The following is a 144179-nucleotide window of genomic DNA, read 5'->3' on the forward strand; positions in this document are numbered from 1 at the left end:
TACCATATCCAACAAAGATACATTTCTTTGATTTAGCTTGTAGCTTGGTTCTATTTTCAGAGTCTATATAAGAAAAAGCTTCACAACCAAAGGTCTTGAGAAAATAATAACTCACCTTCTTACTAGTTCATGCCTCCTCTGGAATACCACAGCCCAAAGGAGTAGAGGGACCTCTATTAATCAAATATATTGCAGTATTGACAGCCTCCACCCACATGTGTAAGGGCAACCCAGCATGCAACCTCATGCTCCTTGTGCGCTCCATTATAGTCATGTTCATGCGTTTAGCCACTCCATTTTCCTGTGGAGTCCTTGGAACAATTTTCTGTCTACAAATACCATTAGTGGAGCAATAATCTTCAAATTCATGACTGCAATACTCACCACCATTATCAGATCTGAGACATTTTAATACCAGTCTCATTTTCAACCAAGCATTTCCATTTCTTAAAAGTTTGAAATACATCAAATTTCTATCAAAGGAAATAAACCCACACTTTTCTAGTTGCATCATCAATAAATGTAACATAATAATGAGAGCCACCAAGGGAAGATACCTGAGCTGGTCCCCATACATCTATATGCACAAGATCTAATTTCTTCTTTTTGTTTTCCTTCCCACTCTTTACAAAACTCACTCTCTTTTGTTTTCCATACACACAACTTTCACAGAAATCCATATTCCCACATTTCAGACCTGGTAAAACTTTCTTTGAATGAAGTACATTCATACCTTTCTCACTCATGTGCCCAAGTCTGTTGTGCCATAGCGCTGTATCAAAATCTATAACAACTATTTGTTCTCCCTGCTCAACTGCAGCAATTGTTCCTGAACATTCATTTTTCTCTGAAACAATCAAAGTAGTAGGAACAATATGACCTGTACAAAGATATAAGGTGCCTACTTTCACACCTTTTGCTACTACAAGGGAACCTTTTGAAACCTTCCAATTTTTATCATTAAAAGTAACTACACAACCCTCATCGCCGAGTTGTCCGACTAAAATTGAATTTCTACTCAGCCTTAAAACATGTCTTACCTCATGTAGTAGCCAATGATTCCCATTCTGCAACTTAATCTTAATTTTTCCCTTTCTAACAATCTGACAGGGTTCATTATCCCCCAAATAAACAAGCCCAAAATCCCCTTGGACATAATCAATGAAATAACCTCTATAAGGTGTAGCATGAAATGAAGCACCAGAATCTAAAACCCATGAATCATCAACACTCTCTAAAGACAAAAGCAAAGCATCCTCTTCAGATTTGTTACTTACCACATTTGCCTCCTTGTCTCCATCTGATTTATCTCCTTCATTTTTCTTTCGATTCCAGCAATCTTTCCTTTTGTGCCCTGGTTTCCCATAGTATCAGCAATCATTTGGTCCTCTCGATTGACACCTCCTCCCCTTTGACTTTCCTCTTGATTTCCCACGATTTCTAGAGTTACTTCCTCTTTTAGTCATTCTGTAAGGAAACTTGGCAATAAAGAATATAACCGTTTCTACATAACCCATAATAGATCTGAAATAATCACGAAATTAAAAATCCACATGCAAGAGAATAGACAACATACCCATAAAATGTGACACAAGTTATACCCTAGGAAACCCTCATTGAGGGAAAAACCCAGCCTCCAAAAGCATCCATCATCATATATTATTCAGCAAAAATACCATTGCCATACAACCATGGAAGCCCTCATGGCCATAGCCACAACCGAGCAAACTATGTGAACAAGCATGAATCCACACATCCCATGCCATGCTTTCAACCTTCACAAATGCTCCCTTGGCTAACCTGTCAAGCCTTGTCCCGCTCGACTCTTGCCTTTTGTCTACTCCTTGTCACTCTCTCTTTTTCTTCTCTATACAACAACTACCCTTGTGGCTGCTTATATAGTAGCAAGTCCCACAAAACCACCCAGTGGTATTACATAAACCATGTGCTAAAACCATGTGCTACCTAACCCACTGACCCCACATTTAATATTGGGCATTTAATTCTTTTCCCTCAATATTAAATAATTACATGAAATATTATCACAATGTTACAATACAACTCATCAAGAATATTCCATGGGAATCTTTACATGTTGCACGTCCATCTAGGTACAACATTACATAATATAAAATAAAATAATAAAATAACAATATTATGCAATGTGTGCAACACCTATTATCTCAACAATCTTCCACTTGTTGTATACATTGCATAGGGTCAATCCGTAGCCACATAAATGAACAAGGGAACAATCCCTCCTAGCACATCCACCATCATGGATCAAAAAATACACCAAGTGCTCCATCCTGGTACCCGCAACAAAATCAAAGTATCCAGCATCTTGAACATGAATGATCTCACCTCCTATTATGCCACTCCCACTGGACATACATAGAAGCCATCCAAAGAGAAAACCCAACCTGTCGCATTAGAAGATCATAAAATCCTGTACCAAATAAAAAATCCAAGCACAAATAACCTGATCCAAAGGTAATCACATGTATCCGTAGTTGTCAAAATATCCATAGCTAAAATAGCACCCACAGCAAGTGCCAAACCCATCCAACTATCCATACCTCAAAGGTATAACAAGTGAATCTCATATCACTAACATATCCAATCTACAACCTGCAATCACAAGCCTCAAGAGCAATACCTGCCACATATATACCAAGAAGCTCCCACTGCAAAAGATAATGTCAAATCTATAACCAATCCACTCAACACATCTCAAAGAAGTGAATCCATGTAGTATCAAGGACATCCACAATACATAAACCAATATCCTGCAAGAAAAAACTCTCATAACAAGTCTCCAATGCTCTCCCAAATTCTCCACAACCAACAAAGGAAAGAGATAAAGAAATAACCATGTCATCTCTCACATGACATGCATGAGCACAAACCAGTGATCACAATCTCCAACCAATCTCAAATCCAATGCAAGCAAAACTGAACATCCAGGAAGATAACCAAGACCAGAGAAACCATGCAAATCATAACCTGTATCATGTCCTTCTACACACACCTCTAGATGTAAACTGTGCAAGTATGATCTCCTCCATAAAACCCCAACAAGAAGCCTCAACAACACCCAAACCATACCATATAGCTAATCATGGATGTAAGCCTCTCACAAGAAGATCAAACTCATAAACCATTCCTAAACCAAGGAATAACCATTCCTAATCCAAGGAATATGCCCAATATAAAACCATCTCCCAAACTCAATCAGCATAACAACATATGCACATGGAGATAACCAATGCTTAACCATCTCTCAAATGAACCCTCCAGAACTAACTCATGTACCATAGCTCAAGATCCATATCCATGAAAGATAAGCATAAATATAATGCAACTAAGAGAAACAATGGGCTATACCTCTCAAGTAGCAAACCGCCGAGTAGACCAAGAGTGGGAAATGAGAATGCTCATCAAGATACCCAAGTCTCCAACCAAGACTCATCTAAGAACAATCTCCTCTCAAGTCCATATCAGGTGACTGCCCCTCGGACTTCTTGCTGAAACCATCAACCGTCTCAACAAATACTTCTCTAATCTAAGAGAAATCAGCGTCACCACCGTCTCTAAGTATCCATGAGCACCTGTAACCAATCAATCCATGCCAACTCCAAATGCAACATAGCAATAACATGAAGTATCCAGCTTATGATCAGTGTACTCAATACCAAGAAACTAAACCAAGATCAATGTCAAAGTTCCAACCATGGCCTCAGGAACATAAACATGACAACATGATCTAACCATCTCAACTAAAGAGATAACATGCTCCACATGAACACACTATAACATGTCACAACTTTAAACGCGTATCAAGAGTATACCATGACATAATAATGAAACCATCCTCACACCAAGGATAACATGCAAATAAAAGCATAAACCACACCTTTGCCAAGAATCCTGTGAGTCCTCAAGATGCAACCATCTTCATACACCATGAAGAAAACCATCTCCACATACCATGAAGAACCATCTCCATACACCATGAAGATAACCAAGAACTCCATGAGTCCTCAAGATCTGACCATCTTCACACACCATGAAGATAACAAGTGCACCATGCAAATGCCAAAGACGCTTCTACAGCAACAGGATCTAAGACAAACCTCCAAAATCTACAAACACTCAATAAATATATCAATGCCAACAACTCCCACTCAACCGTGGTACCAAGTCACCTATGGCATCATAAAATCCATCTCCTATATGAAGATCCAAATCAAACCAGGAACTAATCCTGTACTGTCACCCTATCACTGTCACAAGCTCTCACTAAATCGTGTATCCAAGCTATCCATGAAATAATGATGAAAACCCATCTTCTAACCATGAGAATCAACCAAGGTATCAAACCATCAAAAAACTCAAAGTGCACATCATGAGCTCCTCAAAAGAAACCAAATAACCATGATCCTCAACCAAGAAGATATACCACCATAACCAAATCAAAAAATCCAAGCTAATGAACATCAAGGATGTACCTATATAACCAATCATGTCATGCCAAAATCCATGGCACCATAATCACATCCATGAACCGAGCATCTGGCTCTCAAAGTGTCCAACCTGTTAGCATAAAATAGTCAACCACAATCCTCCACCATGACTACACCTGGTAACAATATCTCATCCCTTCTACATGAAGATAAAATCATGTGACTCAGGGCATAGACAACCCAAATCCAAGCCACCAATCTGAATATGCATCAATAATGAAAGATCAATGGGCAAAGACAACCCATAACCAAGCTATAAATGCAACCTGTAAGTATAGACCGCTTACAACACTGCACAACTTGTAGACCCAACAAGTCATCATGCATATCCAAATCCAAACACTGATAACTATATCATCATGAGACCAATCTAAAATATGAACTGAGTATACAATGACATCAAATCTTAAATCTCCAATGCCATAAACTCACAATGTTACCATAGTCAAAATATACCTATAAACTGTTTAGATCAATATACCAATAAATAAATCATGCCAAACCTGCACCAAATCTGAACCAATGTGTAGAGCTCTCCAAGAGATTTCCATTGACTACTCAAAGTCCAAAATCCGACTCCGTATGCCCAAGTTATGCCCTAATCCGTGCTCAAAATAAATAACATCTGACTTTAGGGCTCTGAAAACCTAACAAAATTTTAAAATAATAGAACCAAACCTACACCATCTTGTAGTGCTCTGAATTAGCTTTCCAACACCTATAAGAACTCTGAAATCCGATATTCTGAGAGAAAGTTATGGTCATTTTACTAAGACAGTCTTTTTACCATTTTCAGCACGATTTTTCATTTTTTATTTTTTCAGTGACGAAAATTCCGACGGGATTAAATTTGACGGCCATCATGGGCTGAAACCAAAAAACTCTTTCATTTCCTCTGAACATGGCCAAACTAGGGCATATTATATATCAAATTTTATGGAAATGTCGACCCGGATCCAATGGTGAGGTTTTTTTTTTTTTTACTCAGGAGGTCATTTATGCAAGCTACCCCCCAAAACCCTCATTTAAATGAAACATCCGAAAAAATATTTTTGTCCAACAATTTCACATGCCCAAATCTTTTAACATCCCATCATAACAGCAAACCCAAAACCCTCAGATCTGCAATAAATTATTCATATATCTTGCCCTTTCTTTTATCCTCTCATGCATTCCCATGGACTCAATCTAGGGTTACAATAATAAAACCATAGCTCTAATACCACTTGTAAGGAAACTTGGCAATAAAGAATATAACCGTTTCCACATAATCCATAATAGATCTGAAATAATCACGAAATTAAAAATCCACATGCAAGAGAATAGACAACATACCCATAAAATGTGACACAAGATATACCTTGGGAAACCCTCATTGAGGGAAAAACCCAGCCTCCAAAAGCATCCATCATCATATATTATTCAGCAAAAATACCATTTCCATACAACCATGGAAGCCTTCATGGCCATAGCCACAACCGAGCAAACTATGTGAACAAGCATGAATCCACACATCCCATGCCATGCTTTCAACCTTCACAAATGCTCCCTTGGCTAACCTGTCAAGCCTTGTCCCGCTCGACTCTTGCCTTTTGTCTTCTCCTTGTCACTCTCTCTTTTTCTTCTCTATACAACAACTACCCTTGTGGCTGCTTATATAGTAGCAAGTCCCACAAAACCACCAAGTGGTATTACATAAACCATGTGCTAAAACCATGTGCTACCTAACCCACTGACCCCACATTTAATATTGGGCATTTAATTCTTTTCCCCCAATATTAAATAATTACATGAAATATTATCACAATGTTACAATACAACTCATCAAGAATATTCCATGGGAATTTTTACATGTTGCACGTCCATCTACGTACAACATTACATAATATAAAATAAAATAATAAAATAACAATATTATGCAATGTGTGCAACACCTATTATCTCAACACATTTTGCCCCTGCTTTGTGCATTCAAAGCACTTCCTGATGTAGATCCACCTGAGTATTTCCTAAGAGTTTCCTCACTCAAAACAACACCGATCACATCATCATATTTTAGGGTACTAGATCTAGGAATAGAATTACTCACCGCCATTACCAAGCCATTCCAGCTTTCAGGAAAAGAACACAAAATCAAGAGAGCCCTAATTTCTTCATCAAAATTGATACCCACAGAAGATAACTAACTAGTAATAGTATTAAACTCATTTAAATGGTCTGCAATAGATTCACCTTCTGCCATTTTCATATTAAATAAATGCTTCATGAGAAATACCTTGTTTGAAGCAGAGGGCTTTTCATACAGTGTCGCTAGGGTTTTCATCAAATCTTCTGTCTTCTTTGCTTTTGTAATATTAAATGTCACCGATGGTGCCAAGCATTACCGAATGCTTTCGAGTGCCTTTATGTCCAAAAGATCCCATTCAGCCTCTGACATAGTTCCCTAATTCTTGGCTTTGCCTTCCAACGACTTCCATAAATCCTTTTGATATAGACAGTCTTCCATTTGCATCTTCCATAACTGGAAGTTCTGCCCATTAAACCTGTCAACCCTTAGCTTACCCTCATCTACCATTGCTCCCACTCAACCATGAGACCCCCACTCAACTGTGAAAATTTCTTGCAGAGGATAACTGAAAAAACAACTAGGCTCTGATACCACTTGTTAGGATAAACCACAGACAGAAATAAAAACTACATGCAAATTTAACCAATAACAGAAAATAATAGATCACACAGAAATGAACACAAGGCACCAAGATTTAATGTGGTTCACCCAATCCTTGGGCTATGTCCACCAAACAGCAAGTCCGATCTTATTACAATCCAGTGATTACAACCTGATTACAATCTGTAATCCCTTACAGCTCAATACCGCCGCAAGAACCAATTTCGCATCACAACATAATGAAAAATACCCAACCTTAAACCCTTTTATACAAGTATTAAACTACTTTAGGGTTATAACATGTTAGCCATAATTAGCCATAACTTTAGTGGCAAATCTACGAGTGGCAAATAGTACCAAAACGATTGACGAATAGTACCAAAAAAAATTTTCACCCTACTAATTATGAAGTATGTACAGTACTTTCCTGATCAGTCACCACAATCTAACAATATAATGTTATATTAATAAGGTTGTGTAGATGTTTAAAATCGGCCCTAAAGACTATATTAATTTATTAATATGACTAATGACATTGTAATTAATTATTAATTAATTAATTATATTGCTCACATTCTTCTACTTATTTAATTAAATTATTTGAATTAAATGAGTTCATTCTCCTAAGTATTTAAATTTAATTTAAATACTCCTAGCCTTAATGTGTTAAATTAATTTAATACATGATCCTCCATCATCCCCTTTTTTAAATAAATTTTTTTTATTTAATCCTCACATCCTATTAATTCCTCTAAACCCATGATTAAATTAAATCTCATTTAATTTAATCTTAAGCCTAACCTAGAGCCTAGCCTATAACCATCATTTTCATCCTCTTAAGCCTACTTCTTCTCTAATCCCACTTAATCATCATAATCTCCTTCTTAATCCCCCTCATTAACCTAAGAGTGTTCTCACACATGTGTGAGAAGGCATGCCTACACACTCCCCTTTGCGCTCTTGTCTCACACTCTTCTTCTCGAGTTTTCTCACACATGTATGAGCAAACTTTGAATTTTTGACTACTTGCATCGCTTGCATGTCACCTTATGTGGCACATACATGGCTGCCACCTCACCAAGGCCTCCCTCAAGCCTATAAATAGAGGCCTTGTCTCAAGCATTTGCATCTCTCATTATTGCATTGTTACTATGTTGGTTTGAGATTTGAGCTTGCATCATAGTTTGAGCTTTCATAGTAGCATTCATAGTAGTTTTCATGGTGATTTTGAGGTGCATACTAACCATTTGGTAGCTGGTTTAGCTTCTCATTTGCATTATTAGTCTAGTTTGCTTGTATTTTCTCATCTCCATTTTATTTGCATTTTAGTTTAACTTGCATATTAGTGTAGTTTCTCTTTGTTGCATTTCATATCATCATCATTGAATGCCTTCAAGCATGGCTTTCCCCATAGCCATTTCTTGAGGTGTTCTTCATTTCATTGCAGCTTAGGTTCATATTTCATCATTACTCACATTTGCACATCCACTCAAGAGATTCACTACATTGTTGTGTTTGGGAGAGCACACCAAACATAACCCCCATCCTAACAAACCAACAATTCCTCTCATGGGTGCCTTTGTTGAGCTATAGAGGTGGCTAGAGGATTTGGTTTGTTGGCTACTTAGAGTTGCAAAACTGAAGAAAGCATTAGTTAGTTAATGGTCTTTCATTTTGTTGAGTCTTTGATGCATATTTGAGGTTTTTAAACTAATGTTTGTTTGTTGACTCGTGCTCCTAATAGGTCATATTTTCTAGCACATAGGTTGTACCTCTATTTACTCTTCTTTAAAAAGATTATCAATTTTAATGGAGTGATGCATGTCACAAATCTTTTGAACAAATCAAGGATGCATTATCTTCAACACTAATTATTAAAGGACCTAATTGGAATGAGCCATTCCATATCCATATTGATGCTTCAAATTATGCAATAGGAATATTTTTGGTTTAAAAAGTATGGTATTATGCATATTGTTTATTACACTAGTAACAACTTGAGCTCTCCTGAAAAGAATTACATTAGAACTAAACAATAATTCCTTGTAGTAGTTTATGCTATAATAAATTTAGACATTACATAACATGATATCATGTGTTTATCCACAGTGATTATTATGCTAATAGATATTTTATGAACAAGGTTGTTATAGGAGGAAGAATCATTAGACAAGTCTTGTTAATGCAAGAATTTGATATAACCATTATTGACAAAGCGAGAAAAGACAACGTGGTTGCAGATTTTTTGTCCAAAATGATTTTGTAGGGACAAGATGAACTAGTGAATGAGGCATTTCTAGATGAGAATTTGTTTTCTATCTCTATAAAATCATCATGGTTTGTTGATTTGGAAAATTATTTGGTGACAAGAATATGTTCTTCTTATTTTAGCACTAAACAAAAGAATAAATTGGTTAGGGAAAGCTCCAGATATGTGATGTAGTAAAGCTTTAGGTGTCCTTTCAAACTCCAACAATGGATTTGATAGGGCTATCTCAATCCTCCAAGGATTGGTCAGGTAGGATCTTCCAAACACTCCTCCCTTTATTCTCTCTCTCTCTCATAGAGATAAGAAGTCTTCAAATTAGCCCTCACCTCAATCTAGTCTACAGGGCTCTCCAAGATACTCATGTCTCACCAATACCCCCACACCCCTGCTACAAGATCTTTTCCATTCAAGGTGTCCAACACCTTCCACAACATAAAAATAATTTCTTTTTTACCATTATTCAACTTGGGTTTCACTCTTTTCCCTATTCTCACCCAGCAATTCTAAGCTTTACCCAAAACAAACCTAGTACAATTAGCTCTCCTAATCAAGGATTTTGCAAATTCTAAAATTTAACCTGAACAAGGCCCCAAATTTATTTATTTTTGGATACCCTTTTCAAAGAACTATCAGATTTCAAAGAATCCCATTTGGGTTCCATACATAAGTGCCCTAATCTCAAAACTCTCCTTTTTTGGCTTAACTTTAGGGTTCTAACTTGGTTTGCTTTGCTTCATAGTAAGAACTCTTCATGAAACCTCAAAACCAGGCTCAAATCTTCCATACTAGTCTTTATTGTTCATTTAAGGTGCCAAACCTTGTATCTCAACTCACAAGGCCACCCTATGCACATTTTCCCTCTTGTAATGGCTCAACACTACACTTGTTTCACTCATAAATTCACCATTTTGGCATCACAACTAAGGATGAAGGGTTCAAGAACTTATTTACAATCATTTTACCCTCACTCCTATCCATCCACAAAGCCATAGCCTATTAGAGGATGTGGATTGCTAGGAATACATGAGAAGCTTCAAAACCCTAGTTGCTAAGAACGTACAAAATGCAAGAAAATGAATAAAATATATTGTTATAATGTATTGTATAGATTCAAATTAATTCCTTAAACATGTGATAGAAATTCAAGGACTGGATTCAATTAGTTCATCACACAGAGCCAAAAAAACTTGCTTGAAAAGTACAGATCAACACTATAAAAGACACAAAAAATGCTCCAAAACTTGTCTTCTTTATTCCAACCAAAAAATCTAGTGATTCCCAACACATATACCCTCCTCCATGTCATTTTGACATTTCCCAACAAACGTTTTCACTTGGTTATGCATTCTTGACAACTTTTGCAAGAAATTGCAAAAATTGCACTTTGCAACTTTTTAGCAACTTGTTGCACTATTATGCAATTTAACTCCAAATAGGTATGAAATGATCCCAAATCATGTCTAAATACTAAAGATGAAAAAAAGTGATCAAATCCAACCTTGATTCAACCTTTGACCAAATTTTGACTATGTTAGACCAACCTAGAACAACTCAGATAATCAAGCACTAGTTGATCTTTTGGCCTCCAAATGAGTTCACCAACCTATCAAACTATTCCATTAAGGTCTCTAAGCTCAACCTATCTAGTTTTGTTTCCCTTAGAGTTTATTACACCACAAAATTTATGATTCTACTATCTAAACCCCTTATCTACCATGTGCTCCTGGCGTACAAAAGAACTCATGTCCCATGAGTTGTTGGATCAACAACTATCTGCCATGCTTGATGATGTCCAATTCAGTCATCCGAGTGGCTTCAACTTTAGGAAAACCTTCCCACTTAACTAATTAGTCTTTTTTGACTCCCTTCCTTGTCTTCTTCAACACTTTGGTGTCCAATATCCTTTCAAGTTGCATAGGGTGAGGAGTGGGTACATCAGGGACCAAATCATCTATCTGAGAGTCCTACACTACTTCTTGGTTAGTACCTAATGGTAATCCTTTGTAAGCATACATATCATAGAAATTGAACATAGGTAGATTCCTAAATCAAGTGGTAATTCCAACTCATAGGCATTGGTTTCATATTTATGTAAGACCTTGAGGGGTCCTTTTTATCATTAGCAACTTGGTTGGGTGACCTTTAGGTAAACTCTCCTTTCTGAGATAAGCCATGACTAATTCTCCCATCTTGAACTTGACTTCTCTTCTTGACCTATATTCTCTTTCCTTATACTTATCAACACTCTTTTGAAGAGCTTGTTTTACTTGATCATGAATATCTTTAAAATGTTCAGCAAAGTTCTCTTCCAAGGAACTCATTTTCTCCATATTTGTGGTGTCCCTTAGGTCTAGTACTCCTCTTGGGTGGTAACCATAATAAGTCTCAAAAGGAATTATATCAATACTTATATTTACCGAGTCATTATAGGCATATTCTACCTACCCTATACTTAGATCCCAAACTTGTCCATGTTGTTTGGCAAGGGTCCTCAACAAATTACCTAGTGACATATTCACTAATTCAGTTTGACCATCAGATTGAGGATGGTAAGATGAAGAAAATGCAATATTAGTACCAAGATTTTTCCACAATGTACTCTAGAAGTGGCCAACAAACTTGGAATCTCTGTCACTAAAAATACTAAGTGGAAAACCATGGATTCAGACAATTTCTTTAAAGAAAAGACCTGCAATATAGGAAGCATCATTGGTGCTCTTGTATGGAATGAAATGATCCATTTTGCTAAATCTATCCACTACAACATACACATTGTCATAGCCCCCTACTTTTTTAGGCAACCCCAATACAAAGTCCATACTAAGAAATTCCCAAGGCCTAGATGGGATGACATGAGGTTGACAGAGCCCAACATTGGATGATATTCCTTTACCCTTTTGACAAATTCCACATTGTTCCACAAAATGTCTGACATCTTAGCACATTTTAGGCCAAAAATATGTCTTGTTTACCTATTCCAATGTCTTTTCATATCCAAAGTGTCCTCCAAGAATACCTTGGTGTTTCTCTTTGATAATTTTGGTCCTCATAGACCCTTGAGGTATACATAATTGTGATCCTTTAAATAGTAGTCCATCTTGCAACAAATAATTAGCATAATCCACATGGAATACATTAGAAAAATTAGAGAAAACCTTATATGCTTTTGCACAATCTTTATCTGTGACATACTGCTCCTTTAGTGCCTCTAAACACACACTATGTAATTGGCTTATTGGAGTGCCAACACTCTTATTCTAAGGGCATCAACTACCTTGTTTGAAGTACCCTTCTTATGTTTTATGATGAATATATAGGCTTGCAAGTCCTCTACCCACTTGAGATGCTTCTGATTCAACTTGTCCTGCCCATTAAGGAAACTTAAGGCATGGTTGTTTGTATAGATTATAAACTCCTTGGGAAGGAGGTAATGTTTCCATTTCTTTAGTGACTATACCATAACATACAATTCTAGATCATATGTGGAATACTTCTATTTAGATTCATTAAGTTAATATGAAAAGAAAGCTATAGGATGGTCTTCTTGACTCAAAACTGAACCCATGGCCAAGTTACTAGCATTACAGCCAATTGTAAATGTTTTATGAAAATAAAGTATTCTAAGGATGGGTAAGTTAGCTACCCTCTTCTTCAAATACTCAAAGCTTTCATCATCCTTAGGTTTCATGCAAACTTGCATTTAACTCCTCCTTTAATGGTGTTCAAGATAGGTGCCATGACATGATAAAAGTTTCTAATGAACTTCCTATAACATGATGCGAAGCCATGGACACTTCTGATATCTCCAATTGATTTAGGTGTAGGCCAATTCAAAATTGCCTCAACCTTAGACATATCCATCTTCAAACAACCCTGTGATACTACAAAGCCAAGGTAAACCAATTCAGTTTTCATAAACTCACATTTATCCATATTGATCATCAACTTTTCTTGATGTAACTTGTTTAAAACCATGTCCAAATGCTTCAAGTTCTCCTCCTTAGTCCTTCTAAAAATCAAAATATCATCAAGGTACACAATTACAAAATTGCCAATAAATTCTATCAATACCTCATTCATTAACCTCATGAAGGTACTAGGTGCATTGGTCAACCCAAATGGCATCACCAACCATTCATACAAACCCTCATTGGTCTTAAAGGTCATCTTCCACTCATCTCCAGGTCTGATCCTTATTTGATGATAATATGACTTCAAGTCAATCTTGGAAAAGTACCAAGCTCCTCCCAAATAATCCACAATATCCTCTATCCTTGGCATTGGGAACCTATACCTTATTGTAATCTTGTTGATGTCTCTAGAATTAGTGCACAGCCTCCACTTTCCATCTTTTTTAGGAGCTAGTATCGTAGGCACTACACAAGGGCTTAAAGTCTTCCTAATTAACCCTTTGTCCATCAATTCTTGCACTTGTTTACTTATCTCTACATTTTGAGAAGGAGGCATTTTATATGTTGACTTATTCGGTAAGATTGACCCTAGTATAAGATCTATTTGGTGACTTATGTCCCTCATGGGTGCCAAACTATTTGGTATCTCATTGACCATTTTGATCTTGATATTTTTCCAATTAGTGTCTGCACATTCCAAGGTAGTTTTGTAACCTTTCCTTTCTTGGGTTCTTCTTTTTGGTTTTCAAACTATGGCATACCCTTCTTGTATTGGTTCAGTCTTAAGAATTTTGAGGAATTCCTTCCCACTCAATAGCATGACATTAAAACCTAAGGCCTTGTCCTCTACCACATCTGTTAATGGATACATCTGAAACTTCCAACCTATTTTAGTGATGACATAAGAGTTTTTTTTTCCCATCATGCATTGCCTTGACATCATACTGCCACGGATGTCCTAGGAGAAGATGGCAATCATCCATTGGTAGCACATCACAAAGAACCTTGTCCTTATACTCTCCAATTTCAAATTCTACATAGGCTAGCTCATCTACAAGCACTTGTGGACCCTTGTTAAGCCAAGATACCTTATAGGGAGTAACATGAGGTAGTCTTTTCAACTTAAGCTTTTCTACCATTTCAAGAGACACAATATTTTCAGTAGAACTTGAATCTACTATTATCTTATATACCTTCCCATAGGATTTGCATTTGGTTTTGAATAATGTCTTCCTCTGTGGTGGCTGTTTGAATTGGGGTACCTTCAACAATGTTCTTCTTAGCATTAGGATTTCTCCCTCTTAGATTGGTCCAGCTTTGCCCATAGGAGAAGCAACACTACTAGCCTCATCTTCTTGCACAAAGGTGGTTTTTCTCTCCATTTTTTATGAGGAGTTCTTTTTTGGACATCTTCCCATAATGTGTCCTATTTGACCATAGTGATAGCATTTCCTAGTGAACATAGTAACTCCACTCCTACCAAATCCATCAAACCTGCCTCTTGATGAACTCCTAAATCTATAGTTACCCTTACTAATTCTTACACTACTCCCTCCACTTCCTTCTGGTGTCACATTCTCCTTGTTACCACTATTAGGTTATCCTCTACCAAAGAAACCTCTTCCTCTAAAACCTCTCTAGTTTCTACCTCTTCAATTTTGCTCTTCTTTCCTTCTCAACTTTGTTGGAGTTGAGGAAAGCCAACTCCGAAGACGCCAAGATCACCTGCATGCGAACCTGTCAAAGAGAAGCCATAGAAGGGGAGGAGCATGGAGCACGGGCAAAAACCCTAAACGGACATGAGAGCCAAAAATGCAAACACCATAAGAAATGTATTTACGATAAGAAATGGCTTCACAATCTGTTATAATGAGAGAGAGCCCGAATATATAGAGCTCATGGAAGCTTGTAGAACAAGCTATAAGATAAGTGTGACAACAAGAAGGGAACAAACTCCCGTGTTGTCACAACATGCATTAAATATGAAATATTAAATAAATGCATGACCTAAGTAAACTTAAGCAATAGAATAAATAATTAAATATTAATTATTTACTCTAACACCCCCCCTTAAGTGCAACTTAGGGAAATGCCTTAAGCTCACAAAACTAAGATGAAATGCATAATGGGTCCCGGCAACGAGGCCATTTTAGGTACCCAAGTACAATGCAAGAAAAATGAAACCTCTGTAAACGGGGAAAGAGAGAAAACCACATGGGAAAAACCCTCCCCTAAAAAGAGGTAAGAACCCAGTGAAGAGCGGAAGAAGTCTCCAACTAGGGAAAATGTCCCCTAAATCAGGAACAATGAATGATCATGAAGAAGCAGCATCACTGAAGCATGAAGAAGTCGCAAATCTGCCAAACTGCTGATCTGAAGAAACCTCCATGGAAGAAGAAGGCACGAACCGAGCATGTCTATATGGTAGATGATCCATCTCACCGAAATGCATAGGTAGCCAGCCACTGCAATCGCCTTGTATGTAGGATCAACCACTGAATACATAGTTCACACTATCGAACCATCGAACCACGGATGCATTAGAACACAGCATAATCCCCCCTTAATGCAGACGGGGTGTGATGACAGGCAACTGAGAAGGTGAGCCAAAACTTCTGCAAAAGAACCAAGAACGAGGAAAGAGGAAAAGAAGTACAGACACCGATAAAGACACGGTCTAACTGACTTTGCATGGGCTAATGTCGTGGAAGGGACACTCACTTGACAAAGGGAGAATGCCTAAAATAGCAAACAAATAATCCCCCCCATGGTGCTTTATGAAATAGTGCAAGTACAGCTGACTCAAAACAACGTTCATGACTCCCAGAATGTAAAAGTGACAGTTTATCTCAGTGCGAAAAAGAAAGTGCTTCAAAAGGATAGCTACAATGATCAGAACTGAAAAAGAGCTAAACCAAAAGAAAGTACAGCCGAAAATAAAGCAAACCATGCCAAGAAAATGATCCTCGGGCCTAAAACACTCAAAATATCAACCATAGAGCAAAAATGCCAAAACTATGAGAGAAAGAGAAGAGGCCAAAAGTGAGGAAAAAAGATGACAGTTCTGAAAAATACACAGAACCAGCTTTCCAAAAATATAAAGTTTTCCAAGAACAGACATGGGATGCAAAAGATATGCATGCCGGAGTCAAAAATAGGACTTTGGACTTTAACTGAAAAAACAAGTAATAAAAATGCATCAAAACCTAAAAATACCTACACCAAAATCTCCGTCTTGGAACCAGCTTTTCGGCGCTTCTTTCGGATCGGAAAAATACCTCCGTATGCAAGAGTTATGGCCAAAAAACCACAAGTAGGTCCAAAAGAGAACTTGAAGGAGAGTGCAAGCAAGGATGATGATGCAGCGCTGACGTTAGCAAGTCAGGCGATTAAATTTGACGGCTTGGAAGCTGTCGCCGCAAAAAGAAGTGCCACGTGGCAGTATGGACGATGACGTGGCAGGGGCCACGTGGCGCCCATGCCACGTGTCAAACTGAAAAACTACTGACTGTGCAGTATTGACCACGCGACCGTTGTCCTGTCAAAACGCTGATTGTACCTGCAGAGCTGGCATGCTACGTAGACGAGCGGAGGCTTAGGCAGAGCGGCACAGAGCAGAACTGGGGGAGGAGCAAAACCGCCGGCGGAGGTGGCCGCAGTGGCGGCGAGCTGCCGGTGGAGGTGGAGACAGGAAAGGTGCCGCCGGAGGAGGCGCTCAGGCGGAGCCGCCCGTGACTGAGGAGGTGCAAGCGGAGCGCGGGCGGCCGCCGGGTGGCGCGGTGGTGGCCGCTCGGCGGTGCGCTCTGCAAATTTATTTTTTTAAATGCTGAATCGTCCGTACATCCGTACGGAAGTGCCTCCAGCCAAAAAATTTTTTGCCTCCCAGAGCTCTGTCTCCAAAATCGACAAGCTTTATATGAATCCTGACTGCAAACGGCCTTCCGGATCCAATGGTGATGTCCGTTTGGGCTGAAAGTGCTCCGAAAAAATGCTGATCCCCTGATTTGAAGAAAAATTGCACAAACAAACTAGGGTTTGTGACTCCAAATCACGGCTTCAAAATTTCTTCAACGAAGCTGCAGCAGGAAGGCTCTGATACCATGTTGGAGTTGAGGAAAGCCAACTCCGAAGATGCCAAGATCACCTGCATGCGAACCTGTCAAAGAGAAGCCATAGAAGGGGAGGAGCATGGAGCACGGGCAAAAACCCTAAACGGACATGAGAGCCAAAAATGCAAACACCATAAGAAATGTATTTACGATAAGAAATGGCTTCACAATCTGTTATAATGAGAGAGAGCCCGAATATATAGAGCTCATGGAAGCTTGTAGAACAAGCTATAAGATAAGTGTGACAACAAGAAGGGAACAAACTCCCGTGTTGTCACAACATGCATTAAATATGAAATATTAAATAAATGTATGACCTAAGTAAACTTAAGCAATAGAATAAATAATTAAATATTAATTATTTACTCTAACAAACTTTTCCTTTGCTCTCAGAGCTAGTTGGAAACACTTGTTCATTGTATCATGAGCCATAATGATGATTTCATGCTGGATGCTAGTCCTTAGCCCATTCAAATACCTCGCCAATTTCTCATATTCACTTTCTTGTTTCTTGGATCTCAAACTAATTCTACGGAATTCTTTAGTGTATCCACTCACATCAAGATCTCTTTATTTGAAATTTTTTAACTTATTGTACATTTGTACTTCATAATCAATTGGGAGAAATTAGGCTTTAATTCTAATCACCATTCTTTCCCAAGAATTGATCTTCTTTTTGCCTTGGTGGACTATCTCTTCTTGCATCACATTCCACCATATTAATGTTCCTCCTTTCAATCTTTCCTTTTCAACACTCACCTTCTTGTCTTCATCCACTTCTTTAAGGTCAAAGAGGATATTCAATGCATCAATCCAATCTAGTAGTTCTTGACCCTTCAAACTTCCATTAGATGTTGGTAAACTATCAAAATGGTCTTTGTTTAATGACTTTAGGACATCTACGAACATCGTGCGCTCCTTACTAGCTTCAACTACTGCTAGTGTAGAGGAAGTACCTTCTTCCTCTCCTGGTTCTTTTTCATTATCTATTACATCACCCCATTTAGTGATATTACCCTTTTCCTTGCCTTTATTCTGCTCACCCTTCAACTCTTGCTTTTGAGTGTCTAACATTTCTCAGACAAGTTGCTTGACAACATCCATGTTAATAGCCTTTGGATGCATTCTTTCCACCTCAGTTTCCCTTGAAAACACTAACTCTTCTATGTTTGACATTTCTAATCTACTTATGTTCAAGAAACATAAAGCAATTAAGTAACAATGCCATAACACAATATTTGGTAACCTAGAGACCCTCCAAGTCGAAGGTAAAACTAGGGTGGGGATGACACCCATAATGCTTTACTACTACAGTAATAAAGTTGGCATGTTAAGGCTTACAAATTATCACTTATGGTGATCTTACTCAATTAAGAGTAATAAGGATTTTTAGGTCCACCTTGTGAAAGGATTTATACAATACAATCAAGTATATACTCTATTAGAAGTTTTTGCAAGGGACTGTTAAGTCCACCCAGTTAAAGGATTTGGGACTGATGCATCTATTAGGATGAATTAGTGGATTGATCACTGATGTGAAACTTTGATTGCTAATGAAGATCCTTTAAAGTAAACTGGTCACCTAACTATGATAGATGAGTCTCTTCCCTTTATTGGAATGCTTATAGCCTTCAAATAATCTATTCTTCCATATTTTCTAATGTTCTTCAATTACAATTCTTATATATCTCCATTTTGGATAAAAAAATACTTCATACTTATATCCATCCAAATAATTCCTCCAGAGGTTGGCTACAACATAACTAATTACAAAACAATTACCAATTTGGCTCATTATTATAACTCAGGTCCAATGGATTACTCGAACGATGTTGAAGATACTCAGGCAACTCTATCACCTTGGCTAACTCTAGCACTTGACTGATATTGGATGCTTAGTTCATGTTGATCACTTGGTAGACACTTCTAATTCAGTTCAGACTCCTTTGCCATCTTGCTCATTATATTAGAACAAGAATACTTTGCATAACTCGATACTCACTGGAGCTCAGCGGATACTGTCAACTCAGTGGGAACTGTCAACTCGGTTGACACTGCATACTTTCTACAAGGCTAACATTGATAGCTTGGTTCTCTTATGAGTTAGGTTAACGTTGTAGACTGGTAACTCAGTTACTACTACTTTTCATTATGATTAAGTGTTTTCACACTAATTGACAACATATCTTGACATGAGATTAACAATCTCCCCCTTTGGTATTAGTAAAAAAAACACTTATCATGCATAATATCTAAAACCTTTCTTCAGTCAAACTCCCCCTTTGAATATGCTATGTTATGTAGCTCGGTTTGCATTGATAACTATGCAACTCAGTTTGAACTAAAATCTTTGTTTTTGATTTTTCAAAAATTATTTTTGTTTTTCTACATTTTACATATCTTACACACTATACATATTGTCACCTTCATGTGTATAAGTATGTACATATACTTCCTTTATATACTTTCCCCCTTGTATACTATACTTTTCTCTTGATATACTTTCCCCCTTGTTTTTGTTACAAATGCCAAAAATTTACAAGGTTATACCAAAATGAGAAAGAAAATCATGGTGTACATTCAAAATTATAGACAAAGTCTTGTCCTAGTTATCTTGTAACACCTTCAAGATGTGTAAATCAATTTGAAGCTCTGTTGATAACTCAAGCATGTGATCTGCAATTGACATATTTGTGTCTTTGACCAATGTCTTTACATGATTCATTCTCTTTTGCATGGTGTCCATGTAAGGAAGTATCATACTTTGTATATCAATCAATGTTGTTCTTATAGCCTCTTCCATTAGCAATTTTTCCTGAAGATCTATCAAAAATCTGGTTATTGCAAAATGAATGGAACTAGAGCTTGGATTAAGTGCCAACTGATTTGCACTATCCTTCAAATCCATGTCAATTTTGGCCAGTTTCTCTTTTATTTCCTTGGTAAAGTTAGTCAAATCACTTAACTTACAAATAAATATACACCACTATTTACAAAAATTTCTAATGTAGAAATTAAAGTAGACAATTCTACTTGATCAATTGCAATCTTTTGTGCTACATTTTCTAGCACTTTGTTCTCAAACTTCCTTTCAACTTTTATAAGGAGTTTATCCTTCCCATCAGTGTCCTCATTGAACTTATGAATAATATCAATTAATTGATCAATGATAGGGGCTTTATCATTTACCTCTATAGATAGAGCATCCACAAATATTTCTTTGATGTCTTCCAAAATTTTGCTTCTATCTCTTTCAGCCCTTAGTATCTATTGCTTGGCTATAATCTTCCACAATTCTCCCAAAATATCCATTTGCTCAGCAAATAGATTAGATTGGTCCTAGTTTAGGATCACAATCTCCTCATCTAGATCTATGCCATCAATAGTCTTCTTTTTGCCTTTGCTCTTGATTGCTGAGGATGGAATGATTTCTTTACCTTTGTCAACTGAGTCCTTCAATTGTTGTAGCTCAATTAAGACTATGGGATCCTACTTCTCAGTTAACTCTAAGAGAGAGGTCAATGAAGGTGTGATGGTCTTCACTTCACGATTTGTTTGAACTATGTTCAACTCAACAAATTGTTGCTCAAATTCTTCCTTAGGTGGAGTAGAGGGAACTAATGCCATGCCCACTGCAATAATCTTCTTAGCATCATAATCCTCAATTGTCTGAATCTCTAGAAGATCTCCTTCTTTCTTGATATCAAAAATTGTTTTCTACATATTTTTTATGGACTGAAAAACATCTTCTATCATATTGGATAAGATTTGGAAAGCTTTAAATCTAGAAGTATGTCTACCTTCATGATCAAACATTACCTCCTTGATTTCTTTGTTAGAGAGATTAGGCATCAATTTTCTTAAGGTTTACTCTCTTGTGTCTTTTATTGTTTTCATTGCTTTATCCCAATGGTGAGAGAAAACCTTCAATAGGGATTCAGGAGGTTGCCCTATAAGTTTAGAAGGTTCATATTTCCATTTTTTCCATCTTCTCAACCATTGCATCTTTAATCTACTTCTGCTCATCCTTGCTTCTTGTTTCATATTTCAAATATCTACAATTTGTCATTCCACTTTCTTCTTTTAATATCTTCAATCTTTGTTCAAAGGTATGTGGTGACATCTTGAATGAGATGATAGGAGTATTGTCTTCATCGTCATCATCTTCATCATCAAGCTTCAATTTCTTTCTTTGCCTCCTTGTCTTGGTGGTAGTAAGCATAGTAGTAGACCTTGTTGTTCTTGTAATGCCCTTCTAGGGAACCCAAACGAAATTAACTTAAAGATTCACTATGTTTACCAAACTTTTTTTTTAAAGATAATAACATCAACAGATAACATAGCGGAAGCAATAACAACAAGAGATAAAATATAGCGGAAGCATTAACTCACATACACAACATCAACATAAATAGACTACAATTCCTAAGGTTCCCATGACATTGAATCACATTTAAGTTCAATTAATACTAAAACCAATATATAACACATCCACATTAAATAATAACTACAAGTACAAATTCTATTTAAATAATATACAATTACAGGATGCCACTTGGAAATAAATAGAATGCACAGTCATCCACTTTACAAGTCATAGGGTATGAGAGGTTGAAATAATATACATCATAAAATAGATTGCATCATCTGATAGGGTCTATGAAATCAAATACTATACAATAGAGTATAACCATCTAATAGGAATACAAGATCAAATAAAAAGAAACATCTACATAAACACATCTAGCAATGGCATCCAATGGTCAAATCTCAATGGTATAAGAAAATGCACTACCACCCAACCTCATGAAACCCAAAAAGGTCCACTCCCACCGCACTAAGGAGATAGTCTCAAGTCCCAAATAGGCTAACAAACTCACAAGTCAAAACCAACACCTAAGCTCAAGGAATCACCTGAAAGCAAACTATCTCAAAGAGTACCAAGACACAAGTATCAACTAATCCCAAAGGCAACACAGACATGTAGGGAATCTACTATCAAAGTATGCAATTATCATCATATGAACCAACTCTAAGGTTACCCAGTCTATTCTTTTAATACTCTAGACCCCGTAGTAACTCTATGCGGCATTAGTATCCTTCCGTACAGATAAGACATACTAACAAGTTAGCTCTAAGGTTACCATGATAGTCTTTTAATACTTTGGATGTCCTCGTGACTTTATGTGGTACCAACATCTTATTAATTCATTTTAAACCCATTTAATGAAATGTTATCACTTATTAAAATAACCTACGATGGGTTACCCATCAGCCTCTTTAGGGCCTTGGCCTCCATTGCAAATCACTTCCCAATATGACATACGAATAACCTACCCTAAGTTCAGTAAAAGAAAAATCTCAAATGATCATAAACCACACATCAGTTCTTAAACAAGCAGCTAGAAAGAACTAAAATATTAGTGATCATAATCATAGATTCCACCAATACAATCATCGTAACAGGATTGATCCAAAATCAAGTATACATAAACCAAATCCATGTCATAACATGACATCACCAAAAAAAAAATCATTTAATCACCTGAGTCCTATACAAGCAACTGGGAAGCAATCACAGATAATTGATTGAAGACTCAAAAGGTTATACCAAAAAAGTCACACCATTCACTTCAGTTCTACATAAGAGATACTGGAAAGCAATAGCAACCATCTGAACAAATTCTTCATAGAATACACATGACACATTACCATGGTCAGGTATAAAAGATCATAAGCAAAACATCATCATGACATCCCAGAACAAACCCCCAAGCCTCTGGTAAACATCTTGACTGGTCAAAGCTAAGTCGACCTCGAAACCTATAACAGTAAACCACACATTGCATACAATACATAACAATGTAACCTACATAATTCATTAGGTTTTGGAAAACACACAAGTTTAATTTTCACTTATAGGTTTTCAAGTTTTCACTTTCATTTCCAAATATTACAGTTCATAATGTTTTTTATCTCAATTAGGGTTTCAGTTTCCATTTCTCTAGTTACCAAATTCACTAAGGTTTCCGCACTCACTAGAATCTTAAACAGTCCAACAATTCATATAAAGTTATTTAAGCATTGTTTCACAGTTCAATTTGTTATCCAAACATAGGAGTTCAATAAACATACACATAATAGTTTGCATCTTTTTAAAGTATGTCAAATACTAAGGTTTTTCGAATAAGAAAAATTCCCTAGCAATATAAATTACTTTCATATAAAATTGAATCGTCAGGTACAACCCAAGTTTACCAAAGATAACCATTTTTCCCAATTTACAATTATCCATTTGCCTCACAATTATATTGTAACAATACATTAATTAAAATTTTAATTAATCATAATTACAACAATCTCATAAATAAATATTATTATTAAGATTTTGTTAACTAGTAATACTAATAATTATTTAATTAATAATAAAATAATATATATTATATATTATTTATTAATAAATATTTTTAAATTAACTAATATAATAATATTAATAAAATAATAATAATAAATATTTATTTATAATAATATTAATATATTGATTTGTTTATTAGTAATTGTGTGATTTAAATGTAGTGTTATTTTTTCGAGGCTCTGCTTTGTCATTTTGATGTAAACTGCGAATTCATATCCCAAACCCATTCACTCCTTCACGAAATCATTTGCGTATCAGCAGAAAACTTCGCGACAACCCTCTTTGGTAACCAAAAATCAATTTGATGTCCTCTCGCAATCAAAAATAGGGAAAAGCATAACCAGCAAAGCTATCAAGAATAGCTTTGAAACATTTGTGCAACTCCACTCCAGCCGAATCTCAGAAATATGGGAAAATCAATCTCTCCAAGCAAAAGATGGTTGGCAAACAGTGCGGAGTCAAAAAAATCAGACCCGTTTTCAATAGAAGATAGATATCAGAAAAGTAAAAAATCCAAAGGAAAAATCGTATCTTCATCAAATTCACTCTGTGGCAAATTTTGAATCTAACCCTAGCTCTAAATCTAAGAAGGATCTACTCTAGACGGGACTCCAAAATAGCCATATAGGATCTCAGAAGCTAATGCAATCCCTATTGGAAAAAGAATGGGAAATTTTCACATAAATTGGAAGGCTCCATTAAAGCAATCCAGTGAAAAAGAAAAGAAAATCACCAATACGGACAGAAGGAAATTGGTATATATACCTCCGCACTGAAAAAGAGATCAAGCAAAGCATAAAGAAAGGACTCAAGCTGGCCCTAACCTAGTACACACCGAGCTGCAAACATCTGATGAAGAAATTATTATAAGCAACCCCTATAATGAAAATGGATGGAAGGATTGCGAAGATAAAGGCATCTATATATGTTGGAATGGTCCGTCAAGGAAGGGATCCAATCTGGTGAGCATCATTACCAGGAAATGGGGTGACAAGGTAAGTACCCTTAACACTTTTGCAGATAAAATTTGGTTTATATTATGTAGAACTAAACAAGACAAGGAAGAAATTCTGAAATTTGATAAACTATTTTACAAAGGCCATCACATTAAATTTCTAAAATGGCAACCTAACTTTAATAAAAATCACATGAAAAGCCTAGAAGAGATTAAATGGATGGAATGCAAAGAAATCCCATCAAAATTAATGGAAGAAACCACCATTAAAAAAATTGGCAATTCATTAGGAAATTTAATTGGATTTGAAGATAACCCTAATAAAGAAGATAGGATTAGGGTTTTGATTAAATCTGATCAAAATCAACCTATAAATAGGAAAATAATCACAAATCATTCCATATATAAACTAACATTTAAAGTATACATAGGAGAAATCCATAAAATTTTAGATGTTAACTTGACCAAATCTCAAACTATCCAAAACATTAAAAAACAGTTAAACACCAAAAGAAATTTAGGCACTAGGCAAAAAGTAAGGAAACAAATACTGCAACAACTCCAACCTCACAAGAAAAAGGAAAATCTTCAGATCTAAGGCCCCTAGATAGTAAGATGGCAGTATTAACAAATGAAGAAAATGGGGATAAATCAAGGGAGACAGAAGTAGAAGAGCAGATCATTATCAACATTCACTTAACAAAATCAAGAATTGCAAGGATTGTCAGAAAGAAAAAGAGAATATAGAAGAAATGGAATCAAATATAGTTAAATTAAATCATCTTTATCATGAAATCCTACTAATACAAAATGACCTGATCAATCAGAGTTTATTAGCAGAAGAGTCACATAAGATACATAAAGAAAAGAGATTCAAGTATTCGGATCAGAAGGTGCATCAAAAATAAGGGCAAATTAGATGCTAGGAACAAAGGAGAAAACAAAGTCGATACACTTGGGATCAACTGACTTCAAAACAAAAGAGCAAGGGATAGAAAGCAGAATAGAACAAGCTTTAGAAACGAGGCAAGAAATGGATAATACAAATAATGAAAATACGCAAGAAGTGAACATTCCGGTAGCAGATTCAGCACAGTGGAGCAATATAACCATTAGAAAGAAAGGAAAAGGAAAAAAGTATAAATTTTGGAAAACCCCTAGTAATGGAAAAGATATATTTGAATCAAATAAAGAAGTTAATGGTTCAGTCAAAAAAGTAAATCCAAGTTCAGAAGATTTGGAATCCTGGTGGGAAAATGAAGAAGGGCAGAATCCCATCAATATAGATGGCCACAATAAGAATGAGGAACTAAAAGACACCCAAACAGAAACAGAAGAGAATCAGCAAATTAGTAAGCAATTAATCTCATAAATAATCACAGAGGATGTACAAGAAGGGGAGGTCTCTTTAATAATAGAGAAGGTATGGGAAGAACAAAATATTGACAAATTAGGTATTGCTATGAATCAAGAAGGATTGAAAACACCAATTTGTGGGAAATCTAAGCAGAAACGTGGAAGGAAATCACTTAAAGAACTTAGAGAGGCAGCAGGATAGGTTAAGGATCAAACTAAGATCTCTGACATACAGAACAATGGGAAGGGGAAGTTCCTTCCCAAGGAGCAATGAAGATAACAACCTGGAATGCTAGGGGCCTGAATGCCCCCAACAAAAAGCACTTATTAAAGCGTAACCTCAACCTTTTCAACTTAGATATCATACTAATACAAGAAACTAAACTCAATAAAGAAGAAGGATTAAGAATGAGTCAAAAATTGGGAAAATGGACATCAGTATTCCAGCAGTCTCAAGGATAATCAGGAGGAATAGGAATAATTTGGAACCCTCGCCAAGCTAATATGGAACTACTTTCTCTACAAACAAACTGGATGGGAATGAGAGCTAGCAGCACAAAATCAGACCTGCAAACAGTAATTATTAATGTATATGCACCAACCTCAACAGATGATAAACAAATAGTCTGGAATGAGATCAGCTCTTTCCTAAGTTTAATGCCAAGAGAAATAGCCATTATAGGTGGAGATTTCAATGCAATTTCAAGTAAGGAAGAAAAACAAGGAGGGATGAGCCAAACAAACAAAGCCATGGAAGGATTTAAAAATTGGATTTAGAAGGACTCTCTCTTAGACATAAAAACCAAGAATGGAATCTATACATGGAATAATCATAGGAAAGGATTCTGTTATATTGTGGAAAGACTAGACATATTTCTTCTAAAAGGAGAACTAAAGATGAACAGTTTGATAACATCAGATATTTTACCTATGGTAGGGTTAGATCATTTTCCAGTAAAAATGGAAATCAAGGAACAAAGTAAACCAAGTAGAAATCCTTTCAAATGTGAGAAAATGTGGTTTTTAGACAAAAGCTTCATGGAACAGATCAAAAACTGGTGGAAGGAGGATCAGTATGAAGGATCTAAAATGCTTTGCCTGGTCTCTAAACTTAAAAGCCTAAAACATAAGATCCTAAGTTGGAACAATCAATATTTCAAAAATATATTTAAAGAAAAATTAGACATTGAAGATAAAATGAGTAAATTAAATATAGAAATTATTACGAAAGGTATGAATAATGAATCGTATCAATTAGAAAAAGAATGTCTTCTAAAACATGAAGAAATTCTAGTAAAAGAAGAAACATTCTGGAGGCAGAAATCTAGAGAAAAATGGCTCCTTGAAGGAGATCGTAATACAAATTTTTTCCATAACAGCACCATTAACAATAGAAATTATATCAATATAAACAAAATTAGGAGTCTAGAGGGAAGGCAAACTGAAAATCCAACAGAAATAGCAGGAATATTCACTGAATACTTTCATAATTCTCTCAATGACTTTGAATCCTCTAACAAATGTGATCAAGAAGCAATGCTGAAACATATTCCTAAGTTGATCTCGGAGGCAGATAATAAATTCCTTAATGAACCTATCTCCCTCTCAGAGGTCAAGACAACACTCTTTAGTATGAACCCAGACAAATCCCCGAGTCCCGATGGCTTCCGAGCCTTCTTCTTTCAAAAATGTTGGGATATTTTAGGAGAGGACTTATGGAAAGCATTAGAAGCAACTCGTAAAGGAGGTTCCATCTTAACTGAAATCAACCATATGTTCTTAACCCTTATACCTAAAAAGCAAGCAAGTATCAGACCAGTAGATTTTAGGCCTATTGCATTATGTAACACTATTTACAAAGTGTTTTCAAAAATTCTAGCAAATCGTCTTAAAAAATTCTTGCCCAAACTTATCTTGGAAGAACAAACTGGATTTGTCCTAGGTAGATCAATACTTGATGGCATATCAATCATCCAGGAAATCATTCATTCTGCATTAAAAAATAGAGAAGCTTGTATGCTACTCAAACTTGACATTCAGAAAGCATACGATAAGGTAGATTGGAGATTTCTATGCAAAACTTTAGAAGCTTTTGGTTTCTCCAAACAATGGATCAACACTATCTATCAATGCTTATCAACCCCCAAAATTTCTATCCTTATCAACGGCACCTCGAAAGGTTTCTTTAATATCTCAAGAGGCATTAGACAAGGAGATCCCATTTCTCCTTTCCTATTTATCATAATGGCAGAAGCCTTTGGAAGGGCTATTAAAACAGCGCAAGGAGAAAGAAAAATTATCGAGGTTAAAGTCACTAAAGGAGTTGAAAATAATACCCATCAACAATTTGCGGATGACACAATCCTTGCCAAAACAAGCACATTGGAAGAGACGGATCAGATACATCACATCCTAAATACTTACTCAAAGGCATCTGGGCAAATGATTAATGCCGAAAAATCAGAAATCTTCTTTCTAAATACTGAATTGGTAATGGAAAATCTAATCTGTCAAAAATTAGGATTTAGAAAAGGTGAATTCCCATTCAGATACTTGGGAATCTACCTGGATAAAAATAAGCAAAGTAATCTGGGATGGGAGCAAATTATTAACAAAATTGACCATCAAACTGAATCTTGGAAAGGAAGATGGTTAACCAAGGCAGGGAAAGAAACTAAAATTAAGGCAGTATTGATAGCCACCCCTTCTTATCAATTATCATGTTCTTATCTTCCAAAACAAACCAATGCTAAACTAGAAAGTAAACTTCGTAACTTCTTCTGGAAAGGACTGGAAGACAAGAAAAAAGCAGCTTTAGTCAGTTGAGAAAAGATCTGTAGACCAAAAGCAAATAGAGGATTAGGTGTCAAAAACCTCGAATGGCAGAATTAAGCATTAGGAGCAAAACAAGTATGGAGGCTCTACCAAGAAAGCGACAGGAAATGGGCAAAAATTTTATATAATAAATATCTCAACCCTCTAGATAAAACTTCACTCTTTAGAATGAATTCTCCTCCCAAAGGATCGACTGGTTGGAACTTTCTTCTGAACAATAGAAGTTTGATTTCTAAATATCTGACATGGGATATAGGGAATGGAAAGGAAGCTTTGTTTTGGGAAGATTCTTGGAATGGAAATCCTCCTTTGATTAACTCAAACTTCTCCCCTGAAACTTTATTACAACTAAAAACCCTATGGGGCACCAAAGTCAAAGACTATCTAGAGGAATTCAAATCAATTTGGGGGAAAGTATGGAGATGAAAATCAGTTTCAGAAACTTACATCAATCCAGAAGACAAGGAAAAATTAGAACTATTACTAAAAAACTGGACCATAGATAGTAAAAACAAGGAGGATAAACTCATTTGGGCAGCTTCAAAGGATGGAAGCTATAAAGTTAGAGATGGATATAGGATAAAAACCAATTCATAGCAATGGGATGTCAACACCCTACCTTTGAACCTATGTTGGGACCCAACAAATCTTCCTAAAGTGGGAATGTTTCTCTAGGCAGCTATGCAAAAGAAAATTCTCACAGAAGATAGGATTAGGAAAATGGGTTTTGAAGGACCATCTAGATGTCCTCTCTACAAAGAAGAAGAAGAAAATGTAGAGCACCTCTTATTCTCATGTAAATTCTCTCAGGAATGTTGGAGATGGATAGAATGGAAACTTAATTGGTCTTCTCCTATAGCAGGAAGTTGGCAAGGTCATTTGATGGGATGGCCAAAAGAGGATCCTAAGAAAATATATGGAAAACTCTAGAATATATCACCGGAAATAGTCATGTGGGAAATTTGGAAAGAACGTAATCATCAAATTTTCTCAAATCAATCTCTCTTAGAAACTACTCTATTCTCAAAAATAGAAGTAGCAATCTCGAAAGTCATGAATAGTGATCTTAGAAAAAGAGCTAGAGAAGAGGGATCCTTCTCTGACTGGGATGCAGAAATTAAAAAGCTATGGCCACTATTAATTAATCCCCCATTAACATATAAAAAGAAAAACGACCTTGCTAGACTCTCCTACAAATGGGAGCCTCCCCCATCTGGGTGGAAGAAACTAAATTTTGACGAGGCATCAAGAGGAAATCCTAGGAAAGCAGGAATAGGATGTATCATTAGAGACGAATCAAGGAATTGGATTACTAAAAGATCAGAATCTTTAGAAATAATTTCCAATAATATGGCTGAACTAGCAGCAGTAGAAGAAGGAATTAATCTATGTATTAAATCAGACATTAAAAAACTTATAATAGAAGGGGACTCCCAAATTATTATTAATGTGCTTCGAAAAGGAAGCACACCAAACTGGGTGCTAAACTCTAAACTAGAAGCAATTATAAAGTCTCTCTCGACATTTGAAGATATAAGATTCACTCACATATTCAGAGAAGGCAATAGAGAGGCTGATAAATTAGCAAATCTAGGAGCTGATGGTATTAATTCCCTAACTTTCAATCATTAAAATCTGCACAAACTGAAAGGGACTAATCATAACCTTACCAACCTCAATATCTAGTAAGAATTTGCACACATTTAATAGAATACCTATCTACGAGAAATCCCTCACTACCGCCAGTAATCTTTTCGATATAATGATCTTGACAGGAGTCCTATAAATCATTTGCATGCCTCTTCATTATTAGATATCTAGAAAATTCAACTCATCTGCATCGGCTATTTTTAGGGGTTTTCAATACATTCTCTCAGCATTTGAGTTTAGCTGCAAACTAGGCAATGGAATAGGCTAAAAATGGATTCAAACATCAGTTCGTTTCGTGCTTATGAAAACTGCACAATGGCTTTCTGTGGGCCAATAACGCAAGAGCGATGGAACAAGATTTTAAGGCCCATAGATGACATGAGCCGTGTAGCAGTCAGTCGAGCTTTAGGAGAAGGAGTATTCAGTTATGACTACTCTTGGAGGACTAACAGTGACATAGTTGGGCTATGGATAGGATGTTTGGCTCGGGCAGGAATTGAAAAATGGGATATCATCAGGATTACCCACAATATTTTTGACCCTTGTTGGCTAGTGGGCTTGGAAATTGTTGTAGCAAACATTGACACTCGGCTCTGAATTCCTCTCCCAAAAGCATATATGGAATTTGAGGTCAACAGTCAAGAACTGGAAAGGAGTCCAAGACACCCTTGCATGGTTATTAGGGATAATATCAAGTTTTACAATGAATGGCCGTATATGAAGACAAGCATAAATTTTCTAATGAGATGGAGGGGAATTATCGAAGATCAAGGAAGGGACTGGTTGATTGGTTATTTGAGGGCATACGATGCCTATATCCAACCAAATGTGGATTTCAACAACATGGAGGAAGTAGAATTCTGTCTTCCAAACTATGACAAAACTAGTAGGAACAGATCAACATTTGAGTTTCCCCTTGGTTCAACAGTTGGCTCTCTGCATGAAGCATCAGAAATTATAATGGTACTCAAAAAACAAGTAATCCAGTGGTTAATATGAATACTATCATATATCAAATTTTGGCTTGAATCACCCGATTTTAAAGCAAGGTGATTCTGTAGATAAGTTGTAAATGCTAAAACTTCAAGCAAATATGGCTAATACTCTGTTATCATATGTATCCCTCTTTTAAAACAGGATATAGGGGTTATTGTACAGACTAGCATATATTAATAGAATATATATTAAAAATTTACACAGTTGCATGTGGAGTTGGAATTTGCTTTGCGTGTATCTATTTCAATAACAGGACAAATTTCAATAGATTAAAATACTAAGTTTTGATGTGTCAATTTAGATAGTAGTCCACGTAATTGAATTTTCGAAATCTGTAAATACCCAGATATTATAGATGGATTTTGGTTTGCCTTTCCCTGGATTCTAGTTTAATTCAATTAGTGAAACAATCTTCATCTAACAATGTAAGGAAATTAATCTTTAAAAGATTAAAGAACTTGGTTCACATATGTAATATTATCTTTATTTCAAAATCTCTAACACTATAACATTAACTAAACAATTATAAAAATTTATTCAAGATAGACCTTTTAACTATTAAAAATCTAATTAAGGGAAGTACAAATTGAGCTTATTAATGAGTTTCCAATCTCAGCCAGTAATTTATCCTAAATAAAAGGACAAGGTGGCTACTTATTATAATTATTTTTGCTTTAAGATACATTTAACCGTTAACATTTGTTGATATTGATGATTGTAGACAGATCGTGATAATCCTCCCTCCAATCTGATTCCTCCTTGGAAGACATTTGTAAAAATCTGGAAATTTTGATGTTAGCACTGGGGTATGCCCCTTTAAAAAAATTTATTATATAGGACTAAGGTCCCGAGCAAGACAGGAGGTTTTCGTTCCCCATTCTTTCCTACTTGTGCCCGTCAGAACGAGGAAACACTTGTATTTTATTCAATTATAAATAAAATGTATCAAGGCTTAGGCTGTTTGCCGAGCAAATAATTAAAAAAAAAAAATTAATAATTAATATTATTAAAATTAAATTAAACTTAAATAATAATAAACAAATCGCAAATACTATATTCGATATCCCATTTAATGGGAAAGCCGCCTATCGGCTCGACTGCCAATGGTAGTCACTACCTTGGCAGCTACTGCTAGGGCAGCAGCAGGGAGTAAAAAGGGAGGAGGAGAAGGGGGGTGCAGGGGGGGGGGGGTGGCCCCCTCCCACTTAATTATATATATTTTTAAATTATGTTTTGTAAAACATAAAAGAGAAGCCTCTCACAAACAATTCCATTTTTAATATTTAATAATGCAATTACACAGTAATTACCAATTACTGTGTAATTGTATGTGTGTGTGTGTGTGTGTGTTCTAATATAAACTTGGTATACAAACCCAGATTAAACAATCGAAATCGATAAAACAAACTTGGCTTTCATTACAAAACTCATAGCCCAATTTTTACCAATCAAATTACAAATCTCCTAAAACTTTCTAGACAAGGGTTTCAATATAAATAACTCATTTATAGATGTATTTAAGAACAAATAATAGCAAATTTCAATACAAGGGTTTCAACCCAATTTAAAATTCTGAAAAAAAATAATGCAACAGACACGGAGAAGACAGAAGTTCAAAGAACAAAACTACTATACAAATTAACCATGAGATCCTACCTAGATTTGATGCTAAAATGACAATCGCATGGAGCACACAAATAATCTCCTTTTTCTAAAAACTTCCTTCCCTAAAAATCGCTTCTCCAAAATCGTTGGTGTAAATGCAAATGAACTCTAGATCTCTGATAAAGAGTTATCCCCTAATTTGGGGCTCTGATTGTGCAATCACGCAAGGGAACTCACTGATCAATTTCTTTTAATTATCTTATTACCTTTTACATCTTCATTCACACTGTTTGCAATTAAAAAATATCTTTATTTGAATAATTAACTTTCTCTCTTTAATTAATTTACTATATTTTAATTTCATGCATAAGCTTTATGCAATTTAATTAAAATAAACTTTATTAAATTTATGTTTTCTCTCTCTAGTTAATTATGAGACATTTTAATAATATATGTATTAATTCAACTAATAATGTTATTTAGAGTTTATTATTAAAATAAAACTCCTAAATTAATTATTATTAAATTAAATAAATATAAAATGCCAAAATTAGAACTTTAATAAAATCTCTTGAATTTAATTAATTTCTTAGTTAATTAAATATCAAATTTCTTTATAAAATTTCTATTAAATTAAATCATTAAATTATCTTTTAATTTGATTTAATTAAAACAGAAAATCGTCACAGACCCACAAGACTAAATACAACAACTCAACTAAAGACAAAGGACAAAATCAAACTCCAGGGTCAAAGTCATGAATTCATGTCACTTGACGAATTCAGAAAGGTGAAACTAACTAAGATACTTACCCTATTTTCTAGGACAATTGGCTTACGTTAGGATTTGGACTCAAGAGTTATCTCCCCACTTATACTATTGAAATACTGTGATAGAGTATGCTCATCTTGGCAATTTAGGGAAGTCGATACTCAGTACCTATAATCTACATAAAATCCATGCATGTACAAACACATATGATCTAAACTAAACATGCAATGGTAGGAAGTGGTACATCATGTAGATTCTGACTAGTGACTACGACTCCCTCAACCACATTAGAAACATCAAACATAAAGAAAATGTACAGTACACCATACACATGCAATTATGGGGTAAGTAACCATATAAACTGTATATAATTAATCCACCTATCTAACCATCATGAGATAACTGAAACCACTAATTGAACATATATATCATCATCAAAATAGTCATGAAATAACTAAAACAACTAAGTAAATCATCACATATAAAAACTGAGTATGAAATACATTCTAAACAATCCGATAACCAAGTACCGATAATCATAAAGCAAAATTAGAAAACTGGCCTAAAAGAATCTAACAATACAACAGAACAGTCAAGTAGGGGTAGGCATTACAATTCTTTTTGGTTTAGGTTTTGTTGGGGTCTTCACCTTCTTCTTAGGAATTTCCTCTACCTCTTCTTATGCTTCATCTTCACTTGCATCTTCCTCTTCTATATCATCACCCTTTCCTTTAGTCAGTTTGAGAGGCGAAGTTGATTTGGCAAGATTCTTTCCTATGTTTTCCAACCTCTTCCTTCCTCTCTTTAGAATTTGAGGAATCTAAATCTCAAGTGAGATTCTTGCGTTGGATTCCTTGTACATTCCAAAATATGGAGTCTTGGAGTCCATAGGCTCATTGATGAGAGCCTCAATAATATCTCTTGTATCATCAATATTTACCTCATATGCTACAGGTTTTACCCATTTAGTCCTAGGTTGGACTGCTTTTATATGAACTTTGTCACAGTTAACCAAGAAGCATATATCTTCCTCATAATCATCTACAAACTAGTTAGGCATCCTAAGCCTACTCTGCATCCTTTCCTTGAATTTATCAAAGTATGCATCCATGATGCTTTCAAATTTCTCACCAATATAATTTATGAATTCATTAATATGATACAATATTGTGGTGTCCTTCCTCCAAACAACATTTCCTTTTGAAGGAAAGAATATCTAAACATAGAAGAATAAATAGACTAGGAGTAAACCAAACTTATAGGAATTATTCTTGGAAGCTCGAATACTCTCCATGTTCTTACTCAGATGGGTGCATTGAAGCATGGTAAGGTCGAAGGATAGATTCTCCTTCATGACCTTGCATTACAGGTCTATAGCTTCACTTGGCACGTTGTTCAAATGGCTTGAAATGTAGATTTTGTGTGCAATGACATGAATGCAAAACTTGGTTTCCATGTCAGGCACATTATTCAATTTCATACCTTTGACATCTCGTTCAACTAGGGTTAGCTTTGCCAATTCTGCCTATCGTAGGGTTTTGGTAGCCTTTGACTTCTCCAACATAGGATACCTTATTATCCCATGAATCATCTTCTTAGTGATAGGATAGGTCTACTCCAACCAGAATGACATGTCATGAACTCGACTTAGTATAAGACGAATCCATTTGATTCAAAAATTTATTTCTATGTGGATGATGTGAGTCAAACCCTTGACCTCTAGATGCTTGTGTTTTGGCGTCAACACATCATTTTCACATAATTATACATGGATTCCTTAATTCTTGGATAGAATAGTCATAAAATGATCTGATATTGTGAATAAGAATTACCTTAGGAGAATTGACAAGTGTGCTCCTTTTGGATCCTTCTCCTTGGCAATTGCTAGATATCTAGCTTGAATTTTGAAGGAATATAGTCTGAAATCTTTACCAACATTTTCAAACCCTATTTGCCCTTTGCAATAGAATATGTTTCCATATTGCTCAATTGATGAAGGATTTGAAAATGGTGACTCTGCCTGAGACTTTCCTTCAACAAATTTCTCCAAGTCACTTTAGGGGCTGGAGGAGTGTTGTGCTCTTGAAAACTCTGAAATTGTGGTGAAAAATGAAACTTTGATTTCTTCCTTTTATCAATTTTCAATTTTATGGCTCCATTAATGCTCTGTACATGGGTAGGTAAATGATGCTTGGTTAGCATTAGTAGACCATGCTTGATTGAGTCAGTGACTTGGTCAAGTCCATGTATGCTCAATTAGGTCTAATAGGTAACTCGGTTAGGTCTAATAGCTCAGTTAAGCCTAAGGAGTAACACAGTTAGAACTAATAAATTGGTCAAGTCTATGACTTTTTTCTATTCAAGTGCATTTGATATGTTGATCTGAACTTTCATGCTTGGATGACTGGAACTGATGTGCAATATGAATTTGATCACAACTCTAATGGTCTGCTTGCATGTTCAAACATAGATAATTGAATTACCTAATCCATTTTCTTGGGTGTTAATAACCTCACTATTTTCACTTGAATTTTTTGGAGATTTCCTCACCATTGCTACTTCATTTGAGTCCTGATCTTGTCAACCTTTGATTTCTTTTTATCTTCAACTTTATCTCTATTCATGCAATTCTTTTCTAGATGACCAAGTTCTTTGTATACATAACATCTTTTGGTAGGATTTCTCTTTTTAGGTGAGTTCTGATGCAATTAGATCCTATGTGTCCAAACTCTCCACATAGATAACATACGTACCAAGTGTTGTAGTCCTAACCAAAGATTGCTTTATCAAGTTGTTCAATATGATTCCAATTCTTGGTTCTACACTCTGAATATTTATGACCTTGATAAGTAGGAGATAATAACAATAGCAAGTCAAATTGTGATATTGCTATCAAGATTTAACTATGATATTTATGACCTTGTTTGTTGCATGTAAGACATTTTCCTTCAAACTTGGTTTTCTTTGTACATTCACTTGCTCTATGTCTAGGTTTGTTACAACTATAACATTTGCCATTAAATTTTGATTTTCCATTGCTCCAACATTTGTTTGATGTATGCCCTACCTTTCCATAATTATTGCATGTAGGTCTTTTATTGTTTTGAGATTCTTGTTGTGATGATTCTTCTTGTTTAGTGTAGCCCAATCTTGCTTTTCCTTAGTGTCTATGCTGATATAGTTCAGTGAATTGATCCATGTTTTTTTGTGATCTCATAATTCTTTCATTGGTTTCTCTTTCCACTGTAAGATCATTCATGAGTCTTTCATTTTATGTCGTTAGATTGATGACTTCTTTATTTTTATTATTCAACTAATTTTCCATATCTACCTAATGTAGTGAGAGTTGATGGATATCATTGTCCTTTTCTTCTATCCCAGTGTTGAGTAATATTTTGTCTTCTTTTGCCATATTTTTGTCATTTTCAGCTTGGTTCTTTTGTTCCATGACTTCACATATCCTAACTGAATGACTCTCTTGTTCTCTTTTCAATTTTTTGAATTCTTGTAGAATAAGGTTTCTTCCAAGTAGATATTCAATAGCTACATCTTCTTCATTTGAGTTTCTCTCTTTGAAAATATCTTCAATTTTTTCTTCCATGTATAGATTTTCATTCATCTTCTTTCCAATTATTTTCTTCTTTTCAAGGATTGAGAGGGTTGATCCTTTAGTTTCTTGATTTGTTCCATGGCCACATGTAGATTCAACTTCTCATTTTCAATGGCTTTTGCTAGCTTGTATACTTCCATTGTCTCTGATATTTTCTCTCAAGCTGCTAAATATTTGATAAGAGAACCTCACTCTAATACCAATTATTGGAATTGTAATGCAAGCTAGGTGATTGGGGGGTGAATTGGGAACCACTTAAATTTCTTCTACATAACCCACTTTGTTAAGTTGTGTAATCTACTTGTGTTCAAGAAACATAAAGTAGTAAAGTAGCAAAACCATAACACAATATTTGGTAACCCAAAAACCCTCCAAGTTGAAGGTAAAATTGTGGTGGGGATGACACCCACAATGCTTCACTATTGTAGTAATAAAGTTGGCCTGTTAAGGCTTACAAATGGTCACTTCTAGTGATCTTACTTGGTTAAGAGTAATAAGGATTATTAGGTGCAGCTTATGAAAGGAGTTTTACATTACAATCAAGTATGTACTTTGTTAGTATTTTTTGCAAAGGACTATTAGGTCCACTTACTTAAAGGATTTGGGATTGATGCACCTATTAGAATGAATTAATGGATTAATCTTTGACGTGCAACTCTGATTTTTAATGAAGATCCTTTGAAGTAAACTGATCACCTAACTGTGATAGATGAGTCTCTTCCTTTCCTTGGAATGGTTGTAGAGTTATAACAACCTTCCCTTCCATATTTGCTAATGTTCTTCAATTACAATTCTTCCATAGCTCCATTTTGGATAAACAAAATACTTCATAATTATATCCATCCAAATAATTCCTTCATAGGCCAACTACAACATAACTAATTCCAAAAATAATTACCAAATCAACTCAGTGTTGTAACTCAGATCCAATGGCTTACTTGGGCAATGCTGAAGATACTTGGGCAACATTGTCACCTTGTCTAACTCTGGCACTTGACTGATACTAAATGCTCGGTTCATGTTGATCATTCAATAGATACTTCTGACTCAGTTCAAACTACTCTTCCATCTTGATCATTATATTGGAACAAGAATACTTTGCTTAACTTAGTTCTCATTGGAGCTCAACAGATACTGTCAACTCGGTTGACGCTGTAGCTAAGTGGAAATTGTCAACTCAGTTGATGCTTCTTACTTTCTACAAGCTTAACATTCATAGTGTGGTTCCTTTATGAGCTCGGTTAACACTCTAGATTTGTAACTTGGTTACTACTACCTTTCATTATGATTAAGTGTTTTGACACTAATTGACAATATATCTTGACATGAGATTAACAATCTTCCCCTTTCGAATTAATGAAAAAAAAATTAACATGCATAAGATTTGAAATCAAAATTCTTCAATCAAACTCCCCCTTTGAATATGCTCTATTTTGTAGCTCAATTTGCATTGATGCCTTTGCAACTCAATTTGAATTGAAAACTCTGTTTTTGATTTTTCAAAAGTTGTTTTTGTTTTTTTTCTTTTTACATATCTGTCATTCTGTACATATTGTCACCTTAATGCGTATAAGTATGTACATATACTTCCTCTATATTTTTTCCCCCTTATTTACTATACTTTTCTCCTTGTATACTTTCCCCCTTGTTTTTGTTACAGATGCCAAAAATTTACAAGGTTATACCAAAATGAGAAAGAAAATCATGGTGTACCTTCAAAATTACAGAAAATGTATTGTGCTAGTTATCTTGTAGCACCTTCAAGATGTGTAGATCAATTTGAAGCTTCGTTGATAACTCAACCATGTGATCTGCAACTAATAGATTTGTGTCTTTGACTGATGTCCTTGCATGATCCATTCTCTTTTGCATGGTGTCCATGTGGGGAACTATCATTCTTTGTATATCAATTAATGTTTCTCTTATTATGGCCTCTTTCCCTAGCAAATTTGCTTGAAGATCTATCAAATATCTAGTTTTTTGCAAAATGAATGAAACTAGAGCTTGGATTGAGTGCCACTTGATTTGCACTATCCTTCAAGTCAATGCCACATTTGGCTAGTTTCTCTTTTATTTCCTTGGAAAAGTTAGTGGAATCACTTAGCTTTACAAATAAAGATACAACATTGTTTATAGTAATTTCTAATGTAGAAATTAAAGTAGATAGATCTACTTGATCAATTGCTATCTTATGTGCTACATTTTCTGGCACTTTGTTCTCGAACTTCATTTTAGCTTTCATAAGGAGTTTAACCTACCCATTAGTATCTTGATTAAACTTATAAACAATATAAATTAATTGATCAATGATGGGGGCTTTATCATTTACCTCTATAGATAGAGCATCCATAAATATTTCTTTGATGTCTTCCAAAACTTTACTTCTCTCTTCCAGCCCTTAGCATATGTTGCTTGGCTCTTTTCTTTCATAATTCTCCCAAAATATCCATTTGTTCAACAGATAGATTGGATTGGTTCCAATTTGGGATCACAATCTCCTCATTTAGATCTATGCCATCAATAGTCTTATTTTTGCCTTTGCTCTTGACTGTTGTGGAAGGAATGATTTCTTTACCTTTGTCAACCAAGTCCTTCTGTTGCTGAAGCTTGGTCGAGACTGTGGAAGCCTATTGCTCGATTACCTCTGGGAGAGAGGTCAATGAAGGTGTGACAATCTTCACTTCACTTCTTTTTTGAACTAAGTTCAACTCAACGGATGTTGCTCAAATTATGCCCCAGGTGGAGTGGAGGGAAGTGATGCCACGACCTTTGCAACAATCTTCTTAGCATTAAAATCCTTGATTGTCTAAATCTATGGAAGATCTCCTTCTTTCTTGATATCAAAAATTGTTTTCGACATATTTTTTGTGGACTAAACAATATTTTCTATCTTATTGGAGAAAATTTGGAAATCTTTAAACTAGGAGTATGTCTACCTTCATAATCAAACATTACCTCCTTGATTTCTTTATCAAAGAGATCAGACATCAATTTTCTTATGGTTTTCTCTCTTATGTCATTTTCTAATTTCACTGCATTAGCCCAATGGTGAGAAACAACCTTCAATAAGGCTTTAGGAGCTTACCCTATAAGCTCAAAAGGTTCATATTTCCATTTTTCTACCTTCTCAACCATTGCATCTTCAATCTGCTTTTGCTCATCCTTGCTTCTTGTCTCATATCTCTGATATGTAAAATTTGTCATTTCACTGCCTTCTTTTAATATCTTCAATATTTTCTCAAAGGTAGGTGGTGATTTCTTGAGCAAGATGATAGGAGTATTGTCTTCATCATCATCATCGTCTTCATCATCAAGCTTCAATTTCTTTCTTTGCCTCCTTGGCTTGATGGAAGTAAGCACAAGAGTAGACCTTGTTGTTCTCTTTGGTGGAGGTTTTGTTGGGGTCTTCACCTTCTTTTTAGGAGGTTCCTCTACCTCTTCTTTTGCTTCATCTTCACTTTCATCTTCTTCTTTGTATTCCTCTTCTATATCATCACCCTTTCCTTCAATCAGTTCAAGAGGTGAATCTAATTTGACAAGTTTCTTTCCTATGTTTGCCTCTTCTTTCCTCTCTTTAGAATTTGAGGAAATTGAATCTTAAGTGAGATTCTTGTCTTAGCTTCCTCATATGTTCCAAAACATATAGCCTTGGGGTCCATAGGCTCATTGATGAGATCCTCAATAATGTCTCTTGTATCATCAATATTTACCTCATATGCTAGAGGTTTTACCCATGCAATCCTAGTCTAACTGCTTGTACATGAACTCTGCCACAGTCAAGAAGGAAGCATATATCTTGATCATAATCACCTACCAACTACTTAGGATCCTAAGCCTACTCTGCACCCTTTCCTTGAAGTCATCAAAGTATGCATCCATGATGCTTTCAAAATTCTCACCCATCTCATTTATGGATTCATTAATCTGATACAATATTGGGGTGTCCTTCCTCCAAACAACATTTCCTTTTGAAGGAAATAATTTATGAACATAAAAGAATAAATAGACTAGTAGTAACTTGAACTTACATGAATTATTTGTTGAAGTTGATGAAAGATCAACCACACAGCTCCCAAGAATTACTTGCATGCAAATACCTATCATAGAAGAGAGAAGTAAAAAGCTATGGAGGTTGGAATTGCTAGATACATAGATGAGACATTCTTGATGAGCAAAAATAGAAATTTCTATAATTGTTGTTTAGTGTGGAGCCTGATCAGTCCCCAAGTGGGAGATTGTTAGATTGTGGTGACTGATCAGGAAAGTACTGTACATATTTCATAAATAGTGGGGAAATTTTTTTTTGGGGCAGTAGCCGACATATTATGGCTGACATATGGCCGACATGTTATAACCCTAAAGTGGTTTAATACTTGTATAAAAAGGGCTTAGGGTTGGGTATTTTTCATAATGTTGTGATACGAAATTGGTTCTTGCGGTGGTATTGAGTTGTAAGGGATTACAGATTGTAATCAGGTTGTAATCACTGGATTGTAATAAGATCAGACTTGCTATTTGGTGGACGTAGCTCAGGGATTGGGTGAACCACGTTAAATCTTGGTGCCTTGTGTTCATTTCTGTGTGTTTTATTATTTTCTGTTATTGGTTATATTTGCATGTAGTTTTTATTTCTGTTCGTGGTTTATCCTAACAAGTGGTATCAAAGCGAGGTTGTCTTTCAGTTATCGTCTGCAGGAAAGTCTCACAGTTAAGTGGGAGTCTCACAGTTGAGTGGGAGCGATGGCAGATGAGGGTAAGTTGAGGGTTGACAGGTTTAATGGGCAGAACTTCCAGTTATGGAAGATGCAAATGGAAGACTATTTATATCAGAAGGATTTATAGAAGCCGTTGGAAGGAAAAGCCAAGAATCAGGGAACTATGTCAGAGGCTAAATGGGATCTTTTGGACAGAAAGGCACTCGAAAGCATTCGGTTATGCTTGGCACCATCGGTGGCATTTAATATTACAAAAGCAAAGACGACAGAAGATTTGATGAAAACCCTAGCGACACTGTATGAAAAGCCTTTCGCTTCAAATAAGGTATTTCTCATGAAGCGTTTATTTAATATGAAAATGGCAGAAGGTGGATCTATTGCAGATCATTTAAATGAGTTTAATACTATTACTAGTCAATTATCTTCTGTGGGTATCAATTTTGATGAAGAAATTAGGGCTCTCTTGATTTTGTGTTCTTTGCCTGAAAGCTGGAATGGCTTGGTAATGGTGGTGAGTAATTCTGTTCCTGGATCTAGTACCCTAAAATATGATGATGTGATCGGTGTTATTTTAAGTGAGGAAACTCGTAGAAAATCCTCAGGTGGATCTACATCAGGAAGTGCTTTAAATGCACAAAGCAGGGGCAGAACGACTGAAAGAGGAAGTAACTCTGGAAATCATGGGAAATCAAGAGGAAAGTCAAAGGGGAGGAGGTCTCAATTGAGAGGACCAAATGATTGCTAGTACTGTGGGAAACCAGGACACAAAAAGAAAGATTGTTGGAATCGAAAGAAAAATGAAGGAGATAAATCAGATGGAGACAAGGAGGCAAATGTGGTAAGTAACAAATCCGAAGAGGATGCTTTGCTTCTATCTTTAGAGAGTGTCGATGATTCATGGGTTTTAGATTCTGGTGCTTCATTTCATGCTACACCTCATATAGGTTATTTCATTGATTATGTCCAAGGGGATTTTGGGCTTGTTTATTTGGGGGATAATGAACCCTGTCAGATTTTTGGAAAGGGAAAAATTAAGATTAAGTTGCAAAATGGGAATCATTGGCTACTACATGAGGTAAGACAAGTTCCAAAACTAAGTAGAAATTTAATTTCAGCAGGGCAACTCAGTGATGAGGGTTGTGTAGTTACTTTTAATGATAAAAATTGGAAGGTTTCAAAAGGTTTCCTTGTAGTAGCAAAAGGTGTGAAAGTAGGCACCTTATATCTTTGTACAAGTCATATTGTTCCTTCTACTTTGATTGTTTCAGAGAAAAAAGAATATTCAGGAACAATTACTGCAGTTGAGCAGGGAGAACAAATAGCTGCTGTAGATTATGATATAGCGTTGTGGCACAATAGACTTGGGCACATGAGTGAGAAAGGTATGAAAGTACTTCATTCAAGGAAAGTTTTACCAGGTCTAAAATGTGTGAATATGGATTTCTGTGAAAGTTGTGTGTATGGAAAACAAAAGAGAGTGAGTTTTGTAAAAACAGGGAAGGAAAACAAAAAGGAGAAATTAGAGCTTGTGCATACAGATGTATGGGGACCGGCTCAGGTATCTTCCCTTGGTGGCTCTCATTATTATGTTACATTTATTGATGATGCAGCTAGAAAAGTATGGGTTTATTTCCTTAGACATAAATCTGATGTATTTCAAAATTTTAAGAAATGGAAATGCTTGGTTGAAAATGAGACTGGTAAGAAATTAAAATGTCTCAGATCTGATAATGGTGGTGAGTATTGCAGTCATGAATTTGAAGATTATTGCTCCACTAACGGTATTCGTAGACAAAAAACTATTCCAAGGACTCCACAGGAAAATGGAGTGGCTGAACGCATGAACATGACTATAATGGAGCATGCAAGGAGCATGAGGTTGCATGCTGGGTTGCCCTTACACATGTGGGCGGAGGTTGTCAATACTGCAATATATTTGATTAATAGAGGTCCCTCTACTCCTTTGGGCTGTGGTATTCCAGAGGAAGCATGGACTGGTAAGAAGGTGAGTTATTCTTTTCTCAAGACCTTCGGTTGTGAAGCTTTTGCTCATATAGACTCTAAAAATAGAACCAAGCTAGAAGCTAAATCAAAGAAATGTGTCTTTGTTGGATATGGCATTAATGAATTTGGTTATAGGCTTTGGGATTTTGAAAATCTTAAAATTATTAAAAGTCGGGATGTCATATTCAATGAGAAAGTGTTGTACAAAGATCTGTTGCAGCAACATGAGCAGAAAGAAGATGATTATGTAGTGCTGGATGTTCCAGCCATTCCTCATGATGTGCAACAACTGCAACAACAAATACCACACACACCAGTGAATGTTAGACTGTCAACAAGGAAAATTAGACCTCCACAAAGGTTTTCTCCCTCTTTGTATTCTATTTTACTTACTGATGCTGGTGAACCTGAAAGTTATGATGAAGTTGTGCAGGTGGATCCTAAGATTCAGTGGGAGTCTGCAATGAAAGATGAAATGGACTTTTTACTAAAAAATAAGACATGGGATTTGTGCAAGTTGCCTGCAGGTAAAAAGGCTTTACAGAATAAATGGGTTTATAGGTTGAAAGAAGAGGAAGGAGGTAAGAAAAGATTTAAGGCCAGGTTAGTTGTAAAAGGATTTGCACAGAAAAAGGGAATTGATTTTGATGAGATATTTTCTCCTGTTGTTAAAATGACTTCTATTCGTACTATTTTAAGTCTTGTGGCTAATGAAGATTTGCATTTAGATCAGATGGATGTTAAAACAGCCTTTCTTCATGGTGATTTGGATGAAGAAATATATATGGCTCAGCCACAGGGTTTTGAGGTCAAAGGTAAGGAGAACTTAGTGTGCAAATTGAAGAAAAGTTTATATGGCTTGAAGCAAGCACCTCGGCAATGGTATCTGAAATTTGACAGTTTAATACATGAGCATGGATATAATAGGTGTCATTCAGATTACTGTGTTTATTTTAAGAGGTTGGATGATGATAGCTACATTATTTTATGTTTATATGTTGATGATATGCTTGTAGCTGGGTCTAACATGGATCATATTAAGGGGCTGAAACGCCAATTAGCACATGCATTTGCTATGAAGGATTTGGGGGCAGCAAAACAAATCCTTGGTACGAAGATTTGTAGAGATAGGAAGAACAAAACATTGACGCTATCTCAAGCTGATTATGTTGAGAAGGTGTTGCAACGTTTCTCTATGGAGAATGCTAAAGCTGTCAGCACACCTTTACCTAGTCATCTGAAATTGACTAAGGAGATGTGTCCCAAGACACAGGAAGAGGAGGATAAGATGTCCAAGGTACCCTATGCTTCAGCTGCAGGAAGTTTGATGTATGCTATGGTATGCACTAGGCCAGATATTGCACATGCAGTGGGAGTCGTTAGCAGGTATATGAGTCATCTAGGATTTGAGCATTGGAATGCTGTCAAGTGGATTCTCAGATATTTGAGAGGAACATCTAATAAGTGTTTACACTTTGGGGGCTCTACTACTGATTTACAGGGCTATGTTGACTCAGATTTGGCTGGGGATATTGATACCGGGTGGAGTACTACAGGTTATGTCTTTACTGTTGGTGGGGTAGCTGTGAGCTGGGTTTCTAGGTTACAGAAGATTAATGCTCTCTCCACTACAGAGGCAGAGTATGTTGCTGCTACAGAGGCAGCCAAAGAGATGATATGGCTTTAGTTCTTCTTGGAAGAATTGGGACATCCTCAAAAGGATAATTATTTGTTCACAGATAGTCAGAGTGCCATTCATCTTGCTAAGAATTCAGCTCTACATTCTAAGACCAAACACATACAGTTGCAGTACCATTTCATTCGGTCAGTTTTGGAGGATGGACAGTTAAAGCTAGAGAAGATACATACCAATGACAATCCAGCAGATATGTTGACAAAGGTTGTAACAAGGGAGAAGTTGAACTCCTCTTCAGCTTCGGTTGGTCTTTTAGACTGAACATGAATAAAAGAACAGTAGAGTTCAGGATGGTTTGATCCAGTGGGAGCCCCATGTGGTAGTGGTATTGCTACAAGATCAGTCTCCAAGTGGGAGATTGTTGTTTAGTGTGGAGCTTGATCAGTCCCCAAGTGGGAGATTGTTAGATTGTGGTGACTGATCAGGAAAGTACTGTACATACTTCATAAATAGTGGGGTTTGGGGCATCAGCCTGAAACTTTTTTTTTGGGCAGTAGCCGACATGGTAGTCGACATATTATGGCTGACATATGGCCGACATGTTATAACCCTAAAGCGGTTTAATACTTGTATAAAAAGGGCTTAGGGTTGGGTATTTTTTATAATGTTGTGATACGAAATTGGTTCTTGCGGCGGTATTGAGCTGTAAGGGATTACGGATTGTAATAAGGTTGTAATCACTGGATTGTAATAAGATCAAACTTGCTGTTTGGTTGACGTAGCCCAGGGATTGGGTGAACCACGTTAAATCTTGGTGCCTTGTGTTCATTTCTGTGCGTTTTATTATTTTTTGTTATTGGTTATATTTGCATGTAGTTTTTATTTATGTTTGTGGTTTATCCTAACAATAATCAAAAGTGAATTGATAAATTACAAAGAGATCAATCCTTATAAAAGGAGATCAAAACCCTATTAGGTAACTAACCTAGGTTGCATGATAATAATTAATAAAATAATTAATTATCATATGCCCAAAGTTTAGCTTAAGTAAATTAGAGATAATAAGTGACTTAATAATTAAATCAACATGATTTAATTAATAAGAAAATACTTTATTACTCTGACACCCCCCAAGATAAACTTAGGGAGTAGCTAAAAATTGAGAAACTATTGGTGAAAGGAAATTGGGTCCCAGTAACAAGGCCTAATCAAGTACCCAAGCACAACCAAATCTCTGAAAAGAGGAGAAATAGATAAAACCACATGGGAAAACCCCTACTTCACAAAGAGATAGAAAGAATGTTCTAGAAGATAGGAACAAAATGATGTTCACAAAGAATACCACTAAAGCATGAAGCTACAAACACTACCAAACTACTGATTTGAAGAACCTCCACTATATAGAACATGACCAAGTAGAGAAGACTAAGTCCGAAGAGTTGATCAGTTGAAGATTGAAGGTATCTTCATCGCCTCCAAAAATAAGAATGAAAGAATGTTTATTTGGTAAATGATCCATCTCACTGAAATGCATAGGTATCCAACCACTGCAATTGCCTACTACATAAGATCAAATACTTAATACATAGCGCACTCCACTAAACCAAGAAATAAATAGAGCCAACATAACCCCCATATAATGCTAAGAGATAAGACATAAATACTAAACCTCAATGCAATATCTCCTAAAGAAAGAAAAATCAAGAACATTGAGAGTGTAAAAGAAGTACAAACACTTATAATGGTATGTGTCATCGACACATCATGAGGCTAATGTCGTGGAAGGAACAATCACTTGACAAAGGAAGATGGCAAAAATGGCCAACATGAAACCCCCTAAGACACTTTATAATGTAGTGCAACGACAAAAAAACACAAAGATGTGCAAGATCCCAAAATGCAATAGAGTGACACTTTATCTGAGGAAAAGCTAATCTCCCACAAAAAAACACCAAAGACAAAACAAAGTCAAACATTTTTTTTCCAAATTTATGAAAACACAGTAAAAAATTTCCAATTTTTTTGCAGCTTTTGAGTACAAACTATGCAGATCATGAAGATCAAATACTGAAATTTTCAAAAAAATCCATGATGTTTTCAATCTTTTGAAAATTGATCAACTGTACATTTTTGTGGGATGATAGCCACATCCCTTTATGTTAGTACATTTGCAAAAATATTACAAAAGGATGTCAATAAAGATCAAAAGAGACATCAGGCTAATATAATAGATAGTACAACCCATGATAAATCATTTGAAACACTAAAATTGATCTCCGGACCTAAAACAACCAAGATATCGACTAGAATGCAAAAAAAGAAAAATTTGAATGGGATGTGCCTGGAGCAGAATATGGAAAATAAAATGTCTCAGCATATGTCTTCTGCAGTGAAAAGTAGAACTTTTGACTTTGACAGCCAAAATAGCCATCAAAAGAGAACCAAAACTAAAAATAACTTGTACCATTGGAATCATCTTGGAACTAGCTTATTGACACTATCTCGTTTGTGAAAAATGGAGTTTGGATGAGAAAGTTATGGCAAAAAAACCACATGTAGGTTAAAAAAGTGTTAGAAGGGCAAAATAAATTTTCATCTTTGGATATGTGCCAAAATGCATCAAAAAGTGTGCCCACCAGTACTAGAAATTACCTCAGGAAGTGTGATAGTTCCATACAAAAATTGACTCAATTTGCATGCCAAAAGATCTCAATTTTCACACAAAAATCACAAAATTATTGCCTCAAGAAATGCACAAAATCTAGATTTTTGAAAAAATTCTCAATCACCACCTCGGGAACATGCAAAAATCTCAACTTTTGAAACAAAAAATCTCAATTTGCATGCCAAGAATCAAAAAATCATCACCTTGGGAAACGTACCCAATTTGGGAGCAATAATGTTTAGCCTCAAATTCCAACTCTGTCCAAATTTGACAAATTTTATATGAAAAATAGGGTTTTTTGGGGACTTGAAGCTCAATGGTGAGGTCTATTTGGGCTTAAAGCATGCTGAAAAATTGTGACCGCCAGATTCAATACAAAAAAAAAAAACTCTAAAAAATGAAACCCTCTGAACAAAAAATACAAATCTGAAAGTCAAGCCAAACTTCTCATGAACAGAACAAGGGCATGAAGATATGGAGCTCTGATACCATGTTGAAGTTGATGAAAGATCAACCTCACAGCTCCCAAGAATCACTTCCATACAAACACTTGTCACGTAAGAGAGAAGAAAAAAGCTATGGAGGCTGAAATTGCCAAATCCATGGATGAGACATTCTTGATGAGAAAAAAGAGAAATTGCTATAATCAAATGTGAATTAATAAATTACAAAGAGATCAATCCTTATAAAATGAGATCAAAACCCTAACAGGTAACTAACCTAGGTTGCATGATAATAATTAATAAAACAATTAATTATTTTATGCCCAAAGTTTAGCTTAAGTAAACTAGAGATAATAAGTGACTTAATAATTAAATCAATATTATTTAATTAATAAGAAAATACTTTATCACTCTAACATTATTATTGGAAGCTTGAATACTCTCCATTATCTTGCTTAGCTCATTGTGTTGAAGCTTGACAAGGTCGAAGGATAGATTCTTCTTCACAACCTTGTATGTCAAGTCTACAATTTCACATGACACATTGTTCGAATGGCTTGAACTATAGATTTTGTTTGCAATGAAGTGGATACCAAACTTGCTCTCCATGTTAGACACATTGCTCAATTTCATACCTCTGCCATCCCGTTCAGCTAGGGTTATCTTTGCTAGTTCTTCATGTCCTAAGGTTTTGGTAGCCTTTGACTTCTCCAACATAGGACGCCCTGTTATCTTGTGAATAATCTTCTTAGTGATAGGATATGTATGATCCAACCATAATGACATGTCATGAACTTGGCTTAGTATAAGCTTGATCCATTTGATTCAAAAATTTCTTGTCATGTGGATGATGTGAGTCAAGCCCTTGACCTCTAGATGCTCGTGTCCTCACTTCAACACATCATTTTCACATAATTTTGCACAGGCCTAATCTAGCTCAAAATTCTCTAATTCTTGGATAGAACAATGATAAAATGATCTAACATCATGAATAAGAAGTACCTTAGGAGGAATTGACAAGTGTGCTCCTTGTGGATCATTCTCCTCGGCAATTGCTAGATATAGCTTGAATTTTGGAGGAATATAGTCTGAACTCTTTACCAATATTTTTGAAACCTTTTTGACCTTTGCACTGGTAGATGCTGCCATACTGCCTAGTTGTTGAAGGATTTGAGGATGGTGACTTCGCCTGAGACTTTCCTTCAATTTATTTTCTCTAAGTCACTTAGGGTCTCAAGGAATGGTGTACTCTTGAAAACATTGAATTTGCGGTGAAAAATGAAACTTCAATTTCTTCCTTCTTTTTTATCAATTTTCAATTTTAGGGCTCAATTAATGCTATGTACTTGGGTAGGTAAACGATGCTTGATTAGTTTTAGCAGACCACGCTGGATTGAGTTAGTGACTCGATCGACTCTATCTATGCTCGATTAGATTAGGTCTACGAGGTAACTTAGGTCTAACAACTAGGTTAGGCCTAAGGAGTGACAAGGTTAGGCCTAATAATTTGGTCAAGTCTATGACTTTCTTCTATTCAAGTGCATCTAATATGTTGATTAAAAGTTTCATGCTTGGATGACTGGAACTGATGTGGAATATGAATTTGATCATAGCTCCAGTGATCTCCTTGCTTGTTCAAGTAGAGATAATTAAATTACCCAATATATTTTCCTAGGTGTTAATAACCTCACTATTTTCACTTGAATGTTTTGGAGATCTTCTCACCCATTGGTGCTTCATTTGAGTCTTGATCTTGTTAGCTTTTGATTTCTTTTCATCTTCAACTTTACCTCTAATCATGCAATTCTTTGCTAGATGACCAAGTTCTTTGCATACATAACATCTTTTCGTAGGATTTCTCTTTCTAAGGTGAGTCCTCATGCAATTAGCTCTCTTGTATCCAAACTCTCCACATAGATAACATTTGTACCAAGTGTTGTAGTCCTAACCAAAGATTTCTTTAGCAAGTTGTTCAATAGGATTCCAATTCTTGGTTCTACACTCTAAATATTTATGACCTTGCTTGTTGCATGCGAAATGTTTTCCTTCAAACTTGGTTTTCTCTATGCATTCACTTGCTCTATGCCCAGGCTTGTTACAACTGTAACATTTTCCATTAAATTTTGACTTTCCATTGCTCTGACATTTGTTTGATGTATGCCCTTCCTTTTCACAATGTTTTCATGTAGGTCTTTTATTGTTTTGAGATCCTTGTTGTGGTGATTCTCCTTGTTCAGTGTAGCCCGATCTTGTTTTCCTTTTGTGTCTATATTGGGATAGTTCAGTTAATTGATCCATGTGTGCTTGTGATTCATCATTCTTTCATTGGTTTCTCTTTCTACTCTAAGACCATTCATGAGTCCTTCATTTTTTGTCCTTAGATTGATGACTTCTTGATTTTCATTATTTAGTTGATTTTCCATATCTTCCTGATGTAGTGAGAGCTTGTGGATTTCATTGTCCTTTTTTTCTATCCCAGTGTTGAGTAATCTTCTATCTTCTTCTACCATTATTTTGTTATTTTCAGCTTGGTTCTTCTATTCCCTGACTTCGCACATCCTAACTGAATGAATCTCTTGTTATCTTTTCAATTTTTTGACTTCTTGTAGAATAAGGTTTCTTCCAAGTAGATCTTCAATAGTTGCATCTACTTCATCTGAGCTTCTCTCTTTGCAAATATCTTCAATTATTTCTTTCATGTATAGATTGCCATTCATCTTTTCTACCAATTATTTTTTGCTTTTCAACGATTCAGATAATCAATCCTTTAATTTCTTGATTTCTTCCATGGCCACATGTAGATCTGACTTTTTTTTTTCAATGGCTTTCTCTAGCTTGTATACTTCCATTATCTTTGATATTTTCTCTCAAGCTCGTAAACTTCTAATAAGATAACCTCATTTTGATACCAATTCTTGGAAATGTAATGCAAGCTAGGTGACTTAGGTGGTTGGGTTGGGGGGGGGGGGGGGGGGGGGGGGGGGGGGGGAGGGTTAAATCAGGAACCACTTAAACTTCTTCTACATAACCCACTTTGTTAAGTTGTCTAATCTACTTGTGTTCAAGAAACATAAAGCAGTAAAGTAACAACACCATAACACATTATTTGGTAACCCATAAACCCTCCAAGTTGAAGGTGGGGTGGGGATGACAACCAAAATTCTTCACTATTGCAGTAATAAAGTTGGCCTGTTAAGGCTTACAATGATCTCTTCTGGTAATCTTACTCAGTTAAGAGTAATAAGGACTGTTAGGTCCACCTTGTGAAAATATATATACAATACAATCAAGTATGTACTCTATTAGGAGTTTTTGCAAAGGACTATTAGGTCCACTCGGTTAAAGGATTTGGGATTGATGTTCCTATTATGATGAATCAATGGATTGATCTCTAATTTATAACTCTGATTGGTGATAAAGATCCATTGAAGTAAACTAATCACCTCACTATGATAGATGAGGCTCTTCCTTTCCTTAGAATGCTTGAGGTCTTCAAACAATCGACTCTTCCATATTCGCTAATGTTATTCAATTACAATTCTTAGATATCTCCATTTTGGATTAACAAAATACTTCATACTTATATCCATCCAAAAAAATCCTTCATAGGTTGGTACAACATAACTAATTCCAAAAATAATTACCAGCTCAACTCAATGTTGTAACTTGGGTCCAATGGCTTACTCGAGCAATGTTGAAGATACTTAGGTAACACTGTCACCTTGGCTAACTCTAACACTTGGCTGATACTAGATGCTTGATTCATGTTGATCACTTGATAGACACTACTAACTCAGTTCATATTGCTCTGCCAGCTTGATCATTATATTGGAACAAGAATACTCTGCTTAACTCGGTTCTCACTAGAGCTCGGTGGATATTGTCGACTCGGTTGACACTACAACTTGATAGGAAATTTCAACTCTGTTGACACTACTTACTTTATGCAAGGTTGAAATTGATAGCTTGGTTCCTTTACGAGATCAATTAACATTGTAGACTAGTAACTTGGGTACTACTGTCGTTCATTATGATTAAGTGTTTTGACACTAATTGACAATATATCTTGACATGAGATTAACAACCCCTACTACAAGATCTTTTCCATTCAAGGTGTCCAACACCTTCCAAAAATATCAAAATACTTGTTTTTCCATTATCCAACTTGGGTTTGACTCTTTTCCCTATTCTTTCTTAACAATTCTAAGCTTTACCCAAAAAAGACCTAGTAGAATTAGCCCTCCTAATCAAGGATTTTGCAAATTGCTCAAATTTTACCCGAACAAGGCCCCAAAAAAATTGATATTTAGATACTCTTTTTTGGAATAACTACTAGATTTCAAAGAATCCCATTTAGGTTCCATACAGAAGTGCCCTAATCTCAAAACCCTCCTTTTTAGGCTTAAATCTAGGGTTTTAACTTGGTCCACTTTGTTTCATGATAAGAACTCTTCAAAAAACCTCCAAACTAGGCTCAAATCTTCCATACTAGTCTTTATTGTTCATTTAAGGTTCCAAATCTTGTATCTCAACTCAGAAGGCCACCTTGTGCATTTTTTCCCTCTTGTAATGGCTCAACACTACACTTGTTCAACCATAAATTCATTATTTTAGCATCACAAAAAAGGAGGAAAGGTTGGAGCACTTATTTATAGTCATTTTACCCTCACCCCTAGCCATCCACAAATCCATAGCTAGTTAGAGGTCGTGGATTGCTAGGAATGCATTAGAAGCTTCAAAACCCTAGTTGTTAAGAAAGCACAAAATGAAAGAAAATGAATGCAATCTATTGTTCTAATCTACTATATTGATACAACTCAATGCCTTGAACATTTGAAAGCAATCCAAGGATTGGATTCAATCAATTCATTACACAAAACCAAAAAGACTTGCTTGAAAAGTATGGATCAACACTATAGAAGGCACAAAAAATTGCTCAAAAACTTGTATTCTTGATTCCAACCCAATAATCTAGTGATTTACAACACATATACCCTCCTCCAGGTCATTTGGTTGTTTCCCAACCAAATTTTTTACTTGGTTATGCATTCTTGACAACTTTTTCAAGAAATTAAAAAAATTGCACTTTGCAACTTTTTAGCAACTTTTGCACTATTATGAAATTTGACTTCAACTAGGTATGAAATGATCCCAAATAATGTCTAAAGACTAAATATGACAAAAAATGATCAATTCCAACCTTGAGTCAACCTTTGACTAAACATTGGCTATGCTTGACCAACCTAGACAATCAAATACTAGGTGATCTTTTGGCCTCTAAATGAGTTCACCAACCTATCAAACTATTTCATTCAGGTCTCTAGGCTCAACCTATCTAGTTTTGTTTACCTTGGAGTTTATTACACCACAAAATTGATGATTCTACTAACTAAACCCCTGGTCTACCCTGTGCTCTTGCACTAGCATGTGAAGGTGGATGGACTTTTGTTTAAACATTGTTTGGATCATGTCCTTCATCCTTGTGTGTAGGAAACAAAAGTTTATGTCATGATGTAGTTGGTCACTCTTCGGTCATGAGAACCATCCATAAAATTATGGGAGCAACATAATTTCTGGCCTACAATAACCAAAGACATTTCTCAATATGTGAAACATTGTGATGCATTTCAATGAATGGGAAAGCCAACACCAATAATTGAGATTTTTTTACAACCTCAATTTAGTTTGGATTCCTTTTTAAAATGAGGAATATATTTAATTAGTCTGATTGGTACCTCTTCTAGAGGAAATCATCATATTTTGGTCATTATTGATTACGCCACTAAATGGGTAGAAGTCAAAGTTGTACCTATTTCTCGAGAAGATGAGGTTGTAGATTTATTGTATAAGCACATATTTTAGAGGTTTGGACCTCCCAGAGAAAAGGTATTAATGAAGGACCTCAATTTATGTCAAGAGTGATGCATGGTTTCCTCAAGAGATATCAAGCAACACACAAGAAATCCTCTCCATATAACCCCTAAGACAATGGTCCAATGGAAGTGAAAAATACAGAACTTGGAAATATTTTGACAAAGATTGTATCGTCAAACAAGTTCGATTGGTTAGAGAGAATGAGAGAAGTAGTTTGGGCTTATAATAGTACTTGGATAATTAATATTAGATTTACTCCTTATGAACTTATTTATGGGAAATATTAAGTTTTCCCATAGAGTATGAATATTAGACCTTGAGGACAACAATTGAAGTTGGTAATTCTTTGTCAGATACAAAAAAAGTAAGAAATGAACAGTTGAACAGATTGGATGAAATGAGAACAAAGGCCTTGTTACAAATAGAATTGATTCAAACCCAAAGGAAAATTTGGCATGACAAGAACATTAGAAGCAAAAGCTTTCAACCAAGGGGATTGAGTCTTGTTATTTGATCCAAAGTTCTAGGAATTGAAAGGCAAATTTCATACCTTCTGGTTAGACCCTTATGAAATTAAAAATTTACATCAGAATAGTGCAATTCAATTAGTACCAATTGATAGGGAAAGTAAGACAATACTAGTAAATAGTCACCGACTGAAATTATATCAAAAACCTCAATCCAAATATGAATTTATTGCAATTTTTAATTCAAGGGTAGAACATTTCACTATAGAAGATGTTTCTTCTAAGATGGAAAAAACTTCATTGAAGTTCAACAGGAATAAAGAATAAAGAAAGTAGATTGAACTAGAAATGGTGCTAGAATTTCCAAAAAAAATGTGTCGAGGGGTGGTTGGCTAATTGATAACCAAAAATGGTGATCAACTTAGGGGTGGATTGAAAGCCAACAATGACAGTTCATTCCCTTAGATAAATTGAAAAATATAAATGATAATTTATCTATTTGAATAACTCATAAAAAAACTCCTAGTAGCTCATGAACAATTGGGCATAAAACATATGCAAGAATGCAATATGAGTTCTCCAGAGTGGCTCCTAGTTCAATACACATGTGAACTGAAGAAAATCTTCCCATGCAATCTTGTTATTGGCTCCTAATTGAAGAACTAATCGACAAACTCAAAGTACAAAAGGGTAATTGTTAGTTAAAATTGGAAAAAAAGTACACATTATTTGTATTTTATTAAATTGTCACTTCTTTTTGCATAGTTATTTATCATGAAATTAATAAATTAGGACATGAATACATATTTCCATTTATTAAGTAATTACTAGATAGACGAGGTGAATCTTTGAGTAAATGTTTTTGAAAAAGTGGTTATCAACTACTAATTACAACAAATGGTAATTTGAAAAAGAAATTATCTTTTCAATAAGTACTTCAGCTTGAAGGGAACACTGTCGGTTAGTATTGAACACATCAATAGATAGGTGTCATGTGTTTTAATGAATAAAAGGAATCAAACAAGTACAAGGGAAAAAAATTGAATTGATATAATGAAAATGAGATAATTAATGTATCTGTGTGAATAAATACTATATCATTTTCAAGCGAGATTTTGAAAAATACTTGTTTCATCCATTATCTTTCATCATTTTCTTTTCTATGAAAATTTATTTTGTTCTTTGTGTTGCCTTGGAGCTCTACAATAAGGATTCGTTGCACATTTTTGTATGGGGAAGAAGTTGAAGACATGACTAGAAAGGTTGGAATGAGACTTAGAGTATGAAAGGTTATTAGAGAGAGTTGGAAGGTTGAAGTTTTTACAGAAATGAGAAGGATTTGATGAGGCCTTGGTATGGGAGGTTGTGGAAAACTTCCATGTCAATGTCACCAAAATTAAAGGAAAAGCAATTCTAGTTACTATCCAACTTATTAGTGAAATATCTAGAAATCCAATTGACGGGGAGTTGATCTTGAAATGAAAAATAAATTTGGAGTTGGTAACTCACTTTTATTATGCCTAGCAAGATGCGAAGCACCCCAAGATGACAAAGTATAAGAGAAATACACAAGGGGTGAGTAGATAGACCTTGCTAGAACCATGGAAAGTGTTGGTTTTTTGGTTGATGAAATATTTTACATGTAAGGGGAAATATAGGATGGTTCTTGGTGTTGGTTTGAAAATGTTGATGCATATACACTTTATAGATAAAAGACTAGAGGTAAGAATGAATTTACCCACCTTTTTGTTTTCCTAATTGGTAATGATGATAAACAAGTTCAAAGCTTAATAGGGTTTGATTAAATACTATCCTATAATTTATTTAATTATGAATAATTATTTAATGAAAAAAGAATTAACATAAGAGGGTTGGTTTGAACATTTGTCTGGGGAACATAGTACCAATCACCTAGGAAAATACAAAATGTCACTCCCCGTGCTAAAAAAAACAAAATTAGTTGTGAACAGGGGATTTGTAAGAAAACAGAGATCCTAAAGACTTAGGGAATTAAGAGGGAGTACTAGACAAAATCAAATTCCTATGTCTGTACAAAAGGAAAATATGGAATTGTGCTCTTCACCCTTAGTACATTCATCCGCTAGGCATTCAATGGAGAAATAATGAACACTATCAAAATTGAAACCTAACCACATGGATACCATTGTAGAAGAACTTGTAGGACAATATGCAAAGGAGAATCCACAAGAACCCCCTCCTAAAATTTATGTGTCTAATGAAATAATTTCACCTAAAACAACTGAAGAACCTCACCCTAGTAAAGAGTCAATTCACTCTATTGTTAGTTCTCCTATAGGTATCCTTTCCGACATTAGTTCTAGTAGAGAATATAGTATTACTGAGAACCCAAGGACTTTCATATTACCTCAAATTACCTCTCTCCTACACATTCATGGAAGAATGAAGAAGATAAATTTATTAGAAGGGAGGAAAAAGAACAAGTAGAACATCATAATGAAATCCCTACAGAAACACTCAGGAGAATGAAGAAAGAAGAGGAGAGAAAGATGAGGGAGGCTATGATGTTGTCAAGGAGGAGGAGGTAGAATTGAAACAAATAGTAGAAGAATGCAGAAGGAAGAGGAAATAAAAAATGTGAAGGAGGAATTATCACAAAAATAAAACTAGCTCATTGAAACACACCTACAAAAGCATAATTATGAACAAGAAATAAAATCATCTGAGGACAAAAGTTAGGAGACAAACAAAGATGAGGAATGATGAATCAAGAACTTCCATAATGCTTGTCACTCCCAAGTATTTGTCTCTTACTGGTGTAAAATATAAGAAAAGGAGTGAATAGTTGGGAAGAGAATTGGAAAATTGAAAAAGGAAAGTGTTGAGTCCATTGAAATTTTAGTTTTAAACTGTATATATGGTCATTTCTTCAATAAAACGTTCTCTATCATATTATTTGTTTAAGAGAACAATGTTAATTGTGGAAAGCTAAGCAAATTTAGTTGAAAAGAAAGAAATATTATGATAATTGTGATTTTTAGATACATTAAGAGCCATCCATTAGTAAGGAGCTAAATGTGTGAATTTTACCTTCTTGGATTTCTCTTAGGGCCACATCTAGGTGTCTTTTAAATCTATATGTTGTAGAAGTACAATTGAGGGCATTCCAATCCTTTTTGCAACATCAAATTGAATGACATATTAGGATGGAAATTATAGGGTGGTTAAGGGTAGGTATAGGTTACCCATCAGGGATGAATATCCTAAGACAAATCCTTTCCATACTTAGTTTAGGAGCACTACCCAGATGAATTTAATAACCCCAATATATTTGCAAAATTGAATGAAAGTGTTAGAGACTTAAGAGAAAGCATAAATCAACTCCCTTATCGAGTACTCGAGGAAATAAGGGAAATATTTGCCTCTATATAAGATAGTTGAAAAGAAGGGAACTAATGTCCATGAATAATATGAACTAGAGTTTAACAAGAGCCTGAATTGTTTGCAATCTGATTGAATAATTTCCACAACAATGGATAAGAATAAGGTTAAGAAATCCATTAATTATTTTTCCACCAATCAATCACACTAGTCCTCACAAATTTGATGCACAAAGGATCTCTTCACGGAGATATTTTATGGAGTGGTGGCATGGATATCAACCACCAAGGGAATATGAAAGATACAACAAAGTTTTGGAATTGATAATGTACATTGAGACCAAAAACAGAGGAATTCCATATCTACCATGAGGGCATGACACACAACATGAAAGGGAGGATGATGAGCATAAAACAATACATGTTTAATGATTATCTTTACTCACAGAAACACTCGTCAAAACTATAGCTCTTTTTTTAATTGGTAGTTTAAATGCTTATTTTTGTTTATTTTATGTTCATGACATATAAATGTGTACATAAATTGACATTGATAAATACATGATAATGAATACTTTATTTTCAAGTAATAGATGATTAATTACTATAGTTCAGTATGATAAATACTTTTAATTGAAATAATAACATCTCTTATGCAAGTATCTATAAGATTTGATTAAAATCATTGATCTTCCATAAACAAATCTTTTCTTAAATGACCTTGATGGTAGTTATAAATGAATTACCTCCATGGTGGTTGATTATGTGAGTTCGTGTTCTAGCTAGTCTGATATTTTCTCTCTGATTAATCAAGTCAAGCGTCGATTCATGTCGTGCATGGACATTTGTTATCCACTGTTGAACACATTTTCTATTCTTAAGTTGTAAACATGCACAACTTTTCATTTTGTCATTCTTTGTTAGTTAAGACATTCCCATTAGAGGGGCTGATAGTTTTTGAATTTGAATAAGGGATCAACTATATATTATAGCTGATTAGGTTATTAGAAGTTAGTGGTTTTTAGTAGAAAACTCTCACAGGGTAGTTTAGAAGTTAGATCTTTATTATTTGATTTGGAACTGCATTATCTTCCATTTTGGAAGATCTGTTTTAATGCAAATTTGGAGTTGAAACATTTTCTGGTTTAAGGATATCTCACCTAAGGGAAAGCATGATTGCTCAAACCGAAGGAGGTGACCTCTACGTTGATGTATTATTTCTTTTTATATGTGTTGTTCTATTAAATTGAGATTTTTCTTCAATTGATATCAATTAATCTTTCATAAAGGTAGATATGTTGATAGTAGAATAAATTTTCATTATTGAAAAAGTTCATCTTGGTTATGCTTAGTGAAAATTGAAGAATTCTTGAATTCAAAATCAAGATGTTTGAATATTGAAGCATAAATCACTGGGGTTACATGTGAAAGTAATAATTTTTTGAAGCTTTGTGTAGTTAGAATTTCTTTTCAACAAGCATATAATTAGGATTTTCATTCAATAGTTTAGATCAATGTTTACTTTTGTTTGTTTTCTTTTCATTGTATGGTTAGAATCTTCTCCATCGATCCATGTTATTTTATACTAGTTAGGAATTTACATTGAGTTTTTATTTTATTTTAAGAAGTCTTTAGTTTTTGCAAAGTAGAAATTCATCTAAAAGTATTTAGAAATATGTAGAGTTAGGAAAGCTATCGGTGACTCCCAAAGGAGTAAAAAATTGAAGTTAGTAACTATTTTGTGGTGCAAAACCCCCAAATTTACCAATCTTTTCCAAATCCTTATAGCGAAAACCTTGTACACTCCCTAGTAGACAAACTGATTGATATTAAATGATGCAAGATATCAATATAACAACCTAAATCCCATTACTTATATACATAGACATTCAACACGAAATAAATTAAATGAAGCTTTTTACAAACCCTTAGCATTTTGATCCAATGCACCCCAAGTATCTTAACTTGATACATAATGTTTTGTTTGAGGTATTCCAACTAATAAAATTCTATCCATGAGCACATTCTCCATTTTCAACTTCCAAAGTTTATAGTTGTTGCCACGGAACTTCTCCATACCAACTTTTATAGATTTGGTTATCATCTTTTCTCTACAACAATATTTTGAAAATACTCTATAAAAGCTCCCACTCAAAGTGGGACTACTAGAAAAAATCTGCTATCCAAGCAAGACCCAAACTGGCTAGACTCAAATGCTAATTCAAATAAGCTAAGGCGTGGAAAATACTTCCTAACACTAAACTAGTGGGCAAGGTAGTGCAATTTTTTTATGGCTCTTAAAAATTGTAGAACTAGAGATAAACTCAAAAAATGACAATGAACACACATTGGGATATATAATAATGAACATAAGATATATCGAGGGGAAAATCATTTGAAGAGAAAAAATGCACAATTGACAAGTACAATACTTTGTATACTATTAAACTAACAATTACAACACAATATAAACATTTAACTTCTTCAATAGAGCTTATAACTGACAACACACAATTTGAATTAATTTTGATAACATAATGCTTGCAAAACACAACTTGCATAGTGCTCTCTAAGACCACCTTATTTGAAGAAATATAATCCAAGAGTTGGCTTTTAGATGAAGATACAACATGGGTTCATGCAAACCACTTACACTTTTTCCAACTGTTTAAAAATCATTTAAAGGACACATGTGTGCATCTCCAAATGACCCCCATTCAAACTTCCTAAGGTGGGCACCCAAAATGTATTATCTTGAGGTATGACCAATTCTCTTAAACATCTAACAACCATCATAAATTTTTGTTAGAAATATAGTCATAACCTTATAATACTTGCAAGAAAATCAATCATAATTGACCACATATAATGCCTTATTTTGTAGTTTGTTATGACCCAACTTTTCAATGCAAAGGAATTGCCCTCCACTTTCATTTTTTCAAATGTAAATTTATCATAATAACCATCATAGATTCTTCATAAATATGTCATAACATGACTCATGTTATCTATATGTACTAAATACAAGATCTTCAAGGATGCCCACTTCCTCATATAATGATTGCCAAATAGGATGCCACCAAACTTGCTATTTTAATAAATAACTAGATATTTACTAGACAAAATGATAGACTTGAGATCTATGAAATAAGTATTGAAGTATGAAAATTTCAAGGAGTTTCTAAATTGACTTAGTATTTTTCTCTTAACATTCTATTATTGTAATCTTTGACCTTTTAAATTAATTAATCATAATAACTATCATAAAAAAAACATCTTTTTTCGTTGTCAAAGAAAAATCAACCAATTACATAAATTAGAAATAACAAATAAACACATCAATTATTACAACAATCAATACTAGAATTTGTAAAGATGAAACAACAAGAGACTAGACAAAACAAGAGCTCTGTTTGAGTAGGAGTCCCTGCCTATTGTGAAAACTGTGAAAAAGTAGTATAACTAAAGACATGTAATATTAGTTTGAGATATAAAATGTGAATACAAAATATTAATATTTTGATATTGATTCTAGATATTTTATATATTTAGTGCATAACTTGGGTAGCTGGTCTTTGTAAAATAAAGGGCCTACCCATTGTTTCTATAGGCTATAGGAGGCCCATTGTTTCTAAGTATGATTATATCTGTAATAACATCTACTTTATTAGAATAATAATGAATCCAATTGTTGCAATAATTTATGTGCAATGAAATATATTTGATTATAATAATGTAAGAATATTAAGTTAAATCTTATAAATTTATAAATATAATAAAATTAAGTTTCATAAAAATACTTTTTTATATTACATTAAGTGTAAATATTTTTGAAAGAAGTAATATAATTAAATCGATAAATTTTAGGAAAACTATTACTTATATTTTGAAAATCATGATTTTATCAAAACATTATCAAGTAATTAAAATTAAGATGCCGGGATTATTTTTTTAAATATATTCATTTGAGATATGTATAGAAGTGATTAAAGTTTACAATTTGTAATTTTATTAAATAATATTTTGTATTAATCTAAAAACACGATAAACAGTAATTTAATTTGACATAAATTATTTAAAATCTCATTATTAATGATTTTGTATTTTGAAAAATAATGAAGTTAAAGATTTTTATTAAAAATATTAATCTTTAAAAAATAATAAGAGATATTATTTTTACTATTCTAAAAGTTTATAGAATTTTAAAAAAGAGTTATGACATTTGAAAACTCTGCAATCTCAAAATTTTTAATTTGTGTAAATTAATCAAGATATTTAATTTTATTTTTATATTTTATTAAAAATTTTAATTTCTATATAAATAAAACTATAATTTAATTCAAAATAAAAAAAATCTTCAATTGATTTTCTTAACAAATAATTAAAATGGAATAAAATATAAAATATTTTAACATATAGTTAAGAAAAATTAGATTTTATATTTATATTTTTTATAACTTAGTTTTTCAAAATAATAGTAAAACTAAAACATTTTATTAATGTATTTATTTATTTCTTTAATTAAAGTAAAAACAAAAAATATTTTATCTTTAATTGTTAACAATTTTTGCTTGTAAAATAAATATAAAACTATTCTAATTTTTAAAAATAAACCTCTCACCCAGGGTTTGTGCATAAATCAACAATAAAATATATAATAATGGTTTTCATTTGTTGTACTATTAGCTGCACGTGGCGCTTTGACAAGGGAAACACAAGTGTTTGGTCGATGGAAATGTAGGGCCCATTTGCCGTTGCACCAAAAGCCATGACTGATAGCGAACATGGAACACCATGTAATTAACCACCTGTGGGCAGGGGAGCGCATCGCATCACCCAACAATCTCCCCCTCGACGCGCATACCAGGTGCTTACGTGGGTCGGGAAGGCACCGGGGAGATTTGAACCCATGACTAGGCCAAAACCAAGCTCTGATACCAATTGTAGGGCCCATTTGCCGTTGCACCAAAAGCCATGACTGTTAGCGAACATGGAACACCACGTAATTAACCACCTGTGGGCAGGGGAGCGCATCACATCACCCAATAGGAAAGATCTACGTATTATGATATCTACGCTAGACATTAAGGTGAACAATATATATAATTGTAAGAATTATCTAATGAAGAAGTAGAAACGAACATCATTGGAAGGTGTATATTTCTTAAAGGTACAAAATCAACAGTGTTCTTGTACTAATGTACAAATTAAAAATTGAAGAATAGGTCTCATGTGGAGATGTTCATAGTGCATGAATAGGTTAATAAATTGTAAGACGACATTAGCAAGTACATGTACTTTATAGTTGGCAGGTCATCATTTAAGTACCTTAGGATGTCATTAATTGCAGTTAATTAGTATGCCTATCATAGGTAGGGAACTAATGTTTTCACTGACCCTCTTTCAATTAATTTTTTCAATCAAAATTATTAAATTCTAAAGTTTGAGAACTGTTTTATTTTTTAATTAATTTCTTAACATTTATTCCTTTTTTCTTATTGGTTGTTTCTAATTTTGCTAAAGGTTTTTTTTTTTTGAACCCAAAAAATTACCCAAAAAACTTTAACTTTATCTAGAAGCTTCCTCCAGTCCTGTAAGCTTCCCATTGTAGAACTTCTGGAATATTCATCTAAGAAATTGGGCCACAAAGGCGTACACCTCAAGAGCATCAATTTAAAACTCAAAGCTACGCCTGTTTCTAATACAAATAGTATTGCAAACTTGACCAAGGATGATATGGATTCAAAATGTGAATCAGATGGTCGAAATCCTTGTCTAGATGAGTCCACTAAGCCTAAAGATGGTTTGGTTTTCAACATGACATTTCACCACCAAAATGCAATATCAACACGACTTCTTACAATGTATCTTATGATGATAATGATGAATTGCATTGTGAAGCCAAATTTCCATCCCCATTGACAACTCTCATTCAACAAAATTCTCATGGACTCCAAAGTGAGATTTCTGATAGCATGCAGGGATTACCAATCTCTAACCAATATCACTTACAGAAAAAATCATTTGGGTTTGGTTTTATATTTGGGTTCGACTCCAGTTACAAATCTAACTTTTCAAGTTGCTTTACAAATCTATAACTTATCAACCTCGATTCTTAGTTGGGATATCCTAATTGAAAAGCTGAATCAGATGGGTGTAATCCCTCTTGAGATGAAGCCACCAAAGTTAGAATTGGTCTTTTTTTAGAAAATTTTATTGCACCAACAACGAAGCCCAACCTCAGTACATCGTCTTAAACTATTTCTTCAACTCAGTTCCGAACAAGCCCATTACATTCGTTAGAACTAAGTTCAGAGCCAAATCTAATGATAAACTTTCACATTCAATCACCACCCATAGCGCTCAAATCCCTCCATCCGCAAATTTTCATGAATCCCAAGTTGGAGTTGGTTAGATGGAATCGATTGGCAAACCAATTCTTCAATTCAATTCCAACACATTGATTTGGTAGTATTTGATTCATTGCAGCATTGTCCTAAGACAGAGACATTGATAGTCCTCTGGAAGCTCTAAAAATCAATACTACCATTGCAAATGAAAGGTCCACTCAGGAAGCTATCCACCCCAAGCCCACAAGCTACGAGTTTGGAGTCGATCCCACAACCTGTGAGTTGATGAATTCATCGATATAGGAAATGACCATTTTGTTGTCAAACATGGCTAAATATCTAGGAAGGTTCCTAGAAGTTTCTTGGAAAGAGGACACCGTACTTTCTAATTTAAAGAATTGAACTATAGCTTAGTTTTGATTAAATTAATTGATTAATTAGTTCTAAACTTTTATCAGAGATTAATATCTTTCTCTGAATTTTTTTTATTAGATAAAAGTAAAGAAATGTTATATAAATAAAATAGCTAATTAAATGATTAATTATTCAAAAATGGTCATGCAAATGACTATTTAACCAATAAAATTAATCTGAATTGACAAATATTATTTATTTACTAATTATATAAAAATTATAAATTTATTTATTAATCAAATTTAAAATTATGAATTTTTCTGATTAATAAATTTTATCTTTTATCTAATTAGATAATTTCTACTAGTTGTATAGACATTCTTGACTTTTCTTCTGATTTCCCTATCTAAATCTACTTATCATATATTTGATTTTTCTATGGGTGATATCTTTAGGCTTCTTCTCTTGAATTTTGTTTTAAAATTACAATCACATGTACATAGATTAATTAAATTAATAAAGATTTATAATTATATTATATTTATTAGTGTTCTACGATTCATAATGATTCTTATTGTTAATATTTGGCATATTCCATAATTTTGATACCGCAATGTGATTATGATAAATCTATTATCATATGCAATCCAATATTTTTACTTGATTCTGTCATTATTGTATTTGGATTCTATTATGTGTACTTTTAGGTCAATTATTTGGATCAAAATGTTTCTACTCCTTCTACTCTTCAATGATAGATGACATAAACATTGACACAAATAATACACGCAAAATCAAACTAACAACATTGTCCTTTTGTAAAATCTTTATTCAACAACTAAATCTTCATTTTCACATATGAATTACTAATATCATAAGGGAGGGACTCAAGCTCTCTTAGAACTCTTGTTAATATTAGACCCTAGGAAAATTAGTATTGGTCAATGAGAAAATAGAAATTTGTGAAAAAAATTAAATTTTAAAGTAGAACTTTAACAAACTTTAGATTGTTTTAGACTCTTAAAATTAAGAGATTAATAGGTCAACTGCCTGCCTATGACTAATAATAGACTCTAAAGATCCTAAAGTAAATGTTGAAATATGAAATTAGGAGGCGTTTCTAAAATTGACTTGGTGTTTCTCTATCGATATTCTAACCATTTGAATTAATTGATGATGATGAATCCTATAATTTTTTTTTCCCATTTCCAAAGAAAAATTAGAATATAAATTAGGAAGGATGTGTTATTCATTAGTGATCACAAAATCATTCTTTGCGATTCTTAATCACCAAGCTTTGTAACGATGGAATGTAGATCGAATGCCGTAGAACTGAAAGTGACCAGGAAATTCACAGTCGCGAAATTCACATTAATTGAAACAATCTCAGATTAGCAGTTGAGCAGCCGGCATGTAAATCTCATATTGAAAAAAGTAATGCGAATGTAAGCATCAGATAGATCGGTTTGGGTAGGAGAATCAACAAACCGCGTGTAGTATTTACCGAAATTAGGAAGAAGATGAGAATGCACAGGAAATCAACGGGTGCGACCTTTCAAAGTCTCTAAAAAGAAGTCTGCAAATGGAGTAAACGTCAAAGCTTTTGTCTTCTGGTCGGGAACAGCTCACAGTTTTCATTCGTCTCCACAATTTCTGGCCAAACCGCTTAAAAGTAGCTTGCAAAATTCCCGTGATAGAGTTGTACGGGACAGTGTTCAAGCCCTCCAAGCCCTCTGGAACGAATCGAAACCTTACACGTCTGGGATTTTCGCGCTCTAGGTTACCTTGTTTCGTTTCAAAAGAGGGCTGTACAGTACGAACATCTTGTTTTCATGGGCGCGGACAAACAGATATTCTTGTTTAAATTGGTGTGTTGGCGAGGGTTGATTGAATTGTAGAAAGAGGACATATGTGTGCGGAGGAGAAGGAGATTTTGGGGAGCATGGGAAGAGAAAGGAGGAAGAGAAGAGGAAGCAGGTAAGATGTGTGCGTGGGTGAAGGGAAGGCAGAGGGAGAAGCAGAGGGAGAGAGAGGAGGAGCGGAGGAGTTGGATTTGGATGGAAGGGAGCATAGAAGAAGTTTTAACGGTGCCCATTCAGCTTACAGAGCGTGTGCGGGAGGCTGTGGTGGAGGTGGATTCATTCAAGCAGGAATGCTCAGATGTCGGTAGGCAGGTGGAGCGCTTGGCCCAGATGCTGCGCAGTGTCGCTAAGGTCGCTAGTACTGGTGTTTACGAGCGGCCAATGAGGCGAATTGTGCAAGAATTGGTGAAATCCCTGGAGAAAGCTCTTGCCCTAGTCCGCAAGTGCAAGCGCAGCGGTATACTTAAGCGCGTCATAACAATTACTTCTGCGACAGATTTCCGTCGGCTTAGCTCGCAGCTGGAGAGCTCGATTGGGGATGTCAATTGGCTGCTCAATGTTTCGGCAGGCGGCGGAGGTGGTACGGTAAGCCTTCCGCCCATTGCTAGCACAGACCCCACTCTCGCTTGGGTGTGGGGGTTTATTTCTAGTGTACATAATGGAACCCTAGCAGATAAGGAGGAGGCTGCTAACAGCCTCGCCTCCTTCGCTGTTGACAACGATCGCAATGGAAAGATTATAATTGAAGAAGGAGGCGTGGGTCCTCTGCTTCGGCTTCTTAAAGAAGCGCAGCAGTCTTTGCCCGCTCAGGTTGCTGCGGCCACGGCCATTGGGAATCTGAGCTCGGACCAAGAGCGGGTGAGCCAGATTGTAGAGGAGGGCGCAATTCCAGTTATGTTGGGAATTCTTTATGAAGGTCCCATGAGGGTTCAGGCCAAGGTTGCCTGGGCGCTCTCGAGGATGGTTTCATTTGACCCTGAAGCGAAGGAGGCCTTTGGGCAGAACAATGTCATTCGCCCTTTGGTCTCGCTCCTCGCGTCGCAGATCCAGAAGGAAGAGAAAGTTGATAGGAATAATAACCTTTCAATTCATTCCGTTGTGCAGCTTGGGATTCACAGGCGCACAGGCAGTGGTGGGAACTCCACTGCAGCCGATCCGTATAACCATTACCGGGGAGGGTCTTCGGCAAATATGCGAAGGGAGCGAGAAGAAGAGGACATGCACGTCAAATTGGAATTCAAAACCGAGGTTGCCCGGGCTCTCTGGAGGCTGGCTGAGGATAGTGACAGTAACAGCAAGCGGATAACAGACACAAAGGGTTTGCTGTTGCTGGCTAGATTCATAGAGAAAGAAGAGGGTGAAGTGCAGGAGAATTGCCTCAAGGCCTTAATGGAGATAGCTGCCGCGGCGGAGCGCAATTCGGAGTTGAGGAGAGCGGCGTTTAAGACAAGTTCTCCTGCCGCCAAGGCCGTGGTGGAGCAGCTGCTGCGTGTGGCGGAGGAGGGAACCCCTAACTTGCAAATTCCTGCACTTAAGGCCATTGGGTGCTTGGCTCGCACATTCCCAGCCAGGGAGAGCAGAATCATTAAGCCTCTGGTGAAGCAATTGGGTCACAGGGTGCCATCCGTGGCTGCGGAAGCTGCCACTGCGCTGCAGAAGTTTGCTCACCCGACCAATTTCCTGCACACCGAACATTCCAAGGGGATAATTGAGTCAGGTGGTGTGCCACCGCTGATAAGATTGTTGAAATCGGAAGAGAAGGATGCGCAGCTGCCGGCCCTCGTTCTTCTATGTTACCTTTCTATGCACGCAGCGAATAGTGATGCTCTGGGCAATGCAAAGGCATTGAGTGCTCTGGAATTGGCATCACGGACTAGCATTGCACAATCTCAACTTGCAAAGGAATTGCTTCCCAAGGCGATAAAGCACCTTGAGCTTTATCAGCCCGGCTCTCACCACCATAGGGAGAATTACGACTAACCGTAGGAAAAGGTTCATTCGGCTATATCTATTGTGTGTGCGTATACATATAGGTGCCCATGAAAACATAATCCAACCTCCTGCGTGGAGGACAAGGGACTGACGCATGTTAGCCACAAAGAGAGGAGTGAGAGGGAAAACATCAAGGATGCAGTCAGTTTTCCTGCTCAGTTAATGGAGTGATCCGTGAAAGCCTTTTTCAAATGGCACCTCAGCTAAAACCAATGATGAATTTTGCATGCAATTATTTATAGGGATACAAATGTATGTGGCTTTAAATTCATGGTAATTCTTTAAAAATGCAATATTTTGGCATGGTTTCACGAATTTATGACAGCCACTTCCAAATTTTGTTTAATGTTATGGTTATAAGAGAATGGTTGGATTGGTAGGCTATCTAGCTCTTTGTTTTTATTGTAAATAGGGTTTGAAGCGCCTGGAAACTGTTTGGCCATGCATCTTTTGTTGGTCCATCATTGATAGGAGGACGTACTGTATATTTTGATGTATATAAATTTGAGGTACTTATCTCATTTACCAGGTAAGTTTTTGGCAACTTTGCTATTTTATATATAGTCTTGTCATTTTTTTAAAAATAGGATTTTCTATTTAGTTAGAAACTACTAGGACATGGTCCATTGCATGTTATTATTTTTTTACTTCCTAATAGATGTTTTTATGCACAAAAGTGATATTTGTAAGTGAGACTGAGGAATTCTGAGATTAAGATTCCTAAAAGCCTGTTGGAAAATTATTAGTTTTTTGTTTTTACAATTGACTGCAATGTAGCTAATGGGTTTGTACTCACCTTATATTGCTTATGTATCATTCCTTAATCGTAGTTTGTGTTGCTTCTACAATTGTGCATTCTTAATCATAAGTACCAAGTGAAACATTTCTTAAATGTTTTCAAAATGCTGGGTAGAAAATTAGTCCTCTATATAGCTTCATGGGTACTGCCCTTACCATAATGTCAGGGCATTCTTAAATGACACGTTGTCAAATATCAATCAAAGACTTGACATGTATGTTGGATAAAATATCAATGGCAAGCTTGCTCGATGAAGCATGTATCTGTTGCATCAGGAGATCTTAGGAACTCACCATAGTCGACAAATTATTTTGCTCTCAATATGTGTTCTATTTCTCATGTCTCCAATCTTTGTTGCCTGTTCAAGTTTGATGGTTTGCTAACTTATTTCTCCTAGGTTATGGTGCATCCGGGGTTTAGAGCATCAAATGCCCTCAGCTAGTATCTTTGCCACAAGCAGCCCTAGTGCTTATCCCACAAAAGCAATAATCTGCAATCTTGACTACACCCCATTTAAATTGTGTTAGAATCATGTTAAAATACCTAAACACAGCAAAAATTGTAAAAAATTGTTGCATAAACCCAGGAAAACTCACAGAATTTTCAAATCACTCAAAAATAGGGTCAATTCTGGCACAGTGTCAACGTAGGTGTGGAAATAGTTTGTTATTTTTTTCCTTTTGTATTCTTTCCGTCCTCTGGAGAACCCTAAATATAGGAGTGGGAGGAGCAATGGCGGTCATCAACTGAATCAGGAAGTGCTTCAATCATTATAAATCATGGAGGGTGCGTGAGATACTGTTGATGCAGCTAATGTAGCTAATGGATCTGCTCTAAATCCTGGCTTCAATATGACCTAAGCTCTCAGCATGCCCTACCCCATGAATTCTGATGCAAACACATAATTTCAAAGTTGTGCACTCTTCTAGATGGCACTTTGACTTGGGAGGAGTGAATCCCTATAGTTTATAATTAATATTATTATATAATTATAAAATTTAAATTATTTATGTCTATTAATATATATTAATTGTTATATAGTAAATTTATAAATTAAAAACAAAGTTTATTTTTAATTTTTAATGTCTATCTATCTATATATATGACTCTTAATTTGTAATCAATATATTTAATTTTATTATATAATAAATTTATAAAATAAAAGTAATGTATTTTTAAATTTTTAATGTCTATCTATCTATATATATGACTCTTAATTTATAATCAATATATTTAATTTTATTATATACATTTGTCTCCATCTAAAATAATAGTTGCAAACTAGGTATTGCCAAATTCAGTGGCTTGCTAATCTTTTAAAGAAATGCCTTTTTTTAATTCTATTCCATATAAAGGACTTACCATATGCTGTTATGAAATATAAAGCATTGTAATTGTGGAATATGATTTTATTTGCTTCTCAAAATATTCAATTTCACCTACAATACTCCTTGCCTCAATAACAATGAAAATCTTGGATCACTTCAAAATGGCTCTAGTTTTTACAAAATTCTGTAAAAACTCCTGAAGTAGCTAGATTGTTCTGTAATAATTTTTGATCTCAGTTGCATCATGGACTTAGCTAATATTTGATCTCAGACTTACTCAACTAGTTGGTGACTGCCCTCTTAAAGTCCAACAAACAGTGATCTCAATTACTTAATAGACAGCTAATACTTGATCTCAGATTTAGATTATTATTTGGTGAATGCCCTCTGATAAATGTTAAACTCAGTTACTTCATATACTCTGCTAATATTTGATCTCAGAGTTAGACAGATAACCCTCTTAAATTGTTAAGAGGATATTTGCTTATGAAATCAGCAGTATTAATATAAATGTCAAAATTCTATTTCCTATAATTTATGGGTTAAACTCCATTGTAATTTGTATTTGCTCTCTATATCTCTTTGCCCTTAAGTTTCAAAAAAGGTTTGTCTCTTTTTCTACAATTTGTTAATGCCGATAGGCATTCTACAATGGCAGAATGGGGGAGTGGGATGGTGTGAGCGTGTTAATGTTAACTTATATTCTTCCATGTTAAATTTGACAACCATCTACATGTCAAAAGTTTAAATCTAATTATAAATAGAATATACTTTTAGGAACAGTTTCATAAATACCACATAAAATATTCGTTTAAATTAGCATATTTGAAAATTTAAATCATCCATTTTTTAAGAAATTAAAATAAAAGAACCAATTGAGTAAAAAATTAAATAAATGAAGATAAAGAAAATATAAATAATATTAGATATAGTAAATTAAATTATAATTATTTTGTAGTGGATATCTATCGGCATTTCTTTAGATAGATTTATTTAGGATATCTATACTAGTTATGTTGTTTTGAAAATTTGACTCTCTTGATCTATTCCCAATCTTCTTAAACAATCATATACTTTTGGTTTTCTAATTTTTTCCCCAAACAAATTTTGCTGCTATGGTCTTTCCCACTAGCTGGACTTGCAAGTACCGTGTAACATTTTCATGCCTCTCATCCTCTATTAGGACCAAGTAAATCTGGCTGTTACGATTTCTGTTTTGTTGGTAAACAGATTGTTCTTTTTGATTTAACTCTTATATACCCAAATTTGTGAACAATATCTGGTTACAACAGTTGGAAAGTTGCTTCTAAAAACAACTAATTTTCCTTTGAATTATTAGGTACAGCTCCCTATTGTGGATTTGCAATGAATCATGTTTGTTTCTAAATCTAAAACGAGGTATGTTCTTAACCCGAGAATAGGAGAGGTGAACCGAGCCAGGTCTAAATAGGATCTAACTCAAGCAAGGAATAGCTTTAGAAGATTGATTAAATTATGAACTCACATCTTATTAACTCATAAGGCTTATAAATTCAAAAGTACAAACTAACTAAAACTAAAATAATTCAGCAAGAAGCTAATTACAAAGAAAGAAGGATTAACTTGAAAGAAAATACCTAAGAGACTTCTCTTGAACCTATGATGACAATACTTATCATATTCAGTTCGCTGCTTCAAAAACAAGAGAATGAAACTCTATTCATTCGTTGTTTTAACTCAGACAAAATAGAAAACATACAATTAACATTTAACATAAAATAATTGACACAGAATACCATTCAATTGGCTCTGCAACATCAAGTATTTCATACCAAAAATTAGCCGACTTTTATGAATCTTTCATTCTAATACATATAGGATTTTGAGATGAACGTTACAAAAGAAGTTTAATCGGTTCATCTTCTCAAAAATGAAAAATAGCAAGGACCTAGTTTGTTGATTACAATAATTACATCAAAATATGAAAAGGGGTGGAATATGAATCACTTCGCCTTTTTTCCCTTTTCTGCTTTTGTCCTATAGGCCTTAGCGGCTACGATGATTGAAATTAATTCTTCATGCCTATGAATATGTACATTAGTATATCTTAAGAGCCATTTACAATGCTCTCTGGCCAAATCTTTGACAACACTCAAATGGTCTTGTATTTTCTCCATGGCCACATATACGCACCCACCAAGTTTTTGAAGTTAAGATATTCTATCCCAGGGAAGTTATCCCTATTAGACTATCTATGAAGTTGGAGAAATTTGTCTGCATGACAGGTACTCCAATGATTCCCTTTCCTTACCCACTAGTTTGTGAGTCTATATGCAAACCTCTAAGGAGTTCATAATCTCTATCTTGATCCTTTTTCACTTTAGCTTCAGTTTTTTTAAGTCCTTTTGCTGCCATGATCATTTCGGACTTGAATTACATGCTCTGAAGCTACTCAAATAAAGGCTCATCTCCTTTAGGCAAGATCTTTGCCTCGACAACCTCTTTTGCCTTCATGTGGATAATCATCTTCAGCAGAGAGACACAATCTTTACTCTTAGTGCTCTCTGCAGCCAAGGTGGCTCTATTTGCTGAAATGTTATCTTTCTCTGTTTCTAGCCTCAATATTGCATTTCCAATTTGTTCTATAATGGAAAGTTCATCCATCTTGAGTTTCCCGCTCCACTCTCTACAGATCTACCCAAAGTGTTTGTCTTCTTGGAGCTGAGAGATGAGCGCTTGAACATCTGTAGCAGGAGGATCCCTAGTAATAGGCATTTCGGAGATGCTTGCCAACGGGGTGACCAATTGCTTGATGAAGCCATTTAGTTCTTGTATTTCTGCCTTCATCCCGACCTTTGGTATTTTAAGGCTTTCTAACTGTCCTTCAATTAACTCATCTGTTGACTTCCATAAGCCAACTTTGGTATGACCTTTGTTATTTTAAGGCTTTCTAACTGTCCTTCAATTAACTCATCTGTTGACTTCCATAAGCCAACTTTGGTATCATGTTTGGCTTCGCCGAGATCCACCGAATGCAAGGTAAAATCATTAGTAGACATATCCTTGATTCTTCCCTCTTTGGTAGGATTTGCTATCTCCATGGTTAGATGCCCTATTTTGGGATCTTGTCTGGAAATGGACAAAGTCTTTTGCTTCCTAACCTTACTCAATGCTGATCCAGAGTAGATAGCAAGAGATAAAGTATCCTTGTTGGGGACTCCTTCATCTTTTCCTTTTCTCCTCCCGTCTAGAGTATCCTCCAACCATGAATTTGTGCTTATCACTTTGGAGGCCGTCCCAACGGAATCTATGCTAAACATCTTCCTCTTGACCAGAGTGATTGCTTTCGTGGTTGAAGAGAAGGGGTTATTTGGAGCCTGTGAAACGAGCTTTGAAGAATCTTGGCCTTTCTCTGCCTCCAAAGTCTTCTTTGGCCTTTCTCAGTGGATTTGCTGTTACTACTTCCTCCATCCACTACTTGCACTTGAGGACTACTTGGTTGGAGAAGTGCAGCACTTACCGATGGAACTGGGCTACTATGAGGTGAGGGGACTGGGGTGGTCGCACCATCTTTAGGATCTTCCGCTTTCTTCTTCCCAACTTCTGATGGGGTTCCAATCACTAGGAGGGAACCATCTTGACAAGTTTTAGCCAAAGGAACATTTTTGTCGGGAGGTTGATCACCTCCACCTGATGGTTGAGCCAGTCTTCCAAGGTTAAACCTGATGTGCCACCTTGAGAGGAAGAGGCCATTGCAGTTGCTGGAGAAGCTTGAGTAGATGTGCTTTTACTTTGACTCCTCTTGGTTGTGGTCCATTCGACCCATTTCCTGGTCCTCTTGATAATCTGGGCCATCATTGTATCTAGATCCTCTCCTACATCTTCGTAATGTTTAGAGCTGATAGGAGTACCTCTTAGCTTTGTTAGGTAGGTGTTACTATACATATTCTGACCATCATCCTCTACTCCTTCAACATTAATATTAACTTTATACATCTTCACTTGATCCACTGTCAGCCTGGCGAAAGCATGATCACGGCTCTTGAAATCATCCTTGCAATCAACCAAGTAGTCTTCAATGGTAGTGATATGTTTGATTACACTTCCAATCTGCAACACTTCCCTTGCATATCTATTCGGATCAAACATGGGCCTTAAGACTTCATACATCTCCAATTTGTATTTCATTTCAAACACCTTGAACATGTTCTTTGCATCAAAACGAGACTCACAATTGAAAGCTCCCACCTTCATAGGAAACTCGTACCCTTTCTTCTTCAAATTTCCGCTCAGCACATTCACTTGGATTGCTTGCCGCAAGATCTCAATCAGCACAATCATGTCACTAGGATACCTCGACAGCTTCAAGGGGAAACCATCAAAAGTTGCGAGATGCAAATATGAAAAGGGTGAGAATTGAATGAAGTAACCCCCAAATTGGCTAATGGCTGCCATGGCTTTAGGGCTAAATCTCCTCTCTGGACATCCCTGTAGCTCCTTGCATATTCTCATGGTGAATGCATCATTAACTCTTATATACTCTGCATAACTATTTTCCAATTGTAAAGATGGGTAGAATTCATAAGACTTCACGTCATCAGGAAAATTTTCCACCCTTGGGAGGCTTGGCCATAATTGTAAAGAAGCTAACATGTAAATGAGGAAGGAGGACATGTAGAATGTGTTGTAGAATTTTGCAGCACTAAGAGCATTGGACAAAATTTCGCTTGTCTTGTGAGCCCAATCAATATATTGGATGTCAGAGCAGATGACTTGCACTAAAAAGAAATATTGCTCAAGAAAATTTAAAGCTTCTACCTCACCTTTCAATCTGTGTAAGAGGACCAAGATGTCGACAATCTCAGGTTTGAGATTAGTCCCAAACAGAGTCTTAGGAACCTTACTCTTGGCGCTTCGTGGTTTTTGGAACCAGGATTGCATAATTTCTTTTCTCCAAATCATCTTCTTTGTGGAGAACTCGGAAATGGCCCCTTCGAATGTTAAATCTGAAAATTCCTCTCGTTTTGGAACTCGCAGGCAACTCACCACAATTTACTTGTCAATGGAGATCAATACTATGTTATCTAGCAGTACAATTTGTCTGGGGTCTGGGTTGTAACGATTTATACATTCATAAATCAACTCCGGAGCTTGGACTGCTATCGGAAAACTAGTTGCTTCAACCAAGCCGCATCGTCGAAGCTTCTTAGTAATGGGATGGATTGGCTCTGACCTCACTCTCTTCTGAAAATCTTGCGTGTCATAGAAACGAAGAGAAGTATTCGTGAAATTTTGTAGCGAAGACTTAATTCCGTTCAACTCGTCAAAACCCGCAAATCTAGTTACCATTCTGTTTGAAAATGAATTTTGAATCCAGAAAAGGAAAAGAATAGCAATTTCACAGATTTTGGCTTTTCGAAAAAGTTATGCGAATTAACAAAATATCAGTTCAAGAGAGAGCAGTAGTTTGTGTAACTGTTCATGTTTCCATCTATACAAGAACTTCAATTCATCCGTTAATCTTTAGAATTTGCGCCACACGAATGAATTGAAGGAGAGATCCGTTGAAACAGTAAATGCGTGGTTCTAACGGATATCTCGGTGTCTTTTCACTGTTTCATTTGCCCAATGGTAACTTTCTATCTTTCCATACTTTCTCGCTTTCCTTTAAGTTTCGGGAAGTTGCCAATAGAGTACCCTGTGGGAAAATATCCGCTAAGTTGAATTTTGGCATATAGACTCTTTCCTGTAGTTATTAGATTCTTTCTATTATCATCTTGAGATGCCTTACGTATAAAGTATAGGTCGAATTTGCCTCTTAACTTGATTTTCTTTAAAATCCGGGGAATTGTCTTCACGGGTTGAAAACTCGCCGAGGAGAAGACAATTTCCATTTCTCTGCCCATGCTCCCTTTTTGGTTTACCTTTAGACTATTGTCTTCGTTAGGTTCGGAAATGTTTAAAGGGAATTCGAAAATTCATTAGGGACCCACCTTTTGTTTCCTTTCCTTCAGAATTACCTTTTGTGGAAAACCAAATTCATGGGTTGAAAACCCGCCGAGGAGAAGTTGATTTTGAGTTTTCCGCCTGGAATGATTATGAGAGCTGTGACAGATCTTGAACATTTCCTGAGGTGGGAAAATGTAAAGGAAACATGAATTTTCCATAGGGCACCTTACCATCTTCTTACTTTGGATCCAAATGCATCATTTGGTGCTCTTTGCAGGAAATCATCTTCATGGGTTGAAAACCCACCGAGGGGAAGATGAAGTCTAGGTTTCCGCAAGCTTTTGTTCTTATTGAGAAAGCGATAAACTGCAAGCATATATAACTCTATAAATGATCTTTGTATGAGCAACATGAATCTCCATTAGATTAGGCACTAAGCTACCCATATGATTGACTTAACACAAAGGGAGAACCACCTGGCTATGAAATGCGGAGAAAGAAAAATGGAGAAATCCGATGGAGATTCATTCCACTTAATGGGGCTTAGACCTAGACTTAAACACAAATATGAATTCACTAAGACACAAGTAGTCACTTTTATTACTCGGGTAGAGGATGAAAAGTAGGGCAACAGCTGGCTCTATCTAGGGACTTGGGTAAGCCATACCCAAGGAATGAATCCAAAATCTCTGGTTTCACAAAAATACAGGGTGGCTACACAACAAAACTGAAGCAAGGAAAAACAAGGAAATGAGGGAAACAAACGAAACTTAACCAGGAAATCGCAAGTGGGTACTAAATGTAAGTATAGTACACTATAGGGGTTACTTGTTTTCAATTTGAAATTTGGTAGAGCTTCAAATCTTGACCATTGAATGCCAGGGGTAGCACTTCGTCGTCTGGATATGCCAATTTGAATGAGTTGTTCTCGAATGCTTGATGAATAATGAATTGACCCTTCCATAATGTGTCAAATTTCTTTATGCATACCTTTTGGTGCTCTTTGCTTATCCCACAACAGTACGCTATCTCCGACCATGAATTTTTGTTGTCTCGCCCTATTATCAAACAAGCTCTTCACATGTATCTGGTGTTGTGTGATGTGATCCATGATTTATTCTCTTTCCTCTTCGAGTTTGCTCAAGTGCAAAATCCTCGTTTCTAATCCATCTCTATATATGTCATCTTCAATTACTGTTCTCAGTTTGTTCGTAGCCAATTCCAAGGGTAATGGAAGATTAGCCTCAATCCCGTAGACTAATTCAAAAGGAGAGATGCCAATTGCTCTCTTAGGAGTTACCCTATTTGCCCACAGTGCCTCATGTATTTCTTGTACCAAGTTTTTTTTGATTGTTTGACACCAATTTCTTGACAATATTCATCAAATTCTTGTTACTAGATTCTGCTTGATCGTTTCCTTGCGGGAAATAGTCAGATGAATGACTGATTGTGATACCATGCTCAAAACAAAAATCGGTGATCTCAACTAAAGAAAAATATGCCGCATTATCCATTACCTGTTTGACGGGGACACTAAATCTAACTAGTATGTTTTCCTTGATGAACTCACAAATTACTTCCGAAGTAGTTTTCTTGGTTGCTTTGGCTTCCACCCACTTGGTGAAGTAATCAGTCGCAGTTATAACATACTGGTGACCAACGTTGGATGTTGGATTGATAGGACCAATGAAATGAAGGCCCCATTGTTGGAAAGGACCTTCAATGATGATAGGTCTGAGAGGCAGAGAGGCTAGCTGGGGTCTCCCGGTGAACATCTTACATTTTTCGCATTTTGACACCCAAGAGTAAGCATCCCTAAACATTTCGGGCCAGTAGTAACACTGTCTCAATATTTTGAAAGCCGTGACCAAAGATGAGAAATGTCCACCACATGCTTAATCATGAAATGTCCTCAACAACTTTTCTTGTTGTTTGTCTACGCATCTGAGAAAAGTACCATTTATAGCTTTCTTAAACAATTTGTCATCCCAAATTACATATTTGGCCGCTTTTAGCTTGAGATCTCTCCTTTGCTTTGTCGTCATGCCTTTAAGGCATTCTCTATACGTTAGTAGATAAGTAATATAGACAAACCAAGAGTCTTGCAATACTAGAGCCAAAACTAACTGCTTCTCTCCCAATTCTTCTGGTTCTTCAATAATCTTATTTTCTGTGATTGCTTTGCATAAAGCATTACCCCTCACTAGCTTAGTAGGCTTGATTTCAATGTTATACTCTTGCGTTTTTGATATCCACGTTCCTCTAGCATTGCAACCTACCTCTTGTTGCGTTAACACACTTTTTACCGCTATGTCAGGTACATAAACTACAAAATGCGAGTGTAAAATATAGAACCTAAAATTCTTCAGTGCTTTGACTACTGCAAAGGCATGTTTTTCGATTTGGGAATACTTCAACTCATGGCTTTTTAGAGGTATGCTCATGAAGGCAATCGGGTTTTGTATCCCTTTTTTGTTATCTTGCATAAGGATAGTTGACAAGGTGGGTTCAGAGGTGTAATATTAAATAATGAAATCTAACTTATGGTCTGGATGACATAGTACCGGGGAGTTAGCAATAGCAGTGTTTATATTCTGGAAGGCTTATTTCCCGACTTCATTCCATTTGAAACTTGAATTTCCCTTCATCATATCTACAATACACTTATTAGTTTTTGCAAAATTTGGCACAAACCTTCTGAGAAAATTTACTTGACCAAAGAATGATTTAACTCTTGTTTTGTTAACTGGAAGACTTAACCTTCGAATGGCTTTGACTCGCTCAGGGTCGATTCTGATACCTTCTTGGGAAACTATATGGCCAAGAAGCTTTCCCACTGTCACACAGAAAACAAACTTTTTAGGATTAAGTTGATTTTGTGTTCTCGACACCTTTGTAGAACCTTCTTCAAATCTTCTATGTGGTTTTCTCTTTTCTTTGAAAACACGGTGAGATCATCCAGGTATATAACGATAATCCGGTCTTTTAGATCAGCAAACATCTTACTCATACACCTTTGAAACGTAGCACCAACATTGATGAGCCTGTAGGGCATTCTATGATATGCGAACGTTCCCCAAGGAGTGGTGAAAGCTGTTTTGTGTTGATCCTTCCCTTCCACTTGATTGTATCCTGAGAATCCATTGAGCATGGACATCATCTTAGCTCTAGCTACTGTTTGTAGTAGGTAATCCATGTTGGGAAGAGAAAAATTGTCTTTCAAAGATGCCTAGTTCAAATTCCTGAAATCCACACAAATTCTTATTTCTGCCGTCTTCTTCCTAACTGGTACTATATTAGCTACCCAGGTGGAGTGATGGATGGGCTAAATGATTTTTGCCTTCAACATCTTGTCTACTTCTCGGAATATAGTGTCTACCACTTTCGGATTATAATTTCTCTCCTTCTGTCGGAAAGGGACTGCATCAAGTTTCAATGGAATCTGATGTCTTGTTTTCTCGCCGCTGCGGCTTTTCAAATCCTCATAACTCTAGGCGAATACATCTTGATATTCTACGAAAAGTTGTTTGGCAGCTTCCTTCTCTTTAGGCGAGCAACACTTTCCAATATTGATCATCTTAGGGCTTTGTGCATCTCCAATGTTCACCCCTTCATATTCGCCAGTAGTATGACCTTTTTCTACCCTCTTTTGCATTATGTAGGTGTCATGCCTATTAAACAGTTTTTCCAAGGATACAATGTATGGGGGAAAAATATTACCTTGTAATTGGACTTCATTAGTTTAATCTTCTTTTTGCTTATGGTCAGGGTCTCCATGATTGTCTTCATTGGATTGGTGCTTACCAGTAGCTTTGTCATTTTCCAAGAACAGCTGTAGACTCTTGTTGTCTTCGAAGACTTGCTAGAATTTTGCATTGTCGGGGACAGAGGCTCAATATATAATTTCCATCTGGTACTTTTTATCTTTGAATTCCGGGTGATGTAGCAATAAAGAGGTGGAAACAGCTAGTGAATCTGCTTTAGTGTTTATTTCTCTTGGTACCGATTCAATAGCAAATGCATCTAGGCTTTCTATTTCATCCCAAACTCTGTTTCTGTAATTCTTTAACTTATGACTCTTTACAGAGTACTGACCCTTAATCTGTTTCTCCATGAGTTCGACATCACCTCGAGCCCTTAGGATCTTTATTCCTTTTTCTTTTGCAGCTATTATCCCAAGTAGCAGGGCTTCATATTTTGTTATGTTATTTGTGTTTCCAAATTTTAATTTGAAAGCCATGGGTTCGGGTTCTCCTTCAGGAGGTATTAGCACTACGCCTGCAACAGATCTTGATGAAGAGTAGCCTCCATCGAACTCCAATGTCCATATAGAGGATGAATCTTTCTCTTCATTGAAGGTTTTTACTCCGAGTCTTCAATTTCTTGATCATTAAGAGTATTTTTAGTAAACAACATATAGTTATTGAACTCTAGTTCTTGATAGAGAATCTGAGCTTTAGGATCATCTGATTTTAAGACAATAAATTTAGCCTTTTCTTCATTTTCCAACTTGACCTTGCTTCCTATAGGTATGATTGCTCGAGACCAGTCTAGTTTTATTTCTCCCCTTAAATCTCTACAAAAACTTCTGCCTAAGAGCAGACCATAACTTGCCGGAATGTTCGCAACCAGAATAGTCAATAATAGTTTCTTTTCCGGATGAGAGGCTAGAGCCACCTGAGCATCTTTGATTTGTCTGAGTAACGAGACCTGCTTAGCATCCATTGAATAACATCTCCCATGAACTTTAGTGAGGGTGAGACCCAAAGCTTTAGCTACAGAAGAAGGCATCATATTATTTGATGCGGCTGAATCTATTATGCAATTGCTTAATTTACATCCGTCGATATATAGAGAGATGTGGAATGGGTCGGGTTTTTGCCCGAGGAAAGTTGTCAAGACAGTGGAGTCTTCTTGATTAAACAGGTTAGATGTCAAAGGTTCATCTTCCTCCTCAGCGGTAACATTATGGTTTAAGTTCGAAGGACCTCCTTTACAATGATCTACTAATCTCTTCAACTCAGAGGGATGAGATTTTAGATAATCTATAGGAGAGATTTGAATCTTTGACTCTTTACAAAATTGGATAAAATCAAAAGGACTCTTGTCCTTACCTGTTTGAGATGTTGATGCTCCTTGATCAATGCAAGTGTTATTTAATGAAGATGGGATCATTTCTTGGCACATGATTGGGTGATTGATTTTTGAGCTTTTGACTCCGGGTTAAAACTGTGTGTGAAGTTCCATCAATGGTTGCATAGCATTTGTCCTTTGGCTCAGAGTTTGACTCAATACTCCAAAAATAAATTCCCAGAGTCGCCATTTGAGTACAAATCTGACTCAGAACAAGGAGTTGTAGTATTTAACTCATTAGTGGATAACGATTGCATCATCTGAGCAGTTTCCGGATAGTTTTCACTATTGTGATTTGTTGTCAAATGAACATATACATATTTTTTTCTTTGGTGCTGCCTCAATCGCCAACCTTGGTTGTGAACCCGTAAGCTGGGGAAATTTTCCATCATTATTCCTTCCAGGTGGACTTTGATAATTCCGTTGGTAAGAGTTTTAATCCAGGTAATTGCCTTTTTACTACCACCAATTTGTTTGATAACTTTTGAATCATTTCATCAGATGAAGTAGTATTACTAGAACTTCTTTTGGTTTGAAGTTCTTGTTTCCATTTTCCCGCGGAGATCAAGTCATCCTCAAATTCGACTGCCTTCTTTTGTGCATCTGTGGGATGAGCCCTCCTCAAATCGTAATTTATATCTAGCAACATCACACTTATGAAGAATGTTTTCAGATTGCCAATAGTAGGTCTATCAGCAGTAGGGATCCTACTCATGATCTTATTAAAAGTTGCAACGAAATCCCTCATACTCATGGCAAGTTGCTTTTTAATAGATGTCAGTTGTGTTAATAGGATGTGCTTGTCTTCAGCCGTTTTGAATCTTGTTTCAAAAGCCGTCCTCATTGTGTCCCAACTTGTGACTGAGCCATCATCTAAATGATAAAACCAATCTGCTGCATTTTTCGTCAGAGTTTCTACAAAAAGCCTTACGGCTACATCTTTATGAGATACTCTTAAAATGTGAGTAGCTGCAAAAAAAGCTTTAATATGCTCATCAGTAGTTACTTTCCCATCACTTGAAAATTTAGGAAAATTCTTCCTTGAACCGGCCGAAAGTGGGTGATAAGCTGTCAATGCTAACGGACCTGTTACCGAGGCCCAGGGAGCAGCCATTATTGTTCTAGCAAGGTATGGCGGGAAATTGACAACCGGAGCAGCAGTTACTTCGTGTAAGGCCAATACTTGGCAAGTGTTATGTGAAGAACTTCGATTTCTAACAGGTGAAGTGGTTTGCTCCTATTTTTCTTTTCACCTTTTCGCCTCGGAGGGTCTAGGATAGGGAAACTGAGTTCTCTGAGCTTTTCCAAAACAGGTTCTTGCCCACCTTGCTCTTTGGTACTTCTGAGGAACCTTGCTTGTTCCAGGTTGCTAAATTAATTTTGCTTGCAGGCTTTACGTTCTGTCTTTTTGCTCTTCGGACTTCTCTTCTTTGAACAGCTCTTTCTAATGCTTCAGTCCTAGATTCCTCTTCTTCCAATACCCGGCTTGTGTTTCTGTAGTGCTCTGCATTTCTCCTATGCCTCCAAACAAATGTGTCTTATAAGAGATGAGATTATATCCTCTTGGTCGTCTTGAAATCCAAGATCAGGTTGGAGCACTGGGACTATGTTTTCATGAGGTAGTACCATTTTCCCTCATGTTAGAAGTCAAGCGACTGTTTGTTTCCCCAGTAGTGGCGCCAAAAATCTATTGGTAAACAGATTGTTCTTTTTGATTTAACTCTTATATACCCAAATTTGTGAACAATATCTGATTGCAACAGTTGGAAAGTTGCTTCTAAAAAGACTAATTTTCCTCTGAATTATTAGGTACAGCTCCGTATTGCAGATTTGCAATGAATTATGTTTGTTCCTAAATCTTAAACGAGGTATGTTTTTAACCTGAGAACAGGTCAGTTGAACCGAGCCAGGTCTAAATAGGATCTAACTCAGGCAAGGAATGGCTTTTGAATTGATAAGCCTTATGAGTTCATAAGATGTGTGAGTTCATAACTTAATCAATCTTCTAAAGCTATTCCTTGCCCGAGTTAGATCCTGTTTAGACCTGGCTCGGTTCACCTCTGCTGTTCTCAGGTTAAGAACATAACTCGTTTTAGATTTAGGAACAAACATAATTCATTGCAAATCTGCGATAGGGAGCTGTACCTAATAATTCAGAGGAAAGTTAGTGTTTTTAGAAGCAACTTTCCAACTGTTGTAATTAGATATTGTTCAGAAATTTGGGTATATAAGAGTTAAATAAAAAAGAACAATCTGTTTAACAACATGTTTAAAATAATATTTTTGCTTTTCATTAAAAATATGACTTTGGGCTTGTGAATTCAGCTTGGGTGCTTTTTGATGGTTTTTTTGTAAAACTTAAATTGGGCTTTTTGATTTTATCAGACTTGGCTGTCTGACAGGTGAGATACGACAGTCTACTGAAACTAGGAGTTTTTGGCTGTTGGTCTCGTCCAAGTCTGTGAGTCTGGGCTGCAGACTAACCGAGCCTAACTCAAATTCAGATTTCTAAATGTTTGCTCCTTGAGTTTCGACAATATGGTACTCAGACTGGACCTGTGTGGGTTCGTCTGGGGTTCCTGCAGAACCTGGTTGCAGAGGTTTCTCAAATCTTTTTTCAGTTTACTTGAGTTAACCTAAGGAAGGGTGTTATTACTGATTTTTGTGTATGAATAGCTTTACATGGCTATTCTTACTCAATATGCATCCAATAATTATCTCTCACTAGGGTGAAAGTGCATTCTGTAATGCCTTTTTGAAAAAGGATTTTCTGAGATAGCTGTTCATTGTGCATAAACAATACTCAATGCATATGATTTAATGAATGTGGCTTACTAAAAACTGGATTCACGAGGTAATAAATAACGTGCAGAGAGTGTAGAGGTGCAAACATGTGTCAATAATTGGCCCACTTTGGAAATGTGCCTTGCTAATTTAAGGGATTTAAGTTGATGGGTACAGTTGGGTATTGTAGCTCTTTTGTATGATGATTTTAAGCTTAGTTACTGATTCGGATGCGCATAAAAAAATGGATGCGTGAAGTGGGTTTGGGGATGCAAGATTTGTTTTGGGGGGGATGTGGATGGATGCGCGCGCGTGTATATATATGTGTGTCTGTATATATATATATGTGTGTGTGTGTGTGTGTGTGCGCGCATGAAGAAATTAAAGTATACAAAATTAAAACATTTTATAGCTTGTAACTTCGCCAATACATAATCAAATACTCAATAAGATTATAAAATATAAAGCATATCAATGATATGAATGTCATATATGTCTACATTCATGATTGCAGTGCAAATCAGCAAATCATCACAATTACAAAATCAAAATATAGTTTATCATTCAATGTCACAACTACAAAATCAAAATAGAGTTCATCATTCAATGTTTATCGATCCAAATCTGTATCATATGGATTTGCAAAAAACTCATCATCATCTCCATCTCCTCCAATTGTTGCAAGTTCAAGATCATTTGCACAGAAAATGGTTCCACTTGTGCTAAAGACACCATGTGTCATGATGTTATCAACATCATCATCCATGATTGTGGTAAGATCTTGAATCGTTGCACCCAAGTTTGCACATGTAGGTTCTACATCCCAAAACTTGGCTGCCCCTTGCTTATGTAGTGGTCCTCGTTATGTGACAAAAGGCTTAAGTTGATATAAATGAAAACTAAGTTTTCATATTTTTTAGAACCCACCCGGTTATGCTTTACTGGGTGGATAGAGTATGTACTCCAATTCCTTTCAGCAGCAAAACTTGCAACCTAGACAATGTTCACAATTACAAAATTAACTATTAAGCTAAAACATAAAAATGAAAACCAATTTAAAGAATTGTAGAATACATGTGGTAAAAAAAAAGTAAAAACAAATAAAACTTACTTGAGAGAGGATTTAGATTGCGAGAAGTTGTAGATGCTTGAATGGTTGACTAGAGAAGTATGCCCATGTGATAGCTCCCATGTCACATTGGTCCTTTATTGCAAGAGGGCTAAGTTTTGTTCCTGAAGCAAATAATCCAAATTCAGTCCTAACTTTTCCAGTGAGTGTCATCATCTAGGAAGAGCCTTGCAAAAGCTTAGTAGCAACCACTAGCAACTTCTTCATCTGCATATGGTGCTATTCTATCAGGCATACCAAGTAATTCCTTGCTATAGTACCTTGGAGATAAGACATACACAAGATGGTGCAATGGTGTAGTCATCTTTTCCAAAAGATGATGAATGATTGATTCAAGTTGATTGCATAAGGCTTCACATTTTGTGGGGTCATCCTTATGTGCTTGTAGTGAAAGCTTTACCTTCTAAAGCTTTGTCCATGCCATCATATACATCCCCAAAACAAGGTTGATCTGAATCAACAAAGCGGAGCATAGTCATGATGGGGTCTGCAAGATCTAATACAAATTGCACATAATCCCACTAGGTGTCATCCAAGATCAATGCCTCGACCTTTTGTGCCCTTTCTGAATTTGAAGCCTTCCATATACCCCATTGGCTTGAAATAACCATTTGGCGTAATGCCTCTTGCATCATGACAAATTGTCTCATAACAATAGTATGAGATGTGAACTGGGTCTCAGCAACCTAAGTAAGTTAATGATAACAATATGTCAATAAATATTGAACATGACATAAATATATTTAAATAATTTAATTGAATAAACAAAAGAAATTTAATATTTACTAATTACAAATTCACAATTTGAATTTACCTTTAGCAACTCTAAGTTGGAGAATGATTTGAATATGGATTGAGACACATGGTAGTTTGTCACAAACTTTTAATCTCCTCTCCCTCTTGGTATATATTCTTCACCCAATCTATTTGGGTGCCAATTTGTTGCATGACCAAGTTTAGGGAGTGTACGGTGCATGGTGTCCAAAAATATGGTCCTACTTGCCCTCAACCAAAGCACTTGCACCCCTGCAATTTTATGCATTTTCTATAATCACTTGAACTACATTCTCACTACCCACCATCTCTATGGCCTCAATGAGAATTTTGGAAATGAATTGTGAATCTTTTATCTTCACCCTTGCAATCAATTGCCTTCAAGAACATTGCCCCTGTGGGTGACATTGCAATCACATTAATCTATGGTCAGTTTCTCATATATTTTCATCCATCTGAAACAATGGGAACACCATAACTTCTCCATGAATTTCTAATTAGTTGAAGAGCTCTATCTACCCCAAACCTCTCTTTTGTCAAAAGTAGTACACCTTTTCATATTCGGGACTTGTATAGTCATCCAGTGCTTTAATTATGTTGCCACTATTTCCTTCCAATATGGCAGTCTCACCAAATTGAAAGGAAGGCCGTTGTCATAGAGACATTGTGCAATGGTTTGATCAACAAGCTCTCTTGCCTTAAGTTTAAATGCTTTGTCCAAAGGACTTCTTTTGTGGGAAATAGTTTCTACTTCTTCCTCTTCCACTTTTGGTATAGGGTCTTGCAAGAATGGGTGTTTGGAGGATACAATTGGCTCCTTAGGTAATTGTATTGTTTTCTTTGAGGATGGATGTTGATAAAAACTTTGTTTTGACCTTTTTACCAATTTATCAATAGTTTCTTGTTCTTTTACAAATGAAGCTATTTGTGCATTAAACAAACCCTTCCCATCTGTGCCTTTGCACATTAAAAACCCTTTACTAGTAGGGCCCATAAATTGAAGTTTTACTCTAGAATAAGAGCCATTGAATGGTTTCCCCTTTGTTACTTTGACAATAATTACACTTCCAAATATAGGAGCCACCTCCAGAAACTTGTGAAATTCTTGTGGTATGTCTCCATAAAGGAGATGCTACATCAATTTTAAAACTATGAGCAGCTTGGCCCACTGAATTTTGATTACCGGTGGTGGCCATCTGTAAGAAATTAAATAAATTTAAATTTAAAAAAAACTATGAACATCAAGGGTATAAGTGCAAAAAAATGATAGAAGACCACTAAAATAAATAGCCAAAATTCTTGCTTTAAAAAAAAAAACCCTCGAAAAAATTCTTCACAAACTTGATTTTTTTAATCCAAATCTTAAAACAAATCATGAAAGAACTCAATAATGGGATTAAATGCTTACCTTGGTTGCTTAAACTTGTTTGTGGAAGCTATCTCTCTCTATGAATGATCCTCTTCGAAAATAATAAACTCTTTCAAAATGCAAAAATGGAGAGCAAATGAGAAAAGAGAGGATTTGCAAACAAAATGCAACAACTAGTGGTTAAATGGCCTCTTTTAGGGCTGTTTTAGGGTTTCCAAGGAAAAAATAGATTAGAAAGCTTTATCCACATGTGCCTTTTTGATGTTTTACATGAATTGTTTTTGTAAAAAGTGTTTTTCCGCATGTTTTTGTGTTTTTGGATGTTCATGGAGGCTCTTGGATGCGCTTGGAAGCTGGTCAGAAGCTATTCTTGCCGCATCCAGATGGTCGGGAATGGCTTCCGGCCAACTTCTAGGTGCTTCAACTCTTGCCTCCGTCTTTGTCAGCCTCTACTTCTGCTTCTTCCAGGCTTCTAGGGGGCAAATATGTTAGAAACAAGAGTTGCCATTTCACCAAAATATCGACCTGTCAATGCCCGATACAACCACTAGACTTATAGAACACATAAGGTGATTAAGCTATGTCATGAATCTCGAAATGAAACGTTGATGGTTAGTCCAACAGAATCAGTATCTAAGGTTTTAAGCACTGTTCCTTGGGGACGTGACACCCCATAAGAAAAGCTTGCATCCCTGGTAGGGGGTTGTTTCCATGTAATATCCTCCCTTGATTTGAACTTTGACTTGCAGAAATTTAACTTAAGGAATATTGTCAAACACTTTGTATGCAAACTCATAACGCTGATTTCCTCAATAAATTGCTTTCCAATGAGTAGACTTACGAACAACTATGAAGTGACATTAAAATGCATAATACACATCATAACATTTTCACAAACACTTGGCACACATTCAATAGTATATGAAAAATCTGGAAACTCTTTCAATTTGCTAATAAAGGGTGATTTTTAAATGTAGATGTGCACTTACAGCTGCCTTAAAGGCTGCAACAACTATTCAGACTTGTATTCAACAATTATTATGCAAAATATCAAAATTTGACAGAAGAAATTTGGAATTAGTTGCCGTAGTATTTTGCAGATGTAGTCGGCCAGCCCTCCAAACTTCTAATCAGCCGGAAAAACAAGTAAACTTGATACCAACACTGTTTACGCCGTACTGTAGCAAAATACTGTTCATGCCGACTATAGCAAAATACTGTTCATGCGGCACTATAGCAATAACTAACTTCAGTTCTGCACCTCAAACCCTTGTAAATTTCTTTATGCAAACGCCCAAAATGAAACCCAGTGTGTTTCCTAAAGTGAAAACACCCTTGATCCTCCTGACTGTGTCTTCCAACAGCGAAGAGAATGCTAGCAAAGAGGGATTCCGTCCTCCAAGCCCGATAATCAGATATCCAGCAACATAACATTAATCTTCATCCAAGCATCCAAAAAAAAAGCTCTTCCATTTCTTTTATAGTGTTCTCACAAGAGCTCAATCCTTCGTTTTCTCAATGTGGGATAAAACATAACTCCCTTTATGTATCTTATGTCTCCAATGTGTTATAAAAATAAAGGGAACTCTTTTAATTTAAATATTTCCCACAAACTATAGTCTATGCATTAATAAAGTTAAATATTTAAATTTAACTTTATAAAATGGCTTTATCAATGCATAACAAATCTTATCAATGATAAATAAGTCTTCCTGTCGATTTTAAACAATTACCATCGACATACCACTGTGACTGAATGTCCAGCCATGTCCAAGATGACTTACTATAAATAGTAAGTATGCCCAAAGTTGCCTCAGAACCCCTCAGAAAGACTTGCAACTGAAACTGTCTAGGCCAAATGGCCTCTAAGCCCCTTTAATGTCCTAGTTAGCCTAGGGGACTGTAGGGAAATAGGCTAACGACAACATCATGCTATGAATGCTGGAAAGGGGACATTATAGTCCGCCCTTCCCAAAATTGCTTGTCCTCAAGCAATTTCAGCTCTGCAATATCTACTCATTTTCTCAAGTAGCATCCTCGACAGGTAGGTTCCTCCACTTCACTAGATACTCCCTGATAGTCCTCCTGCGAAGCATCCTCTCCCTGGAGTCGAGTATGGCCTCGGGAACCAAGATAAGCTTTCCCTCATCATCAAGAGGTGGCAATACTACTGAAGGCACCACATTGTGACCCAATGCCTTCTTAAGGCGTGACACATGGAACACATTATGCACTTTACTGTCTGTAGGCAACTCCAACTCATAAGCTACTTCGCCCACTCTCCTAATTACTTTGAACGGTCCATAGTAGCGTAGTTTCAATTTCTCTGCTCCACTCTTCTTGAGAGAGGACTGTCTATACGGCTGTAACATGAGGTACACCATATCTCCCACCTCAAAAGACCTCTCAACCCTGTGCTGATCAGCATATTGCTTCTGCTGATTTTGTGCCTTTTGCAAATTTTCCTTCAAGGATCGCATAATGTCCTGACACTCCTGCAAAGTATCCTTGGCCTTAGGCACCCTGCTGTCCCCAAATAACAAATCCAAAAAATTAGGAGCATCATACCCGTACAGTGCCATAAAAGGGGACATTTGAATAGACATATGGAAAGAGGTATTATAGCAGTACTCCCCTAGATGTAGCCACTTCACCCAAGCCTTCTGCTCTCCTGCAATGTAGTTTGGAAGGTACCCCTCAACCCATTTGTTCACTATCTCTGTCTGCCCATCAGTTTGGGGGTGGTAGCTGGTACTCGGAGTGAGCTCTGTTCCACATAACCTGAACAACTCCTGCCAAAAGTGGCTCATAAATCTGCTGTCTCTGTCATTGACTATGCTTCGTGGTATCCCATGTAGTCTGAATACTTCTCGAAAAAATAGTTCTGCTGTTTGTGCTGCTGAATATGTAGACGAAATTGCAAAGAAATGTGCAAATTTCGTCACTCTGTCTACCACAACAAAGATACAATCCCGACCTTGTGCCTTGGGGAGGCCTGTGATAAAATCCATGGAAATGCTATCCCACTTCTTCTCTGGTATGGGTAGGGGCTGTAGTAAACCACCCGGAAAAGAATGTTCCTGTTTGTTCTGCTGACACACAGTGCATTCCTTAACAAACTGAAGCACCTCTGATTTGAGTCCTTTCCAAGTGAAGCGCTCTCTCACGTGCCGATATGTCTTAAAGAATCCGGGATGTCCTGCCATTGGTGAATCATGAAATGCCCTCAAAATCTTCTGCTTCATAGCAGACCCGGGTACTAAATAAATCCTTTCCTTGTAGATGATCAGATCATTTACGACAGTGTATCGACTATCTTGAATAGCTCCCTCAATAATGCTAGATGCCCAACTATCCTTAGCATATTCTGCCAAGATCATCTCTCTCCAATCATCCATGACTATCCCAACAGCAAGCAAATGAGGCCTTCTAGATAAAGCATCTGCAACAATATTTTTCTTCCCTTTGACATAGGCTATGTCGAAATCATAGGCCTGTAATTTAATCACCCATTTCTGTTGCCTGTCATTAAGGTCCTTCTGTCCAAGGAAATGTTTCAAGCTATTATGATCTGTTTTTACTGTGAATTGGCTTCCCACTAAGTACTGCTTGAACTTAGCTAGCACGTGCATGATTGCTAGCATCTCTTTGTCGTAGATGCTGTAGGTTCTCTCGACACCTCGTAATTTTCTACTCTCATATGCGATGGGATGTTTGTCTTGCATGAGAACAACTCCTATGCCCTCTCCCGAGGCATCACATTGCAGCTCAAAAGGCCTGGTGAAATCTGGAATGGCTAAAACAGGACATGTACTCATCAGCTCCTTAAACCTGTCAAAACAATCCTGAGCCCTCTCTAACCACTTGAAACTATCTTTCCGTGTCAAATCTGTAAGTGGTGTTGCTATTTGTGAAAATCCCTTCACAAATTTGCTGTAGAACCCACAAAGCCCGAGAAATCCCTTGAGTTGTGAAGTGTTCCTCGGTGGTGGCCAATCCAGAATGACCCTGATCTTGTCTGGGTCAACCCGAACACTTCCTGCACTAATAATATGCCCTAGATAGAGCAACTCTGTCATCCCAAACTCACATTTACTCATCTTGGCATATAATGACTCCCTCTCTAGAATACTGAGCACTGTATCAATATGCTTCAAATGTTCCTCCCAAGTACGGCTGTATATCAGTATATCATCAAAAAATATCAACACAAACTTCCTCAACTGATCTCTGAACACTCTATTCATACAGGATTGGAAAGTGGCAGGGGCATTTGTCAACTCAAAGGGCATGACTAAGAACTCAAAATGTCCATAGTGGCATCTAAAAGCTGTCTTCTCCACATCCACCTCTCTAACCCGTATCTGATGGTAGCCGGATCTCAAATCAATCTTGGAGAAGTAGCATGCACCATGCAATTCATCAATAAGCTCATCGATGCGCGGGATAGGGTATCGGTTCTTGATTGTCTTCTTGTTTAGCTCTCTATAATCAATGCACATCTTCATTGTACCATCCTTCTTCTTCACCAATACTACTGAAGAAGCGAAAGGACTTTTGCTTGGCCGTATGTGCCCCATGTCAATCAACTCCTTAATTGCCTTTTCTATTTCATCCTTATATCTCTTCGGATTGCGGTAAGGTGTGATGATAACTGGCTTAGCCCCTTCCTCTAATTCAATAACATGCTCGATTCCCCTATCCGGGGGTCTCCCTGGAGGTATCTCACCAAACACCTTAGTATGTTTGGTTATTATTTTTTGTACATCAGGTGGATACTCCAGTTTATGCTGCTCTGTCATCTCAGGCATTACTCTAAACTCTGCTGCCCACTGCACCTGATCATGTCTAAAGAAACTCTGCATCCGCTTGAGTGACACCACTCGAAGTCTCCCATCTGGAAAACCTCTGAGCACTATCTTCTTACCATTTGCCTCAAACCTCATTTCCATTTTCTCAAGGTTAAATGTAAAACTCTACCAGAGACTTCATCCAGTTCATCCCAAGCACCATATCCTGATCACCAATGTTGACCACAAAGAAATCTCCTGTCATGTCATAATCTCCCAAACGAAGCTGCAAGTTGGAGATTTTCTTGGTACATTCAATTTTGAAGCCATCGACAACCATCACCTTAAATCCCCTATGCTCCTCTGTATGTAGCCCTCTGCGTGTCACAAACTTCTCATCAATGAAGTTATGTGTCACCCTTGTATCAATGAGTGCCACAACTCTCTGTCCATCCAAGGTTCCCCTAACTCTGAAAGTGACGGCATCCTGTATACTTGACAACTGAGCTATCGTGCTATCACCGCGTGCTTCCTCCTGTGAAGAACTATCATCATCTTCATTTGATTCGGATGACTGCTCTGAATCTCCATCTACTGACTCTTCGGCTGAAAAGTACTCTATCTGCTTAGCTTTTGCTTTCAATGGACACTTATGTGACAAATCCCAAGGCTCCCTGCAATGAAAACAAAGCTTCTTCTTCCTGAGATCATTAAGTGTCTCATTGTCCAGCCTCTTACTTTCCTCCTTAGTTGGCTGAACCTCTTTATGAAAAGGTTTTCTGCTCTTATCTTTCCTTGAAGGGAAACTCTTTGCCTGGAATTTATTTTTTGAAGATGAAGAGGAATCCATGTCACGAGCTTTCTTAATGGCTTCCTGCAAAGTGGGAGGGTTGAGAGCTTTAATCCACCCTCTCAATGGATCAGCTAACCCATCCATAAATAGAACTAGTATCCTCCGTTCAGATACATCTGTTACTAACACTGCAAGTTTTTGAAACTCTGAAATGTATGTTTCCAATGATCCCCACTGTTTAAGCTGAGCTAACTCCTTGAAATGGAGTTTTGGATCCTTCCTATCAAAACGTTCAATCAGCCTCTCTGTAAACTCCACATATGAGGTAATGTGTGCATGTCCCATAGTGACCATACCATGATGCCACCACTCGTGTGCTAACCCATCCAGATGAATTGCTGCATACTTAATAGCTTCTTCCTCGGGCATAGGGTTCAATTGAAAGTATGTGTCAAGCTTTTGAACCCAAGCTCTTGCTGTAGACTTTCCTGAGCCATCATAATATGGTAACTCAAGTCTCCCTACTTTCTTTCGTAGCTCATAGCTCTAGTTCCTGTCATGTCCACGTGGCATATGTTTCATCCGCACATCCATATACTCCCTAAAGGTAATTGCAGCAGTAAAATCTGGCCCTCCGGCTTCCTAATCTCTCCTCAACTGGTCCTCTATATCAGTAATCTGGGGCTCTGTTACGAGCTGCTCTGGAGCTCTAGGAGGAAATGTAGGAATCATGGGCCTTGAACTCACTGTCCTAGCTCGCTGGGGTGCATGACCGAAATTGTTCCCAACTTGTTCATCTCCATTATGTGTCCCATCCTGATCATTTCCATTCTGATTGTTACCATTCTGATTATTTCCTCCACCCATGTTAGCATTCAACCCCATTTGATGAGCCATCATCTGCATCATAAGATCCAATCTCTGATTCTGTTCCTGTGCCCTTTGTTCTGCTACTCGCTGACCCTGTACCAAGGTCTCTAATAACTGTAAGAATCTTTCCTCTCCAGGCTCTGGACCGGCATTCCCGCCTCCACCTAATCTTGTATTCCTGTCATCTCGGTCACCCATATTGCTGTCTTGATCAAAGAATACCTCCGCTGTGTCTGTATGACTGGATTCTATACCCCCCTGTACGGATGAACTAGACTGTTTGCTTTGCAGGTCTGAACTCCTACTTTGTTTTGCTCTAGTATTGCGGAAATTATAAGGCCCCTGTCGCATGCTCAAACATAAATGCTCTAATTTTAGTGTTTTGACATTTCATCAAACACTTTCCCCTCTATCCGCCAGTTCCAAATTTCCTATAAGACCTCCACAGGATGGCAGGACTTAAAGCTCTGATACCACTGTAATATTGTCAAACACTTTGTATGCAAACTCATAAAGCTGATTTCCTCAATAAATTGCTTTCCAATGAGTAGATTTACGAACAACTATGAAGTGACATTAAAATGCATAATACACATCATAACATTTTCACAAACACTTGGCACACATTCAATAGTATATGAAAAATCTGGAAACTCTTTCAATCTGCTAATAAAGGGTGATTTTTAAATGTAGATGTGCACTTACAGCTGCCTTAAAGGCTGCAACAACTATTCAGACTTGTATTCAACAATTATTATGCAAAATATCAAAATTTGACAGAAGAAACTTGGAATTAGTTGCCGTAGTATTTTGCAGATGTAGTCGGCCAGCCCTCCAAACTTCTAATCAGCCGAAAAAACAAGTAAACTTGATACCAACACTGTTTACGCCGTACTGTAGCAAAATACTGTTCATGCCGACTGTAGCAAAATACTGTTCATGCGGCACTATAGCAATAACTAACTTCAGATCTGCACTTCAAACCCTTGTAAATTTCTTTATGCAAACGCCCCAAATGAAACCCAGTGTATTTCCTGAAGTGAAAACACCCTTGATCCTCCTGACTGTATCTTCCAACAGCGAAGAGAATGCTAGCAAAGAGGGATTCCGTCCTCCAAGCCCGATAATCAGATATCCAGCAACATAACATTAATCTTCATCCAAGCATCCAAAAAAAAAGCTCTTCCATTTCTTTTATAGTGTTCTCACAAGAGCTCAATCCTTCGTTTTCTCAATGTGGGATAAAACATAACTCCCTTTATGTACCTTATGTCTCCAATGTGTTATAAAAATAAAGGGAACTCTTTTAATTTAAATATTTCCCACAAACTATAGTCTATGCATTAATAAAGTTAAATATTTAAATTTAACTTTATAAAATGGCTTTATCAATGCATAACAAATCTTATCAATGATAAATAAGTCTTCTTGTCGATTTTAAACAATTACCATTGACATACCACTGTGACTGAATGTCCGGCCATGTCCAAGATGACTTACTATAAATAGTAAGTATGCTCAAAGTTGCCTCAGAACCCGTCAGAAAGACCTGCAACTGAAACTGTCTAGGCCAAATGGCCTCTAAGCCCTTTTAATGTCCTAGTTAGCCTACGGGACTGTAGGGAAATAGGCTAACGACAACATCATGCTATGAATGCTGGAAAGGGGACATTACATTCCAAGAGGTGGGAACTTGGGGGAAATGCTTTCCGCAACACTACCACCTCTGCTACCTTGTCAAAGGCTTTGCTGGGTCACTTGGTATATGTGCCAACCTTTAACTTCATGAAAACTAGTTTGCCTTTAATGGGGCACTTTTAAAGCTTTTATATTGCAAATTTTGCCTAGGAGGTTTCAATTCACGTCAATTTCTATATCAGCACGCATCTGCCACCACCACTCCACTGCCTTGCCCTTGCCGTGCCCAAATTTAGACCCTTGGCTCCCCCATCCTCCAAACCTTTCCCCCATTCCCGTTCAGGAAACTTTGTGGAACTGTGGTTCTAAATTTTAATTTGTAATCTAAGACTCAAGTGTCCCTGTTAGAGCTACATGATGAATTTGTGATGACGAGCTTCAAAATAGCTTAGCAAAATTAATGAACTGTCTGTAAGATAAGTATAAAGTGCTGTTGGGAATGCCTCCACAATGCAACAATAGCATTGCCATTGCAAAGGCTATGCAGATACGGCATCCTAGGTTTCTATTCCCCATCCTTTTCATCCACAAGTGCTTGGTCTCAGCGGTGTCTTCATCACAGTGGTGCTGCCAGGAGTCTTGCTGCTCCGTGGACGTGGTGGTTGGGGGTCTACTTCACATGATCCCCACTGGCATTGATGCTGTTCTCGGTTTGTGTTTCCATTCCCTGCTCTTCCACTCTCTGTCGCCGGCAGACTATGTAGGAGTGTACCATGAGGAGGGTGCAGCATGGGAGTAGGGAGAGCTGCGAGGTGCTTGGAGATGGTGGTCACTGCCAGCAGTCTCGTCCGATGGTTTGTCCCTCTGTTCGTTGGCCAGGGAACAGTCGGTGCTCTCAAGCCGAAAATTGGAGAATTATTGAGGATGCCTAGGCTCTCGTTTTGGGGATGAGGTCGTTCTTATGACCTCACTGGTTCATAGCTCCAGTCAAAAAGCACTTACCGGAAAAAAAGTATTAAGTGCTGTCAAGGTAACTCTACAAAAAGTGAGATTCCCAAGCATCCCCTTTGATAGCTAAAATTTGGTTCTCTTCTCCCTATTCTGTTGGGACTACTTTTCCAACTTCATAATAGAATTGGCTATTTTATAAGTTTAGTTCATTTTTGATCAGAATCAAAATTTCAATTAAGCCAGAGACGTCTAACCTACAGTCACAGCCAAGGGCTTGTTATCACATGCATGTGTTCACAAAAACTCTTGACGGTTGACTTATTGGATTTTTGTTTATGTGCTAACAAAAACAATTCCCCTGTCGAAATTCAAAACAATTCCCAAACAACACTACTGGGCAGAGGAACTAAGGGTCAAAGAAGCACAGGTGTTCGAACATTATATAAATATTTATAGTCTTATATGATAACTAGTAGTGTTGCTGTAAGCTGTTGTCCATTGCTTAGTACTAATGGCCTTAACAGAGCAAGAAACAACTTCCTGAACTAAAACGCCGAGCAGAGTAGCCAAGGAGCCAAGGATCAAAGAAGCAGATGAGTTTGAATGTAATATAAACATCTAGTCTTATAAAATAAAATATTGCTTTTTAAAAATAAAATATTGGTGTGCCGCTGCGGCACAGTACCCATAGCTCACTGAACAGAGCTTGCATGGCCACTTCAGCAGCCTGCAACTACTGTCCAGTGGGTTGCATTCCACAGGCCACTTTTAGTGGACATGTTTGTTGATTTATATGCCAAACACAATTTAATCCAGAAGCCAAAATCAACAATAGTAATGCATTGTGGAAATTTGATCTCTCCGGATAACTAAGATCATTCACAGAAAATGAAGAAGCTATCCATTTGGCATGTCTATAATACTGCAAATGATAATAATAAATCCCTCTTACAAATTAAGCGTATTAAGTTATTAACATTAGTGGCCTTTACACCCATCTAAGTACAAGTTCAATATCAATTTCTAAATATGCTTGTTTCTTCATTGGTTGGAGCGGAATGATTAGCTTTTTTTGATTTACCAGCTAGAAGTTGAAAATAGGACCACACATTTGCTGCTGGGATACTTTACCACTGAAGTACTGGTCTACTTGGTGACTGGCTCGTCAATTGATTGGGTGCAGCTCATTTTCGAACACTCGCCATTGAGTCACATTGTAGGTTCTTAAAGCTCCTAGTCTGGCCTGGTATTGCTGACCTAACTCTGATAACATTTTAAACTTTTGCATGTACCAGAGTTGAATTCAGGGCCACTCATTTGGTGCTGGGGTGCTCTTCCATTGAATTATGGGCCCGTGCATTGACCGGTTTAAGTGTGGCTTATTTATAGACAACCTTCCTTGAACTACACTGCAGGTGCTTGGGACTCCTAACTTGTTTTGGTTTCACTGACCTGGGTTTGATATTATGTTAATTCTTTTTATGGGTTAGCTAGGAGTTGAACTCAAGATCACCCGTTTGCCAATGGGGTGCTTTATCATTGAGATGTCGACTCACTCGGTGACAGATCCATCTTTGACTTAGGGGCAGCTCGTTTTTCAACACTGAAGAGTTTCCTTTCCTTTTCTTTAAGGTTTACAGATGTATTTGATACTCGACTTTTTTCTGTTAGAGTCACGTAACTGCTCCTATAGTTGTTTTAGCTAACAGTGATTTGTCTTCTGTAAAGTTAGATTACTAAGTAAAATGGGGAGGCTTTATATCTTGAGTGACTTTGGTGTTTTTTAATGCCTTTCCGTTTGAAAGATTTGGTTTCTTTGCTTTGTAGTGAAGCCAAGATAGAGGTGGAGCAGATCTTCAATATGAAGGTCTAGACAGTTGCTTTGTAATAATAATACCCCAATCTATCTTCAAGTTTACTGGACTTCAAAAAAGATGATTAATTAGCAAGAGTCCATTTCAGGTGGAGCAGATCTTCAATATGAAGGTCTAGACAGTTACTCTGTAATAATAATATCCCAATCTATCTTCAAGTTTACTGGACTTTGAAAAAGATGATTAATTAGCAAGAGTCCATTTCTGGTGCAGTGGAAGAGCAGCATTCAGTAAAAAAGTAGATTAATCAACATCAGATGCAACAAGGTTGCCACAAATTGTATTCATCTAGCAAATGCTTGGTATTATGCCAAAAATAATATTATTATAAGTTTCAAACGTTTTAATTACATCTTATATTATGATTTTCCTAAGGATGTGCATCAAACTCATAAGAAACCACATTTAGTTTTATTTGGTGGAAATGTTGTTTGCATCTGCCTAAAATTTTGCAATTCACAAGATACAAAAATGAGGACAGATGAAAAGGTGTTGACATGAAATGTAGAAGCAATTTTTTAGTGTTTTTAATTAGCTATTCATTTTATTATTATTATTATTATTTTTCAAATTAGTGCCAAATACAACTTAAGTCGCGGGAAGCTTTTTATCAATCAATATAGCTAGCTAGAGGTGGATTTACCATGCAGGAGATCATGTATGCGAACCTTCCAGACCCTTTTAATTTAACCACATTTTGAGGAAAAAGTTGTCAAGAAAAGTCAAATACTAAAATTAGCATAGATATCTGGAAGGCATCTATTTAAAATATGTCAAGGCATCAGTCTTGAGTTGTCTATAGTGGATTTGTGACACAGGTTAATCTTGCTGTTAATATATGTTAGTGCTATATGTATACATATATTTAAAATATCTATATTAACTACATTAACAGGCATTGGCAAGCATGGGTTGTTTTGTTGCAACTGTGTACATTAAAACTAGAACACATTCGAGATATACATTCAAAAAAACTATAACTATTTTATAATTGTAAGAAAATTAAAATAATGACTAATATAGTGCTTAATTATAGATCATAGGAGTGGAAGTCATTTGGGGAGAAAATCAACAAACTGAAAAGTAAGAATTTATTTGGAAAATCATGATCTTTAATTGGGAGAAGACAAATTTTCAAAAAATGTGGAGAACTACAAAGATAAATTAAAACCATCATGATCTTTAATTGGGAGAAGACAAATTTTCAAAAAATGTGGAGAACTACAAAGATAAATTAAAACCCACCATTTTAAAGCTTGAAGGTCATAGGAGTGGAAGTCATTTGGGGAGAAAATCAACAAACTGAAAAGTAAGAATTTGTTTGGAAAATCACGATCTTTAATTGGGAGAAGACAAATTTTCAAAAAAGTGGAGAACTACAAAGATAAATTAAAACCCACCATTTTAAAGCTCGACGGTGTTTTTTTTTTACAAAAAGCACCCATCTATTTTCAATAGCATAGAGAGAGAGTGCAAATAAAAGTAAGAGTGTAGCCCATGAAATGTGGAATATGTACTTTTCATTTTGTTCTTATCGCTGATTATATTGCATCACATTGGAATTATGCAAAGTTTTGAGTTCATAAATTGGATTGTATAAGATGACAGCCATAAAATATTACAAAATTACTTTTTATCAATGGGTAACTTTGCATGGCCTGGATTTGTTTGTGACTATCATTCTTATAGAGAGGGGAATAAGGTCTCTATGTAATATCTTATTGGGATATTTTTCTCTATATATCTCACAATGAAACACTAAAATTGAAACAATAGATTTGCCTAGGAGGATATCAACACCCCCTCTTAGCTAGGGAGGATAAGCACAAGATATAACATTACATCAATGTAAAATCAGAAATGACAAGTTTAAGGATATCTTTGATTATAAGATATCCACCATATACATATCATCTCATGATATCAAGAGTAATGGCCTTCTAAGTGTCAAGCCACATGACATTCATGAAGTACTTTGAGAAATGATATTAAGAGTAATGTCCATACATAATTTATCCTCAATAATAATTACCATAGAAACATTCATGGTCTATTTAATGAACGCAATCCACCATGTAAGATATAATCTATCACAATTTTTTTTAGACATCATAAGATGTCGATCACAATAGAAAGCCATGGTCTGCTTAAGGAACTCAATCCACCATGCAAGTTATCATTTATCATGATTTGCTTAGTCATCATAATATGTTTATCACAATAGAAGGCCATGGTCTATTTAAGGAACTTAATTCACCATACTTAATCCACCATGCAAGTTATGGTTTATTGAAATTTGTTTAGACATAATAAGATGCCCATCACTATAGAAGGCCATGGTCTATTTAAGGAACTTAATCCACCATGCAAGTTATCATTTATCGTTATCTTATTAGACATCATAATAGAAGGTTAAGTTATTGAAAGATCGCCACCTTCCAATAGCTTTCATTAATACAAGTGATAATCATTTGGAAGTTGTCACTTCCTCATGATGTACACAAGGCCCAAAATAATAATGAAATAACATTCATAATTCACAGTCCTTTGACTGCTACAATTTTTTGATCATTAGAGAATCCATCTTGACATGGTCTACTCCCTCTGAATATATATGATCAAGATCTTCAAGAATTAATTGAAACATATCCTCTATTTGTTCCCTCTCTTTCCAAGGTTGACTTTGATGAAATGTTAGACACCCTTTGAATTTGATATCAATCTTCTTTTTCTTGCAAATAGTTCTATCTTGAAAGCATATCTTTTCAGATTGTACTTTGTATCAATGTTCAATGTGGTATATGTATATGTAGATTGTACTTCGCAACAGATCGAGTATACGAGGTTAATGATGTCCTCTTTCAAAATTTATCATATATATATATATGAAATGAATATTATTAACGAGACATACCTTATACTTGATCCTCCTTGAACAATGTATTTAAACTTAGATATTAATGTTCTCCTTCCCACTTGACGCATAGGGGTCCACGCCTTATGTCCTTTGTACACTAGACTTTGATCCTTCTTGTCATTGACTATAAACAAGAAATATTCCCTTGAATTCTTCTTCGTGCTCCACATGCTGAGATGGTTTAGTGTGTGTGGGTAGTAAGGTATTTGATTAGGTCTTCTCATTCACTTCTCCATATATTATTTGGATCACATTTCTTTGGTAGTGTTGTGTATCATATGGTATGTTCCCTGTGTAAAAATACAAAGTTTTGTCACTTTCAAGTTGACTCCTCAAAACGACTGAATTTGAATATTTCGATTTAAAAATTAAGTTTTGTCAAACATATGATCTAGATAAATTCATTCTAGCTAGGTTATATATGGTATTACACTTTTTCAATTGGAAATGTCTATTAAATGAATGTTTTATACTAGTTTGTATCCAATTACTAAACTAATAAAATTATTTCAAAAAATTGACGTTTCAATAACTCTTACATTTTTTTATGATATTTTTTTAATAACATATCAACATGATTCGATAGAGCTCAAAGTCAAGAATATACTTATATATAGTTTATAGTGTTTTAATTAGATATGTTATATTGTAATTAAAAATTTTTACAAGCACATTTTAACATTGGGAAAGATGTCAATTTTGAGAAAGAAAAAAATATTAAATCATATAAAAAAATTTAAAAATTATAGAACGGTCTAGAGTACAGAGTCCTCTTCCAAAATGTATAATTTTTTTTATGGTTAAAATATATTTGTTTTGAAAAATGTGGTGGCAGATGAAAACTATCAATTTAAGGTGAGTTGAAATTTGAATCATTATGAAAGAGAAAATAGAGGTCTAAAGTCAAATTTTATTTTTGATTGTTCTAGATATGTATGTTATCTATAACATAGTCCATGATCAAAGGAAAATAAGTTTCTTTCCATATAGTTTTGTGGTGGGAACTAGACTCCTATTTTTCAGTGTTTTTGAGCAACTAAAAAATTATATATTAAAATTAGGAAAATACATCAATTCTTTTCCAAATAATTATATAAAATTATAATCATGAACTTCTTTCATTTGTACACATTACATTATTTTACTTCATTTTCAAATTCTAAATAATAATACTAGTTTTATGTCATTGAAGATGAATAATTATACTTTTGTTAGCCTTTTCCTTTATAAAAGGGTGACACATATTTGTGCTTAAATCCCCCCCATCTTCTCAATGAAACTCTACCAATACTATCGCATACTGATTAGTTACCACTTGTTGGTGGACTATTATTATCGAGGTTCAACGTGGATAGTTAGACCACATGTTGACTACTTCTTCTACTGTAGATTCCTTTTTGACCTTTCTATGTCTACCTTGCACATTCAATGTTAGGTGATGTCACTAATGTTGGATTCAATGTTTATACATGCCCTCTTAATTCTGTTACAATGCAATAATCACATGTCAATGATGCCTTCCTCCAATCACGAGGTTATAAACTTCAATCACTTTGAAACTCATTCATTTATTCCTACTAGTTGTTGCTTCAAACTTATCCCATATTCTATTGGATACCATTAATCAGTTGAAAGTCTTAAACATTCACAAAAATAAACTCGTAGAGGCTTCTTGGGCACATGATAAGTTTTATGTATTCATACATTGCAACTCCACCTTTAGCTTGTTCTTGACATCTACTACTTGCAATTGACTCAAGCTTCTCTTTCAAGGTTGAAGATAGTGCAATTCAACAAGACTTCGCACACCCAATAGTCGAGCCAATCTCTCCATCGACAATTCCTTCCTCAAAGTCTATACTTTTCTTCATCCCCTAACAATTTGAAGAACTCTTTTTATTCTCCTGCCAAGTGTTGATCTACCTTCAAGCTATTAGGCTTTATAGAAGGATCATGGCTTTGATACCATGTTGGATAATGAAAGATTGCTGCAAATGTAATGGCACTATTTGTATTGTATGTGTTTTCCAATGACAACAATCTTTCTTGTACTTATATTGTGGATGAGACAAGGAGAGACATGTCTTTTCATGGCGCATGTCTATTTATTAACACATTTTTTTAATTAATGAACTCTCTCTCTCTCTCTCTCTCTCTCTCTCTCTCTCTCTCTCTCTCTCTCTATATATATATATATATATATATATATATATATATATATATATATAGTTTAATCACATAGGTTTATTTGATTGAAGCTACCAAACATCAGCACCATCCACTGTCCAAGCTTGAGGGTTTCTGTCCTCTCACCCATTGAAAGTTGTAGCTTTCCAAACACTCTCCAAGAGAGAAAAGAAATCCAAAATCAATAACCAAGCATACCCAAAATGAATTGGATTCCTCTTTTTAATGTTCAACAATTTGTAATGTCTTCCCCTAATGCCAACCTTAAAAGAAAATTTATTAAATGTTTTCTTCCCTCTTTTACATTTAATAAATTTAATACTGGCCTACATGTGTTACTTTAAAAATAATAATGATAAAAACCAATGAGTGCATATATGAAATTAAAAGAGGGACTGTCAATAGGCAACCTATCTTGCGAAGGGAGAAAGCACAAATCATTTTCGGACATTTGTTTGTTATTGAAGAGATTTGCATAGAATATTGGAAGAGTATTCACTAGGAGTGTTGTTTTGAGAGTTGAGAGATGCTCTCAGAGCAACCAAATCAATCATCGTCAGATTGCAGGAACCATTATTGGTCTGGTAACTAATAATCACAGCCAATTGTACGAACTAAAGTTTTTAAAGAAGGGGTTCTGAAAGGAAATCTGATAGACAAGAAATATATCGACTTAAATGAGTGTGCCATCTATAAGAACATAGCCTACAAGGAAGATGCTTCTTCGGTGCCGAGCCCAATGCTTAGGAATAGTTGGTGTATTCCCAGAATTGCAGGGAATCTCGAAAGTGATTGCAACAGTAAATGTTAATTATGGTGGGATACGTGATAATAGGCGAATGAAGGCAGATGTTATGCCTCGAGCAAGCACATTGTGAACGTTCAACATCATTGAAAGCATTGAGTAGGTCGAGAGTTTCTTAAAGGGGATGCAAATATGTCGAGTTGCAGCATGCACTAATGCGGAATACTTCTGAACCAGGGGAAAAATTGTATTTGCAGGAGTAAGTTTGAAATGGGATGGAGTGGCGTGCAACTTGGTATTTGGTTGGAGAGAGAGTTACTTTAGACCAAAAGTCGTTGTTGCAACTGTTTCCATAGTAATTGCCCTAAGCTTCCATAGCAGTCGTAAGTAGGGGACTAATCGTTTTTGGTCTTGGAATGAAGCTTAGTGTGTGATGTTTAAGCCGTTCGGTTCAAGATTGTCCACAATGTTCAGGGAGGAGTGATCAACCCAACTGATTTGACTAAAAATGGAGCCTTTGTATGGTCCAATGAGGAATACAAATGTTTTGATCAGTTTAAGAATCTAGTGAGTTTATGCTTTGTGATAGCAACACCAGATTTCACTAGACCATTTGAGCTAGAGCATGATGCATCAGGTGAAGGGGTAGGTGCTTTCCTAACACAAAATAAACATCAAATATCTTTTGAAAGTAGGAAGTTGAGAGGAGCTGAAAAGAGTTATTCAATCTATGACAAAGAGATGTGAACAATTATGTATGCTCTTGCCAAGTTCACAGAATATCTAGTTGGGAGTAAGTTCAATGTTAGAACTGATCACAATAGCCTCTAATACTTCTTAAACTAGCAAGATTTAAGTGAGAGGCAACAAAAGTGAGGTGAGTAAATTGCAAGCATATGACTTTGACATTGCTTATGTGAAGGGAGAATAAATGTTGTGGTTAATGCGTTGTCAAGAAGACCTCATTTATGTTCCTTAGCGGAGACAACAACTGATTGGAAGGATATTACAGCTGAATATTCTAAAGATGATTGGACTTCAAACTTACTTGAAGGTAAAATTCATGATGATAGGTATAAAGTGCAAAATGAGTTGATACTTTATAAGTATAATATTTTTTTATGGGACAAGCTAATCTCCCGACAAATTGTGCACGTTATGCATGTATCTACTAGTATAAGACATGCAACCATATTGATACCCATCTCATGTGTGATGATGCAAGAGATGTAACGACTTAATGAAATACATTTTTTAGCCAATCTTAACTTTTAAAAAAACTAATCTGCTGCCCAGAATTTGAAATCGATTCCCCCCCATATAGTTTTAAATCCTATTTTTGCCGCTCTCATTTGTTCATTTGGACACCATTTCTATTAGAGATTCTGCGATGTCATTTTTGCATTCTGGTAATTTTTATGTTGCAGATCTAAAGTAATTTATTCATGTTCTTTCTTATACTGTGTGTTTTATTGGAAAAAATATGATTTTGTAGATGATTTACAAAGGATGATTTTGTAGATATATTCTAAATTTTAAAAATATTTGTAGGAAATCTAGCAACGGGAGAAACAATTTGCTAAGTAGTGAGAGCAATCAATATTTGGTATATTTTTTAGTTTGGTTATTGTAGAGGATGGAAAACCAGACTTATGAGAGGAAATCATCACCTCTGTATAAGCAATTCTCATTCACAAAGATGATCAATATTTATGTCCTCTTCATTTAGATTCTAAAATTTATATATTTAGATTTGAGTATAGGTAATAAATGTTGTTTGAATGCTAGAAATCACAAAGGGCTCTTAATGCTCATATTATGAATTTTTGTAGGGCAAGGTGGAGAACATGAACTTTCAAGCGAAAGTTTTAGTAGGTTGATGCTACACATATTGTCATTGGAAGATCTGTTGAAGAAACTATGGTGGGAAAGAAGTGCAAAGGCAAAGGAAGAAGGAGAAATACACGTGTCAGATGGAGATGGATTTAGGGTTCCTCTTTATTATACGAGCTATACAAAGGTGGAGGACGAATCAATGGAGGAGTGGAGGCTTGATTATCTATTTCATTGGTATGTCTTGGATGTCATTGAGGATGTGGAATACAAGTGAAACTATGAAATTATTGCCTTTCTTAGGCTTGATTAGAACCTTTGTAATACATTCTTAGTATGATTTTCAAGTCCAGCGCTTTTGGTTTATATTTTAAGGGAGTTGGGAGATATAAATAGTAAGGTCTCTATAATCTTTCACTTATTAATAGAAATAAACTACATCTATTTTGTTAGCTTCAAGTTTCAATATGTCTTTCTTAATGGGCGATTTATATAAGTAATCTTTAGATGTGCTATAGATGAAGATATCTTTGTTTAAGTTGTAAAGAATATTATTAACAATTTTTTTTGGAATCAATCAATAATTTATTCTCTTATTTGGACTTCAGAAGATTCCACCAAGATTTTTCTCTCTTTAGACCCACTTGTGATCATGTGAAAAGTAAAAAATATACAATTTTGGTCACCTTTTGAGTTTCACTATGTCTTTTTTAATGGACGATTTATATATGTAATCTTTAGATGTGTTGTATATGAAGAGATCTGTGTTTCAGCTGTGAAGAATATTTGGAATCAATTGATAATTTATTCTCTTATTCGGATTTCACAACATCACACCAAGAAATCCCTTCCTGCACAAAAGAGCTACGATGTCGCGCAAGCATAGAAATACATTGGCTTTACATCACAACAAGATTTTACTTTCTTCACTAATGACTTGCAATGTTACAAAAAGTACAAAAGTAGATTTGCGTAACATTGCACCATGATTTCATTTTGCTCACAAAAGACCCACGATGTTGAGTTTCAATGTCTTTTTTAATGGGTGATTTATATAAGTAACCTTTAGATGTGTTGTATATAAAGAGATCTTTGTTTAAGTTGTGAAGAATATTTTTATATTATGCATTAGAATGGATACTCAAGATAAATCATTGACTATACTTATAAGAGGAAGAAAAAGTACTTCAACTTTTTTTCTTTATTCGATTATGTACTTCTCATTTTTACTATTCTTCACTAAATAATATAATATAATTTCAAATAATGTTACTCATTTTTTTCTACGTTTATGCTCACGAACTATTTTTTTTCATTAATGAAATTGTTGACATTTTTTTTCATCATTATCCCATTACAAATAATCGATCAAAGACATCTTTCATGGGATAAGTTGTGAAGTTTTCAGCGAGCTATAGTTGTGCAATTTCGGGCATTCTTGGGTGCTTGAAAATATTGTGTAGTTTCTTGCATCGAAGGAGGTATATCGAATGGTCAAATATCGAATGAATATCTTTGTGCTCATTCGACATTCACAGGTCAAAACTTGTGGTGCATTTTCGTGCTTGCATAAAGTTGTAGGACTGTTTGAAGCGAAGGGACTCCTTGTTGCGATCTTTCGATGTTGTGCAGTTTCATGCATTAAAGGAACTTCATCGAATGAGTTGGCTTATTGAAGAAATAGTTTTGCGCTCATTTGATGCCACATAGTTGTGAAGTTATGCAGACCAAAATAGTAGTGCATTTTCGTGCTTGTGCGACATCGCAAATCCTTTGTGAGGAAAGGGAAATCATGTTGTGATGTTACGTAGGATGAAACTGCAATGTATTTTTCTACTTGTGTGACATTGCAGGTCATTTGTACAAGAAAAGATTTAATGTTGCGATGTTGTGCAGGTCAAAATTGTTGTGCATTTTTGGACATCGTAAGAGCTTGTTGAATGAGTTTGGCTTATCATAGAAGGCTTTTTTTGCTCATTCGATGTCGTGATGTTATGCAGGTCAAAATTGCAACATATTTTCATTTTTGCACAACATTTGAAGTCATTTTTGCATGAAGAAATTTCACAAGATTGCACCAAGATTTTTCTCTTTTCAAACTCAGTTACAATCATGTGGAAAGTAAAAAATATACAATTTCGGTGTGCTATCATGTCAAATGAGCAATAAAATCTTCCTATGATAGGCCAAACTCCTTTGATGTTGTAAAAACACTATATTTTCAAGTGCCTCAGAATAATTTCAACTTGTGATCAAGTCAAATGAGCAATAAAATCTTCATACGATAAGCCACTCCTTCGATGTCAATACACACAATTTAAGGTAATAATTTTAAAATGAGAAAATAACAATAATATAAATTAATAGTAATTAAAATAAATTTAATAATAATATAATTATAAAAAAAGTATTGTCTTTTAAAACTAAATTATGCATTCTGTGTGATGAATTTCCATCAATCAAATCGTAAAGGATGAAGTCAGGTCTACTTTCATTGACAAAATATTCTCCGTTTACTACATTTGTTAAGTTAAAGATGGATGGTATGTACGCATAATGCTAGTTTTTTAGTATGGATGGACGATTCATCGAGAGGATAGTTGCATCCTTTTTTTATTACCTAATTTCAAGTTCAAATTTTGAAGTTTTGAAATCATTTCATAATGCTCCTATTGCTGGTCATCCTGGCTTCTTTAAAACAAACAACTGAATTGGAGAAAGATTCAATTGGAAGGGGTTAAAGTTTGAAGTTCAGAGGCCCGTACAAGAATGCCCAACATGTCAACAAAAAAAACATGAAAACACATATACAACTGGTTTGTTAGAACCCTTGTCCATACCAAATCGTAAATGGGAGAGCATTTCTATGGATTTCATAATTGGCCTACTAGCTACTCAAGGTAAAAATTGCATAAATGTTGTAGTTGATAGATTGACCAAGTTTGCACATTTCTTTTCCTTATCAACTACATATACAACAATACAAGTAGCATAACTATTCTTCAAAGAAATTTTTAGACCTCGTGGATTGACCTAGAACATAGTGACAGAGATAGGAAGTTTATGAGTTTTCCTTGGCAAGAACCATTCAGCTTGTGTGGAACTGAGCTCACTCCCAACACTAGTTATAATCCAGAAATAAATGGTCAACCGTCAAATTGAAATTGTTAACAAATGGCTGGAAGGTTACTTAAGGAATTTTTTTCTTGGATAACAGAAGGCATGGGTGAAGTGGTTACACATGAGCGATTGTTGTTATAACTCTACTTATCATATGTCCATCAAGATGTCACCATATATGGCCCATTATTATTACAAACCACTAAGTATTTTAGACCTAGTTTTGACATATAGTAGGGTACGCAAAATTGCATATTTATTATAGAAGAGCATGGACATTGTGAAATCATTGAAAAAATAAATCCAACAAGCTCATAATCATCAAAAACAATAGACCAACATAGAGTAGAGAGGGAATTCAAGGTTATTGATTTGGTCTACTTAAGATTGCAGCCTTATAGACAATCTTCCCTTAAAAGGAGCGGAGTTGAGAAACTCAAACCAAGGTTCTATGAGCCTTACAAGGTAGTCCAATAGATTGGAGAAGTAGCTTAAAAACTAGAATTACCCAAGAATAACAAAGTACACAATATCTTCCATGCGTCTAGGCTCAAGAAAGAATTAGGACACAATGTTACTCCACCAATACTACCACCATTGGATGAAGAGGGGAAGTTGATCTTAATTCATGAGGTAGTTATTGAGACAAGGGAGAAAACTCTCAAAAAATAAACGATCAAGGAATATCTAGTAAAATGGAAGGATTTTCTTGTGAAGGTGCCACTTGGGAGAATGAGTAGATTTGGTCATGTCTAGCCTTGAAATTGCTTGGGGAGGAAGGAATGTATTGTCCCCTCGCCCCCCCCCCCGCCCCCGCCTCCCCCCCCCCCCCAAAATCCCAACCTTAAAAGAAAATTTATCAAATGTTTTCTTTCCTCTTTTACATTTATTAAATTTCAATACTGGCATATATGTATTATATTTAAAAAATAATGATAAAAACCAATGATTGCATATATGAAATTAAAAGAGGGACTATCAATTTTCCCTAGGAATACAAGGGGACTTAAGTTTGTCATGATAGAGTTTCTTTAGAAGTGGCATGCATCTCTAGCGAAGGGAGAAAAAGAGACCATTTCCAGATATTGGACTATTATTGCAGAGAGTTGTACATAATACTAGAGGAGTATTCACTAGGAGAGTTATTTTTAGAGCTGAGAGATGCTCTCAAAACAAACAAACAAATCACTGTCAGATTGCAGGAACTATCATTGGTCCGGTAAATCATAGCCTTTCCGAATCGTATGAATTGAATCTTTACAGCAGGTGTCTGGAAGGAAATCTCATAGGTAAGAAATAATGTCGACTTAAGCGAGTGTGCCATCTATAACAATAGAGCATACAAGGAAGAAGATTCTTCAATGTTGAGCCCAACGCCTAGGAATAACTGGTGTGTTCCCTTCCATAGTTGATGTGAGAGAGAGTAGCCATTCATGGTGATCACAACATCCAGGGAGGAGTGAGCAACCAACCGATTATTGGCATGAGGTCTGGGGTCATGAGGGAAGTGGCTAGTTCTTGAAACTAAACTATTTAGTAGCCTCCTTCAAATGATTCGGTGACATTGGAGAAAATAGATGAAGCTAATGGATAATTTTGTTCAATTTCCTAAACAACTCATTGCTACTTATCTTTGAAAGGTTAGGATCTATATTAACTCGAATTTTCAGAGAATTACTATATTGTTCTATTTGCTTAATTGATGACTTGGAAAACTTGTTGTTAATGTTAATCTCAAACAAGCAAGATTTGAATTGGTGATGTTGTTCAGGAATAAGTTTTATAGACTTCTCACTAGAACCATTATCTGAAAGCATGTTATTTTTTTGAGCTATGCTTACCCACGTGTACATGTGATTGGACAAGTTTACTGCTCTAAATTGACCATACCAAATAAGGGAGCCCATTATATGATATGAACTTTCAACTTCTTTCTCCAATCCTTTTGTCTTGTCACCTTTTTGCCCACTTTATAATATTAAATTGACCTTTTTTAATAAAATTACATTAGCTCTCATAAGCCAATTTTTAATATTACATGGACTTGACTTAAATTTCCTAATGTCCCAAAAAGTGGACATTACTGTTTAGAATTGAAAGACATCAAATATTGGGGAAACTTGAATTGTATGCCTCCCCATGTGAAAAATCTCTTGGTAGGAGAGACCAAACCATAATGTGATAAGTATGGGGTTTGAAAAATATGAGAATTGGTATACCTTGTTTTGCATGGTCATGTTGTTGAATAGGGTAAGGTTGACTATTTTGAATAAATAGAGGTGGGAAATGTATTTCGTTGATAGGAACTTGAAATAAATGACAAGGCAAAAAGAGCTCCACAAGTGTACTTATGTGGATGGGCCCCAATTTGGCAAGTTGATGTGGCATAACAGGAATGACAAATGTCATATGATCACTTTACAACACATCTTAATGATGTATGGCATCATATTGGCATGAAAATGAAGAAATATCTAAGTTGTTTTAATTGGGGAAAGCTAGTGAAGGATTTGGAAAATCTGGACCTTCTTTGATACTTCTATGGGAGGGTATTGTTTACATGAGTGGGCTTTCATGAGATGGGCAAGGAAAACAAAAGACAAAGATGACAAAGAAATTGAGAATTAAAACCTTTTCACTTAGTATTTCAGGCTTCCTTTCATTTCATTTGCTAATTGTGGTAATTAAAAAAATTTTGTGGGTCAAATCACCACTGTTGCTAAGTCTGATAGAATGAGTGGGGACAAGACTAGATTTGAGCCCAATAAGTATGACAAATTTAAAAATGATGCCACTATTTGGCACATATTCAATGAAGGAGGGGTTTCATAGTTTATTAAAAGTACTACTGGCTATAATGAGGATCTCTCCATTGAGTTTTCTACTTCTTAGGTTGACAAAAGGGTTACTGTGAGGAATTTCTTTTGATAGGAATTAGGAAATGATTGCAAAGGTGATTGAGCTCCTAATTATGGGCAATAAATGGAATTAAACGAGTCATGGTTTTCATAATGATAGCCTCAATCAATTCTTTAGAGGAAACAAAGCTCTATCAAGCTAGATGGAGAGTGCAAAAGAGAGCAATTGTTGACGCCATGAAATCAGGTATGCCTTATGATCATCAAATACTTAACCCTGGAGGGAGATTTAGGGTGTATTCCTTTTATAAGATACCCTTGCTCAACTATTTTATAAATCATAGTCTTATTTCTTTCTCCTTTTTCCTTCTTAATTCCTTGGAGTGTTCTGTGAAAGAGGTGGTGGAAAAGTCAAGAGTCAAGGGAAGATCCCCATCCCACTCCATCAAGGTCTAGTTTTTCGACTTTACAACTTCCACCTTGCTCTATGCCCACCCAAACAAATCATTGTGTAGGAAGCCCCTATTTTTTCTACCTCCTCAACTAGCATTATGGACACCTCTAAACCTAACAAAAAAAGTGCATTAGGTATGTAGGGATTAGAATTGCCTCTTGACTTGGAACTCTTGAAACATCCACACCCCTTGTTACTAAGAATGAGTTAGGAGACCAAAAATGAAAAGTGTCGACTTCCAACAAGAAAAAAGAGAAAAATTTGGTCCATTTAGCTAAAAATGCTTAACTCATCATTCAAGAAATCATCTTTTAAGATGATGATGATCTCGTGGAAGAAAATAGTAAGAATGGGAGAAACCTTAGGAGGTTGCATAGATTGGCTACCCACTTTTTTTAGAAAGGTGATATGAAAAAAATCATGGACTATGATATCGAGGAAGAGGAGGTTAGGGGTAGTGAGGAGTAGGAGTATGAGGACGAAAGAGAAAGTGAAGAAGAGGGAAAAGCTTTGACACTACAAACAACTCTACCCATGTTTTTGAAAGTATTAAAATTGGACCAATTGTCCTTACTAACAATACGATGCCATAAGAAGCTGTTGCAAACAACCCAGAGATAGTAGGGACCTGTAAAATCTGGAAGGACGAGATCTATCCTAAATGCAACACTATGGTTGAGGAGTTGGAAAAGACTAAGGCCAGGGTTGTTGAACTTGAAAGAAAAATTGGGATTGTTTCTAGGTTCAACCTAAGGGTTAAGGATAGCTCGATTACCTCATTGTGCCTCCAATATAAAAAAGTCTAGGGAGGGGATGAAAGGGATGAAGGGAACTACAAGGAATTGTTCAAATTAAGTTGGTTGCAAATTCAAAGAAGCTCGCTAGTGAAGAAGTCCCTTCTATTTGTAGTGTTTTTTGCCGTCATAGCCATAGATGGTCTTATGTTAATACTCTTATTAGCTCAGTTATTGTTTATGGTTTTGAAAGGTTTAGTAGGTTAGATATTGTTAATTCTCTTGGTGGCCCTAGGTGGTCTTTTTATAAAATTTTATTTAGATTAGATGGGTCGTTAGATATGAGTTCTAGAGGTACTAGTTTCTTTTTAATGTTGTTGCTGATTGATATGCTTTTATTTGTTTGATGTTCATAGTTGGTTGTTAATGTGTTGGTATTGTCGATCTTGTTAACTATATGTCATCTAAGCTGTTGTGATAGGGACAACACTCTAGTTCAACTGTTTTTAATATAAAACATGAGTGAGATCAACAATGTCTCATGTAGTTATTGAGTAGTAACATTGTTTTTTAGCTAGTACAAAACTTGAAAAGGAAATTTGTTTCACATCAATTCTTAAAGCTTCTTATGGGTTATTAATTGGCAATACTATTTTTGTTTGTTTTGTAAAGTATGTGGTTAGACTTTAAGCATTTTTCTATGTTTAGCTTTTGTTTTGAACCAAAATGGATTAAGATAATATAACCCATTAAAAGTCTAAATAGTATAACATGTCTAATATAGTGAGATATTTGGAAAATCTAATGCTCAAATATGTACTTAATCTGGTAATCTTTTATGACTCTCTCCAACACACAAATGTTTGAAAAAATAGTGGTAAACACTTTTACTGAAAGCATGCTAACACTCGTGGACCAATGGACATCAATTGAACAACTACATAGTAAAATGGAAAAAAATGTGGATCTTGAGTGACTCTCAGGTCATCCCAACTAGAGCTAGAACCATAAGTGAGAAAATGCCTGTTTAAGTAAAAATAAAAATAAAAGGACAAATCATGATTATAGATCACTATTTTATGATTTTTTCTCCATTTTTTTACAATGATGCAGGAAAAGGAAAGTAAAAGAACATTGATAAGAAGTTTTTCTAGGGAAAATGCAAAACTTGGTGAATTGTGATTTCTGCTACAATGAATTAAAATAAAATAAAATAAATAACTCTTCAAATAAAAATAAAGGAAACAATATGAGTAAAATAAAATAATTTTAAACAACCCTAAAAACAATAAGAACTCTTACTTAAAGGAAATAACTTGAGAATTTCTTGGCATTTTCTAGTTGGATGTCTTCAAATTTCTATGCGATTATAAAATCAGTTTCCTTGATTTGACATGTGCCTCGACAAAATATGAGCTAGAGCTTGACTCAATTGACTAAGAGTTGTACTCCACAATCTGCTTTTTTCTTTGGTGTTAGTTTTGGTAGCTTTGGATAGCTATTCGTCCATATGTGATTATTTAGCAAGTAATTGTTTTACTAACTAGATAGTTAGAGTTGAGACAAATATTTGTTAATTAATTGACCACTTTTAGAAGCAACTAGAAACCAACTTATTGGTTAGGGTTGTTAAATTGTTTTAATCTTGACCGTCGATTGAGAATCAATCTCGGCTATTGGTTTTCTAACAAGAGTAGTATAAAAGAGGGTCAAGGGGAATTTGGAGAACACAAGTTATAAAAGCATTTGTAGTGTTAGCAAAGAGTTTGTAGTGATAGAAAACTGTCTTGTAGTGTTAGCAAGGACACAATGAAAGCGTAAGGGATAGCAGCAAGAGAAATTAGGAGTTTACCAAAGTTTTGCTAGTAAAAGACAAGGAATTTTGTATCTCTTGATTTGCTGAAGTTAATATAATACCTCATCTCTAGAACTGGTTTCCCCTTAGGGTTTCTTTTCAGGGACAATTTGTCCAAAAATATTTTGTTCATTGTGTTACTTATTTCTTTCCGTATTTTTATAATGAAGTTGCAGTTGTGTTATTTTTTGATATTAGCTATGAATTAATTTTTGGCAGTTTAATAATCATTTAAGATAGGAGATTAATAATCAATGACTGCAAAAGGAATTTTCACATGGTATCAGAGCAGTGTTGAGGGTAGAAGAGTTTTTCCCTAGGAAAGAAACTAAGAGTTTATAAAACCTAGATTGATCTCTTTAGATTTATTATTGCTTTGATCCCTAGAGATGGCTTCAGTTGGTTCAATAGATTAGGACAGATTGGATGGTGCTTCGAATTTTGGTGTTTGGAAGGCCAGACTTTCTTTATTGTTGGAAGAGAATGGTATCAAGGATTATGTTACCACTGTTGTAGCTATACTTACAGATGCAACACAACTTTCAACATACAAGAAGGAAGATGCCAAGGCGAGAAGGATAATCCTTGATGGTGTCAAGGGTCATATTGTTCCACATATTTCAGAGCTAGAGACAACGAAGAAGATGTGGGATGTCATTCTAAATCTGTACCAGAATTCTGCCACCAACATGAAGATGATTCTTAGAGAGAAGTTGAAGAATACCCGAATGAACTAGGGAGAAGATGTCACAAGTTACCTCACCAGGCTTAGACTTGTCAAGGATAAGTTAGTAGTTGTTGGAGATAGCCCTAGTGACAATGAGCTAGTGAGAATAGCCCTAAATAGGTTTACTAAGAAATGGGGTGTCTTTGCTCAAGTTGTCAATGGACGAGATACCTTACCAAGTTGGGATCAACTATGGACTGATTTCACTTAGGAGGAGTTTAGACTTAATCTTGTCAATGGTGCCAACAAGAGTAAAAAAAGTGAGGTGGAACAAGAAAACATTTCCCTAGCAGGAAAAGGGAAAGAAAAGAAGGGGTCTAGTAAAGGATTGAATTCACAAAGTGAGAAGAAGAAGGACCTTTCTAAGGTCAAGTGCTTTGGTTGTCATGAGTATGGTCACTATGTCAGCGATTTCCCAGAAAGGAAGAAGGCAAAGAAGCAGGTGGCAACTTCAACAACTGTAGAAAAACTCTCTAGTAGAATGGAAGATGAGTTTGCACTTATAGCTTGTATGGTTAGCTCAACCTCACAATGTGTTTGGTATATAGACAGTGGGGCGTCATTTCATATGATAGGAGTTAGAGAGTAGTTCTCCAGTTATAAGGAGGAGAACACCAATATCCAGATTTCTATGGGAAACTTGTCCAAACGCAACCCAGTTGGGAAAGGGACTATTCAATTTTAGAGGGAGAATGGAAAGACAATTTCACTTTATGATGTGTTGCATGTGCTAGGCTTAGGTATGAATCTGATTTCTATATCTATTCTTTAGGATAGGGGTAATAATGTACTCTTTAGAGGGATGCGTGTTGATTAAGCATAAGGATTGGAAATCATCCATAACTATTGGAGTTAGGAGTAGTCACCTTTATAGGTTGTAGTTTGACACTCCTAAGGAACTCATGAGCATCAATAATTCTAGAGATCTTAGAGAGCTATGACATAGGAGGATGGTCCATTTTCATCATGGAGCACTCAAATTTCTTCATGAGATGATGACGGATGTTCCAGAGTTGAGTGCAGAGCATGATGATGTATGTAAGGGATGCGTGTTAGGGAAGTTTGCAAAAGCATCTTTTCCAAGAAGTGACACTAAATCTAAGGGTGTTCTTGATCTAGTACATTTAGATGTATGTGGACCAATGTTGACAAAGTCTCTTAGAGGATATGAGTACTATGCTACTTCTATTGATGAGTTCTCCAAGAAAACCTGGATATACTTCTTCAAGACCAAGGATGAGGTTTTCAGTCGGTTCCAAGAGTTCAAGGCTCTTATGGAGAACTTGATAGGAAGGAAGATAAAGGTTATTCATTTAGACAATAGAGGTGAGTACAAAGGAAATAACTTCCAACAACAGAATGGAGTTACTGAGAGGAAGAACCGTTCTATATCGAAGACAACAAGGGCTATGCTACATGATCAGGACATGCCCCACTATTTATGGGAAGAGACGTGTAGTACAATAATTTACATTTAGATTAGTGTTCCACATAAGGTGCTAGTGAAGATGACACTAGAGGAAGCTTTCACAAGAAAAAAACCAGATGTTGGTCACTTTAGAATATTTGGGAGTTTGGCATATTGTCATATTCTAGGCGATACATATACCAAGTTAGATTAGACTACAAAGAGGGGGTTACTTTGTTGGGTACAATGAAACCTCAAAGGCATATAGGATTTTTATCACTAGGACCAAAAAAATTATTGTTAGAAATGATGTCAAGTTTATGGAGGACAAGAAATTTAGGTCTAGAGATTTGCTAGCAAATGATTAGAGTGAGCAACCAATAGAAGCTCCAAGGCCTAGTCAAGGACAACAAGTATAGGGTCAGGTGGTGAAGACTCACAGAATGTAGAGCAATAGGTGAAACATGAAATGCTCTAGAAGACTTAGAGGTTGATATTTCATCCTCTACAGTTGGCAACAAGAACTGTGAGGTTCAAGAGACACAAAGGGATACTCAGGAGTTTGTGGGAGCTCCTAGGAAGAGTACTAGACATTGAAGACAACCAAACAAGCTCAATGACCGTGTGACATTAGTTAGTTAGTTGGTAGATAGTAAGACTTCCAGCTGTCAGGAGGTTGTAAAGCATCAGGTATGGCGAGATGCTATGGTTGAGGAATATTCCTCAATAATGTATAATGATGTGTGGGAGGCAGTTGCTTGAACAATAGATAGAGAATTAGTTGGATCATGCAAATCTACAAGATAAAGCATGGTACAGATGGTAGCATCAAGAAATACAAGGCAAGGTTCGTGGCCAAGGGGTTCTCTCAAAAGGAGGGAGTAGACTATGAGGAGACATTTTCTCTAGTGTTTAGGTATACTTCTATATGAGCTGTGATCTTATTTGCAACATAGATGGGATGGAAAATCCATCAAATGGATGTCAAGACAACATTCCTTAATGGTGAGTTAAAGGAGGAAGTATACATAGAGCAACCAGAAGGCTTCGTAGCATACAACAGAGAGACCCATGTATGTAGATTGAAGAAAGCCTGTATGAGCGCATTGATACATACTTGTAGGAAATGGGCTTTGTGAAGAGTGAAGCGGATGCTATCCTCTATTACTTGGTGGTTGGGGGTGAGGTTCTTATTCTTGTTCTTTATGTGGATGACCTATTTCTTATAGGTGTACTAGGGCTCATAGAGCATTGCAAGAGGGACCTTGTAGAAGAGTTCGAGATGAAGGATTTGGGACTTATGTAGTACTTTCTAGCCATGGAGGTATGGTAGACAGATGGAGAGATTTTCCTTGGTCTAGGAAAATATTGCATTGAAATCTTGAAGAGATTTGGGATAGAAGATTGCAAAACCATGTCTACACCCATGATTGTGAACTAGAGGAAGGTAGATACATCCAAGGAAAATGATGTAGATCTCACCTTATATAGGTAGTTGATTGGTTCACTTATGTATTTGGTCAATAACAGGCTAGATATAACATTAGCATTGAATTATCTTAGTTAGTTCATGGTTGAACCAAATACAATGCATTAGAAAACAACCAAGTATGTGCTACGTTACTTGCATGCTAAGGTACAATTGACTATGGGATCAGATATTTTCGAGGTGAAGTTATCAGATTGATAGGCTATATTGATGTCAATTGGGTAGGCAATACAATGAACAAAAGGAGCACTTCAGGGTGTTGTTTCAGTTTGGGATCAAGAGTTGTTTCTTGGTTCAGTGGGAAGCAGAAGTCTATGGCTCTGAGTTCAACATAAGCGAAATACATAGCAGCTAGCATGGAAACATGTAAAGCCATATGGCTTTGAAAGATGTAAGTGGCCTTATTTGGTCAGAAGGTTGAGACTACTGTGATACACTGTGACAATCAAAGTTGCATCAAGTTGTCTGAGAATCCAATATTTCATGATAGGTCTAGACATATAGACATCAAACATCACTTCATCAGAGATTGTGTACAATAGGGGGTTATTTAGCTATAATGCATACCTACAAAGGAGCAGGTAGCAGACATTTTGACTAAGGCATTGGAGAAGACAAAATTCATCTTCTTCAGAGATAAGTTGGGTGTTGTGCAGAATAACTTCCTCACTAAGAGAAGAGTATTAGTTTTGGTATCTTTGGACAACTATTCATCCATATGTGATTATTTAACAAATAATCATTTTACTAACTAGATAATTAGAGTTGAGAAAAATCTTTGTTAATTAATTGACCACTTTTAGAAGTATCTGGAAACTAACTTGGTTAGGGTTATTAAGTTGTTTTAATCTTGACTGTTGATTGAGAATCAATCTCAGCCATTGGTTTTCCAACAAGAGTAGTATAAAAGGGGGTGAGGGGAGCATTTGGAGAACACAAGTTGTAGAAGCATTTGCAGTGTTAGCAAATGAGTTTACAATGATAACAAACTATCTTGTAGTGTTAGTAAGTAGCAAAGGAATATCAGTGGGAGAAATTAGGAGGTTGTCAAAGTTCTACCAGTGAAAGGAAAGGATTTTTGTATCTCTTGATATGCTAAAGTTAATATATTTCCTCCTTTGTAGAACTGATTTTTCCTTAGGGGTTTTTTTTAGGGACGATTTGTCTGAAAATATCGTGTTCATTATGTTTCTTATTTATTTCCGTATTTTTATAAGTGAAGTTGTAGTTGTGTTATTTTTTGATATTAGCTTTGAATTAATTTTTGGCAGTTTAATAATCGTTTAAGATAGGAGATTAATAATCAATGACTGCAATAGGAATTTTCACACCTAGTGTGTTCTTGTACCATCTTTTGCTTGAATTTATCTCAAGCAAAATCTAGCTGATTTGAAAGTATCTAGCATCCTACATAACATCCAAATTATCTTTCTAAATTGAAATTTGATTAGTAGAATCTACTATATTTTGTTTCAGAATATTAAGTAACCTCCTAACACCCTTTGGTGCACACTTAAGTAGATTGTGTTTGTCATCGTATCTCCCATTTGTGACAATTGTCATTATTTGACTTTGGTTTTTTGAGGCCCTCTTTTTGGAATTTGATATCAACAATGACTTGGCTCTTCCATTTGTTCCCACTTGATTATACTATGGAACTTGCTCATGTTTTCCAAAAAAGGGATAAATGTCCAACCCTTCAAGTTAACTTTGTATGCATTATCAGAATTCTTTATCAATAGTAAATATTAGTTCAGGGTGTTGTTGGGTATTGTGAGTCATTGGAACTTGTGATAGTCTTACATGCATTTTGAAAGTGAATTGTGTGATTAGTTACTCATTTTGTGTAATAATGATTATTTCATGCATATGACATCTTTCTTTACACAACTATGCAAAATTTGTCTAAAGTCATTGAGAGATTGTAGATATTGTGATATTTGATTCACATGTTTGCAACCTTTAAGATCTACACTATGGAGTCATGGACCATTTAAGGATCAAAGCACAAAGTATAAATGTTCTAGAACTTAGCACCAAAGAATAATACAAGAGCTAAGTGACAACAATCACATGCTTCATTTTCCAATGCAATCCCATAAGCTGTCAAGATACAATAATGACACAAAAGTTGTCAAGAGAAAATAAGTAACGACATTTGTAAATATTTTCTACAATCTATGTTTCATATCCACAACAAATGGGGAACAAAATACAATTGAGTCATATCTACATGTCTAACTATTGTATAAAAGTTTTGTGTCATTTTTAGTAGATGTCTCTTGGAATCCATGTAAGGAAAATTTAGAAACAATAGTAAAAGAGTCATGTTACAAGGGTTATCCTAAGAGTATGTGATACTAGCCTTTAAATATGTGATATTGTGCAAAAGTAAGAACTTGTAGTTAGACAACTATGAAGCGAGCTCAATCCTCAAGTTGTGGCCTTAAGAAGGGTTGATTTGGTTACAAGGGCATATCAAACATCTCATCTTGCCACTAAAGCCAATATTTGAGGGACTATGGGGATGTTAAGATGTCTTCGAGATACCCAGATGTCCTTTAAATGTCTTCATGATGCCTGGGGATCTCCTATCATGGGCATCCCCAATTTTTTTTTTTCTTTTTTTGATTAATTTTTTTGTTTTGATATCTCATTGTGGTATTTTATTGGTCAGGATCTTCATTCTCTATTTTGGCTTCTCTAAAAATTTCCTTCTATCATTGGGTTTCTACTTTCAAATTCAATTTTCATTGTTCATTTTTTATTTATTTTTTAAGGGTGAAAGTTGTACAGAAAGAGAATCCAGCACAATGAGATATAAAGCCAAATGATCCAACATAGATTGATGAAGATGCCACAACTACAAATGTAAGGTTGATTGGTGTTAGTTTGATGAAGCTTGTCCACGAGGAGTCTAGTAATTTCGATGACAAGTTTGGGGATGATTAAAGGCCTCTCTTAACTAAAGTTAACATTTTATATTTTGATATCACACTACTGTTTGAAATCATCTTTATGGTACTTTTGATATAATTGAAATCTCCAATTTGGCACTTCCATTTGTCAAATTCTATTTTGTATTCTAGTATTTAAAACTTTAGTGTTTAGTACTTGAAATTGTGAGTTTTTTTGGGATAGGTAACATGTTGATTTTATTAATTAAAGATAGAGCTTATAGAGATAAAAGTTTCAGATATGCCATAGTACTAAGTGGCCAAAAACACACATACCCGCCTAATCTCCCATTCCCTATTGACATTAGATAATCAATATTTACAAAAGGGGGCATTAACACCGAACAAAAAGGCCAAACGCTTTCATAGTAATTTTCATATTTCATGAAGAATGTAAACAAAAATAAATAAATTAGGACCCCAAAATAGAAGCCAAAAGGCTATTGATTCAGTCACTTGAACCATTTAGCTACATCCTCATTGGTGAAGTTTGGAACTGCATGGTCATCCTCCATAGCTCGCGACATGTTCTTGCATTCTGGTCCTTGAAGGCACTTCCAGCTAGTTGAAGTTGTGCTTGCCTCCACTTCTAGCGACACGTCCAATATGCACCAGCCACCATGGTCTCCCTTGAGGCATCCTGTCTATTGTTTTCCATCTAAAATCTCAATGGCTCCCCTACCATCCTCATGCTCTTACATGGAGTCGACTTCATGAAACCCCTCCTCACCTCGTCCTTAAACCAGACTGTTTCCTCGAGGAAAGTGAGCACCTTCCTCCATCCTTTTGTATCTTTTGGAAAATGTACCCCTTGTGGAGATGTAGGAGACTAAATTACCAGAGGTTGAACCAGAGAATCCCCCCCCACCCCCCCCAATTCATCCTCCACAGGCCTTGCCCCATTTCCAAGCCAACACCCAACACTGCTTTGTCAATTACATCATCAATCCCCAACAACCATTGTGGATCCATACAAGCTGCCACAACCCAATGACTTCCCTCCTTTGATTCACCAACTAGTAGAGCCAGAGCCATGAAGAAAAACACATTGTCCAAATTGGACCTTCACCTCCAATAAGTGTCCAAGTATTCTAGCCCGAAAATCTCATGGATGCCAGCCATAAATTCCTTGTCTTCAAAGAAGAAAATATTGTTCAAGCTCCTCGGTGTGATCCTCCCTTCATACGACTGGGTCTACTTGTCTAATTCCAACATGAAATTGGTCTCCATCTCAGGTTTCCGAGCAAATTTTATTGTTGAAATCAATCCCTACCCTCTTTTAATCATGCCCTCAAAAAATCTAGAAGCCCAAACTTTGAGAGGTGTTTCTTTATGATTACATATCCTCTGGTACATGCGAGGGATTAATCCTTCATGAGTTCCCTTCATTTCGAGAGCTCAATCTCATAATTGAGAGAGGTACACACACAATGGGGGAATTTAAACACACAAAAAAACCATTTCAACACCCATAGCCCTTACTCCAAATTGAGAAGCCTAAGCTCTTCAAAAATGTCATCCTGGTTTCCCAAGGAACCATCCATTCCCAAGTTGGCCAACTTGTCTTCCAACTTATTTGCCTCTCGATAGACGTGGGTTATCTTGAAGTCTTCAAATTCTGTCAACAAACACTTAATCTAGAAAATGTGTTTATCAAGGTGCCATGACTCTAGTTTCCCTTTCTTGATTCCATTGATGATAATCTCTGAATCTCCTTCTAGATGCAGTCTACATATACCAATCTTAACTCCTAAGACTAAAGCCTCCTTGGCTGTTTTGCATTTAAGTACTATATGTATATCAATATACCCTCATCTCCACCTCCTTGTCGTCTTCGAACTGAGATCCTTGGTCCCCATCCATGAAATCCACCCCCGATGCCATTATCCTTTGTCCCAAAGCTCCATGGAGCATTGATATCTAGTAATGTTAATAAGGAAGAATTATGACTGTAATGTCCCCCACTCAAAGGTTGTCAATATTCCAATGATTAAAGTACACTACTATGCATCTAAGCTGAATTATTGTAAGAAATGACGAATAATTCATAATAAAACACATTTATTCCCAACTCAAACCCTCTTAAGCATGCCAACCTTAAGGAGGATTGGGATTTCCATTTCGTGGGGCACTTGACACCAATCTACAAGTAGGCTTTCACGAGGCATTATGACTGCATGCTCATACCCATCTCGGAATTTTACGTCTAAGGCATTGGAAATAAGTGTCCTCACCCATCTTGGAATTCGCTTATCTTGGGAGGATTTACTCTGCCTCTCCTAGGTCAACAAAAAATGATCCTCTTAGAGGGCTATTGCAAGTGATTAAGGAATAGGCTACAAATATATTGATCTCTTGTACTATAAAACTCATAAATATTCATACAACTATATATATAACTCTAATGATAATTATCATTGGTATACATTTTTTTATAAATTTATTTTAATAATTTGACTTATTATGTTGTATATATGTGTGTGTATTAATCTCTGTGTATACTTTTGATATTAATATTGCATATATATATTTCTTATCACTTATTTTTTTAATAATATTCTGATTCAGTACAAGGGGTTTAGCTTAGTTGGTTGAAGCAATGAGTTCTCATTGTGGAGACCCTAGTTTAAATCTTAAGAGGGATAACTTTGTTGAATTCTAAGTTGTAGCTCTTGGGCTTCCACTAATTATGAAGCTTGGTCTTCCCATTTTTGTTTCTAGTGTGGTTTCTCGAAAGGAGCTTGTTTTTTCCTTAAATAAGTTTGTAATGGTCTCATGTTGTTGCTAAAATGAGCACAAAGTTTGTTAACGGTCTATACTTTAAAAAAGATAAAATATTTTGATTCAATATTAACTTATTGTACCCTACCAACCAACGATATGTATGATCCATTGTATTATTCCTTTCCATCGATCAATATCTAACATGTAATTTATAATCTCCATCTATTGTTCTTTTATTTATTCTCTTCTTTTATTTTTGAAGTATCCTCTTATTTCCCTATGGGTGCCCATTAATTGAGTTTGAACTTAGCTATTATAACTTCAACTCCAAAAAGGTGGTAGTTTTTGGGGTTGACAAGACATTTTCTTTCATTAATTATAAAATATTATAATTAGCCACTGTTCATTTAATTTTATATTCTAATGTTATTGTTATTATTCAATCCTATTTTCAAATAGGAGACATAGTAATCCTACCCTCCCCAAAATTGGTTGTCCTCAAGCAATGTTAATTTTATACAAGTCTTTCACTGTGAGTAATTGTGCAGGCGTATTAGTAATATGTAAATTCATACCTCTAAGTCTTACTATTCTAGATTAAGTAAACATAGAATCACATCCATTTGAAAGTATGAGATTTATGAATGTATAGATATATGAAGACACAAAACACACATGAAGAATGCACATTAATGCATGAAGATGTGAAACATATAGGAAGAATATACTTTAATGCATAAAGACAAGAAGCGTACACAAAGACACATTATACGCACCTTATTAGATCTTCTCGTATTAAAATAAATGTCTTTTTATCCATAACATTTACAATTTGTTTCTTTGATATTTTATCAAGTATACATGCATATATTTCTAAATTCCTCTTCATCAACTAGAATGATTCCTTGTTTTGTCCTTTTACCTTATAGGATGACAAAATTATGCTCTGATACCACTTATAATGTCCCATACTCAAAGGCTGCCAATATTCCAACATAAAGACAAGAAGCATACACAAAGACACATTATATGCACCTTATTAGATTTCTTCCTATTGAACTAAATGTCTTTCTATCCATAACATTTATAATTTGTTTCTTTTATATTTAATCAAGTACACATGTATATATTTCTAGACCTCTTTTCATCAACTAGAATGGTTCCTTGTTTTGTCCTTTTACCTTACAGGATGCTGGAATTACGCTCTGATACCATTTGTAATGTCTCATACTCAAAGGCTGCTAATATTCCAATGATTGAAGTACACTACTATACACCTAAATTAAATTATTGTTATAAACAATGAATAAAGCATAATAAATTTAATAGTTAACACATTTAAGTCTAATTCCTTCTTCTCTCTTAACTATGCCAACTTTAAGGAGAATGAGAATTTCCATGTCGTGGGGTGTAATCTACATGTAGGCTTCCTCAAGGCATTGGGAATGCATGTTTGTACCCATCTCAGGATTTTCCTCAAGTGATTGGAAATACATGTCCTTATCTATCTTGGAATTCACCTATCTTGTGAGGATTACTCTGCCTCTCCCAGATAGACTTAAACCGATCCCCTTAAAGGGCTTTGATAAGTGATTAGGAAACATGCTACAAATATATTAATCTCTTGTATTACAAAATTTACAAATATTCATATAATATATAATTATATATATAACTCTAATTATGACTATTGAATGTATATTTACTAGATATATGCCTATCTATATATCGTATGTATTATATATTCACTTACAAAATATAACATATATAATTATGATCATTATTATTGATAGACATCTAATGTAATATAAATGACTTTGACTATGTGTGTGTGTACATATATATACACATATATGAATATATATGTACACACACACATATGTATTTGTGTATATATAAATGTATATGTATATTAACCTTTGTGCATATACTTGTGATATTAATACTGTGTATGTATATTTTCTATCCTTTATTTCTTGGTAGTATTGGGACTCAATATTTTGTAATCAATATAAACTGATTGTAGCCCACCATCCAACAATAAGTATGACCCATTGTATTATTCCTTAACCGTTGACCATTATCTAGCATTTAATTTATAATATCCATCTACTATTCTCTTATTTATTTTTGTCATTTTTTAGGATTCTCTTATTCCTCGATCATTGCCCATTGATTGAATTTGAACTTGCCTTTTATACCTTTAAACCTAAGAAGTGGTGTCTTTTGGAGTTGACAAATAATATCCTTACATTATATTTGGTACTATCATTAATTATATTATATTATAATTGGTTACTGTTGTTTTATTTTTATATTATAATCTCATTATTATTATTCAATCTTGTTTTCAAATAGGGAACATCACAATGACTTCTCCAATATGTACATTGCTTGGATGAAATTGAACAAGAGAACAATGGAAAACTAATTTTTTCTCTAATAGTATATTAAGTAATGTGGCTAAGGAAGACTTTTCTCGTTCCCCTATGTTATTGACTAGATGAAATTAAACAAGAGAACAATGGCCATGTTAGGTTGGGTAGTTGTATTTGCAAAGATTGATTTAATATTTCATTAAGTGGCCAATTAAAACAACCTTTTGAAATTTTGTTGGTCGTAATAAGATTTGTGAGGTCATTGACTCGATGGAATTGAACAAGAGAACAATGGCCGTGTTAGGTTGGGTAGTTGTATTTGTAGAGATATATTTATTACTTTAGGAAAATAACCAATTAAAACAACCTTAAGAAATTTTATTGGCCGCAATAAGATTTGTGATTTTTTTTTTGGTTACTAGTACTCAAATTATATTTAACTTAAGATGAGTTGAATCATCAAGATCTTTACAGGAAGTGTGTGATGGTATTTTTACGATATTCTTGAGAAAACTATGGAGAACCATTTGTAACACTTGCAACAACTACTATAGAACTCTTGAGGTCAAGCTTGTTACAAAAATATTACAATTTGTCTTAATAGAGACAAAACTTGCATACTTGGGACTTCTAACATAAAACATTTCTCACAAAAGTGTTAGCGAACAAGCTTTTATGTTGACATTGAGTATCAATTCTTATCCCCACGATCCAAATATCCACAAATAATTAATATTGTACGTAGATATTTGACAAGTTGTGTTATAGATCAACACAGTCAATAAATGATCACATTTGGGATAATTGGTACATCATAACATATTATATGCCTATTGAAATGTCATATTATTAACCCTTCATGATGTAGGAGCATCTAGGGTGCAAGGGCACTCTTGCATCAACAAAAATAATAATTTGTTTGTTTGTTTTTCTTCCTTTTTTTTCTTTGCTAGAGTTGGTGATCAGTTTTTGAAGACTTCCAATTGCTTCATGGCCAAGTTTTGACTTCATCTTGAAGATGGGCCAAATGGGTTCATATTCCAAATTTGATGAAGTTCCAATCTAAAGTTGTGCAAGTTATTCAATTACAAGACCGTTTCTTGCTATATAATGTTTCATAGCTTTTGTCTACTATTGGATATGCCTTGTTTACACTCAATTATTCTAGACTTTTATTTTTCTACCATAACCTCAAAAGGTACCGGACAAAACATAAAGATGATTGTAATAACCTAGGGATGAATCAAAGGTGTTGAATTATATCATCTTTAGGCAATGAGGAATTTTAATTTATTTTAAAATATTATCTTGAATACAATATCACTAATATTGTGTTTGCAAAATTAGAATAAATAATTAGAACAAACTTGAGTAAGTATTTGTAAGAAGTGTATGATATTATTACTAAGTATTGTTGCCTTTGTAACTTGTATTCACACTAACTGATTTCTGTGTTTTCCAAGGTTCACATTATTTGATATATATATACATTGATAATAAGACATGCATCTCCATGAGACATGTCTCACCTATTACAAGATGATGCTTCGTAATATAATAAAAAATTGCAAACCATAGTTTATTGCAATATTAATGATACAACGTCATGACAACAATTTTCTTAATAATAAAACAAGAAGGATAGTGACTAAGGTGGTCTGTATTGATCATGGAAAATATTCTTGTTTTCATGAAATCAAAAAAATGTTAATCTTACTCAAAATAGATTGATATATATATATTATCAATTTCAGTTATATGATATGATTACAATTATTTAAGAACAATATGCATGTGTGTGTGTGTGTGTGTGTGTGTGTGTGTGTGTGTACTTGTATATAATTACAAGAATATAATACAAATAATTATTACTCATTTATCATATCAATAATTTTCATAATAACTTTGATTAGAGTGCAGATGGTAGATACTATATTTTGATTGAGGACAAATTCGTCGATTTGACTAACCGACTGACGCTGCCAATCATTAACACTCCCTCTTAGCTAGGGATATAATAACTCAACATAGAACTTTGTAAAGATATCATCTTAATATGATATAAGAAAAAATGACATGTCCACAAATATCAGGTCTCATGATTTCCACCATAAATGATATTACCTTATGATAATATCAAGAGTAATGACATGTTCACAAATATCATATTCCATGATATTCACCATACTCATAATATCTATTATGATATGTGCACTTGACATTATAATGCCTATCATAAAGATATCTTATCATGGCATATCCGTATATATACAATATCCACTATGAAATATCTCTTTTTAAACATAAGATCGCATCATTGTTGTTGAAAATTACAGTTCTGATAAAGATCTTTAGCTATGATTTTGTTATACTTATTGAAATTGAGAAACTCCTATGGATTGTATTTACAACTAGAAAATATATTTTTCATAATATTATATGAAGAGACGTGTCATGCGTCATGCTAAGAGGCATGTGTTCAGAAATATTAAAAGACTTATTTTTAGAAATTAGTATAAGTTTATTTGTTTTATATATACTATCCCTTAATACATAGAAATCTTAAATCTATTTAAATTAAAAACATAGATATCTTAAATTTTAAAACTCTTAATTTTATAAGACTGCAAAATCCCAACAAATCAAATTTAGTGAATGATTTACTTCGTCACATTCAAACATGAAATATGCAAATTAAAGAAAATTATAGTAATAAAAAAAATCATAACAATAAAATAATCAATGATAATAAAAGTTTTGAATTTATTTAAAATAGATAAATGTTTTGAATTTTTTTACAATAGATAAATGTTTACATTGAAGATTGCTCCACTGTAGAAAGCCTCTCGGCTTAAAAATATATTTTTGATAATATTATATCGTGTCATGCATCATGCTAAGAGGCAAATATGAAAAGACTTATTTTTAGAAATTGAAGAGACCTTCTGTTGTAAGACGAAGAGTTTCTCAATTCTTCATATATATTGTATTCAGTGGAAAGCATTGTACTTGAACATTTTTATCATCAATAAAAGTGATATTTTCATGGCGTGACTGATTTTTTTCCTTGTAGATTCTTATAGATGTTTATCTAACATTGTCTGGGTAAAACATTAACATGATATCAGAACCATGTTAGATAACAACAACAAAAGAGTCTCTTCTTCTTTAGCGAGTGTATCTGTTTCAGATTGCTGCTCTCATAGTTTATTGTCGGTATTAAGCCCAAATCTATCTAGCCCTACTACCTCAAACTCTTCATTATGATGTACAATTTTTTTGAGATGTTGAGTGTGTATATGTGTTCCGGCATTGTTGCTCAATCTATGGTTCTCAAGTATTCTGTTTATGACAATGAAAAGGAGAATCATCGTTTTGGGAACTGCTTATAATTTTGTCATAAACATCTTTATGTGAATCTTTAGATGTGATGTTCTTTGGATATGTAGCAACGTCTTGCTATGGTATCGTTTGTTTATCTGGCTATTGTTCTGCAATAATATTTGTACTTTTCTCACAGAATGTGTTCTATGCTGGTATGAGGTCTTCACTTGTTTCTATCTTATGCATCATCAGGAGGTTGTCATCAACAAGCACTTTTGTGATTTGTATTCTGGCACATTCATTCTCCTTGTGCATGTTATTGGAGTCAAATTTATTTTTATGTTTCATTTCAGGAAACACAGTGCCTACTGCCTTCATTCTACAGATATTTCATATTCTTTGACAACGCCCAATATTCATATTTCGTGCGTAGCATCCTTTTCTCAGTTTGCATCGCTTAAGGATTCCATTTTTACAACTCTTTGTAATTACCAATGATTCAATTTTCGTAACAACAATGTCTCTATTCATTCTCATTGATTGATAGAAGTCAGGAAATATATATTTTTATGCGTTGTTGTGGTGGAAGACTTATTGTTATTATGTGCCATTTTTTTATATCCTTCATTTAATAATCAAAGACTCCACTCTATGATGGAGGGTACTTCTTTTGTTTTGTATGCATATGCAATCATTCTTAGGCAACACAATTTAACAGGAAAAGGGTTTTATGAATTTTGGAACTGGTATGATCATGAGAGCTGATATCCTTTGCGAAGGATCTGTGGAGGGATGCTGGTCTCATGTTAACCATTGCTCTTATTTACTGGGCTCTCAGATTGCTAAATTTTGCAGGTCAAATCAAAGAAGTTTGTGTTTTGACAACCCCAAATTTTTTTTTTGCGGCAAATACTACAATTGTATTTTACTTTGTATATTGGGTCAAACATCATCTTGACGATCCAAAGCTATTCCAAGCATTTATGAAGATAACTGTGTCAACTGCAGTAGGAGAAGGTGCACTTGCACTTGGTTTGGGCATGGCATCTGTATATATTTCTACCTAGACTGGCCATTTCTACTCTCTTCTTGATCCACCATATGCAAGAGATCATATCCCAATTATTGCATCTATCTCAGAGCATCAAAAAACATCTTGGTTATCTTTAGTGTTTGACTATCACATACTATTGATTTTCTTTCCAGCAGTATTTTTTTTAGCTTTATGGCCTTACTAATTTATATTTTGCTGGAGTGATGGTTCGTTTCATCATTGTGGAAAATCCTGCTGTTTGTCTTATCAGTGCTATAGCAATCTTTGCAAGTGTGAAAAACTTGGTAGTTCTAATGCGTAATAAACCCAAACATACATCTACAGTATCAAATAAAGTTGCAAATATGTTGAAAGCATCTGCAAAGGATACATCAAGAAGTAATGAGATGATGAGAAATGAGTACAATTGCTTACAGAAACAAGATTGAATTGATGATATAGAAAACAATATATTCAATTTCAGAAGGAGGTTATATGGCAAAAAGTGATGTCTACGTTCTTTGCAAACGTATTTGGTCAAATTGGAATTGACTATCTTATTGTGGCGATCAAAGTTGTCCTTGCTGAAAGGGAATCATTCTTATACATATTTCTATATTGAGTTCTTCTTTGAGAGGGAGAAGTTAGATGTGAAATCTCTTGTTCCACTCTACAAGTAGATATGCGGGAGAAGCCTCTATGAGTAGGCATGGTGGAAATGCATTCTTCTCTGGGAGAAGTCTGAGGTGAAAGCCCTCATTCCACCCTCTGTGAATAGGTATGGTGGACAACACTTTGCGAGTAGGCATGGTGGAAGTCATGCGTGTGACTCCACGACATTAGTTTTTTACTACTACGGAAAATCATGTTATGTTGTGATGACATGTTTTTAAACTAAAAGAGGGGTAAAGTTTTTATTCAATACCAATGATAACAAAACAACAGAAGAAACAAAGAGCACTAAAGAGCTTTATCTTGGTCCACAAGTTTATGTGATGAGATTTATCACTGACATCTTTTGGTTGCAACTATGTGTGCTTGCCATAATAAAGATACTTCTCTTGCTAAGTGGGAGTGTTGAAGACTGTAGTTGTGACAGTGATCTTTATCTCCAATTTTGTTGTATTTATTGAAATTAAGATAACTTGTTTGCATTGTATTTACAACTAGAAAATATATTTATAGTAATATCATATGAAGAGACGTGTCATTCATCGTGCGAAGAGGCATGTGTTTGGAAATATGAGAAGACCTATTTTTAGAAATTTAAGATACCTTCTGTTGTGTGACAAAGAGTCTCTCAATCCTTTATATATATTGTATTCAATGAAAATAATTGTACTTGAACATTTTAATTATCAATAAAAATTATATTCTTGTGGTGTGGTTAGTTTTCCCCTTCACGTGGAAGGGTTTTCCCAAGATAATCTCTTGTGTCTTTTGTGTATTTTTTATTCTCTCTTAATGCTGTTCAATGTTTATCTACTCTTTTTTGGGCAAAACATCAACAATTGTAATATCGACACATTTCAATCATAATCTCAGGGACCCATAAAGTCATCAATGACAAAACGAGTTTTCTCATAAGATGTCTTTAGAATATATTAGTACAATATTGTTGATTCTGAATCTTAAAAATAAAATTACAATTTTATCATACTAAGTTTACCTCTTAAGAATTCTACATTAGTCTCGGAGAGTGATTTGGCGAGAATGTCAGGTATTTGCTACTCTATGCTAATATATCTTAATTGAATGGTATCTCTCCACCATGTCTTTAACATTATGGTAGGATATCTCAATATGTTTTAAGCTATCATGGATTATTGGATTTAGAGAGAGTTTAATACAACTTTGGTTATATAGTGAATGATGGTGGGATACAAAGATTTCTCGAATAACTCTACTAGAAGTTTTCTTAGCGATACTACAACTTCTTTAGCTCCCATGGATGCTGCAATGTACTCTACTCCTAAGAAATTTTGTTCAACAAAATATTTCTTCCTACTAAACTAGGAAATAATAGCCAATCCTAGGCTGAAACAACATCCCGAGGTGTTCATGCAATCAACTATGCTTCTTGCCCAATCAGAGTTACTATATCCATGCATATTTATGTCCTTGTTATCATATCTTAATCCATAATCTAATATGTTGCACATATATCTCAGAATGTGTTTTTTTGCTACTAGGTGTAAACGTTTTGGTTCACACATGAACTGACTAAGAACATTTATTGCATAAGAAATATCTAGTTTAGTGTTGACTAAGTACATTAAGGATCCAATCATATGTTTGTAGAGAGTAGAGTCTTCCAATTCTGATTTTGTTGTTGCTTCTTTTAGCTCATGTAAATTTGTTTCCATAGGTGTAGACATTGGTTTGTAATCCCATCTTTTGAAAATGTCAATTGTGTGTTTTCCTTGATTCAAAAAAATGTTATCAGTGTTCTACCACATTTTAAACCCAAGAACATAATGCATAAGGCCTAAGTCCTTCATGCCAAATTTAGATGCTAGATCTTGTTTACAATGGGTGATAAGATGGTCTTCACCTATAATAAGTCAGTCATCAACATAAAGAACAAGCATTAACATATCACCGTTAATTACCTTGAGATAAAGCTTAGGATTTGCATCATTTTCAAAGAAGCCAACTTCCAACATAACAAGCCCAAGAAGCTTGTTTAAGTCCATATAAGGCCTTTAATTTGCAAACATGAGTCTTACTATCATCACTCTCAAACACTTTGGGTTGTTCTAGGGAGACAACTTCTATTACACCATTAATAAAGATAGTTTTCATATACATTTGATGACTTTTTCAACCTTTTGATGAAGTAATGGAAATCACAATTCTGACTAAGGTATATTAAGCAACATGAGCAAAAGTTTCTTCATAATCAATTCCTTCCTTTTCAAAAAATCCACTAGCAACAAATCTTGCTTTATATCTTTCACTACATGTTTGATTTTGAAGAACCATTAAGATGGGACCACTAATTTATTTTTGGGTCTCGATACAATGTCCTAGACATCATTCTTGATTATAGATTGGTATTCTTCTATCAGGACATCCTTCCAAACTTGACGTTTAGTGGATTCCTCAACATTATGAGGTTATACCAAGCCAAGATCACATAAAATATCACAAAAAGAATTCTTTATTATTCCAATTGTACCAATGGGACAATGTGTTCCGGATTTTCAGAGAATTTTTTATTTTTTAATTGATTGAAAGATATTACAACTTCAAATCCTTTCATCTCCAATCGACTCTCTTCTGTGGATCCCCTTCCAAGACCCATTATCTCTCCAAATAACTGAGAGTAACCATTCAACTAACTCTAACTGCCTTTCAATTGTCCCCTAAACAATCTTAACTAGTTGTTACTAAGATAAAACAAGTAATTGTTGTCAGCTCGACAACTCAACATCCAAGACCCTTTAAATATTTCTAAAATGTTTAAGGACAATCTTTAAAACCCAAACCAATTTATAAACCTTTACTACTAACCCCTACTAACTTCAATTAAGCCTTTCTTGGCTTATATTGCCAATATATAGGCAATTTACAAAGTACTGCACCCTTAGTTCTTTTAACATCATTTAAAGACTTGACTAGCCCTATTTCATCATTATAGACCCTTATAGGTCATCTTCCCAAACCCCTAACCTAGGATCAACCCATAATCTATTCCTAGTGACCCCTAGGTACCTTTTAGGCTTATTGATGCCTTTAAGGCTTACAATTAAGATTGGGCTACAATATGATCCACATATGATCAAAACCACATTAAATGACCATGATTGGTCTCATTACATGTTTTAATGACCTTTGAAGGCCATTTGGATTTCACTCCTCCCAAGGATCCATCAGTGATCCTAGTTCTCTTCATGATCTTGTCTATGACCTTGGTACTCCTGCATTAATTTGAAGGACAAGAGAGAAGGAGGCAGCTGATAGGTTGCAAGGGGAAGAGTGAATCTCATGATAGAGAGGTTCAAGGATAAAGGACAATGGTAAAGAATGAAGTTTTTGACGAAGACAAAGTGGAAGGAAAGCTTGATGAAAAAAGAATGATAGTGGTTGGTACCATTTTATGTCCCTTGAAGATTGGGCAAAAAAAATTCACAAGGATAGTCAAGGCTAGGAATAACAAGGTAGACACCAAGGGAATGGTGAAAGGCCAAAAAATATGGCACAATGATTATGAGAAGTTGCTGACAGGGGTAGGGGTATCTAGGCTTGAGGAATCTGAAGATGAGGACAACATAATAATGAAGAGTCATGTGAAAACTATTCCAAGCATGTGTATGGGGACAACCTCTACTAGTATGAAAATATTGCTTTGGTTTTTTATACTAAGTATGATTATGTTGTAGGTGTATCCTCATGTGGTACATATTTCTAGCATGGTGGAATTCATAAGGTTGTGTCAGTCACATAGTGGTAGGGCTGTGTTACATAGTGAATAGGAACTATTTATCGTATGGGGTAAATAGTTTAATGCATAAAAACAATAGACAAGAACATGTAACATAACACTACTCCTTTTATTATCCGCATGTATGCCAAAGAGATTACATAGTGCTTCCAATGATGATTACAACCATGATCCAAAGTCCATTCTAGATGTTGTATATATACCATTTTGAAGGGGTGACTCAATCGTCACATGTCCCTTCAAATGCTAATCTACTAGTCGATTATTTTATAACTTTACCAACAACATGCTAATATACTTGTCAACAGGAACAAATTCAATCCTACATCATAGTAAACGAATAATTTGTTTGTTGATATTTTGTGACCATTAGAAGATCTTGAGGGTTAAATGGCTAGGAGAGTCCAAATGGTTTAGTCCTTACCTAAGTAGGACAAGTATTGTGTTGGATTTTGTAAAGGTGCTCAACATCATGGGAGGATGCTCTGCATCATTTATGTTAATGGAGATATCAGAAGAATCTAGCACCTATTGGGGGAACTTCCAAATTGAATTTGAGTCTAGATATACTTCATTTATGCTATTACTATTTATAGTCTTGCATTCTAAGTATTGGAAATCATGGAACAAATTTTTCAATACAACCCTACTTTTCTCAATGATTATTTTCTTCTAATAGTTTTTTTTAATAGGGAGATATGGATGCTTACTCGAGGGATATAAAAAGGATTGAGTAATATTCTTTACAGAAAATAATCAAAACTATTACAATGAAAGAACAAAACTACTATATTTGTACTTATCTTATGTGGATCTTGTATTTGCACTAACTATAAATAAAATGAAACAATCAAACAAAGTAAAATTCATACTGATCTTCTCATCAAAATTTAATGTAGTGGTTGAACAATACTATATTTGTAGTTTTTTATGTGGACCTTTTATTTGCACCAACTATAAATAAAATGAAACCCTAATCAAAACAATCAAACAAAGTAAAATTCATACTGATCTACTCATCATTATTGTCATTTGATTATTGCCAACAACCACATCTTGCATGTAAAACTATTTTTCTAGTGTCAGTCCTAGATCCAACCGCAAGATCCAAAATGAGGCAAGTGGTAAAGCTATTGAATGAAATTGATTAATTAATGAAGGTATGTTAGATAAGCTTCACTTGGTTTTAAGAACAATATAACATTCTCTACTTAACAAGACCAACCATGTGAAGGTGGAAGCTCATTTGGCCTCACCCACTCCCCCCTCCCCCTAACATCAATCTAAATTCGTCATTATCATCTAATTACATACTTCATTCATTCATCCATTTATGAACTAGATATAGAATTCATTAATACACAATACTAATATGATATATAATTCATTAATACGCAATACTAATCAAAACTTCATCAACGCATAACAATATTCATTAAAATTACTTAAAACAATGTTCTTTCATTATCCAACAAAGTTTATCAAACAAGGTATATCAAAGAGCATTTTTTGAAAAAAACAATTCTTCTTTTTGTTTTTCTTAGCTTTCTTATGGTAAAGGTTGATAGGAGCATCAAGAGCTTCCTTATTCTCCTCCTCTTGTGGCACATGTAATGTCAAATTATGATGCCTCCTATTTTGAGGAGCAGGAGGTTGCTGCACTAAAGGGGGCTATGTTGCAATAGCAAGTAAATGGGTTAAATTGGCATACTCTTTTTCTTTTATTGACTGTTACAAGTATTTAATTAACCAGTAGAACATAACATGCATTTTTCTTACCTAAGAATGCCATATCATTTACAATAACACTTTGATTCGCTGCCATCTCAACATGTTGAACACTTGGAACATGCTTCACTCCTTCACCATGATGTTCAACATGCTAAAAAATAATCAAAAAAAGGTTACACATCAAATTGCAATTCAAGATGTTAAATTGTATTCATAATTACATAATTACTTTCCAATAGCAAGTTAATACCTCCACCACTATGATGCACATCATGGCCTTCCTCACACATAGGTTCTGTGATAGGATATGAACGTTGCAGTGAAATGTTATGTGCATTATTATGCAGTCAATTTATGTTGGAAACTAACACCAAAAGAGAAATTTATTAGCTATTCAATTTGATTTAATTTTCATTTGACCAATTTATCTGTCTCATTTGGTGCACCAGATTCTTGGGTATAGCTTTTAGATTCTTGGCATAGGTGTGTAGCTACAACTTATAGCCTTCCTTCAAGGCATTTTTTTTATCTTCATCTGTGGGCGCTACATTGAATTATGTGTCCGACATTTTTGCTTAATATTTTTAGCTTTGCATGTATGATTTGATTAAACAAAATTGTTTGCAAAATTATATAAATTTTTTTTATATGAAATTCTATTGCTGCTGCTTACAAGTTGAGACTAAAGATTCATATAACCACCAAAGCCAAGTTTTTGTTGGCCAACCTTTTGTAGTGTCACTTTTGTAGCCTTTGATGTGTCCTACAGTCTATGAAAAGTTTGAAACATGTTAGATTATATAATTACAAAAATCACTATTTAGTGCATGATTACATTCTACTTAATACTATCATGACATACCTTCTTTTGCCCTTTTCTGATTCATTTCCTTTATCACGTAACGTTATCTCTTTTGCATCTTCTATTATTTCATTCCACTACATCGGTGGAATCATGTGATAGTCATACTTTGGGTTATCCTTTAGACCCCTTCTATATTGGTCCCTCACTGTCTTTATATATTTGGAAGCTCTTTTGAGAAGTAGGGTAGTGTCAAAAATGATTTTTCCAAAAAAGTCCTCAAAAGATGTAATGAGCTGATTTTTAATTTAGGACCCTGTTCATTCCACCTTTAAAAAAAAATAAAAATTGTTAGATCAATAACTTTAATATAGTACAACTAAGAGAAGAAAGGAAAAATATTGTAGCAATGATATGAAACCACACACCTTTTACATATGGTGGGTCCAAATAGCTTCAATTTCATATCAAAAAGAAGATAAAAGAAAACATCATTTCCTACAAAAACATCATGGGATTATCAGTCCAAAATGAGTTATGTATAAGTAAAGTACAATTACACTGTATATAATAAAAAATTTAAAGCATTTGGAAGCTTTCGTAATTTTAACGAAAACAGAGTTTTCTTGTTTAGCAACAATGTCCTTGCAAATGAACCAGTACTAGTCACACGGGCCGCTCCAAGAAATGGTTCAGCTTCAGTAGTATTGGTCTCTGTTATTCTATAACTGAAGGTTTATCTATTAGTGCACAAAATAGGTCCATTAGTACAAAATCCACCCAACAAAAGAATATAGCAAAACAAGGTTTTACCAGTTGTACTTAGCATAGTTGAAGATGTTTGCAAGCTCCTTGTTGCCGATAATTCACTTGACAATATTAGAGTAATGACCGAAAGAGGCGTTTGACTTCATCATGAGTTGAAGAATACATTGTTAGCAAAGACATTTGAAATGGATAAAGATCAAATGGGATATGCTACACCCTTAATATTGGTGTATATAGGGTTATGAATAGTCAACTTGTGGTTATCTTAATCCTTAATTAAGTCATGTTATCATTATTATATTATTATTTAGGTAGGTGGGTCAGCCTAGGTGTTATGTAGGGTTGTGACTATTCAACTTAAATATAATTAGGTTTATATAGGAGGTTGTGAGTCTTATTTCAACATCATATTGTGAAGTGTGTTCTCATTAGAGATATTTGGAGGTTGCCCCCTCGAAGTGGCCTATTACTCTCAGTTATTATAAAGTATTTATATGATATTTCATATTATTTCTTCTATTATGCAAGTTATTCCATTACTAGTGGTCTTAGAGCATGATTTTGGCACCGTAGAGGCAAGATTTTTTTCTCAACATTGGGGCGATTTTGGGAAGAGCATAACTTTTAGATTTTAACAATTTTTTCAAATATTATTAAAGGGTGTTTGAAGACTATATTAAAGAAGCTATATTCTAAAATTCAAATGATTTGGAGACAATTTGAGCAAATTATTGCAGAATTACTATTTCTACACAATTTATTGAGATCTACATATCTCTCACATCCTGCCGAATTGGAGTATAAGTTGTATTGGATTTTTGAATACATAGTAGAAGAGTGCATTTCAAAGCTTGGAGAAATTGAATAAAAAATAAGAAAGTTATTACAAAATTAGGAAAATTCTCTTTCAAGGCAGCAAATTTGCCAATGTTTCAGATTTTTCTTGAGTAACGGTATCTTGGCCCTAGTAAGTTATAGTAAATAAATAAATAAATAAATAAATAATTCAGAGAATTCATATTTCATTTGTGTGATTTATTTCAAAAATATTGGTTTCCATCATGACAAGGCCTTCAACAAGAGGCAAAAAGAATGCTACCACACTAGGGAAATCTTCTGATCAAGATTGGGAAACAACAGAGGATAGTAATCCCAATGTGGAAATAAGTAAGTTCAAGGAAGAGATTAAGAGGGATATGTGTGACCTGCAAAGAGATATATCAAATATGCAAAGCATGTTAACCACATTTGTGAATGAAACAAGGAAGGAGTTGTCAAGCAATCAAGGCTAAACCTTCAAGTCGACTAATAATGACACATTTTAATACTCCTACGGGATCTGGGAATTGTTTTTCCAAAGCTGGATATGCGCAAATTTGATGGCAAGGATCCTCTAACATGGAAAAATAAAATGGAGATTTTTTTTGAAGTACAACAAATCTCATATGGACAAAAGGTCACGATGGCTTCCTTATATCTAGAACTAGATCTATTCATATGGTATCATTAGCTTTGTACTCATAAGAGGAAAAAGGGTCTCACTATATCATGGTCAATTTTTACAAACGAACTCCAAGCACAATATAGCAGTAGTGTGACAAAAAACTTCTTTAGCCAACTTGCTAAGCTTCAACAAATAGGATTAGTTAAGGATTATATTCAAAAATTCTAAAATCTATCTTTAAGAGTGGATACAATTATAGAGGAGAACTTGAATGATTTATTTTTGGGTGCTTCAAGGATCACATTCAACATAAGGTACACATGTTTTGTCCTAGCTCAGTAAATGAGTCTTTTATATTGGCATGCAGGGTAGAGGAGAAGTTCTTGATTCCTAGAAAGCAAGGGGATAATGTGACAAGAGAAAAAGGATATTCAACACTTTCTCTTCCTCAATCTACTAGGTTGAATCTACGACAAATTGAGGAGAAAAGAGAAAAAGGGTTGTGCTTCAATTGGGATGGCTAATATAGTCGAGGAAATAAATGTAGTGAAAATAAATTATTCTATTTTGAAGGTCCAAGTGAGGAAAAATAGGATGAGCCCATATTAAAGGAGGATAGGGAGTCAGGTAAGGAATCACATAATTCTCAACCAATCATTTCTTGTCATGTACTTTCAAGTTTCAGTGCACAACAAACTCTCAAGGTAGTGGGTTTCTTAAAGAAGAAGAAAGTAACAGTGTTGACCGACTTAGGCAGTACTCAATTTCATTAACAAAAAGTTGGCAACTCTTCTAAATTGTTTTATATATCCAGCCCCAGAGTTTTAGTTTTTGATTGGAGATGGGGGCACAGTCAATTGTTTAGGGACGCGTCATAGCATCAAATTATCCATGGGAGATTATCATCTTGATACCCCAATATATGTGATATCCATGGGTGCAACAGATATTGTTTTGGGAGTACAATGGCTTACTACATTGGGAACAATTGAGATGAACTTCCAAGAACTATTTATGTGATTTCAATCAAAAGGAAAGGTAGTGAAGCTAAGGGGGTTGAAGGCAAAATCCCCATAGATGGTAAGCTCTCATCAAATGCAAAAGTTTCTTAAGAATGGTGAGGATGGATTTGTGGCCCAACTATGTTCATTAGAAGTCTCTCAATATAATGCTCCTACTCATCCAGATTTACAAGCAATAATTGATTGCCACTCAGTGATTCTTGGAGATATGCCTAAAGGACCTCCTCCTAAGAGGGATCATGACCATGCCATACAACTAGTTCCAAGGAGCCAGTCACCAAACATCAGGCCTTATAGGTACCCATAGATACAAAAAAGTGAGATAGAAAAAATTGTTGAGGAAATGTTAGAGGTAGGAATTATCAAGCATAGCCAAAGTGCTTACTCCTCACCTGTTGTGATGGTGCGTAAGAAGGATGAAACTTAGCACATGTATCCAGATTATAGAGTGGTCAAAAAGTACACCATTAAAGATAAGTTTCCTATTCCAATCATTGATGATCTTCTAGATGAATTAAATGGAGCTATGTATTTTACCAAGTTAGATCTTAGATCGGGTTATCACCAAATTCAGATTAAGGAGGAAGATATTTGTAAGACAACATTTCTAACTCATGAGGGTCATTGTGAATTTTCGATGATGCCATTCGGTCTTACCAATGCACCATCTACATTCCAAAGTTTGATGAATTCCATTTTTAAGAAATTCTTGGGAAAGTTTGTGTTAGTTTTTTTTGACGATATATTAATTTATAGCAAGATCTGGGAAGAGCATTTGTAGGGAAGAGCATTTGTAGCATGTAGATCAAGCATTAAAATTACTCAATCATCAACTCTATGCTAAGCTATCCAAGTGTGCTTTTGGTCTTAAGGAGGTGGAGGATTTAGGACACATGGTTTCACATGGAGTAGAGGTGGACCCTAACAAAATTAATGATTTCATGGAATGACCTATTCTAAAAACTGTTAAGAAGTTGAGGGGTTTCTTGGGATTGACAGGATACTGTAGAAGATTTGTGAAGAATTATGGTCGTATAGCAGCACCCTTTACCACTCTATTGAAGAAGGATTCTTTTCATTGGAATGAATCTGCTAATGTATTATTTGAGCAATTAAAGAAGGTTATGTGCATAGCTCCAATGCTTGCCACTCCAAACTTCACCAAGGAATTCATTGTGGAATGTGATGCTTCTAGAAATGGGATAGGAGTAGTTCTCATGCAAGAAGGTCGACCAATTACTTTTGAGAGTCATCAATTAAAAGGTAAAAATCAACTCAAACCTATTTACCAGAAAAAAATGCTAGCAATCCTTCATGCAGTTAAAAAATGGAGGTCTTATTTAATGGGTTGACACTTCAAGGTTAAGATTGATCATGATAGCCTAAAATATTTTTTGGAACAAAGACTATCATTAGAAGAGCAACAAAAATGGGTCACTAAGATGTTGGGATATGACTATGAAATTGTATACAAGAAAGGGAAGGATATTGTGGCTGATGCACTTTCCAAGAAGAATGAAAAAGATGAAGCTTTATTGTGTGCCCTTTTAATATTACAAGAAAATTGGGTGATAGAAGCCAAAGAAGAATGGGAAAATGATGTTGCAACAAGTAATCTCATCCAACAAATAAAAATTTACCCTAATAGTTCAGATGAGTTTTGTT

The 144179-nt window shown here is 35.4% G+C and overlaps 2 protein-coding genes and 1 pseudogene across 3 annotated transcripts; 2 read left to right on the plus strand and 1 right to left on the minus strand.

Moving 5' to 3' along the window:
• Positions 1–28453: 28453 nt before the first annotated feature.
• Positions 28454–67407, plus strand: LOC149540028 (uncharacterized; annotated as a pseudogene).
• Positions 67408–67411: 4 nt separating this feature from the next.
• On the plus strand, positions 67412–99931 carry ARO4 (armadillo repeat only 4). 2 transcript variants are annotated; one of them, XM_089801213.1, is made up of 3 exons: positions 67412–69670; positions 69810–69926; positions 99511–99931. In XM_089801213.1, the coding sequence occupies exon 1, from the start codon at positions 67526–67528 to the stop codon at positions 69383–69385; it is 1860 nt and encodes a 619-aa protein (XP_089657339.1). In that variant the 5' UTR covers positions 67412–67525; the 3' UTR covers positions 69386–69670; positions 69810–69926; positions 99511–99931. The 2 variants fall into 2 exon arrangements, with proteins under 2 accessions (XP_089657339.1, XP_089657340.1); XM_089801214.1 differs by lacking the exon at positions 99511–99931 and having other exon boundaries at positions 67412–69649; positions 69810–69941.
• Positions 81345–82177, minus strand: LOC149540030 (uncharacterized). Its single transcript, XM_089802643.1, has 2 exons — positions 81963–82177; positions 81345–81825 (listed from the first exon to the last, which is right to left on the minus strand). Exons 1-2 carry the CDS (start codon positions 82175–82177, stop codon positions 81345–81347), a joined length of 696 nt encoding a protein of 231 aa, XP_089658769.1.
• Positions 99932–144179: the final 44248 nt, after the last annotated feature.

This window comes from Cupressus sempervirens, chromosome 9 (assembly GCF_028749045.1).
Source record: "Cupressus sempervirens isolate cs-2001-9-10 chromosome 9, ASM2874904v1, whole genome shotgun sequence".
Lineage (NCBI taxonomy): Eukaryota > Viridiplantae > Streptophyta > Pinopsida > Cupressales > Cupressaceae > Cupressus > Cupressus sempervirens.

What these genes read in the sequence shown, in the direction of transcription:
- ARO4 (XM_089801213.1), top strand. Translation starts at nt 67,526, where the DNA reads ATGTGTGCGTGGGTGAAGGGAAGGCAGAGGGAGAAGCAGAGGGAGAGA.
- LOC149540030 (XM_089802643.1), bottom strand. Translation starts at nt 82,177, where the DNA reads ATGGATGCTAAGCAGGTCTCGTTACTCAGACAAATCAAAGATGCTCAG. An exon ending in CCTATAGGAAGCAAGGTCAA is followed by an intron (nt 81,826 to 81,962) that starts GTTGGAAAATGA and finishes AAGAAATTGAAG; the next exon opens with ACTCGGAGTAAAAACCTTCA.